The sequence below is a fragment of the Columba livia genome, chromosome 1 (genome assembly GCF_036013475.1).
Source record: "Columba livia isolate bColLiv1 breed racing homer chromosome 1, bColLiv1.pat.W.v2, whole genome shotgun sequence".
In the NCBI taxonomy this organism is placed as follows: domain Eukaryota; kingdom Metazoa; phylum Chordata; class Aves; order Columbiformes; family Columbidae; genus Columba; species Columba livia.
Window position 1 is genome coordinate 12,445,641 of NC_088602.1, and position 109,650 is coordinate 12,555,290.

The 109,650-nt window shown below is 40.4% G+C and overlaps 1 protein-coding gene and 1 non-coding gene across 5 annotated transcripts; one reads left to right on the forward strand and one right to left on the reverse strand.

The window, feature by feature from the left end:
- Nucleotides 1–16,901: 16,901 nt before the first annotated feature.
- On the forward strand, nucleotides 16,902–67,038 carry DEUP1 (deuterosome assembly protein 1). Of its 4 annotated transcripts, XM_065037879.1 has the most exons (14): nucleotides 16,902–17,039; nucleotides 18,521–18,585; nucleotides 25,799–25,961; nucleotides 27,304–27,399; nucleotides 33,621–33,755; nucleotides 37,225–37,338; nucleotides 39,757–39,969; nucleotides 43,746–43,891; nucleotides 44,535–44,640; nucleotides 46,071–46,268; nucleotides 47,593–47,679; nucleotides 50,326–50,525; nucleotides 57,467–57,767; nucleotides 63,828–67,038. In XM_065037879.1, the coding sequence occupies exons 2-14, from the start codon at nucleotides 18,542–18,544 to the stop codon at nucleotides 63,996–63,998; spliced, it is 1,974 nt and encodes a 657-aa protein (XP_064893951.1). In that variant the 5' UTR covers nucleotides 16,902–17,039; nucleotides 18,521–18,541; the 3' UTR covers nucleotides 63,999–67,038. The 4 variants fall into 4 exon arrangements, with proteins under 4 accessions (XP_064893951.1, XP_064894091.1, XP_064894014.1 ...); XM_065038019.1 differs by lacking the exon at nucleotides 39,757–39,969; XM_065037942.1 differs by lacking the exon at nucleotides 27,304–27,399.
- Nucleotides 67,039–72,354: 5,316 nt separating this feature from the next.
- LOC102083974 (uncharacterized) lies at nucleotides 72,355–102,831 on the reverse strand. Its single transcript, XR_010467511.1, has 2 exons — nucleotides 101,807–102,831; nucleotides 72,355–73,427 (listed from the first exon to the last, which is right to left on the reverse strand). It is a non-coding gene; the product is annotated as an uncharacterized LOC102083974 (transcript).
- Between the last annotated feature and the right edge of the window lie 6,819 nt (nucleotides 102,832–109,650).

Consider the following 109,650-nt stretch of genomic DNA (forward strand, 5'->3'; position numbering starts at 1 on the left):
GAAGACTATCCGTGTAATGTAAAGGAACCATGTCAGAGAATTTGCATGGTAATAGTTCTGGCAGTCAGGACAGGAAAATAATAGCAACAATAAATAAACTGTGATAATTTTTAAATACTTTAAAAATCTTCTAATCATTATGTCAGGCAGTCTTTTAGTACATATAATTTCATCATCAGACATAGAAGACAATAAACTCTAAAGAAAACCTTCAAAACAGAGTAAAAATGTGGCGGCCATTGAACACGAAAACATGACAAGGGGCCATATCCCTTGTGATATGGTCCTGGAGAAAAGAGGTGTTCAGCAGAGCTGGTTGATATTCAAGGGTCACCACCTCAAAGCTCAAGAAAGATCCATCCCAGCAAGTTGGAAATCAAGCAAAACTGGCAGGTCTCCACAGGTGAGGAAGGAGCTCCTAAGTGAACTCAGACATAAAGTGTACAAGAGGTAGAAGTAAGGGTGGGTTAAGAAAACCAAGGCCAACCTAGAGCTTAATCTGGTGAGGGATGTGAAGGTTGACAAGACAGGTTTCTACAAGTACATTAGCAGCAAAAGGAAAACTAGGGAAAACACGGGCCCACTGATGGGGCAGGGGAACTGTTGGCAAAAGACATGAGAAAAGATGAGGTTCTCAATGCCTTCTTTGCCTCAGTCTTTACTGGTAAGCCTGGCCTTCAGGAAGCCCAGGCCTCTGAGATCAGATACCTTCATGGGTTGTACCCACAAGTGCTGAGTGAGCTGGCTGGTGTCACTTCAAGGCCACTTTTGATTATCTCTGAAAGGTTATAGAAGCTGGGAGAGGTTCCTGCATATTATAAGACAACAATGGTCACTCCTGTCTTCAAGAAGGACAAGGAGAAAGATCCAAGGAACTATAGGCCAGTCAGGCTCACCTCAGTCCCTGCAAAGATGATGGAGCAAATAATCCTGGAAAACATTTCCAAACACATGAAGGACAAACAATGCTGATCATGAATCAGGAAATGCGCTGTCATGGCAAAAAAGTTCAGCAGCTTCCTGGTGTGCATTAAAAAGAGTGCTGCCAGCAGGACTGATGAGACCACGACTGGAGTACTGAGTCCAGTGCTTCCCAGTACAAGACAGGTACAAACTTACTGGAGTGAGTCCAGAGTAGGGCCATAAAGATGATTAAGAGAACTTGTTTCACACCAGGAGCAGTTGAGAAAGGTGAGAATGTTCAGCCTGGAGAAGAGGTGGCTCAGGGAGATCTCACCAATAGGTAAAAATACCTGGTGGAAGGAAATTAAGAAGAGGCAGCCAGACTCTTCTCAGTAGTGCCCACTGAGAGGACAAGAGGTAACAGGGACAAATTAAAAAACATGAAATTCCATCTGCTCTCACTTACCCCACTTGAGCAGAGGGATTGGACTTGTTGATCTAAAGATGTCCTTTCCAACCTAAATGATTCCGTGATTCTATGACAAAACAGCAATCAAGAAATCAACTAATTTCTCCAAAAGTGACTGCGTTCATGAATTAAGACATAGTAAAACATGCAGGTTGCCTCATTCTCAGGAAATAAAATAGCAATTTGGTCTTAAGGATGGAAATAAAAGTACAATGTTTCTACAGAAACACTATGTAGTTCTGGAAACCAAAATCCTCTGTAGAATTATGACTATCAGTCATCTTAAATCACATTAGATCATATTATTGTGAGGAAAGATAACAGACTGTCAAATCAAAGGAAATACAAATCCTGCTCTATTTTAAAAGCCTTGCTTTCTCAGTTAAGAAAGCCTTAAGAAAATTCAGAGCTTACAGAAAGTATTATTATTGAAATGAAAGATATTTCATAGTAACTGCCAAATGAAGACGGTCAGGTTGAATAGTCTGCTAAAAAAGTATACATTTTTAATATATCATACCTCCTACGATGTTTGTCATAGATAAGCAAAGTAAAAAAAAACCCTGAATTTTGAACTAGGAATAAAGTCCATGCCTTCTGATTCTGTTTTCCCTTTTTCTTGATTTAAAGTTTTTGAGCAGGGCTTTCTGTATGTTTGATAAAAGAGGCTTCAGATTGTGTGTGCATCCTACAATGCAAATAAATCAGTATAGAATGGAGGGGACAAGGTGAAAAAGAGATAGAAAAAAGAAATAATAGAAATAAACCTGATGTAAGTTAATCATAGACTTTCTAGGTGAAAATAAATTTTAGGGAAAAATCTTTAAAAAACTTTGCATATCTAAGACAATTCATAACTTACTGTACAGAAGATACACAGCTTTCTCTTTTCTTTATAACACCCTCGCCTCAAGGAAAAGGTGTTATAAGGCATAGTCAGTCCTTCTGGGTGGAAAAGGAAAAGGAATGGAAGGCTGGTGCAGAAGCCTCAAGGGAGCCATAGTATGCTGGAACATCTGGGTAAACCACGGAGCTGTAGAGGCCATAAATCAGAAGGTCAAAATGATTTTTATATCCCATTTCCAAAAGAGCAAAAATCAGTTGGTTCTGTTTGCTGGCAAACAAACAAACAAAAAAAAGGTATAGTTTGGGTGCCTAGACACTGATGTCTGGTGCCATAGTAGACACCACAAGGTAACTGAGATATCTGCTAGCATATATGAAACAGAGAAGAAAATAATCAGCGGCAGAGGAACACAGGTAGATGAGAACAAAATCATTTAGTGGTACATACTATTGTATTATTGATAGTTACAGAGCTTCAAAAAGTAACACAAAGCTCCTTAGATTTCAATAAGCAGAGCAGTCACAGAAAGTAACATATAGTCACATTAACTTTGTGCCAAAAGTAAAAGCTAATCCACGTTGTAGAAGACAGTGATTGTTCAAGATGTTAGAAAAATAATCGCATGTAATATATGGATTATTGAAAAAGAACCTATAGATTAGGACAGAATTATCTAAGACACTGATTACTGGTATGACTACAACTTTGGCAAAAGATGTGTCAATAATACAGCAGAAAGAGATTGACTTTGTGACCCTACCAGCAAAGTTATTATTGAAAATTCACATGTAAAGACATACACAGAGCAATGAACTGTAGGACTCTCTGATGGGTCTGTTTCAATATTTCCTTTCATTAAAAGTATTCCAGAATTATAAAATAAGAATAAAACCTTCATCATCCAAAGTGGAGTATAACACATAAAAAAAGCTGAAAGTTATTTTTATTTAATGTGTGCCTCAGAGTTGACAAAAAATTTCAACAGATAGAGCTCAGTGTTCCACTCACAAACCACTGTTATCTGAGGATAAATGGTATTCTAGAAACACTAATGTCTGAATATGATCTATACCAACCCAAGCAACTAATATCAAGTTTGCGAAACACTTCACATCTAACTAGCAACAATTTCTGAAACGATCAGAAAAGAGTGTGAAAATGATAGAATGTAAAAATAGCTGTAAAAAGTCACACAAGTCTATTCAGAATTAGTTATGTGCAATGCATCTAAAAAAAACTTCTAAGTGGAGAAACCTTCTCCTTCGTAATCTGTTGTTTAGAAACACCCCAATATAAAGTCTTAGACCTCAAAATGAAATGTGTAGAAATAAAATATCAACAACCATCTGGCTTTGGGATTCTCTGAGAGGTTACAGTTGTCTACAGTTATACCAAACAAAAAATACTTTAATAGTTTACTCTTAGAAATGTCAGAAAGTTACTTTTCAAGCTGGAATTAAGTACCTCTTCTCTTGAATTTGAAACTGCATTGAAAAAGCAGTCTTAAAAACAAACCAACAAACAAAGAAACACCATCCGCAAGTCAAGGCATCAAAACTGTATGAAATCACATTTTTCACTTCCCAGGACGTTGTTTTGACATGCTTCCCTATATGATTTCATTAGAAGCAGCATTTTTAAAGAAAGGAATGTCACATTAGGTAATAGGAGTATATATTCAAAGTGTCCATGCAGTATTTGCTGCTATTCTAATTACTTTAGAGGATGGAAAGTATCACAATGATGTGAAGAGTGTTTCCTGAGTTTAAGATCCCGTTGACTTAGCTTTAGACACATAATATATATTTTTATATGTGAACTAGGCATCCTAACTTCCATTTATAGTTATTGGACAGAAATAGGAACTCTGAAGGCAAGTTTCATCAACCTCATTTCAGAAACATACATGGAGAAGAGATCAACTGGGCCTAGAAATGCTTGTCTCTTCTCATGGACTGTCAAGGAACAGGGAGTCAGAGATTTCCACTGTAGACACCTGCTATGTAGATCTTTATGGTCTTGAGACTTTGATTAACTTCATTTGACCCAGAATAATAGAAAAGAAACCTTATTTTTAACCAGATTTTGAGGAATCTATTGCATATCTAAATGACACATAGGTATGCATGTTCATTGTAGCTCTGAAGGTATAGGTACCTGTCCTGGTTTTGGCTGGGATAGATTTAATTGTCTTTCTAATAGCCGATCGAGTGCTGTGTTTTGGATGTTGATAATACACTGATGTTTTGGTTGTTGCCAGGTAGTCAAGGCCTTTTCAGCTTCCCATCATCTGCCAGGTGCACAAGCACCTGGGAGGGGGCAAAGCCAAGACAAATAAGGCCAAAGGGATATTCCTTACCATATGACGTCATGGTCAGTATATAAACTAGAGTTGGTTTGGTTGCAAATACCACTGCTCAGGAATGCACACCCTATGTGTGTTGTGGGTAATGATGCATTGTGAATCACTTGTTTTGTATATTCTGTACTTCATTTTGTATATTCTGTACTTTGTTTTGTATATTATATGATCATTAGTGGTGGTGGTGTTATTTTATCTTCCTTTGCTGTCCTATTAAACTGTTCTTATCTCAACCCACAATGTATTTTTTTCCCTTTTGATTCTCTCCCCCATCTCACCTGTGGTAATGGGGACAGGGAGTGTTGTGGAGAGAGTGAGCAGCTGCGTGGTCCTAGTTGCCAGCTGGAGTTAAACCACGACAGTACCTTAAAAACATTTATGTACCAACTATATTTTTGTGCAATACATATATTATAGAGTTGATACAATGTAAGTGAAAAAATTGAACTTAGTTTGTCTGTATTATTCTTCTTTACTTCCTATATCCCATTTACCTTGGGTTCAAAAAGATAGTGGAAAAATCATGGAATATACAGCAAGCCTATTATCACTGCAATCTCTTTTTTTCCTCCTTTGTTCTTCATCTTCATCTAGTTGAAGTAGTCCCTGCTCCTTGCAGGGGGCTTGAACTAGGTGGCCTTTAATGTGACCAAACTATTATATGATTCTATGATTCTGTGAGTCATCTTCTTAAATTATAAAATTTCTATGGGAGGAATCACGTACCAGAAGCTTCCTAAATTAATTCCCATTTGTTGCATATTAAGAACAAAAAAAAATTGTGAAATTACTATGAAACAGATGCTAGACAGTAACTTGTTAAAATGTCTTGGACACAACTTGGCACCCAGAACCTGCCACTATAGGAAAGATATATAATGAAATAAAGATAATGCAAGTGAGCCCGATTTGACTGAAATAAAAAATGCTCACACAATTGACTCCAGAGAACTAGAAAATAGTTTTAAAATCTGTGCTTGGCCTTGTGTAAGTTAAACAGTTACAAAACGATTTTTTCATGTTTCTCATTGCAAGGGAGTATTGAGGTACAAAGGATGATAAGGCTTGGGAAAAATCACTAGTAGCAATAGGCAATCTGTCTTTACTGAAGCTTATAGTGCAGGGATCATATGTGCAAAAAGGAAGATAAGAAAAAGGGAGTTGTAATAGGCAACTGTACAGTAAGGAAATAAAGTATTATCAATTGACCGATGATTCCTTTAGGCATTTTTTCAAATACAGTTGAGTAAAATCCTCTTCTTGATTCAAAAATTTCACCTTAGGCCACTTGATTCTGCCTTACACCAACTATGCACACTATACCTTACACAAACTATGCACATACCAACCATATACCAACATGAGCTGGCTTTCCAGACATAGAGAAGGGTGCAGAATTACAAACCTGAGTACACACTAAAAGTGATAGAAGATATCTCCAAATCCACCATTTGTATTGTACAACAACATGTCAAGTTTTATAACTATGAAAAATAACCTACTAGACCCTGAAAAGATGCAGGAGGCAGAAACAGAAATGTTCAGAGATTTGGCTCCATGTGGCAGTAACAGATGACTGGCCATGTAGCTTGGGAGTGCTCTTTTAAAAAAGAATAACATTCACTTTCCAAAGTTTAAGGAAAGAAGACCTTTTTTTGGAAAGCATGCTCTAAATGTGAAAATGCAGTTAGTCTCTATGTATTAATAAAGAATTAGACACCTCAAAAGAATGCAACCTTTTTTTCCCAAGGTTTGAAAAAATGCAGAGAGAACACAAAAAAATCTTTATCAGCATGTCAGTTAATGCTTTGATCAGTGAAATTTTTTCCAGCAGAAAACTCTGTGGGAAAAACCCTTTACACTCTATGACAAGAACCATCAAAGCAGCTTAATCTTAAATGGCCAAAACAGGCTGCTCTTTAGCAGAGATGCTACACTGCAACAGAGACCTAAACACAATGTTTCTACACAAATAAACTATTCTTTAAATAAAGAAATTGTAAAGTATATTAAAAACCTGATTTCCAGATGTGGTAACGCCTAAAAACTATACACAAATTTCTAACGTCCCACTGATTCTGATAATCTTAATGCAATCCCTCTGATTTTAACACACCTCTAACAGTCATTTTGTAAAATGCTCAATGAAAAGTGTTGAACCACACTGGAAAACAGGGTGAGGATGTAGAATGCCTTTTCGTTACAGCTTATTAACAGAAATATCAGTTTGGCTTAGATTTATTTTTCTCTATCAGGCAAGATGAAATTTCATTAAACTACTTTTGCTGAAATGAATAAGAAGAGCAATCTGTGAATGAAGAATGTGTATGAATAATTGGTGTCATGGCCCCTGAGTTATTGGATCCCAGCCAAGAGAATTATTGGATGTAATGGGAGGACTTGCTAGCCAAGCCAAGACTCTCTTTCCTAAATATTACACATACAATAAATAGGAAATGGTCGTTACTGCAACAGTCAAAGATAAGGGATAGACAGACAAATGATAACATAATTAATATTATATTAATTTTCCAGAATCCAAATGGTTTGCTGAAAAGCATACGAAGCCTATGATGAAGTTCAGAGTTGGGTCCATATAAGAAGTCCTAAAATCCACACAGATTGCTTTCAAGCATCCTCTGATACTTCAGGTGACCAGCTCTCCTACTGAATATGTCCACTGACATAAGTGCATGGTTTTGGCATGAAGCATGAAATGCTTCAGGAAAATTGCTGAAATGTAGGTGTGGCTGACCCCATCTTACTGGTCTGTACATTATGTAGGAAAAGGAATTTTGGGGGAGGAAGAAGTGAAACTAAGTAAAATAAATTCTTGGACAAAGTGAGCTCTCTGCCTGTTGAAGAAAATCTCCAGAAAAGTGCCACTGTTTCAGTCAATAAAATCTAGCCCGGATACAAAGATCATTAGAATTGGCCTTTAAAGATCATTATTGCCGTGAGAGAAGTAGGTAGTGCAGGAGGTTCTTTATAATACTACGAATCTAAGGGGAAAGCTATTTTTAGTCAGCAATTTTATATTTGTTTTTTCAATTTAAAATACTGGGAATGTGGAGAGCTGAAAATATTGCTTTAATATCTCCCCAGCTGTGGACTTTTTCTGATAAGGTGGAGAATATTAATATCACCTTATGTGTATGCAGCTGCCTTTGCTCCAGAGGATCCTCAGATATGGACTAGCTATTCATAAAGAAAAGTATATTCACTCAATCACAGATTGCAGCAATCAGATACTAGTCAGGAATACAAAACCAGTTAGCATGAGAGACTAAACAAGGGCATTTTTAACACTCATCTGCAAACCCCTGTTCTTAGTCTATGATTAGACAACTCTTAAAGTAAATAACTTAATGATTCTACAGCTGTATTTTAACAGAAAGTGGTACCAGAAAGGGAACAAGATTGGAGCCTTTCCTGAGATGGTAGAGGATGCAGAATACAGCATTTCTAGTCAAAGGTAATTTTTTGTCTGAATGTTCCTAAACAGCAATGTGCAAGATCACTATGAAGGACTGATATGGAAGATAACCATGTTATTTAGTAAAAAAGTTCTTACTGAACCAAGATCTCTGCAGACCTATGTCCACAGTACTTCTGGTTTTAACAGAACACTATGAGAGTAGCTAATGAAATTCTGGAAGTAAAACAATATTCACCATTCAAACCTTCTCCTTCAGAGTTATTGCAAAAGTTAAACAACAGGACTCATTTTCCATGTCATATTTTCTCAGTTCTCTGTTTCAGCTGACCTGCAATCTTTTTCTGCTCCAGCAGCAATGGAGCCATGAAAGGCAGTGTGCTTACATGCACTATGGATTTGACAACTGCTTAACACAAGTACATCATAAAACCAGACTAAAAAGCATAAACTTTGTATTATGGATATAATTTGTCTTTGAATGCTGCTTCACCTGGCACTATTGTGTATACAGCTAGCAATTGGCATTCCAGACAGCCCCAAGTATAGAAAGGTGATTTTGGTCACCAGAATCTCATTCCTCTTACTTTATACCAAACAACTGTTCTCCCAACTCCCTTCACACGTGTGCTCTCTATCTACCCTGTCTGCACCAGTGCTGCTTCCACTTCCCTTATTCTTTCATCTGCCAAGTCCTTCCTCAGCTTTTCCCTTAATCCTGGTGTTTTTCACACACCTCACTGATGTCTGTGAGGGCTGCTATGGGACCATCTTCTTTCTCAAGTCTTGTGTTTCAGATAAGAAGAAGCAAGCAGAAAACAAAGCTCTTTGTTGAAAGACCAGAGACAGAAATTAAACCAGAGCTGACTTCTTTCATACTTTCTTGTCACCACTTTACAGTAATAGTATCAGCTCTGAAGCGTGCCCACAAGAGAAAAACAGATCTAATTGCTGTTTCCTAGGGTGGACAATGGAAAAGGTGATTAATCAGAGGTTGAAGTTCTTGAAATTCAACAGTGATGCTGTTTCTCATGCTGTTGAAAAAATGACTCAAACCCTGGCCAGATATCCATGACAAAACCATAAAATTTGACAATGTCCAGGTAAAATCATCCTTTGATATCAGTATCATCAGAAATCCATTCCCTGTATATACACTGCCTGTGCTGTTTGTATCTTCATTGTTTGGCCTTGAGACCCAGTCAAGGTCAGGCTGGAATCAGCAAGAGGCAGAAGATGGTATGTTTGAATGTACTAGTGAGGAAAACCAAACCTCCAGCCCAAGAGGGCTCAGCCAAGTTCAGCCAGGGGGTCAGCAAGGGCAGCTGCTTTGAGGAGAACTCTGCCTAATGCCCCAAGAAATGTCCAGTAGCAACTTGGCCAAGCAACCCCGAAGCTGTGAAAGGGCAGAGGCCAGAGACAACCACAGTATTCTTCTTGCCACACCGACTGAGTTGGGAGGTTGGATGCTCCAAGAGCCATGCCTCTCCAAGAATCTTTTGCCCTGGCCAGTACTGGTGTAAGATGCAGAGTGCACATTTATGTTTGCGTGTATTTCCATATACATGGATCTTGCACATTTTTCCCCTCCAATCTGAACAGCTACTGTCAATAAAAGCTAAATTGACTGTGGCTTATATCTGATTAGTTACTCTTTTGGATAACAGTATAATGCTTACAATACACAAATCAGTGATGACACAGACACAGTTGTAATGTGGTCATCTGAGTGTCCAGATTGGAAGGGAAAGTTAAGGATTAAGGCTTGACCCTTAAAAATCATCTAGTTCCTCTGCTGAAGAGTGGGAGAGCTCCCCAGCCCCCATTTTCAGCTTTTGGAAAATGAAAAGCATTTCTTATAGTTCAAATTCTATAGGAAGCCTTGCTTGCTTTTGCTTTCTCCAGCAAGCTGAAGCAAAGTTTCTATTGCTGCTGTTGCTGTCACGTATTTGAATGCAGCTGGCCCTGCAAGGAACACGCATACTAACCAAGGCTTCATCACTGTGAAGTGCCAACTGTTAAGCAGAAGTTGGTGTTCAAGTAGGAGTTGTATTTGCTCTGCCCAAACTCAGCCTTGAGCGTATAAACAATCAAGAGCCTGCAGAAAGCAAAGAAAGTAAGCAAATGTTGTGTTACTGTTACTTGCACTCTAAATAGAACGATGACTCTCAAGGTCAGAGCTTGGGTTTAGATGTTAGATTGTTAAAAAGCAGGGGTTTGTTCCTGGAGAAAAGTGACAGAGTGACATAGTCTTCCTGCCTCTGAGTCCCTTAATCTGACTGACCAAATACCCCTTTACAGGCAAGTCAAATGGGGACTTAACTTTGCCAGACAAGCCAAATGCCTCAGACCTCATAATGAACTTCTGTAGAAGGTAACACTGTAAAACATTTTAATTGCTCTACCACTGTACCCCGCTACTAATTCTAAAAATAAGAATGTTCCGATCATTAGAAAACTAAACCGTGAATCCAAAGATAAAATAAATTAAATTAGTTTGGACAGAGTATATGACCAGCCAAGCATAACCTGAAAATGTCATCTTAATATAACTAATACAGTGTTGCGTTCTATATTAATACATTCTTATGCAGGTGAGTAATGTGAACTCCCATATAATCTCCTCAGCTGCTAACTCTGAAACCCTGAATGACTGCTTAAATGTCAGCACTGTTAATTATTTCTCTACAACTTATTTCAGCAGAATAATCACTTAATGTGCTTGAGTCAAAATAGTAGGTTTGCTTTTAAATTTATGCAAGATTACAAAAGTTCCAATTATCCACCCTTCAGTTGACAAACTTAAATGTGACCAAAAGCATCTTCTACAATCTTTGTCAGATCAAGTGCCATTGAAAACTGAAATTGTAGATTTATCATAAAATAATTTCAATTTAAGATGAAACGAAATGCACAATTTTTTTCCTGTAATCCCTTCAAACAGTACAAATTCAAATTTATGCTTTAGAGAGTTTATATTTTTCTATAATATGCCTATTTTAACTATAATACTTTTTAATAAATCCTTATGTCAGTGTGGCACAGAATAGCAACTGAATCAACTGTGGCATGATACATAGCAGAAGATTAAATGCACAATAGGAAGTTTAACAGAGACTTTTCTTTTTTAATTGCGACAAGATCATAGACTATTTCATTTTAGAAGTAAAAGCAAGTTAATAAAATAATATTCTTGTCTATAGAGCACTAGAAACAATCCCCATGAAGCTAACCCATAAAGTATTATTTTTATGCTGCAGTAGCAATAGCTACAAAGGAAAGATTAAAAGATGTTGCAGTAATGCTGAACATTATTATGAGTTTCCAAAAAATACATACGCAGAAAGCATTTTAAAAAAAAAAGATGTTTTTATTTTGTGCATACATGATGTAGAATTAGATAGATGAGATTCAACAAGGCTGAGCGCTGGGTCCTGCCCTTGGCTCACGACAACCCCAGGCAGAGCTATAGGCTCAGGGAAGAGTGGCTGGAAATCTGCCTGGCAGAGAGGGATCTAGGGGTGTTGATTGACAGTAGCTGAACATGAGCCAGCAATGTGCCCAGGTAGCCAAAAAGGCCAACAGCATCCTGGCTTGTATCAGGAATAGTGTGGCCAGCAGGACTAGAACAGTGATTGTCCCCCTGTACTTGGTATTGGTAAGGCTGCACCTTGAATTCTGTGTTCAGTTTTGGGCCCCTCACTTATAAGAGAGACGTTGAGGTGCTGGAGAGAGTGCAGAGAAGGGCAACAGAGCTGGTGAGGGGCCTGGAGCACAAGTGTGATGAGGAGCAGCTGAGGGAACTGGGGCTGTTCAGCCTGGAGAAGAGGAGGCTGAGGGGAGACCTTATCACTGTCTGCAACTGCCTGAAAGGAGGTTGTAGCATGGATGATCTCAGTCTCTTCTCCCAAGTAGCAAGTGATAGGGTGAGAGGAAACGGCCTCAAGTTGCACCAAGGGAGGTTTAGATTGGATATTAGGAAAAAATTCTTCACACAAAGGGTTGTCAGGCATTGGAACAGGCTGCCCAGGGAAGTGGTTGAGTCACCATCCCTGAAGGTGCATAGATTAGGTTCTTAGGCACTCAGTTTAGTGGTGGACTTGGTAGTGTTAGGTTTATGGTTGGACTCAATGACCTTGGAGGTCTTTTCCAACCTAGATGATTCTATGATTATTTTTTGTCATCATTAAGACTAACACAGAAATATTAACTCATAACTGTCACAGCAACAGGCCTATTGGCACCTTTATCCCCTTTCTGCCTTCTCTCAGAGAACTACCCCCAATTTTCAGGTTTCCTATTACAGGATAAATTCTTACAATCCTCCACTTTTAGACTAGGTCCCAGCCTACAGGATGACTTATCAATCAGTTTACCTGGTAAATCCAACTAAATCCAAGCTCTTTCTGTTCTTCCCTTCAGTGATCTCCTAAGCTGCTCAAGAAAAAGTAGTTCTCAGTTTAAACCAGAAACAAAATATTTAGAAAGAGGACTCTGCCTCCATGCCTGTATTATGTCAGGGTTTATCACCTCCTCCCAGTAAATGTTAGCCACCTTCAGAACCCTCAGGCAGATTTTATGCCTGTCTAATTTTCACAAAAGGAAATCCCTCCTGCAAAGGTTCTTTTCTAAATGTCATTCTTCTCTTATTGCTTGTGTCTTAGGGATTTTGGGGTAGGTTTTATTGTCTGTCAGCGACTTCTGCATGTTTGTTGATGGATGGCTTATACTGAGGTATTCCTTTTCCCTTCTGCCTCTCGCTTCTAACAGAGGTTCTGTAAATGAAGTTGGTATGTTCATAAACATCCAAACTAACATACAGAATCTAATTATTAAACTATTATAAAAATGCTATGAATCCATCACCTAAATATCACTAAACCCATGTGATCTCTATGCTAAAGAAATGAGTGTGTTTCTCATGAGAGCTACACTGAGCCTACTGCGAGAAAATGGTCAATCATATTTGTCATCTGAGGTTGCAAAGTAAGGTATAAATACATCCTGTAAATAAAAACTATATTTAAAGTTAAATACACAAATGCACTTAGCTTTTACCTACCATTACATATTACATTACAAAAACAACACATCTCAAAGAATTCAAATGACAAATATCTAGGAAGTCTAACCAGTACGTATATAACAATTTGTCAGTTAAATAACAACTCAATTATGCCACTCCCTTAACACCACTTCTTTTATTCTGCTCTGGAAATATGCTATACTGAAGTGCATATTATTGATTTATTATTAGAAATGTACCAAATTCTCGGAATTATTGTTAAACTAAAAGCATTTTGCTTTACTTAGGAATTTTTCGTGGTGGAATGGATTTGTTAACAGAATTAATGTTTCCTCTCTTTCAGCAGTCTGTTAAAATAGCTACATGCTTCACAAATATTATCAACAAGAGCTCAACAACTTCATGTAAAGCCCACACCAATGAAAAAAGACATCTTGTACAGAAAGACTGACTTTCCATGGTCTCTCCAAAGCAGGAAGGTCTGTGGCATACACTCTGTTGGTGACAGGATACCTGTCAATAAGGTGTTGCAAGGAGACACAAAGCAGAAAAAGCAGAAAATAAACTCAGAGATGCACGTATGAAAAGATCAACATTTCTCTTTACGCTGCTTCTTGCAGTGCTTCTCCTGCGGCTGTTAATCTGGCCTTGGCGCACGCATCCCAGGACCAGGCTGAGCACGGGACATCTGCTGAAGGTGCAGAACATTCTCCCCCCGGGATCATTGCTTGGCTTCCCCTTTTCTCCCATTACCAGCTAGTTGTGCCACCAGGCATCTTGCTATCTAATTCCCCTTGTTTCCATACAAATATCCATGTCTTGTTTGACACTTGATTATATCCTGCTGTGTCCCTGAACTAACCTACCTTCTTTTTTTCTGCAGAAATGTGCTTGTAGCTTTCCATTATTTTAATCTATAAACTGATTTGAAAGTAGTTTCCTTTTATTCTTTTTTTCTTTTTGCTGGCTATCATATTTTGTAAAGTATGTTCTTTAAAGTCAACGAATAAAAGTTTTGGGTCTCATAAGACAAGCTCTAGTAAAGAGACAATATGGATGAGCAAAAGCAAATAGAACATGTCAACAATTTTATGTGGGATTTTTTTAATATCATGAATGAGATATTTAAAGGCACATCGGGGAGTTAGAAACACAACTCTGGCTAATGGCAGTGGGAATTGTCCTCCTGTATTTTTTGAAGTTTCCCCCCAGTACTACTTGGGCATGACAGATGGAAGTTAAGTTTCTGAATAACTGATTATCACAGAGAAACAATGAGACAGGGAGGAAATTAAAATATATGCACTGGGAATATGGCTGAAAAGTTCACTTCAGTTGCAGATGAACAAATGGAAACTTGCTGGTGGTTACATTAAAAATCATTTGTAGTACACAATACTTTTAATCATCCTAAATTCAAGTATGTAAAATAAATAATCCCAAATATCACTATTTAAAAAAAATCTTAAAACAGTATTTCAATTAGAAAAAAAAAAAAAACATTAAATGTTTCAGGTATCAAAAATCAAATGTTCACTGTGTTTTCTTCACATTAATTCTATTACAGTAACTAAATAATGAATCACAGAATCACAGAATGGTTGGGGTTGGAAGGGACCTCTGGAGATCATCCAGCCCAACCCACCTGCTAAAGCAGGTTCACCAGAGCAGATCACACAGGAATGTGTCCAGGTGGGTTTGAATGTCTCCAGAGAAGGAGACTCCACAGCCTCTCTGGGCAGCCTGTTCCAGGGCTCTGGAACCCTCAAAGTAAAGAAGTTTCTCCTCATGTTTAGATGGAACCCCCTGTGCTTCAGTCTGTGCCCATTGCCCCTCATCCTATCGTTGGGCATCACTGAAAAGAGTCTGGTCCCATCCTCTTGACACCCACCCTTGAGATATTTATAAACATTGATGAGATCCTCTCTCAGCTTCTCTTCTCCAGGCTGAACAGACCCAGCTCTCTCAGTCCCTTCTCATAAGAAAGGTGCTGCAGATCCTTAATCATCTTAGTAGCCTCCTGCTTGGACTCCCTCAAGTAATTCCTTTTCCTTCTTAAACTGGAGAGCCCAGAACGGGATGCAGTACTCCAGATGCAGCCTCACCAGGGCAGAGTAGAGGTGGAGGAACAACCTCCCTCAACCTGCTAGCCACATTTTTCTTAGTGCACCCCAGGTACCGTTGGCCTTCTTGGCCACAAGGGTACATTGCTGACTCATGGTCAACCTGTTGTTGACCAGAACTCTCAAGTCCTTCTCTGCAGTGCTAAAGAAAAGTGTAACTTCTCTGCAGTGCTGAAGAAAAGTGTAATTACAGAAGTCTAATGAATAAAATGTTTTCAGGGCTCTGAGTGCAGCAACAGGTGCCACAACTTCCACCCCTCTTCCCCAAGGGTTTGGACGCCTGTCCTCAAGGCCAGCGCTGACATGGTGCAGCTGTATCCTGGGGTCAGGGCTGACACAAGACAGCCCCGAGACACTGTGTTGGGGTCTGTGCCCTCAGCTCAGGAGCAGAATTTTGGGTGAGGGCCATGCCCCTGGGCCCCGTCTGAGCAACGCTGCAGTTGTGCCTGTGCTCAGCACCGCATCCCACTGCTCCTGATTTTGCTGCCTTGCTTTCTGCCCATCAGATCTGCTCACCCAGCAGCTGCTCCTGCTGCTGCCAAAGAAAGGCCTAAACTGTTCCTGGGATACTCCTGGAATTAAATACAGGCATGAAAAAAAAAAGTGTGAAGCAAAAATAAAAACATTTTTAGCAATCTTGAGGAAAACTACGAAGGAAAATTGTCAGTTATTTCCTAGAGTGAGCAAGCAAACTTTATTGGGAACTTTCCTGAAACTCTGCATACAATTTATTTTAATCTTTAATTTTAAAACACTTTTTTCATAATTCATAGCTTGAAACAGTGTTTTTGCTGACATGAAAACCATCTGACTTAGCACAGTAGGTAGGAAACAAATGAAATAGATTATTCCTTAGAACTGATATTAAAAATGCAGTTCACTCGGCAAATTTAAGTAGATAGTCCAACCAAAGCAAACCAAAAGCTCTAAATTTAGTGTACAGAGATAGACTGGCAGCTCCTGAAAATGCTCCATGCAATTTTAGGACAATAAATACAAAGTTAATTCTACCGTCCTTGTAGAAAAATTCCCTGGTGTTCGAAGAGATCTATAAATCCTAAGCTTGGAAGCACAAATTATTAGTTTAAAAAGTTGAAATAGCTGTGATTCTTAAAGTCTTTTGTTGTTGAATAAGACAGGTAGAAGTCCACAAAAATGTAAAGGGAAGTGTCATCCAAATCTAGGTCATTTGCACAATAATCTGAGAATCATTTGAAGCCGTTTTACAAAAGCATAGCTAGTCATTCAGAAAGAAAAGGGTAATGTTTAGCCTTTTCATTACCTAGTAAAGACAGCGTTTAAAGAAAAAAAAAAAAAAAAAAAAAAAAGAGGGAAAAAAAAAGAAAACCGCCCTGACTACTGATTTCTTAAATGTTCTTTATGCCGGCTGACACTTTCTGAGGTGAAATCCACCGGAGGGCGGACGCGGAGGGACGCGGGGCCGTGCGAGGGACACGCGTGACGCCGCGGTGTCCCCGGCAGCTCCCCCGGCCCCGCGGGGCCCTTCGCACCCTCCCTGCGCAGTCACAGCCCCGTCAGGCCGGAGCCCGCCAGCTCTTGCCTCGGCCCCGCCGCCCTCCCCTCAGCCCTCCTCAGCTCCCCGCCGTGTCCACCTCCCTGCCTGGCTCCCTGGCCCGCTGGCCCCAGGCCGTCCAGCCGCCCGCCAGCCTTCCCGCCCGGTCCTGCCGCCCTTGGCGTTACCGCGGCGACGGGAGAAGACGCCTGGCGCTGCCCGCAACGGCCGCGGGACGTGGCGGCGGCGACAGGCGGGAGCTGGGGCGGGATGGGAGGGCAGGGGTGACCGGGCTGCGGGACTCGGACCGCCGCCACAGCGACATCGGGTGCGGAAGGAGCGACAGGGGGAGCGCGGCAGGTAACGGTCGGGGAGGGGGCGGCCGCGGCACCGCCGCCTGGCCCGCCGCGGGGGCCGGGGTTGCTGCGGGTCCCCTGTGGAGACAAGGCTGGTGGTCCTGTGCCTATGTCACCTCAGCTGGCCGTCACTGCTAGAGCCACGACTGCCCCGGTGACAATGTCACCTCAGGTGCTGGTCTCCTGTGCAGCCAATGGTGCTGGCGCTGTGGCAGTGTCACCTCAGGTGCTTGTGCTCTGTGGAGCCAAGGTCGCAGTGCCATGAGGTGATGTCCACACACGTGTGTGGTGATGTTTTGGAGCCCCCCGGTAGCAAGGGAGCTACATAAAATGCTTTCAGTGATTCCTACAGGTCTTGTAGCTGGAACACAAATCTTACGAGGAGTAGCTGAGGGACCTGGGGCTGTTCAGCCTGGAGAAAAGGAGGCTGAGGGGAGACCTTATCACTGTCTCCAACTACCTGAAAAGAGGTTGTAGCATGGAGGGTCTTGGTCTTTTCTCCCAAGTAGCAAGTGATAGGACAAGAGGAAATGGCCTCAAATTGCACCAGTGGAGATTTAGATTGGATATTAGGAAAAAATTCTTCATGGAAAGGGTTGTCAGGCATTGGAACAGGCTGCCCAGGGAAGTGGTGGAGTCACCATCCCTGGAAGTGTTTCAAAGACATTTAAACTAGGTTCTTAGGGACGTGGTTTAGTGCTAGAGCTAGGTTATGGTTGGACTTGATGATCCTGAAGGTCTCTTCCAACCAAAGTTATTCTGTCATTCTATATGTCTTGGTACCCATGCCCCTGAGAGCCCCACTGCCCACCCCCAGAGGGAATTAGGGCTGTTTCGTGCCACCCTGTCACCCGTTATGTGGCTGGTTCCTGCTCTTGCACACAGCCAGGCCTGCCCCACGTCCTGTGTCCTGCTCCACCCACAGAACCAGACTGACCCCAACAGCAGCCGTGATCTGATCTGCCTGCCAAGGTACTTGTGGGCTGTGTGCCCCAGTGCCACATCTGCTAAGACAGCAAATACTCCATGGGAACTCAAAATTGTGTTTGAAAGCAATTATAACCTTTGTATAGGTTAATTAGAGTGTGTGAAGGTACAAGAAGTGGTGCTGAATGCAGCCATGGATCTGTGACAAATTTAGGTTTATGTATTTTAAAGTGTCTTGGCAAATAATTGACATCACACAACAGAGAATGATCGGAAACGAACTTCCTCATAGAAATTCAAGGCTGCCCTCATGCTCACGCCACTTCTAGCAATCTCAGTGCTGCACCAAGCCTGAGAGCTGCTGAGTTTACTCCAGAAGTTTTTGTCTTGCCCATTCCAGCCTGTTAAGTAGAGCTGCATTTCCCTTCCCCTGTTGGTTGCAATGGGAAAATTACAGAAGTTGAAAGGCAAGCATGGAACTATTCAGTATGCACTGCTTGGCTGTCTAAATGAACAGATTTAAGAGTCTGAATTATCTGATATTTGTTGTTTCATCAGGTTAAAACAACCATCGATAACATGGAGCAGGACTTAGAAATGTTTCAGGAACAAGCTGCCACTAAGTAAGTAATGACATTGTCTGGGGATTGAATATCATGGAATTGAATTATGTGGGTTTATTAAAAATGTGAAATGTAAAATATTAGTGATTTTAGAAGCAAACTTTGATTCTTTCTCAATTTCTTCTACTGCTGGAGTGGTTACTGATAATTAAGTTGCACATCTTATTGCTTTATTTTATAATTTACTGATTGTTTCTATTAGTTATTTAAATGTTTTAAATCTTCATGCTTGAACAAAAGGGGAAAAAATGAAAGCTATGTGGGGTTTTATTAAGATATTAATAAACGATATTTTAAAATGCCTTAAAAAATAGTTCAGTTGCTAGGATACAACAGTATAAACTTACATATCACAGCTCTTAAAACAGTCAAAAATCTTAAAAACAAAGCTGTTAATTGCTAAAGCCTTAGTCTTATTTTGCACAGGTAATAACTACAATTGTTCTTCCCAAATAATAAGTGCACTTTTCATTGCAACATAATCATATTTTTTTTTACGTAAGTTTAGTTCTTTTAATGTTAATCTAAAAAAAATATTAGTACTGCTCAAAATCTTTCAAAAAACCTGTAAACATGGGTGAGATTTGCTGTAGGACTTCACCCCATCCAGCCTGTTCAAGGAATACAGCGATATAAAATGTAGTTCCCCATATAATGAGCTAAATAGAATATTTATCTATCATGATTTGATAGATATAACAATAAACTTATAATAATATAATAATAAACTTATTATCCATTTTTCACTTAAAAGTTTCTTCTGTCATTATTACTAAGAAGCAGTCCAAGATAATACGATGCATATTTAAAGTATTTCTTAAAATAACAGAAACGCACCTATCAGACCTTATTCTGGCCCAAGAAAGTTTTAATAGGATTTGGAAGTGTGCTCTGTTGTATTGAAGAATAATGTGTGCACTTTTCATAATGGAAAAAAAAGGCTACAGTAAAATATTCTATACTGAACAATGTGGCCCTTTTTTGGCTTTGAGGGGCATTCTTTTCATTTGTGATATCGTTGGTAAATATGGTCATATGAAAACTTGAGTTTAAAAAAAAATCTTGCTAGTCCTTGGATACTATTTTAGCAAATCAGAAGCCTATTTCAAGAGTTCAGATCTGCCTGGCCTTCATTGTAACCAACATATGTGAAATTTCAGGCCAATGCAGATAAATCTAGAGAGTGATTTGTCCCATCATAAACCAGGTGCTCTAGATAGCTATTCATTTCTATTAACTATAGAAATAATCTGGAAGAGTAGATTATAATATACAGTTTATAATACAGTTTGTGCTGACAGTATCCTGGAGACAATGCACATAGCTTCAAAATTTGGGAAGATGCCAGAAAGTGGTGGTGGAAATAATGACAATTACATCCCAGCTGCAAGAACACATTAATTACAAATTATCCATCCACAAACATGTATGATTCTGTATGGCTGAAAATTGTTAAATAAATTATTTGTGGTTCATATAACAGAACTTTGGGGTAGAAGATTCAAATGGACTGTTGTATCACAATCTGTTTATATATTTCCTACTTTTGAAGCAAGTTTTAAGATGATAAAAGGAATTCATATTGGCTCTAGAAGCTGGGTTAAGGATCAAAAACTAGTGCATGTACTATGTATGATGGAAATCTTTGTTAATGTTGTTCTGCATAAGTTTTACTTATGTTTGCAGAAATATGGTCATACGTATTTTCCTACTTGTCAGCAAACCTGAGTAAGAAGGGAAGAAGAGGTGAAGTAGAGATTGACAGTATGAACCAAACACTTCTTAAAATGTCAGTTTCTAAATTACAACTTCATTCTAAAGTGTATGGACAATAATATTCTTTCTATGACGGTTAGGAAACTATCAGAAAAGTACAGATCTGTGCAGAACTCTAAAGTAAAAGACAGATAAATAGAGCTAGAAAGGTCTAATTAGTGCAAGAATAATTTATGATGAAGATATAGGTCTGAAGTTGGTAAATCTTATTAACTGAAGTTTGGTTTGCCTAAATTTGGAAACATCTAGATTTTTCATGAAGATAAATAGTTACTATTGACAGCAGTGTATGAATCATCTCTATTTTCACCATGGAAATTCTGTGGAAATAGAATAAAAGAAGACTAAGAGCTTGCCTACATCACTTTAAAACTGAGATGCCTTTAAGTGTTTCGAGTTGTTTCAAAGTAAATGCAAACAAACAAAAAAAAAGCTGCCACTTGCTTAAGTACAAGTCATTACTTCCATGTATGAAGAATCTATTTGATGTATTCGTTCAGCAAAGTGGGAATGATGAAGGCATATGGGTAAAACAAACAAACAACAAAAAAACCCCCAACAAAACCAAAACCAACCAAACAAACTAAACAAAAAACTTTTTTTTTTAATGGGAAAATTGTTCTTTGTATGTTGGTTTACCTGATGGTATATTAAACAAAAGTTACCAGAGTTTTCAACGGTCCACATGCAGTGATGAAAATAAATTCTCATGATTGTGATACCATATGATGGCCATATTCCGAGGGGAATAATTAGCGTTCTCTTCAAAACACTGAAGGGACTAAAATAACAGTGACAGCTAATAGTACCTCAGCACTAGTGGGTGGGGATAACTGCCAAATACATCCTTGTGCAGATCTGTTTGTAATGCCACAGCCATGATACAGGTAGTTCTGGAAGAAGAACAGCAGCAGCAACCTACAGGTGCAGGTACAGCTTTCCCTTTCCAGCTGCAGGTGTACCTAGAGCAGGGCTGTTAAACTCCTGTTCACCAGGGGCCAGATCAGCCTCGTGGTTGCCTTCAAAGGGCCAAATGTAATTTTAGGACTGTATAAATGTAACTACTGGGGTAGTTACATTTATAGTAGTTACATCCCCCAGTGGAAATGAGTGTGGCACCCCTGGTGTAGGTGTACCTTTATGGATTTGGGAAGGATTAGTTGTGTCATACAAATGATGATACAGTCCTAAAATTACATTCGGCCCTTTGAAGGCAATTGCGAGGCTGATCTGGCCCCTGGTGAACATGAGTTTGACACCCTTGGCCTAGAGGATCTAGGTAAAGAAGTAGGCAGAGGAGGTGAAGATAGACTGAGAAGATGTTTCAGAAGGGATTTTTCCTTCAACAGGTCCCTTTATATATTGGTGGTTCTAGGTTAAAGAAATACGCTTGAACTTTAAGACAAATTTTTCTAGCAACAGCTGCAGAATTTGCCTTGTGGAGGATGATCTGAAAATGATGTATGGAACTTAAAAGAGAAATATGGTCAACCATGGTGGGTCTGAAAGGGTAGCCTGGTGATCCAGGCTAGAGTTTGCATTTGCACTTGCATAACAATATTTAGATAATCCATGTGACACTCAATAAATAAAATAGCTGTCTCTGAAGGCTAAAATCAGACAGTTGAGTCATTGCCGGTGGTTCACAAAGTGTTGCCATCTGCTAACACTTGAGGCTGGAAGGGCCCTGGTCCTTTTAGCAGTGTCATAGAAAAGGTAGTCCTGATGCAGTATTGCTGCTTCTTCTGATTTTAAAATCCCATTTTATATTCCACCCAGAGAGAATCAAAGTTTGCTGCATTGCTAGCGCTATTTTGATGTGAGTGTCAGGCCCTTGAGGAGTGAGTGGGCATTTTTGTTTTGTGATACACACACCACAGCATACCACTTGCTTGCACTTTATTTATGATCATTCTATGATTCATATTAAATTTTACAATGCTATTGCTAACAGTTTTAACATTAGAAAGGCCTTAAGATTTATGTGTGTATTTAAAAAGCCTTTCCAAGATTAACATTGATAATGTTAAAGTTTCAAAGATTTGCTAATAATAAAAATTTTGAAGAATTTTACTTTAATAAATAATGTCTAGTTTTAATTATGATGTAGTAAATCTAACAAATTTGCTCCAGTTTCCTGTAAAAATTGTCAAAACAAGGGATACACACCCTTTAGGCACCAAAAAAACATATTCAATAAACACATATCCATGCTAAGGAATTCTTTTTTGTGGGGGACCAGTGCTTGACCCCAAGCACAACCTACAGACAGGGGACCTCAGTGCGTCTGTGTGGGCACATGGAGGGCAGACGTTTGGAGAGTTGGCTGAAGAGCTGCCATGTGAAAGGCTGCCAGAAAAGAAAAGAAGCATTTTCCTGCTAGCATTCACACAAATGATGGTATCAACTACCCAAAGTAAAAGCTTCTGCTCACATTGAGGCTTGGTTTACACAGTTGTTTTCATAAGAGTAGGATGTGAAGTGCTGGCAGCACGCTCAGCAGTTGAAGGCTCCCTGGCAGTAGGGGCAGATATTACCTCTGAGCGCACGGCTCAGCTTGTGTTTTGCTAAGTGTGGTTCTGCAAATGTGGAGTTCCCACATTCTTGGACACATTCTTGGTTGCAATGTCCCCCCCAAAATATGGCAAATTGTAAAGTTCGTGACACAAAATGGCATTCTGTGCTAATTTAGGATATTGAAATCCTCTCCAGCCATTCCTAAGATGGAGCAGTTATGGGCACACTGCTGTACTTTTTGTCATTAACCCCTTTGTAGGTTGCTGCTACATTATTCAGATATTGCACCATCTTTTGTCTCCATGAGACTGTCTCCATGACAATTATTTCATAAAACAATAGCTATGCTCATTTTAAGGAAATTGCTATGCTCATTTTAACAAACCACCATGCACAGAGATATAAGAATGGCTGCAAACTGATTAGTGATCATGAAGGCATCACAAAGGTGCACACAGAGGTGTGTACCATCAGCAGTCAAGAGAATACATAGCTTCTAAATGTTTATAAATTAAAGAAACAATTGAATTATAACCAGTGGCTATCACTTTTAGTTTTGAAAAACGTTAATGAGATAAATAATATTATTAAAAGAAAAATGGATTATGACATAATTGAAAACAATCTCACAGCATATCAGAAGGCTAAATTTATTATAATGAAAAGTAATGTGTTAAACTAAGTGGAAAGAAGTAGAAAAGTTTATCAGAAGTTAACTCATATGAGAACAGGATATGCAGATAACAGATACCTCTAAAAAAGTCACGTGGAAAGTAAATGTTTACATAAAGTGAAATAAAAATAGATGCTACTCCTCAAAAGTTTAAAAATTCAACACATTATTCTACTGCCTAAAAACAGTGAAAAGTTTTCCATTACTCCAGTGAGATACAAGCCTCTTTTGGTACTTAGGATAAAAACATCTACATCCAGCATTCTATGAGCTCTGAATATACGAAAAATTCCCAGAAGTTGTGATAGTAAAGAAAAAAATAAGAAGTTGATAAAAATAATTTTATTTCACCAAATGACATGAAGCAAACATTATAGTGGTAAGTCTGCTGAAGGGTTTTATCAAAAATACTGATCTCATACCTCAATTTAAGTAAACTAAGATCAAATTGGAGTCTTTAATGATACATATGATACATATGATACATATGATACAAATGATACATATTTGTTGTGGTGTGTAATTAATCATAGTGATAGAAGAGAGCCTGATTTTTTTTTCCATATGACTCAACAAAAAATAAGTTGTGTAGAAAATTTATGGGCTCATATACATAGTTAAGCAATTTGTTCAATAGCTATGTCATCTTTGTAACAGTCCAAAAGCAGCTCTAAGTGTTGATGGAATAAAATCCCTCTACTTTATGGGGAGGAATTAGACAGATCTGTACATTGTCTCCTTTATCTTTTTCCCAAACTCTAGAATCCTCACTTAAATGGATAAGAAGCAGTAAGTCAGGAAAATAAAATGTTCAGGAACATTTCAATAAACAGTTTTATTTAATTATCATTTTTTTTCCTAACTGGATTGTTTCTCTGAAAGTTGAATAGATCCATGAGTTCTAGAGAGCTTCTGACTTTTGAGTAACTCTGAAATGCCAGCAGTAGATTTACAGACTGAGAGAAGCCGTAAATTCATAAAACAATTGAGGTTAACTGAGCAATAAATTTGCCAAAATACTTCAGGAAAAAAATCTCATATACTCTAGAAAGACTGCATAATTTAGAGGTGAAATAGTCATTTCTACAAACAAAAAAGTTTTAGAGCTTAGAAAGAATTATGCAATTTCTTGCATTAAAAAGTACTCATTGACAAATTTTCTATCATCTATATCTTGTTTCAAATTTTTCTTATATTCATCGTCAAATATAAAGTCGGAATGGATATGGAATAAAGAAATCTCCATACTAATGTTTAAATACTTTGTATATATCTACTAAACGTGTACACCAGCTGATTTTGACATTGTTTGACACCGTCCAGAGAAAGTTTCACTTTTAAATCAATATATTGCTCCTATGTAAGTGGCTACATAAGAGGCAAACTAAGAGGGCAACTTTGACTGCTTTCAGTTTCTGACAGCCCTTCTAATATACCATAAATTAACCATATATCATTATTTCGTTACTTAGGACACATCATATTCCTGAAGCAACAGTGCAAAATATTGTCTGTTACTGACAATGAAGTCATAGTGTAATGGATGTATTCTAAATTTAACCTCAGAAGTTTGGGAAAAAAATGTTTATGTTGCAGATGCTGTACAAATCTCTATAAGATCCAGCATCTGGTCCCCAAAAGGCAAGTTCTTTTTTCAAAATGCAGTGACTTCTGTGCTTCCTAGTAGAATTAAAACTTACTATTGTCATACAAGCCGCCTTGTTATCTAGGTCTGTTTTCCATAATGAGAATGGGAAAACAGTGTAAAAGTTGCACTAGCAATTAAGAACTGTGGTTAGCTTTCAAGCCAGCTATTTAACAACTTCCTCCGTCAAACTCTGCTTCCATCATTATGTGCCCTTAATGGGAAGTCCTTGGCCCATAAGCAACATAATATTAATCTTCTCTTATTCCTTCCCATTGTGATTTGGACCTGGGTACTTTCAACACAGCTTACGCTCGTTTGACAGTTCATCCCTGAAAGAATGAGAGGATATCAAACAACACTGAAGTCCAGAATATGCTGAATACTTCGAGTTTGACTTCAGGCAGACTGAAGACAGATGAAGCGACATTCCACCTACATTTGAAGGCATCATTTAGCTTTCCCCTTTCTTCCTTTTTGATGTTGAAAAGTGTTTATTTCCATCAGAATTAAAATAAAATCTTAGCAAAGTAAATAAAAAATTGTTTTCTCCTGTATCCTTTCTTTGAAAAATATAATTCTCTTTTTGTTTATGTTATTAGAGCGTCTCCATCTGAAGCTGAACTTCAGGAACTAGTTGACATCGTGGTAAACAGCCAGAAAGTGGCATGGGAAAGGAAGATGAAAGCTTTAGAAGCAAAGATGGATATTCAGGTTAAAGAATTAGCAAGTGCCCAAAGCAAGCTGGATCAAAAAGGTCAAGAGGTATTTAAGAAAATCACATTCTCTAAAGAAAGTGTTTATTCTGGGAGTTAGTTAATAGTATGCTGTAAATGCTCTATAAGGAGACCTGTTTGTTCTATCATGTGAAAATACCAAACACCCTTTAAAGGTCACTAATTATCCTTAGTGTTGTGTTTTAAAGTGTGCTCCTGTTCTGAAAAGTGATTGTAAAAATGTCATTGAAAGACTTGTATTTCTTCTATTTCTCTAAAGTCTAATTTAAATATTCTCAGTTTAGCTGTGAAAAGGTAATTTTATGTTTTTTCTAAATGCCAACACTTCTAATTTTCTAAGAAATTTTAAATGGAAATGTACAGTTAAAAAATTTTCACCAGATTATGTCTTTGTAATTCCTGTTTATAACTTATTATTATCATTTTACATTATATACTGCCTTTGTATTATCATTTTGCTATTAATAATGAAGGTTTGAATTGCATTAGCACTTAGACTTGCTCATCAAACTGAAAGCCTTGGTGTTCTCCATACTTCACAGTCTTGTCTGCTGAATACGCATTCAGAAGCAGCAGTAACTCCTCACACAGCGCTCAGTTCTGGTTCGAGACATCCCAAGTCAGGTGTTCACACACACGCCTCCTTGTCTGAGAGAGGTGTCTAAGCTGCCAGTGGCGGTTCTGAAAATGAAATAACTCTCCCTAATGAGCAATTAGGAACTTGCCCTTAGTCATTGCAGTCAGAGGAGCCAAGAGAATAATTCAGCTAGCCAGTCCTTAATGCATCAATTTATCTGCCTGTACAGTGATGTTACCTGAAATATTTTAGCATATTCCACCTGGCTTCTAGCTGCATCTCCAGAAGAACATAGGTGTCATTTACGTTCTTTGTCATATTTCCCAGATCTCTGTGAAATTCAAAATATCTCAAATGGCATTGTGCTTAGGGAGCTGAAATGAGTCTACACTGTCTGCCAATAATTTTATATACACAGTTGAAAGTCATTTATATTATTATATAAGCCATTCAAGCAAGATTTTCATAACAGGGCACAGCAGTTCATTTACGTAGCTAGGTCAGGAGTGTTTTCATTAAATGGTTTTTCACGACAGAGTCATACAGTATTATCATTAAATAATAACATAAGCATACAATGAGATTCTTTACTATGAAATCCCTAATTTTATGTTGATACAACCTGGGGTTGTGGTATCCAGTTTTATTATTAAGTTACTGAATGAATACATGTGTATTAATATCTGTCTTTCAAGCAACAGTCTTCTTTCAAAGTTTAAAATGACTATTCCAAAAATGACATAGTTTGGAACACTTCGGAAAAGGTAAATTTGAATGCTTATTCTAACTGTAGGTGGGACTACTTCAACAGAAACTGGAAGACTTAAAGAAAACTAAATATGAAATGGCTCAGAATTACGAAACTCAGCTTCAAGTACTGAAATCTCAAGTAAGACAAGTGTCAGTTTTGTCATTTTGTGACTGCAGTATAAAGAGCTTATACATGCCTAATGGTCTAGAGCAGGGCTGTCAAACTCATTTCCACTGGGGGCCACATCAGCCTCGCAGTTGCCTTCAAAGGGCCAAATGTAATTTTAGGACTGTATAAATGCAACTACTGAAGTAGTTACATTTATAGTAGTTACATCCCCCGGTGGAAATGAGTGTGGCACCCCTGTTGTAGGTGTACCTTTATGGATTTGGGAAAGATTAATTGTGTCATACAAATGACGATAACTATAGCTTCCTACTGGGCTCAATTATCATTTCTTTATTGGAATGTCCAAACTCTTTGGATGGATTTTGACGTCATTGTGACGTTGTGACGAAGACTCTGTTTTCTGACTTTGGACTAATAACCTGAAAACTTGGTGAATGAAGAAAATAGGTAATTAGATTCATGCTAATAACACTCTGATGCACATTAGGAATTTTAAGAATGAAACTATTCATGTTATGTCTTTGCTATATTTTTACTGGTTTTAGTTTGCCTGATTTACAGGGATTATTAAAGTGGTCTAATTGCTTTCCATAAGGAAACATGGTAACCAAACTAGAGTAACCTGGGTTATTGACATTGGTAATTTGTTTTGGCTTTATTTATTGTGGTGTGCGCTTGCAGCCCATAAAGCGAGTCATATCCTGGGCTGCTTCAGAAGGAGCGTGGCCAGCAGGTGGAGGGAGGTGATTCTGCCCCTCTGCTCCGCTCTGGTGAGACCCCACCTGGAGTCCTGTGTCCAGCTCTGGAGCCCTCAGTGCAGGAAAGACATGGACCTGTTGGAGAGGGGCCAGAGGAGCCACAGGAATGATCAGAGGCTGGAACAGCTCTGCTGGGAGGACAGGCTGAGAGAGTTGGGGTTGTTCAGCCTGGAGAAGAGAAGGCTCCGGGGAGACCTTATTGTGGACTTTCAGTACTTAAAAGGGGCCTATAAAAAAGATGGGGACAGACTTTTTAGCAGGGCCTGTAGTGAAAGGAGAAGGGGCAAGGTTTTTAAACTGAAAGAGAGTAGATTCAGCCTGGACATAAGGAAGAATTTCTTTTTCAGTGAGCATGGTGAATAGGTTGCCTAGAGAAGCTGTGGATGCCTCATCATTGGAAGTGTTCATTGTTTGGTTGGGTGGAGCTTCAATGAACCTGAACAAGTGAAAGATGTCCCTGCCCATGGCAGGGAGGTTGGACTAGATGATCTTTCAAGGTCTCTTCCAGCCCAAACCATTCTATGGTTCTGCGATCTGTTTGTCTGTGTTTGCTCCTTGTCAATATTTTTGTTTCGATGTTATTTTCCACTTCAATCATGAATCTAAATTGTTAGTGAAATTCAGTCCATTCTGCCTCTCAAATTTTAACAAATTAACATGCAGAATTTTATGTTGTTTTTTCTAACTTCTTCCTTTACTGGATTGTCCTATCAGAGATTTAGGATTCCATTCCATTTCCAATTGCTTCCTTCAAAGTAATTAAAAATTTCCACACTTATTGTGGAACCATCACGGACTGCATAAATCGGATGTCATTATTTTCATATAGAGATGATAAGACCTACCACCTAAATCCATGAAACCAATAAACGTATAATTTATTTTTAAGGTTATGTTGTCTTTATTTTTTTCTTTTATATATGGAAATTGCCAAATCAATGTGAGTAAGCAGAGAATGTTTTGGTTGTTCTGCAATTAGCACTTTTAATCTTTTGGGAAAGTAGGTAGAAACAAAAGCTGGTTTATAATTTACACAAATTAAAGAAAAAGAAACAACATCTTAGTGTGAGTGCTAAGAAGATAAACATCATACAGTGAAAAACAGTACAACTTTTTATGTGTAAACTGTAAGGTACCTTTGGCAATGCAGGATTATTCCCCCCAAATACAGCAGATCTCTCTTTTCTTATCCTTTTTCACATTTCCTGCAATATTTTTGACTTCTTTATTTTTTTTTATCACATGCTGAAAATGACTGGTTTTATGTTACATTTTATGGCTAAGATCTTCCCTGAAATGGAATTTTCTGAAGTTGAAACTCCAAGTCATCTTTCTTAAAGATTTTGATGTTGAAGTTGTTATCTACCTTACAAGTCCTTTCCATGGTGTGGTGGGTTGACCCTGGCTGGACGCCGGGTGCCCACCAAACTGTTCCATCTCTCCCCTCTGGACATGGGACAGAAAATGGAACAAAAGGCTCATGGGTCGAGACAGGGAGAGATCATTCAGCAATTACCATCATGGGCAAAACAGACTCGACTTTGGGAAATTAATTTAATTTCAAATGAGCGTAGGGTAACAGAGAAATAAAAACTAAATCTTAAAACACCTTTCCCCCACCCCTCCCTTCTTCCCAGGCTGAACTTCACTCCTGATTTCTCAACCTCCTCCCGCTGAGCAGAGCAGGGGGAAGGTGAATGGGGGTTGTGGTCAGTTCATCACACATTGTGTCTGCTGGATTTCTAGCTCTTAATAATATATATCACTTTCCCAATCTATGCCTCTAAACATTTCATTCGCTCTCAGTCATGCTATTTATTTTACCCAAGGTTCCAGCACTGATGCGGTTTGCATTTTATTTTCCAATTCCCATTCCTCCCCTTTCACCAAACCATATTTCTTCATGAAATATCCATCCAGCACTCATTGACCTAAGAAGGAAACTGTTAAGTGCCTGCGTTAGGAAGCCTGCCTAGAGTCTCCAGGTGATAAACAGAAAGTCTGCCTGTCAGAGCACTTCCAAGCACCTCTGCTAGACAGTAGGACTATTGCACCCTGCTCCTTTAGCTTTTACTATGTCTCCTTACTGAGTTTCTTTCTTAAATTACGGTGCTGCAGTGTCTACGATAGAATGACTTTAATCTCGCTGATTCTCAGCTGCACAAGCTCATATCTAAAATATAGAGCTTCCCTGACAATATTAATCTTTGACTTATCTCCTTTGTCTGCCTTCTCTTGGTTCTTATCCTCACTTCAAAGTTATACCTCCTTCTACACTGTATAATCTGAAGAGCTACAATTTAGTTTTGCACAAATGGTGTGAGTGTTACTATTTACCTGTAGCATTGTATCTTTCTCTGCAGAGGTATTCTTAAAATTCCTCCCACTTCTTTTTCCTTTTTAATCTTGGTAGAAATAGAAAGGATCAGTTTTTCTAGCTCTAAGACTGCTAGGCTATTCAGGACCAATTTCTCTCTGATATACTGCTTCAGTGCTTTTTACCCTTGCTGTTGATAAAAGCAGCTGTTTAATGAGTGACTTTCCTGCTGAATTGATTCTGTGCCTGTCAAATGCAATAAAATGCGTATTTCTCTTGTATTAGGGAAATAATTCCTGATATGTAACCTGAAACTTATAGGCCACACTGCTGCATTCATTCACATGTACAACATTTTGTCATCATTAAATAGCAAAAACATTAGGGGTTCATCTTAATTACTTTCTTCATTCATTTTTTTTTATATGGATGTTTAGTATTTATTCTCATTTTGAAAATGACAGAAATCCCTCAGCAAAAGAACAAGAACCCATTCTTGCTCTAAGCACTTTAGCAACTAATTGCCTCACTTAGACATTTAAAAGCTAGATGGCTGCGTCTGAGCTACCTCAGGCTGTTTTTAGAATCAATGGAGGGAATGGGCACTCCTAGAATATCATTCATGTCAGTGTATTACAAGAATTTAGGGTAGCTGAAATGACTAAGTATTTGGAGAAAGCTTTTTCTAATGCAGAATAGCTCATGCTTGGATGTCTAACTTTCACAAATCTAAATTTAGATTAATCCTACCCAGAACTGGGTGACAGACACTGGAACAGGCTGCCCAGGGGGGTTGTGGAGTCTCCTTCTCTGGAGACATTCAAAACCCACCTGGACATGTTCCTGTGTGACCTCACCCAGGCGTTCCTGCTCCAGCAGGGGGATTGGACTGGATGATCTTTTGAGGTCCCTTCCAATCCCAAACATACTGTGATACTGTGATACTGTGAACTCACTAAAATGCGTCACTTTTTTTTTTTTCTCTTGTACAACATGCAAATAAAAAAACTGGGACCTTATTTTTAAAGCAAATAACTATCATTAAATTGAAAGATTCTTGGCTTTTAGTCTAGTTCCCGGTCGTGATAACATCCAGACTATAGTGTGTCATGGTTTTACCCCAGCCAGCAACCAGGACCATGAAGCCACTCGTTCATCCCACCCAAGTGGAATGGGGGACAGAATCGCTCCCTCCCGGCTTCTATGTGCATCTGCAGGTGCAAAGGTGAAAAAATCCTTGGTCTCCTTGGCAACAGCCAAAACATCAATGAGTTCTCACATTCTTTTCATACCAACTCCAGAACACAGCCCATCCACTGGAAAGAAAAAATAAACCCTGTCCCAGGGAAGAATAACTCTCTCGCATGGGAAGTTCAGTGTGTTATCACATTATCCTTATATTAAACCCAAAATAAAAGACAGTGCTTGCTACTAAATAGACAAGATTCTGACTACTATGAAGAAAATTAACTCAATCCCGGCAAAACCAGCACAGTCGGAAATACCTTGCTTTCATTAAATAAATCTAATATTAAAACTAATTTTTCTCTTTTTGGCCATTCTGTTCCTTTTTAGACTGATTTGCTGAAGTGTTGGATCCTGTATTTCCTAGCCTTTTTAGCATGAACAGTCTAACATCTGGCTTTGTCTGGCTTTACTCTTCCTAGGCAGTTCACATAAGCCTTGATACAGTAAGAAGCAAAACTCCTGTTATTTGAAAAAGGGATATCTTTCTTCCAAAGACAAGGAGTTCCATGTTGTTTAAGGCTGGATAATCTGAGCCATTGTAAATATCTTAACTGCATTCTTCAGGAAGGTCAAATTCAAATATAGGCAGCTTCTCTGCAAGACTCTTGATTTCATTTTGAAGGTAATATCTCAGCTCTGTAAGTCCATGATACAAGGATTTCTATTCAGAAATTCCAAGATGGTCAAATCCATCCCTGTTACCTCCCCATTTACTGAAACTTTGTAGTTCAAGAAGATCTAACTTTTGATCATCATTTAAATTATTTTTTCTGTTCTGTATTATGAGCTGCTAAAATAATCTCAAATATCTCTAGGAAGCTTCCAGATTCTTTTTCACTCCAGTTTCTGTTCTGTGTATTTTCTGGCTTTTCCATCTTTGTTACCTGTGCAGACCTCAGTTGCTCATTCCACGTTGGTTCAATAGAATTCCATTCCATTGCCAGTTACTTCCTTGGAATTAATTTCTTTTCCAAGCAGAAGGTCGCTTGAACAGTTAACAAAAATATGGGGTTTTCTGGATTTTGTTTGGTTAGGCAACGAACTTTATGATAGGGTCAGAATTTTTAAAGTGAATCTGTAATTATTACAGAGTGTAGACCATCATATATACCTGAATTTAAAGCAACAAAACTACAAGGCACATGATCAGTATTCACACCTGTAAATTGCTTTTCTAGTCAACGTTCTTCATGAAGTTCTTCCATTCTTTTTCCCTCAAGACCATGTTGTTAATGTTTGCTTTGTCAGTATCCCACTAGCCTCTTTGCGAATGTGGTACAGCAAACTGATCAGACTGGCCATTTTTCTGAAGAGGCTGGTACTTCCACTGGTACCTTCATTTCTCTGCCTCTGAGTCCTTTGTCCCTGACTCCTAAGCCCCCCTTTCACAGGAAGATCAATAGGTGCAACAGTATTAAGCGTCTAATTCTCATAGACACTTTTTGGTACTTAATGGTTCCAGAAGAATGCAATAATCACATACATAACATTTCAGCAATTTTAATGATAAAAAGAAACATGCAAGTTTAAAATAGGTTAATGATAATGCTTCGTTCTGGCTAGTGATGCACCCTTTAAACATGTCAACACAAGATGGCAGTAAACAAGTATAGAACATTTCACATAAACATTGTAGAAGAAATGACACTATGGGTAAGAGTGCCACAAAGAACTTCAGCAGAATTAAGTAGCTGTCAAATGAGCCCATTTGAATATTTAGTTAATATTTATATGACAGCTTAGTCTTGTTCATCTCTAATAAATTAACATCATTAATTGATTCTTTATTACGTTGATTAAATATTTAGAATGCTGAAGTTGCAGTGGTGATTTTAGTTTAAAGAAAACCTTAGCCATGTGGTCATCTCTGATAGATTCTGCATATTCAACTGTGCTCTCACTTTTAGGTTTCAAAGTTGACACATAGTTATGAAGAGCTACAGTCACATCAGGTAAAACAAAAGAAGGCTGAATATAGACAAGAATGTGAAGAAAGCCTAGAGGCACCATCTGAACTGAGAAATTTATACAAGAAAATGGAGGTAGGAATACTTTGTTACTATATTCTAATTTTAATATGCCTTTAGAACTAATTTGTCGTTTAGAGTTGTAAACTTAAACTTCCTGATAACTCCACGAGGATTATGTAATTTTCTTGCTCTGGCAAGAGAAGGTACATAGTTTAATATTTGGGCTTTGTTCTTTTATCCAAGTTTTATTAGTGTTTTTAGTAGTTTTGTGAGTTAATATAGGTAATTTTCTTCATAAATGTAACTATAAATGAATTTTACTTTTTTCCTAATATATGTGTACTGGATAATACAATCTCTTGAGGCATGAGACTTTTTACACATACACTATGCAGTCACATAATACCTACCATTAATGCAAGCTTTTTAAGATGTCAGGACAGCTTTGACTATGTAGTGCTAGATAGGAAAAGGGTTTAAGATGCGAAACTGCTTGTTACACACCCGTGTGCTTGAGGCAATCCAGGACCTTGAGCTCAGCGTCCAGTTTCCCCAGGTAAAGCATGAGGAGGCATTAGGCACTTATAAATACATCCCACAAAATCCGGCATTCTGAGTGGGGGACTAGATAATACAAGATGCTGAGGACAGGATTCGCTCCTATTCCCCATCCCTCCGGATGCTAAATGGATTTTAGCCGACTTATTCTTTTGTACAGGAAGATACTATTTTCTGATCGTGACCCCTGGTCTTGTCTTCTCAGAGTCAGAAGTTACTTCATGGTCTATGGAGTAATCAAATATTTATTGGGCCAACAGGAGAGTTCACCAGCACAGAGAGCCGGCATGAGGCGCGTGTGCATCCAAGTGGTGGCATCTCCCCAAATGCTCTTCTGGCTACATTCATTGGTGCAGAAATCGATACCAACTCTCATTTCTTATAACTAAACAATGTTATAACTCTAGCTGTACTAATATTTGCTGCTTCTTTTTTACTTATGCAATAAATTTGCTGGTATCCAGTGCAAAGTGAAACAACTTCAAAAGGAAGAATTCTAGAGCCTTTTGAAAAATTACATTTGCTAGGCAGAAACTAAACATGTGAAGATTCTCATTCAGGTTCAGTCTGGAGAGAAGGTTATTAAACTAAGTCTTCCCCATGTGGGGAGGACAGTCTAACCACTACTCTGATGAAGCATATAAGGATCACAAAACCATTTTTACATTTTCTCTGGTCATGTTTTGTAGAGAACATAAGAAAGTAGTGTGTGCTTCCAGCATTTACTAAACTGGATCCTGTAGGGAAAGTAAGCAGAGCCCTTCTACTCCACTCTGTTGAGACCCCACCTGGAGTCCTGTGTCCAGCTCTGGAGCCCTCAGTGCAGGAAAGACATGGACCTGTTGGAGAGGGGCCAGAGGAGCCACAGAAATGACCAGAGGCTGGAACAGCTCTGCTGGGAGGACAGGCTGAGAGTTGGGGTTGTTCAGCCTGGAGAAGAGAAGGCTCTGGGGAGACCTTATTGTGGACTTTCAGTACTTAAAAGGGGCCTGTAAGAAAGATGGGGACACACTTTTTAGAAAGGTGTGTTGCAAGAGGACAAGGGGCAATGGTTTTAAAGTAAAGGAGGAGAGATTCAGGCCAGACATAAGGGAGAAATTTTTTACACTGAGGGTGATGAAACACTGACCCAGGTTGCCCAGAGAGGTGGTGGATGCCCCATCCCTGGACACATCCCAGGGCAGGCTGGATGGGGCTCTGAGCAACCTGATCTGGGTGAAGATGTCCCTGCTCATGGCAGGGGTTTGGACTAGATGAACTTTGAAGGTCCTTTCCAACCCAAACTGTTCTATGACTATTATGGTACCAGCTGCAAGTGTGAGCTCGTTGGCTAGTTTCTAAGCCTTACGAAGACTTTAGAGGTTTATGATGTAGATTTGCATAGATTTATGATATAGATTATTTAAACACTCTGAGAACTTTACAATTAAAAATTAAGATAAAATACATTTTAAGTACTTTCATACTTAAGCTGCAATTAAACAGGGGTTTAGGATCTTTATTTTGGACTGGCCTGTCTTCTGTCTTATTCTATAAGATATAGAACTAACTTCTGTGACATACAGGTGACTGTTCCTACATAATAAGACACATCCTAGCTCTACATAATGTTGCTGTCTCTTCCATATGGAAGAGTCCTTACCATCAGAAAAGCTACTACACTTTGGATTGCAGCATAGCTGCCAATATCTGTTACTACAAGAGTAATAAATGGATTACATATCTATCATTGACCAAATATATCACTACTGTGAAACTGTCTAATCCAGCTAATTTAAGAATGACCTTATTCAAGATTAAAATGTGAAAATAATGTAAATTATGCTGTATGAAAATGAATGCTTGGAATATATTCAGTATTCAGGAAATAACTGCTGCGTTGAAAATCTACTGAGCTCAGCCGTGTGTTAGTAAGGTGTTGAACCTGCAATCCTCATGAAGTAGCCTGAAACTCCATGTATATCACATTTTGTAAAGCGGGAAGATGTTTATTGGTTTAAAATGCCAAAGTACGTATTAGGAAAGATAGAAGGTTTTTATTAATCTATGTTGGAAAACATTCCATTTTGTTTCAGTAGCAAATAAAATCTTGGGTTTTTAAAATTTGGGGATTATGCCAGTTTAGGATAATTATTAAAAAAAAAAAATCTCTCTTTTTGGAACCAACATATCAATTGTGAAAAAGGAAGTTCTCAGAACGGCTTATAAGTGTTATCGTTTTCACTGTATAAAACAGTATGCTGCTATTTTGCTAATTCTTCAAACTAAAAGAGTCACAGCTCGAGTAAGTGGAGTTCTCCTACATGTTTTATAGAATACTGCCTTTAAAGTCTAGTTGTGATCTGCTATGATTTAAGAGCAAATTCAGATTTACTATAAATAGGAATATAAGTGCAAATACAAAACCAGTATTAGATAAATCTGATACAATAGAATTTACTAAACATGGGGTTTTTTTAAACGAGGCGAACTCAGAACCAGATGCAGCGAAGTAAAAAGAGCAAGAAAAATTTGCTCAGAGTAGCGCTGTCCTGTTTGTTAAAAAAAAAAAAAGCAAGTACTTAAAACATTTATCTGAATATTAAGGGTTTAATTCCCTGCTGATTGCTTGACACTGATATAGCTTTAAAGTCACAGGAACTACCTTCCAATAAAATGGGTGTATTATACTCATAGCTCTTAAGATCTACAGCAATAGAAGTGATTTAAAATTTTTTATCATTTTTATCCAATGATTATGTTTACCACACTTTTTTTTTCAGATTAACAGCCCTTAAAACTAGATTTTTTCTGGTAGGGATGGCTAGGTGGCTGGTTTATATCATTGTTCTTTTTTTGTTTTTCTTCCCAAAATTATAGAAAGATTATATATTAATTAAAAAATTAGATTTTTCCTAGAAATATACAAATGACAAAGTTAACTAGATTAAGGAAAATAAGTTCTTCTCCCTGTGTTTATTAGCCTTGTTTTGCTGTCTTTCAGGAATTTAAGGCAAAATCAAGAGAATGGGATAAGAAGGGGGCAATCTGCCAGAATTCTCTCCTTTTTTTAGATGCTCAACAAAAACTATTGTCTGAGAAATATAATTTATTTCAGGTAAAATTCTCACATTCCTTCTTTGGCAAGAAAACGACCTGTTATCTCAGCTAGAGTTATTTTACCTTCATTTTAAAAATATCAGTACCACTAAGCTTACAGCGAATCTGACAATACATGGATATATTGGTAGTTAATACATTGCTTTAGGTAAGACAGACCCATACTGAAGGAACTAATGATACACACAGTTATTTTAATTCTATTTTTCTCATTAAAATGAGAAAATAAGTATCATGATGAAAATGACAATATTTCTGCTAAAAAAAACCTGCAAAAAGCAGTGCATGCTCCTTTTTACTTTTTTATTTGTACTGTGGGGATATTTTTATCTTCCATGCTGTTTACTAATATGCAATTAATTGTGACAACAAGTCATTGAAAAGCTTCCTACCAAGTAAGTAGTACATGCCATTAGTATGTTGACTCAGATATAAAGTTCCCTCAAATCTAAGATAGCCCCAATTTTTTGGAAGATCATAAATTTACATTAATATAATTTATGCAGAAAAATAAATTTCTATATGCTTCTCCAAAATCACAGTTGGAGTTGTTTGTTGGATAACTTATCCCTTTTTTATCATATTTTTCAGCTTTCAAGTTACCACTCAGTCCTTCATTGATTTTGTTATTGTTTTTTCCTTGTCAATTTGCTTATTACTTTTTTTTATATAGCCTATTGATCTAGTGTATTTTTTAAAATTCTTTCCAGTCAAGGACAAATTATTATTTCATGATGTCTTGATGACATATCCTGCTCAAAAAAAAAGGAAAATAACTTACAAATTAACTGGGCCACATGACAGTTCAAAAATTAATTGGGGGAAGCCGGTTACATTGCTGACTGTTAATTCCATTTTCCACTCTTACTAAGCTTGTTGGATCTTAATCTAGTGGAAGACTTTATTAACAATTCCTATGAGACTCTTCACCCATATCCAGAGTTTCCAAGGATGGCAGTCAAGTTTTGGTTTTAGATGCTGAAAGCGTAGTATTGCAACTATTGAACTGCCACACAAATGCATCACAAAAGCAAAGCTTTGCCTGGACAAAACTCCTGACTGATGCATGTTTGTTACATAGTTAGACAAGTCAAAATAGAGTTTTCAAGGCGATCACCCACATTTTGCTGTTGAGGCTTTCACTGCCATCAGTGAACTTTCTTTGAAGACAATTTTCTTCACAACTGTAACATCACACCAACTAATTTATTAAACAGAAGCCTGATGGACTGTTAGCCCTTAACTGTTTCAAAAGCGTTAATTGGTCCTGTGTCTTTGTCTCAAGTTCCTCTTTTGTGAGGTCTTTGATTTCCGGCTGGAATCTTGCACTCTGTTTTTCACTGGATGCTTTGACTTTATGATATGTCAGACTCCATAACTTGCATGTTAGGAGGATCTTAATTTATTATCTGTGGAAGTTCAACTTAGCAGCAAATTTCTTTTGGCTTTTTGTTTGATATGCAGCCAGTGGTCAATTCTACTTAGGTGTTCAACCTACACAAATTATGGGAATGAAGTCAGTGACAACAAAAAGGGTCTAAAGCATGCCTTTTTGTAGTCCTTATTAATTAAAAATGGCATTTGTAACCCTATTTGTTTTTAATATACATTTTTTTCCTTGACTTGATCTCGGCACATGATATATGGTTTCCAGGTAATATTTTGTCGTTATTTTTCAGCTAATTCAGTCTTCTGAAAGATTACTGCTCCTTTTTAATCTCCCAGTGGAAGGATCCATGTGGATAATTTTTTAAACAGCCAAGCCAATTACTGTAGTAATTATACCTCTTCACAATGCCTGTGAATTCGCAAATACCAGTTTTCTGAAGTTTTTGGTTTAGGATTTTCATTAGTGCAAGAAACTGAATGGAGTGTGAGACTCTACAGAATGTGCAAATGATTCTTCCCCAAGTTGAAGGATAATGATATCAAAGTACAGTTCCTGTAGTTACTGAGCTGTCTATACACGAACGATGCAATGCCAGCCTTCTAGTCAAAGGTTAATGTCTATCCTGAGGCACACACACACAACTACTGAGTTCAATGAATCAAAGAGGAGCATTACTTTCAAATTATTTTTTATAGATGACTGCTTTGAGTAGGTCATCATAATCATGTTTTTCATATTCAGGGCTAACTAACATTAAATGCTAGGGAAACAACACAGAAAAAACCTTGAAAAAAATTCTCCTGCCCTTGAAACTTTCTGAAACGTTTTTCATACTGAGGGCAAGGATCTTGAGAGTAAAAAAAAGGAAGCATCCTGTAGAGAATTGATGCAAACTGCTCCAATTGCACCACCTTTTCTAAGCAAATCTTGATGAAGGTGGAAATAGCCTTTTGATTTTAGTAGGTTTGGTCCTCACAATTTACATATAGTTATTGAATTTTATTTGAAGATTTTCTTGTTTTATAGAAGCAAACCCAGAATTATCAATTCCAAATAAGCAGTAAGAAACAAAACCAAGAAGAGGTAATTACCTATGGCCAGCCTGAAAGTGAAAAGGATGAGTTGATTATTGAAAAGTTAAGGACAACTGTGAATGAAATGGCAATAAACAAGAATAAACTAGAAGAGGAAAATCTGAAACTCCGGGAGGAGCTAAAAATGTACCAAAACCAGTGCCAGGTAGTAATAGTTTTTCTTTTTCATTATGAGTGTGAAACTAATGTTGGAACATGAACTTCTTAGGAATATACTTTAAAAAGCTGTACTGAGATGGCTATATAGAAGATCTGTACATTTGCTGTATTCTTTGCCGGAACCCAGAATGAGCCATGAATAATATGATTTTTTGAGTAACACTTAAAGGGGAAAAAAAAATGTTTGATATGTAGTAGGATGTTTTATTCTTGTCTGTTTGTTTAGAGTTTCCTAACTTTCCTATATCCATAGCATCTACAGGAACTTAGCCTGGTTCACTTAGTTCCTTGTATATAGATAACTTCTATGAAATCTCTTTATCTGATTTACGCCCAGTTGTACACTGTGCCATATAGCTAGTAAATAACTATATAGAAGAGTGTGTGCTATACTTTATTATTGAGAGATTTTGCAGTCAATGAATTTTTAAGTTGCCAGCCATGTGAAGAACCACCAGTTTTTATCTTATCCCCAGTTTGCCATTTTTCACCTTAGCACTGATCTATGAAGGTGGCCATTTGGGCCTCTTCTTATGGTCGTGATATATGAGTTCATACAGGATTGAGATAATATGAGATATCTACAGCCTTTTTTATTAATATTAGCTATGTTTGAAACAGATCAGGAATGAGATTCTCGATGCTATTTTTTTCTGATAACATATATAAATAATGCTTTTGCTTATTAATTTAAGCACTTCAAGGTTCACTAATATATTGAATAGCCTACAGTCACTTTATGCTTTCTGGAGAAAGATAATCTATTTCTGTTTATTGACAACCTTGCAGTTGAAGTTATAACTTTGTAGGCAAAATATTTTCTATGATTTATTACGTATTTATAGGAATTAACATGCATGTGCTGGAGGTTTCATTTCCAGTGTTGTGGGAACAGCCAGGTTTAGTGAATGTGACGTTTATACATTTCATTTGCAGATTAGTTCACTGGGTGATTTGCCTGTACACAAGTTATTGCTATGCAAGCAAAAAACTCCATTTGGGGGCCTGTTAAAAGGGCTGCCGTCAAAAGCAGTGGGACTAGAATATGGAGAGGAACAAACCCTGGCAATTGGAGCAGGTGGATAGATGCTGTATGACAGAGAGAGCAGATGACATTGTGCTGTAGCCTTTAAGAACATCTTTAAACAAGAGGTTTTTTTTAATCCTGTGAATAGAATCATAGGATCATAGAATCATTTTGGTTGGAGGAGACCCTCAAGATGATTGAGTCCAACCATAACCTAACCCTAGCACTAAAACATGTCCCCTAAGAACCTCGTCTAAATACCTTTTAAACACCTCCAGGGATGGTGACTCCACCACTTCCCTGGGCAGCCTGTTCCAATGCCTGACAACCCTTTCCATGAAGAATTTTTTCCAATCTAAACCTCCCCTGGTGCAACTTGAGGCCATTTCCTCTTGTCCTATCACTTGCTACTTGGGAGAAGAGACCAACCTCCTTTCAAGTAGTTGCAGACAGTGATAAGGTCTCCCTTCAGCCTCCTTTTCTCCAGGCTAAACAGCCCCAATTCCCTCAGCCACTCCTCATAAGATTTGTGCTCCAGCTACGGGAGCTGTAGGAATCACTGAAAGCATTTTACGTAGAAGTGGAGATAAATGTACATAACACAATCAGCATAAGGGCAGAAAGTAGCAGAACAACCATGCTGGTGGTGTGGGATACTGGTGTGTTCATTAGTAAAGCCACATTTGCAAACAGCTGCAGAAGGGAAGGACTGATGTAAGGTCAATGTATGGTGAAAACAGGTAGTTCAGAGAAAACCATTTCTTAGGCATGTCCATATGAGAAGGAAAGAAGCCAGAAGGAGTAAGTAGGTTTGTGGAAGGAGTGCTGGCTGGAGGATGGGAATGGTTGGACCTGATGTGGCTAAAGGGGGGAGGAGCAGATGGGAATCTCGGTGGGGAAAGGGCTGGTGGCACTGACAGTAAGCCCAGTATTGTGCCTCTCTGCCTATGACCATTTCATGTCTGCTTCTAAATATTTCTCTCATACTATTAATTAGCAAGGGAAGAGAGATACAGTGAAATGTATAGAAGACTAGTGTGTTGGCTGTACAGAAAATATGAACTTTAGAAGATCCGTACTGAAACTGCAAACTATTTTTGTTTTATGAATGGTCTGACAAACTTAATTGCAGCCATACATGAGAGGCAGCCTGAAAACGTCACACAGGAGGCTTGATTCTTGGAAAGTCTGCATTAAATCAGCTGCTTGACACTAAGTTACATAGAAATACAGCATATAATTGTATTAAAAATGTAGAACAGCTTGAAGTAGAACTAGAACAGGAGCTGAAATTTTTGAGGCTTCCTTTTGATATTAAACATGGCAATCTAATTGAAGCAAAACCTTTCACAGAAGAGAGGTTTTAGTAAATTTTTCAACTTGAAACAGACTCTTAAAATAGTTATATTTCGTTACATATTTTCTAAAAAAAAAGTTTTCTGGTTCAAAATTAACTTTCATTTTGGTGTTTTAACTAGATGCAATGGATATTTCCTATAATAAGTGGTACGTATCTAAATTATTTTTTGAAGTGATGTGTGGAAGTCATAACCTGAAGTTCTGTTTCAGTTATTGTTGTGGCTGCTGCTGTGGCTTCTGTTGCTCCTGCTATGATTAGAATTCACAGAAGAAAATACAATTTATGTAAATATGTATGATGACTGCAGTCCGCCACAGATGATATGACTTCTGCCACACAGTTGTGCAGCATTCATTCTCCTTATCCACCCCAGAATAAAGTCAGAGGGGTTAACCTCCCCTAAATTCATATATTATCAAATAATTGCAGCTATTTCTTGAATGTTGGACACATGAAGATGATCACAGGCAAGTCTTGCAGGCAATTTTAACAATTCATTAAGCTTTATTTCACTTGAATATGTCCAGAGTTGCATTTCACAGTTTAAAAAAGCTCTCTCAGCCTTAATTTAACAAAGGATAAGATGAATTAATCTGTACATGCAGCCCCTATAAAAAACACAAAAGCACTTTGTATCTGTCTTCAGCAGCCCTTTCGGCCAGAGGAAAACCACAGGCTGCTTGGAAGGAAGGTCATTCTGATATGAGACTCTAAGGGAAATAAACCTTTGAAGTTCTTTGCTTGCGGTGTCATTTCTGGATTCCAGTTGTCATTTGAAAGTTTAAAGGCTTTCTTTTTGCTTTTAAACATGGTAACTGTATTAAAACAAAATGAAGAAATTATGAAAGACAGTAGTGTTTTTAGTGTAATAGTTTTAAACACAAAGGATCAACATCCTTGGAAAACAGGGGTTTTTAAATCTGGAACATGCTTTCGAATCCTGGGTGAGACGAAATAAATATACTCTGAATATTGTTATCGCCAGAATCTGATTATTATTGCTATTTTTTTGTTGTCGTTATTTGTGGTTATATTTCCAAGTTCTTATCTTACCTGCTGAAACAAGCATACTATGTATTTTAGATGCATTTAGTGTGATAAAGCTTCTGAATGATGTTTCTTATGATAGTTTCAGAGACAGATGAATTAGAACATTGCAAGAGCTAAAAAATATTCAGCATCTGATTTTTAGATCACATTTCTGGAGGAAGGAACTGATAGGAAAGCAATGCGTTTTTAAGAAATAAAAGTAAAAATAAAAGCATGTATGCCCTTTCATACAAATTATACAGGTGTAGAAAATGATGTATTAAATTACAGCATTTTGAGCTGTCTAATTTTATTTAACTATTTATGTATTTGCTTGTTTCTTTAGAACATGGAGGTAGCCTTTTCAGAAATGAGGAATGAGCTGCAGTCACGGGATGCTCTCTGGAGAAAGATACAGCTAGAATGCCAACAGTTGCACGCAGAATTATCGAAAATCAGAGAGTATAAAGATATGCAGGAGACGCAAACAAAGTATGTATGTTGAAGACAACACTTACGTTTACAAGTACTTCTGAGTTAATAACTTCTTCCTTACATTTGATTTAAATTAAGTCTGTATGAAAAGATACTCTGGATTCGAATGTCACATTATAAACAATTTTAGAATAAACATTTTCATTGGCAATTGTATATTATGAGATTGCGTATATAGATGCAAGCTCTGTTAAAAGGCTTTAATGCTGCCTAGATCTCTACAAATCAATGCATTTCATATATTTCTATTTATATGTTTACAGTCTCTTTCATTTTCTCAGCATTAAACCACTTTGGAAGTAGTGTGATTAAGATTTTTCCTAATCTCCTTTGAGTAAAATGTTCATCTTTTCATAGTTTATCTAATCTACATAGCTCTTTCAGATTATATGAAATCCCAGTCTATAAAAGATTTCAGGATTCTATCTGCACGCACTTGCATTGTCCTTAATCTCTAGAAATCTCCCAAGATCCAACCTAGTTTAGACCAAATCTTTGGTTGTGGGCTTTTTTAATGCTTTTTCTTTTTCTTCATCAGCAAGCAGGTCATCCACAGTTTTATGCTGTGGAGAGGATACTGGAAGGTAAAGGTTATTAAACACTCTGCTCGTTTCATGTTTTGTTTATTTCATATTTATAGGCATCAATTATCTTATGCACAACTTACTGAGCAACTGGAAAATAGAACTGCTGAGTTATTACTGTTGGCACAAAGTGAAGAACACCAACAAGAAGAGCTAAAAAAGGTATTTCACATCATTAAGTATTTCCAGATCTTATCTTCAATAAAGGAGTTTTAGAAGAGAGCAAAGTCCTGACCTTGGATATGTGCATAAGCAGAAAAGAGCAGGAGGTTAAGTTGTGGTTTTAGGGGAGCATGAAGTTATCATTTATGAAGGAATTTTCATACGTGGTTGCATTTCTGGAGTTAGTTGTGTAGCTGTAAAATTGACATTCTGATTCTGTATGCTAACAACAGAGCCAAGGTACTTCATTGACATAGTGGTAGGGACCATGCCCAAGCATCACTGGGATTCAGGTAACACCCTGCAAGCAATAAACCCTCCAAGGCTATGAATAACTAATATAGGAGGTAAGCAGTAATTTGTAGGTGGTCTCAGATGTAAGATATGCCAGCGGATCAACCGATACAAGTCACTGTGGCAGGAACCAGTCACTTCCTGTGCAGTCCAGTGGCGGGACGCTGCGGAACAGCATGTGGCTCCACTGGCCAAAACACTTGCAGGCATGTTGTGGTCTTGCTGAGCAGCACAGAGGCAGGAATGTCTCTAATTGGATGCAGCTGACTTGGATGCAGCAATTTTGGCACGATAGTCATGATCTAGCTCTTGGGGGTTTTTTGCATCTACATCTATTTGTTTACAATTCTAGTATTTCTGTGTAGTTTGCATGAATAAAAATGAAATGCCATCTGTTCCTGATTGTGTACGGTACTATGAGGAATTATTAAAGTGGGTTCAAAGGTTGTTATGCTGACTTTTGTAGTTTTGTTTCTTATATAATACAAAAATCTATAATGGTTATAGCAGAAAGATTATAAAAACAATCTTTGTGTTGATTCTTTGGAGAACTCTGCACAGGAGATAGTGCAGAAAGTTAGACCTTAAATTTTATATATAATGGCAGGAAAAATTCTCATAAAGTGATTTGCCATATATACTCTTTATTTCTAACATAATTTCTCATTAAATAGTCCCTAGATTGATTTATCTATATTGCTCCTAAATTAATTTAGGCTGCATTAAACTTATTTTAAACCTAAATTAACTCAAGAGCAATATAAATAAATCATACTTAGGTTTATTGAATTGATATTTCCTTGGATATTCTTTGCCATAAATTCCAATTCTTAAAATTAACATCATTATTCTTATATTATTTTTGAATGTTCATTTAAATGCCTTCTGTTTTGTTCATTTCTGATACTAAATAGGCAAATGAAAGCACAAGAGAAGGGTGGAGAAAAGATGTAAAAAGAAATAAAGCTATGTGCACTGAGTCATTAAGGCACTTCATATAGTCTCAAAAGTCTCTGATTTGCTTAGAAGAGTTAGTGTCTTGGAAGCAACAGCAAAAAAAGTCACTGGTAGGTAGTAAGTGATGCAGACAGATTTACTGCACAACATTTTTTCTTTTTGAAACATATTTGCTACAGATAAGAAACCATGTTTATCAAGAGAAGCAGTCCCATCGCTCTGAGCAGGAAAGAATGAAGACGGAAATCTCTGACCTGACAGAAGAGCTTCATCAGAAGGAGATCACTATAGCAACTATCGTGGAGAAAGCTGGTCTTCTGGAAAGACAGTTAAAAATGGAGTTAGAACTAAAAGACAAATTGTTAGCAAAACAACAGGTATGCAAGCAGCCACAACCAGCCTAGATGCTTTTACTCCACCCTATTGATAATCACATACATTATCTGTGAAAAAAATACATTACATTTCGTGCTGTAGGTTTCATCAGCAGTGCTGCAATGGCTGTGTAGCATTACTAACGCAGTCAAATTGACACTGGCACAAGAAAGCACCAGTGAATGTCAACTGTACATCAAAAGTGCAATTCATTCTGACCTTTTTAACATGCAAAAGATCTTGAAAACTTCCAGTTTGTTGTTCTTGTATGCACTTTATCATTAGAACCATTTCTTAGGTTATCTAGAAAGTTTCCTGATTTTTCAGATTTTTTTAAAGCTTTTTGAAGAATAGTTGGGGTTGGAAGGGATCTCTGGAGATCATCCAGTCCCACCCACCTGCTAAAGCAGGTTCACCAGAGCAGATCACACAGGAATGTGTCCAGGTGGGTTTGAATGTCTCCAGAGAAGGAGACTCCACAACCTCTCTGGGCAGCCTGTTCCAGGCTCTGGCACCTCAAAGTAAAGAAGTTTCTCCTCATGTTTAGATGGAACCCCCTGTGCTTCAGTCTGTGCCCGTTGCCCCTCATCCTATCGTTGGGCATCTGGAAAGCATCTGGTCCCGTCCCCTTGACACCCATCCTTGACATATTTATAAGCATAAAAAAGATCCCCTCTCAGGGGATCTTATTGTTACAAATCTGCTTAGAAAATTCTGGTAATTTGAAAGCTGAAAACTGTAAGATACCAGTGTTTTAATGGCAAATTTTGGTCTTAAAACCAAATATGTTATCTTCATTACTCAGTTTTGTAAACCAAAAAGAACCTTCATAATTAGAGGTTTCTGGGTATCCGGGTTTTCTGAAGGGTTCACTGCATATTGAAAATTGTGATTAACATAATACCTTACTTTTGACAGTAGGAAATTTAGTGTTTCGGAAAATAAGAGTTGCCTCCTACTGCGTGGCACTGTTTAGCAGGCCATATTCCTTGTTGTTTCACTAAAAGAGTGGATGTTGTTCCTAGGATTCACAACTAGGATTTCACCCAGTTTCAGTGGCCTGCAAAATCTGTCCCTCCTTATGTGTTTTAACTGTGTGAACTCCCTTATATTCCTGTTATCACTTCTTTCAAAAAGGTAAATAAAATCAGAGGCATTGCATTTGTTATAGAAGTTCAATACCTCCTTCTGCTTTACTATTGCTGTATTTTAAAGAAAATCATTATAGTTAGTTTCATAATTCTTTGTCTTTATATCTAAACTGAGTGTTATTTCAAGTTAACAGTTATATACTTGAATTTAACTAAGGATTGAATCTTTTCCTAGTTGTTGGATTTCCAGTACAAAGTTATCAAATCTGAAAACACGCATCTAAAAGAGATGTTGGAAAACCAGGAGTGTAAAAGTTGCATGGTAATTATTTTTTTTTAAATCTGTGCAATATGCAGAACAGTTACTTATATTTACTGTAAATGTAGATTAAGATCATGGCAGATATAGAGATTTCTGGCTTGAGTAAAAGAAATAAATAATAGGGTGTGTGATATAATCAAAACCAAGTGGTATTCCCACACAGTCTGAAGATGGGTATAGCTAGGCATAATTTTGACCCTAATTGTAGTAAACTAGAAGTAAGCTAAATTTTTCAGTAACTGTCTAGACAGTAAACAGTTTCTTGGAGCCCGTTTTTTCTAAGTGACATCGCTTCAGAAAATATTTGTTTTTAAACAGTCATCATTCTCACAGATACAAATATATGTCCCTTTTTTACTGCTTTATGTCTTTGTTCATATGATATTTAAATAGCAGTGTAAAAAACTGATACGTTTTGCCCCCACTCAGCTTATTTTCAGACTTCAGTATTTATTTCTCTCCAAATAGGGGATATTTAAAGTTCAATTCATAAAAAGTGTGCATAATATCATGTAGAACTGTAGTTTATATGAACATAATAAATATTATATATGCTGCCTTCCACAATAAGCTTCAGAACATCCCTTGTTTAAAGAACATCTGCAGTTATTGTATCTCTCACTATGAAAAAAACAACTGAAATGTTGCTTGTAAATACTGCTGTAAATACATCTGGGGGAGGATTTGTGGCCTGTTAATTGTCTTATTGTAGACTGACAAACGCATGAAAGAATGTCAAATTTTTCCAAACCCTTAAAATAACATATACGTCTATCAGTGATGTATCAGTGATGTATTGTAGATATATGTACAATATTATGGGTATATGTATATATGATATATTACTGTGGAAATATGGATGTATGTATGAATGCCTAGCTCTTCTCTAAAGTGATGTTCTTAATGAAGATTGAGAAAAGCTGTGGGACAAGAATCCTTGCAGATATCACATTTGCTAAATTTTAACAGTAAAATCTGGTTACTAGATATACCACGGTCACATATCAATGTGTCTGTGGACTTAACATTTTTTCCTACTTTACATTAAATATTGTGAGATATTTGATATTAAGATTGCAGGGACTGGAGAGATTTTTATGGATGTGTTTGTACAGTACAGCAGAGCCCGCAAACTGGTGGCAGCCTCAGTCAGTTTGGTGTAATGCACCATCAGGCGGAGTTACTTATTCAGATTCCAAAGGCAATGTAGCTGTGCTGCCTCAGTTCTGGCGTTTGTGCTGTTGTAACTGTACTGCTGATCCTAGAGATATTAGTGGGAGGGTGATTTAGCAACATCCTTCTTCCTCTGTTCTGCCACTCCTCTCCACTTGGGAAACATAGCTGAGGCCATGCCCCCCACCCCTACATAAAATATTAAATTTTCTTACACTTTCTGGCACTTCCATGCCAGCTTGGATCATAAATTTCCCCTTAGACTACCTAAGCAAGGCAAGGTCTGTACGAAGACACAACATCAGACCAGTTAGAATCACAGAATGTCCAAAGTTGGAAGGGACCCACAAGTATCATCAAGTCCAACTCCTGTCCCTGCACAGGACAACCCCACAGTTCACACCGTGTGTCTGAGGGTGTTGTCCAGTCTCTTCTTGAACACTGTCAGGCTCGGGGCCGTGACACCTCCCTGGGAGGTAGTGCACAGAATAGACAAGCTTTCAGGTGCAGGAGCCCAGTGGTGCTAGCAGTATACTAAACCAAACCCTTAATACTCTTGAGTTGTTGGGTTCCAAAAGGATAAGGTAAATCTAGAAATACATGAAAGCACTAGTTAATAAAAGGCATGGGGTCTTTTGAGTGTAATCTAATAAATCTGTTGAGAATTTTCAGCTGGTGACAGTAAACTGTTGCAAATGCATTTACACAGCACAATGCAGAATACTGTGGAGAGGTAGCTCCCAATGGGCTAGCTCAGGTGTGCATCACAGGCTTCATGGAACAAGTGACGGGACAAAAAAGGAATGAGGTATCCTGACTAATTAACCTCCAGAGCTGATCTCCCTCTTTCCCTCTGGATCTCTTGGTGGATGGGCCTCGTTAGCCCTGGTCACAGCACATGTGCTCCTTGCACTTGTGGTATTTTGGCTTGTATCCCATGTAACCCAGTGGAGAAGCAGGGTTTAGTGATACAAACCAGGATCTCTATTTTACTGCTTCTGAAACTGAAGGCGATTGTATCTCGACACAGATATTAAATTGTGCCCGTAGATATGCCTTGTATCTAGTATAATAATGAACTCCTATAATTTTTCTTGTTATTTTTGGTGGAATTGTTACTGGAGGGAGCAATACAGTCTGCAGCTCTAGCCATTATGGTTGCTTTTATGTCATAAGTTTTACAAAGCAAGCAATGAATATACAACAATAATATTTTGAATGCATATTTGTTGAGAAATTTTAATTTGTTTTATTGTGTTATGGCGGCTGTTATCCCTTCTTTTCCATTCATCTACAGTGTGTTTTTTTTTCTGGAGGCAATTCTCTTGGTTTGCTATAAGTGCTGCATGATTATATATAGTAGCTAGGTCTTTTTTCAGCATAGAACATCGTTTTGTGTTTGCTTGTTAAAATTAGTAACATCTATTGTGGAAAAAAATAACTATTTAATGATGGTTGTATCTCCTTTCACAGACTATAGATTTATCTAACAAAGAACACGGAAATTTCACAGCTTCCATTCCCAAACTGGAACATGAGAATGTTAGATTACAGAATAGTCTTGTTAAACTACAAAATGACACAGAAACATCGATACTGAGTCACATGGATTTATTTAGAGAAACAGAGAACAGCTGCCAAACCCATTCAAAGATGCAAGAAAAAGAAAAGAGGTAATATTTAGATTGTACACGTATATTAAATTTCCTGGAAGTTTTTTGGAAGCATCTAACTGGGCCAACCTGTTAGGCTTTTTTTCTGTTTCTGTTCATTTGGAACTCTCACCAACATAAATATCAGACCTAGTTAGTCTGTTTGTAAGAACTTCCTTCATGTTTCTGGGTGGCTAACTGAATTTGGCAATAAATGGAATCCCAGAAATGTTTGATCATTATTTCAATATTTGTCACACGAAACACAAAACTTTTATTTGCTGCTTAAGTTATTCTTAGTTCCAGGTTTTGCAAAACAGGACGGAATGTATTTTTACTGCCAAATAAAAACAAGACAAGGAAAGGATATAAAAACCAACATGAGAGGTAAACTGCTTCACAGGAAGTTATCTTAATAAGCAGTTTCAGCTACAACTCCTGCTGAAAAGCTTTGTGTCCCACCAGTTTAATTTGCTGGAAGTTTCATTAAATATATTTTAATGCCTTGTCTAGTTTTGGTGTTCTTGGGTGACCTGATTTTTAAAAGAAACATAATTTCAGATGCCCTGAATAAATCATTACTACAATAAACTCCTTGCTAGGAAAAAAATAGTGAGACTTAAGAATATGCAAACTCATAGAAAACATACTGTATTGATGATTTCCTTCTTAATTCCCTGTGTTCAGTGAAGCACTGAATTACATTCAAATATGTTATAATCATGGCATTGCATTAATAAAAAAATCAAACTCCCTGCTAAACCATATTTCACAGTACAGGAGAGTAAAAATTAAGAGGAATCTAAATATTTTGATCATTTGTAATAAAGAACTTACTCGATAGTGTGAATGTAAAACAGATTTGTGAAAGAAAGATTAAATAATTGGAGCTAAAATTGTACAGGTTAAAATTTCAAACTCATACATTCAGTCTTTGGCAAAATTTAAAGTGATTTTCTTTCTGCAAAATAGAAAGGCATCCCATTATATGTAGCTACGTTCCCTCCTGATTTTTGCTTTTAAATATGATGTTTTGTGTTGGAGGTGTTATTCATGTTTATGCAGATACATACATTATACATGTGTATGTACACGCATATATATGTATGTATATACATAATACACACACATAAATAGAAGTGGCAGGTATGGCTGTTTTTCTAAAGTTTCACATTATAGGTTTGGCTGAAACAAACATTTACAAACAAAGATACAGATTATTCTGCACATGGAGGTCTCATAATTTCACTGAAAATTGGTCAGCGCAATTTTTGCTCGTGCTTCCAGTCTTCTGAAGTGAGAAAAAGTAAGAAAAAGGATGACTTTTTCCTGTTTTCTCAGGAATTACACTTGCTGTACATGAGGAACTGGGATATGTCATTAATGAGAATTTAAGTGTAAGAGACAATAGAACTACGCATGTAATCTGCAGGATTGTGATTTCATAGCCATTGAAGATCAATGTTAAATCAAAACTGGGAGAGATAAACCAGGGAGAGCAAACCTCCCGCACAACAGAAATCTCAGCCACACTACTGAATACAATTTCTACTCTGATTCTAATTAATCTGATGAAACAGATACATTGAGCCTGGTTTTCAGGATCTAAAACATGCATTTGATTTCCTAAATTAAAAGCTTTTTAGCTAAATAAATACATACGCAGATTTCACATAAACGCGCAAATTCCACAAGTACTGCATGTACGGATCAGCAAACCAATCTTTGTAAGGCTGGACCCCCTCTGTACTCTCTGTTCCCAACACGGAACTACCTCAAGATTTTCTCAGAAAACTAAAATTTTCAGCCATCAAAAGTATGCAGATAAAGCAGGCAATTGATGTTGGCTGAGTTAAACTCTGGGGTATGTTTTATTTTATTGTGAGCATAAACCATGTTATTTCTATTTTAATTTGCAGTTCTGTTTCCATGGTAATTATCACACTGGAGAAAGGGGAAAAAAAGTAAAAAAAAATCTAGAAAACGTGGTGTTTGTGCAGGGAGGGAGCGTTGTGTTTTAAGTAGTAATTTTCAGAAGCTGTACTTTTTGTTATTCCTGTTTTCATTCAGTAGCCTTAAAAGGTTTGCAAAGTGAAAAAAAAGTCTTCAGCCAAGTATATTCTAGAATATGTTTCAGTCATGTCTCACAACCAGTACTATCGGAGGCATGGGCACAGTCATTAGATCGGAGACCTCTAGAGAAAATATAGGAAATTGCAGGAAATAGTATTGGTGATTTAGAACGAGGCGTGATTACTTCTTCCTTTCAGGACACAGTGAATTTCTAAATACTACAAAGTAAGATATGCAGGAGTGGCATCTTTTTGCTAAGAAAGTCTGTGGCCACATCACACCAATAACCACTTCACTGAATTACTGTTCTCATATATGATAATTGACTTCTCTAATTGCCATTTACATGAGCTTTCCCCACCCTCAAGATTTCAATCCTTTAGTTAGTCCTTGGCCACACACGGCTGATTTTCATTTTCACATGGTTGAGGAGGGCTTGTTCTGATGAAGCTGCTGTGTTTAGCCTGTTTCTTCCAAAATTAAAACATGCATGTGAGTTCCCAAATGAAAGGCTGCTTATTTACCATTAAAATACACATTAAATAGGTAATTGCTCAAGCCAAAGTTCAGTTTTATCATGTGGTAAAAGCAAAGGGTAAAGGCTAGGAGAGAATGCTTACTCAAGCATAGCTTCAAGGGTTTGTGTTGATAGTGAAATATCTGTCTTCAGGAGGTTCTCATGACCTTTTGGAGGTCCCACACTCCCAGTCACACTCACCACCATATCAGTTATTGTAATGGATAAACTGGAAGCTGTTAAAAGAGTCTCTGCAGGAAAACACAGTATCACAGTATCACAGTATCACAGTATGTTTGGGATTGGAAGGGACCTTGAAAGCTCATCCAGTCCAATCCCCCTGCCAGAGCAGGAACACCCAGATGAGGTTACACAGGAAGGTGTCCAGGTGGGTTTTGAATGTCTCCAGAGAAGGAGACTCCACAACCCCCCTGGGCAGCCTGTTCCAGTGTCTGTCACCCTCACTGAGAAGAAGTTTCTTCTCAAATTTAAGTGGAACCTGTTGTGTTCCAGTTTGAACCCATTACCCCTTGTCCTATCATTGGTTGTCACCGAGAAGAGCCTGGCTCCATCCTCGTGACACTCACCCTTTACGTATTTATAAACATTAATGAGGTCACCCCTCAGTCTCCTCCAAGCTAAAGAGCCCCAGCTCCCTCAGCCTTTCCTCATAAGGGAGATGCTCCACTCCCTCCATCATCTTTGTTCCCATTTTTAACCATTTTTTAAATCAAGCTGGCAGTCGCACTTGCAAGGCAAAACCAGCACAAATTCTGAAGACATTCTGATCATTAAAGACCTGTAGGGTTTTTTTCTCAAGACCAGGTATGTCAACTGGCCACAAGCTGCGTAAGGAATTTGTTTTGCGCCAGACGTCATTGATCGCATAGGGACCGGGCTGATTTTGTACATGAGTCTAGAGAAATTGATCCTGTCTATATAAATTCCATTTGTGAGGATATTGTTCTTTCACTCTTGTCCCATATGTCGCCATGTCAACAGTGATATTATTTTTGTGAAGTATGTGTATATGTTAAACGCTCTGTGACAGGAAATCCACTGAAATCTTAAGTTATTCAAAGGCAGTTATTTTGTACTTGCACTGCCAGTGTTAACAAATGGCCTTTTTTTTACAAATTTGCAGATATTTACCCACCTTTACATTTGTATTCAAACCAGACCTCTATTCTTAGATATTATTTTGAACTGAACTGGCAGAAATTTAAACCCCAACTGTGAAGTCCGTCAGAAGTGAAGGCATAGTATCCATATCAAAGCACCTAAATGTAGGTGTCATGTTTTTCCAAGATAGCAAACAGCCAAAGCAACCCTATGGATTACAGGAGGAAATGGAGTTTCTTTAAAAAATCAGTCCTTTTTTTCCAGAGGTGAGTGTCTGTTTTTACTATCTAAAAGCTACCATAACGGTAGTCACGCATGTCTGAAAATTCTGATCTTAGTGAAGTAAACTATAACATAACAGTAATAACTGTTATTAAATACATATAAATACATAGAGAAACAGTTACAGTATCACAGAATCGCAGAATGTCAGGGATTGGAAGGGACCTCAAAAGCTCATCCAGTCCAATCCCCCTGTCGGAGCAGGAACACCCACATGAGGTTACACAGGAACATGTCCAGGCAGGTTTTGAATGTCTCCAGAGAAGGAGACTCCACAACCCCCCTGGGCAGCCTGTTCCAGTGTCTGTCACCCTCACTGAGAAGAAGTTTCTTCTCAAATTTAAGTGGAACCTCCTGTGTTCCAGCTTGATCCCATTACCCCTTGTCCTATCATTGTTTGCCACTGAGAAGAGCCTGGCTCCATCCTCATGGCACTCACCCTTTATATATTTATAAGCATTAATAAGGTCACCCCTCAGTCTCCTCTTCTCCAAGCTAAAGAGCCCCAGCTCCCTCAGCCTTTCTTCATAAGGGAGATGCTCCACTCCCTTAATCATCTTCGTTGCCCTACACTGGACTCTCTCCAGCAGTTCCCTGTCCTTCTGGAACTGAGGGGCCCAGAACTGGACACAATATTCCAGGTGTGGTCTCACCAGGGCAGAGTAGAGGGGCAGGAGAACCTCTCTCGATCTACTAACCACCCCCCTTGTAATCCACCCCAGGATGCCATTGGCCTTCCTGGCCACAAGGGCACAGTGCTGGGGAAAACAAACAAACAAACAAACAAAAAACAGATCACATAGACTTCACTGTGGGTTTACAGGAGAAATTACTTCCAAAAAGGTCAGAACACAAGATGAAAAACAAATCTGTGATTTTATTATTCATGCCATCCATCTTCAGTTGTGGCAGATTTTTCACTGTGCCCTTCATACGAACATTAGATGGAATGGACTTTAAAATAGGGGGGATAAAAAAAGAAAAATGTGTTCTCCTGTGTCCAAAGAGCAAAGTGTATTTATTTAAAGAAAGGCATGAAAGAAAAGAGAAAACTCTGCCTTAAAAAGATGATTTAGAAAACTGGAAAATTCGGTGAATATTCTCAGAGAGTTTTATGTTAGTATGTATAATAATATTATAGCAATAATAATATTATACTATCATGCTTATAATTTGCTTTTCTGTAGCATTCAGAGTGTCTCAATCACTACTTCTTTTACAACCAGAGAAAAAGATGTTCTTCATTAGTTCTCTGAGTCGTTCTGCATGGTCCATTCATGGAGCGCTCAGTTTCACGTTTCAGGGCTTAGGCACAAGCAAGGTCCATTAAGACTGCACAGCCACTATCTCCCAACACCAAATGTCTAAATTAAGATTAGAAAATGATGGTGTGATCTTCCTGCAGAAAACACTGTCCTTTCCATGTGCTTGGCAAATTCTTTCTTTATTTGGGGGGAAAAGAAAAGCCTTTTCCTAGGATCTGAGCAGCACTGCATACTCCTTAATATTTATAATAAGTACGTTTTAGTGGGTGAGAACTTGATTTTTAAAAGCTTTTATAGCTGCATTTCAAAATAGTAAAGTGTTTTAGGATATTTGCCATGAGAGGATCTTCTTGAACAGCTATCATGTTTAAGTATATACCAGTTACCTCCAAAGACTAAAATTGTGATTTTATCATAAGCACAGACCTCAGTACAGTGACATTTTTTTCCTCAGTCAGCAACATTGCAACAGTAATGTAATAAAGTCTGACTTTTTTTTTTTGCATGTTTTGGTATATAATGCAAGTAAAGATACAATTGAAAATTAGTCTAATTCAGTAGACAAGCTACTCTTTAAATTCTCTGCTCTTATCAATGTGGTTTCAGAATTGTTCGGTTAACTGTCAGGAAAATAAGATGCTTTGAATGGAAGAAAATAGCTTTCTTTTTGTTTAAGGTGCTATTAACTGTAATAGTTTTGGCTTCACAGAGCTACAAATGAATACAAATAAATGCTTTCACATCCATTCTGATCACTGTAAGTGGGATACAAAAGTTATGGAACACCATAATAAAATACTTAAAAATTCTTTTGTGAGCATGAAGGTTTCACTTATTGTTACAAAAGCATGTTCTTGTACATTTTTTTAAAAAGTGTATTTAAAAAAATTCTCTATTTCTCCTGTTAATGTCCAATGTATTATCATTAAATCAATGGAGAAATTAGTAGCACAGTAAAAATGCAGGATCAAAGATTCCTGTACTATTTTTTTATTTAACTTATTTAAGCATTTATTCTAAATTCTAAGTATTTGAACACAGTTGTTTAAGGTGATATTAGATCAAAATTGGCTAATTACCCAACCACTAATAAAAGGGGTTTTTCCCATCTCACTTATAATTTCATATTTCATTCCCTCTATTTCTGTTGCTAAATTCACTCTAGTTCCCCTCATACTGAAGGCCAAGTTACACGACTGGAGAGTGCTCACATCGCTGCTCCCCCCAAAAAGCTAAACAGGTGGTAACCTTTGGAAATGGGTGGGTAACAAACACTTAAGGACTATTGGTATCTTCAATACCTGAAGCAAGTTTCTGTTTTATTTTTTGTCCTGCTACAGTTATAAGGCAAAGTTACTCAAGCTCCAGCGGAAGGGTTTAAATTAGTGTGATTTAAGTCGCAGCTGAAGCAGACAGCGAATGCACACTCAGGCATTTACAGTAACTTAGGTAAAAGGCTGGTAAATTGCTGCAACTTGGTAATGCTTAATCTTACACCCGACTTGATGTACAAACAAATAAGAGAAATAAAAAATAAATCTTAAAAAAACCCAAACCAAGCAAACAAACAAAAAAAAAGGCAAAAGAACCAAACCAAACAAAAACAAACCAAAAAAACCCAACACCAAAACAACAACCTTGGCTTTGCTGTGATAGCTTGGTTTTGACTAGCTTTCATACTTTCTTTTTTTTTTCTCTTTTAGAACTTTCCAAAAGGAAGATGAATGGGAAATGGAACGCCAACAGACTGCTATGTTCAGACCCAGTGGTTACCACAGAAACTGTAGTCCTGCTTTATATGGCCAACACAGTATCACTGGTTCAAAAAGTGATAGCACTTTATCTCCTTATGCACTTGACAGAGGTCATGAACAGAAAACAGATGATAAATCTCCATCACCACCAACAGGGTATCCTTTGGGCTTTGGTGGGCTGTTTCCTGAAAAGGGCAGAACAGGCAGCTTACTGAGCCCTGCTTACAATGCCGAAGAAAACAAATTATCTGTAAGTAACTGTTTTCCTGTAACACATATATTCTCAAAGATCCATCTGTGGACCAAATGCAGCCTTGGAGAAGCCAAAAATTAGATCACGCCTTTTATCCTTATTGTTTATATAGTGCCAGCCCAGCAAAAATAGAAATACCTCATCATAACGTAAATGCAGTTTTACTGGAGATTAAACTCCCCTACTGGGCCATACCTCTGTACTAATAATAATGGTGATAATTACTTGCTATTATGTGACTGTGAGAGAGATTTCTACATTTTAGCTCGTTGCCTTCTATATTGGGGTACTCTGCTTCACACTGCCTTCTGCAAGGGCACTCTGCTTTAAGCGTATTTCCATAATTCCTGCAAACTTACTGCCTTAAGTGCCGTTATACAAATCAAGTTTCTACAGCATTCGATTGATGGATGAAATTAGAGGAATTGCAGCAACTATTTTCTACATGTTAGCTATTGTATTTGAAAAGGAAAAGAAATGAAAAATGCTGCAATCCTTATTTTTTTTAAATGAAAGAGTAATAGTGCAGCATTCTTTCAGTCTTCATAGGCTGGAGATTACCAGCCTCCATGACAAGTGGGATAAATCCCATTTTGCTTAGGGCAACTTCTTGGGAAAAACTCTTCATATAATTCTTTGACTTTAGACTTCTCTTTAAATTTGAGCTTTATCTTCTTTCATAGTATCTTCTATTCCTCCTTAGGCCACCACTACAGGCCACTATTTTTACCATTTGAAAAGTTAGTGCTCATTTTCCAAACCCCAGACCGTGCAGCCACAACATCAGTAAATAACAGAACTGAGAGATTAGTGAGGGTTGGAGTGTGGCCATCTCTGTCCAGCTGTGACACGAGTATCTTTGTACCCAGGAGATCATGAACTGCAGGTGTGTGGCTCAGCCTGCAGAGAGAGCAGAGGGAAGACTTCAGCATTTACCAGAAGGATACAATGGGCAATTTTCTTGCCACTCATCACCTTAAGTAGGAGAGAAGAGGCATCATGACACCAACAATCATCTTCAAACAGCTTGTGGTTGTCATGCTCCAGAAATGGTCACACATCCTTTCCTTTTGGAGACGTGGCTGCTGCAAGACTTGTCTTCCCAGCCCAGAATGTCCCCGCAGCTGGACAGCACCACAGTGGTGACCCGCATGGGATGCAGGGACTGCAGTGCAGCCCTTCACTGAGCGTGGGCCTGGCAGCTGTGTCCCGGGAGTCAGAGAACAGAGAGAGCAGCACATAGTGCTGGGTGTTTGACTGCAGTTCCATTTTCTACTCTTGTGGTACTCTTCTACTCTTCACAGGAATTTTAAGTAAACGGCTGTTGCTTTCTCATGGTTTGGGAGTCTTCCTCTTGAAACTGCTAATTGTGAAAAGAGTTGTCTGAACGTTTTCAGAAGATTCTGATAAATACCAGTTCTCCTTCTCTCTTCTGTCAGAAGTGTCAGACAGAAACACCAGACCAGAAAGCTTCTGTTTCCAGCCAGCCCAGGGAAAATGTCCATTCTGAGACACTCCTGCAAGCTGCAGGGAAACTGTTTCCCAGCTGGCACTCAGGACAGGGTCGATGCCAAGACAGTTGACAAGATTATAAGGAAAACACTTTCCAGCTGGTGTGTGGGCAAAGTACATAATGAAACTATTAAGCAAGAGATAATTCTCATACAGTGTTTAAGTCCAACTCAGTGGCATTGAAGCAGGTACAGGTTCAGAAGATCTCCAAAATTAAATCAGCACTCAGACTGCCATTGGATACCACAGCTTTAGCGCCAAGATGATTCAACAGCCTGTTGCTCTAGAGCTCTGTGTTCAAATGGAAAGCCATTGCATTGGAGAGAAAGAGGAAAGAAAAGTACAATATGTTGTAAAAGGAGTTCTTTCAGGACTGATGTTTCACCTAAGTGAAATCTCCAGTATGTTCGAAACTTTTGAAGATGTTATAAAGGACCATTTTTCTGAAGAATATTTGTAGCACCAATTGAAAACATCGGAATTGCAGGTGATGTCCTGATACCTACCAGAATTACTCTGTTGGTATTTAGGGAAGAGAAAAATGTCTCTAAGGTTTTAGACAACGACTTCTATCTCTCCTCCCAGTAGAGAGTCTTCAGACAACTTTAGTAAATGTTCCACTGCAACTTCTGTCCTTTCATGTTCCTACGTAGAGGTTACATGTGTAGAAAAAGGCACTCTTGCCTTAGAGTAAACTAGAAAGCTTAGTTGAGATTCACTGGAAATTCCCATAACCCCAAAAATTCTTGTTTCAAGGCTTTTCAAGTCTATGGAGATACTCATTCTCTGAACAGCACTTCTCTTTCTGAAATAAACAACTTTAGAAAATAGGTGCCTGTTCCTTTCCCAGACTCTGGAAAGGCTATTCCATAGAACTGTCTGATGTCCAGCTTCAAGTTTAATCCTTCCCACAGAAAACAAATAGATAGATAGGTAGGCAGAATAAGCAATAAGATTATTTGCCCCTCCAGAATAGTCCATTTCTACACAATTTCTTTATTTCAGCTGGAGTAAGCAGTTATGTACATTGTGCTTCCCAGTGTGGATCATTAACTTGTAGCCACAAACACCTTCTTATGTTTCTCTTCAGATGATGGACAGTGTCTGCTCTTGCTTTCAAGACTTGGATAGACAAGAAAGGCTTAGGCTGTAGTAAGGAAAATTTAAATGTAGTTAAATTAGTTCTTGCTTAAGGAGAAGACTTATTTAGCACATATTTCATATGTGCAAATGTGCAGCTCCATGAGGTGCACTCCTCCATTTCCAGCAAATGATGAGACAAAAAAGAGATTCTCATTACTGGTCTACACCAAAGAAATTTGGGATCAACTGATACTGTAGAAATGAAAAACTAGAGTCCTTGTTGCCTAACTACTTAAACAAGTTAAATTGAAAACTTACCAATGAACCCATTTCTATCCAGCTCCAGTTAGAAAACCAAAAGATAAAGAAGTGTTATCTGAGGAAAAGAAATTCAGAACTGGGGACCATGAATCTCATCTGAGACGTGGATTAAAACAGTTTCTTTATGGTATTTCTTCCTCAGGCACTGAAAGTAAAGACAATAAAGAACATAGTGAAAGAACAGACCAGAGGCTAGGAAAGCAAAGCTTAGTTTGCTGACAAGAAATGTTGCCTTTTAGACCTGTTTAGATACAACGTTCTCTCTAAGCGCATAAAAACAGTGCATTAGGGACCTATCTAAAATGATAGTGATGTCTGACCCTCCAGTAAGGAGCTGTAGGGAACCATGATCTGCTTATTCTAAGTGATAAACATTCTTCTCTCAACTCTGAGAAAATGTCTCATCTGGAGTTTACAGTGTATTTCAAGAAAAAAAACACATCAAAGTATACTGGTTGAAGCAAAGGACACCAGCATTTTCTGATGATAGCTTGATCATAAGGCCAATATGTTTCTAATAACAAGTCAGCAACTGTAGACATTGTTATCATGAATCTCTGAGAATCTCTCATAACTTGATACAACATTTCTGAAGACTAGCAGTCGTGTAAATCTGCTGTCCATATGGAAAAGACCGACATGACTTTTTTTCTCTGTGTGATGACACCTATTAAACTCCTATTTCAGATTGGCATTTCCCCACTTTCTTACATTTCTCACTGGAATGATTTTATTTGCTCAGTATTGAATCAGTGATTTCACAGCTGGTATTCAGTAAGCGAAGCACATGCCAATTCTTTACGTAAAGCCTCCAAATCTGGTGTCTTCTTCATAATATAAAAGCCTTCCTCAAATAGTTCAAAATACTACTGCCAATTCTATCACTGAATCCAAATGTCACCAGGAGATATATCTGTGACCCAGCCCATGAAGGAATCAAGGTGCATGTAGCCACGGCATTCAAAATCTCGGGAACAACTCCACATATGTAAACAATGATGATTTGTGAATGGGAAATCACGTTGTGTTCATGAGGAAAAGTAGAAGGCAGGTGATCTTCCCCCCGGAGTTTCTCAGACATTGGAAAATTAACATTCTTTCTTATCCCTGCTAGTGCAGGGATTGACAGAAGAGTGTGCCGGCACAAGGTGGTCCAGCACCTTTGGGTTCCTTATTCCTACATGGCAAATGAAGTCACTTTTTCTTCCCTCCTGTGTTAAAACATTAACTTGGAGGGCCTGAGAAAAGAAAGATTCTGCTTTATCTGTGAATTTCATTTTAGGAACCCTATACATCAGAAAGCCTGCCTCACTCTAGAAGGATGGTATTACATTCAGGATTCATTTCCAGCTATTGCTTACTTGCTCTACTTTGAAAAGAAAAGGAGTTTCCTATAGGAAATCTCTCAATTTCATCTCAAGGTCTGCTGCAAAGAGTTTGAATAATATAATGCTATAAAGCATTTCTCTAGCTAGAATCTCTTGGCTGCTAAAGGGCAGTTTTAAACCAGGCTGAAAGCAAAGACCAAATCTGCCTCTAGTTGCTGGGGGAATAGGGAATACCCCATTCTGATACGACAGAATAAAAATTTACAGGTGCAATAGTATTGGCCTTTTCCACAAAACATCTGAATATTTAAATCATTTGAAGGCATTCCTATTTGATGTGCTGAGAGATAAACTCTCCTTTTTACATTCTAGGAAAAACAAACCCAGAGATTCTAGACTAAAACCGCAACCAGTTATTAAAACTATTAACATGTGGTTTAATCAAGATAATAAGTGTCAATCATCTTTCTCAATATATGATCATATAAAATGGAAAATTACCTTTCTCTTACTCAGTGTTACAGGTCCTATACTAAGTTTTTTCTCAGTTGACTTAAAAAAATTCATGCAATAAAATCGTATTTATCTCTACAAATAAACATTGAATTCATTTAAATAAGCATAATATCTCTAGGCAAAGAAAAATTGATTTGTATTTGCTTTGATAAATACATTCCAATGAATGCATCTTAAGTATTAGCAAAAAGAATTAACAGAAATTGCTACTTAAAAATTTAGAGCTTTTTCTGGCAAAGAATTATTCCTGTCCTTCGCTTTATACAACTCGGCATCCCATGACAGCCATTTGAAGACCAATTTTGATATGGGTTATCTCTCAGTCTACTCAGCTCATGAAATGGAAAGAAGATTTTTCAGTGAACTACTTGCAGCAAATAAAATTTAGTACATTCCCCAGAATATCAGGGCTTGAAGTTGATAGCACTGAAATGAGCTTAGGTTGGTTTTCTTCCTCTCCTCAGAAAGCAGCTCATCACAGAAGCAGAGATCTAATATTACACAGGCAATCAGCAGCACCCAACGCCGCTTATATTCTGTAATTCCAAAAAAACAGATTATCATCCTCTGTCCTGGTCTAAATTATACAAGTGATGAACATAACCTTTAACTGATCCAAAGATTTGGGAGGTTGTGAAGCAGCTAAATTCTGTCTAATGGGACATTTACATTTTAAATGCTGTGAATATCGCAGGTATTCAAACATCATGTTTACATCATGCTATTTAGGCACCTGAACGCCTTCAAAATGTATGCCCAAATTCATGTTTTCTTAGAGAAGTATGAAGTGCTATAGCATTATTAACTCCTATAAGTTGTTTTTTGCGAGTACGCAGCTGAGGAAAACATGCAGGCCGACCCAATGTGAGTGATAAAGCATGATTCAACTTTATTGCCCGAGATAGCGTGCATTTATACCAAATACCATAATTATGCATACTTGTCTCTATCTAATAGGCTAAGCACTAAAAGGTTACATTTACTTATTCCACCTACTTGGGTTTAGCTAGCTATGCGCATCCTGCATTCTTCTCACTCTTATCTCTTCAAGGATATCCTGACCCTGCCTTAGTTAGTACTTTTCCGTTCCCCCCTTTCCCACGGCCTAATAGACAAGCTAACTAAGGCCTACTTATGTCAACTAAAATGGGCTCTGCTCGTACAGTTGCTCAGTGGACTCATGTCCACCCTCCTTGAGCCAATCCCTGACAGTTTTTCAAATCTAAAATTTGATAATGCAAAAATGTTGTAGTACTTGCTGGTTTTTACTAATCATGGTTTTCTCTTCATTGCTCAGGCTCCCTCCGAGATGTCCTTCCTTGCAGCAACAGAAAAGTTCCTTCAAGAGGAAGAGAAGCACACAAGAGAGTTTGAAGAACTTTTAAATTCGCACCTTGAAGAACTCCAAAGACACTCTGAAAATACTCTAAAAAAATATGCCAGGATACAGCAAAACAGGCATAATTAAGCCAGCCACGCAATTAAGAAAATAAAACCAAGTAATCACCCATGAGTTTCGTAGAACTAAAATCAGGTAGCTGCTTAATATATTGAGGCACATCAGCAATAAGATGTATTTTTAACACCAAGGTTTCAATAAGATAATCATTATTAGACGGATTTAGGTGTATTGTAACTTGACTATATTACAAAACATCTTACTCTAAACATATTCTAAAATAGGCAGTTTGGTTTTGCATGGCTAAATTATGTGCAGCAGAGACCCTGTTGCAGCACTGTAAATTAAGAAGGATACTTTGAATTCTGTGATGTACGGAGGGCTAATAAGTGGAATTATTCCCTTGAAAATATAATCAGCCAAGAGTAATTCTCCAGATTGAACAGAACAAGAATAATAGGGGCCTTCAGCCATGTCATAGCTCATTGCATGAAGAGCTTATCTATGCTCTGCTTATTCTTGGCTACAGAAATAGCGCTTGGGACTCTTGAAATAAGGAGTTTGAGCTCTTTCTTTCTTATGCCCTAAGCCACTCAGGTCTGTGGGGGGAACCTGAAGAGGCAAAGCACACAGGGCCAATGCATTAGGAAAAGTGTGACCAGCAGGTTGTGGGAGGTTCTCCTGCCCCTCTACTCTGCCCTGGTGAGGCTGCATCTGGAGCACTGCGTCCAGTTCTGGGCACCCCAGTTTAAGAAGTCAGGGAATTACTGGAGGGAGACTAGTGGCGGGCTGTGAAGATGATTAGGGATCTGCAGCACCTTTCTTACGAGGAGAGACTGAGAGAGCTGGGTCTGTTCAGCTTGGAGAAGCTGAGAGGGATCTCGTCAGTGTTTATAAATATCTCAAGGGCGGGTGTCAAGAGGATGGACCAGACTCCTTTCAGTGGTGCACAATGACAGGATGAGGGGCAACAGGCACAGACTGAAGCACAGAAGGTTCCATCTAAACATGAGGAGAAACTTCTTTACTTTGAGGTGCCAGAGCCCTGGAACAGGCTGCCCAGAGAGGTTGTGGAGTCTCCTCTGGAGACATTCAAACCCACCTGGACACATTCCTGTGTGATCTGCTCTGGTGAACCTGCTTTAGCAGGTGGGTGGGACTGGATGATCTCCAGAGGTCCCTTCCAACCCCAACCATTCTGTGATTTTGTAGCCGCCTGTATTACCCCTTGTACGAGACCTATAGACTTCACCCAGGGCCAAGCCTGAGCTCAGATGCTTTACATGCTTCACATTAATACTTCACAATTTTTAAATCCTTTCTTCAGAAGCACCTGTTGTGATACTGATGTTTCAATACTATGTTGGCTCATTATTTCGCTACATTGGAATAGGGAAAAAAAACCTTTAACTTTAGACAACTTGCTTTAGGTAAGGGCGTAAATGGTTTGTATTTTTCTAGAACACACACAAAAACATTCTAAAACTGAACGGAGTTAATTCAGCTCCATGTGCTGAAAAACTGCATAATGTTGAGATTCTTTTTATTTGCAATTCATACTGAATTCTATTGCTGTGCAAGCGAAAGAGAAATTACAGACAGTGTTGATGAACCACCAATTTCAGTGAAAGAGATACTGAAGAAGTGCTTTCCAGCATATACTGTTGCCAACTTCCTGGAAAAATCTGGATAAAAATAATACCAGGCTGTCAAACAGCTCCAGTTTGTGAGTGAAAGAAGTCTCATTAATATTCAAGACCACAGCAAAAATGTAAATTGTTTTTGGAAGCTGTGTTTCCATTAAGAGAAAATACACTACATCACACTCGCACAAAATACCAAGATTTTAAATACCAGTTTGGCTCGGTTTGCAAGAAAATGAGTAATGAAAATGAGGCCATCAAAGAACCTTTTACAGGAAAATTCAGGAAAATCGCTAGACTCAGCTGAATAAAAAGATGGCGGAAGGACATCTGAACAAACTAAATATACATGCGTCCTCAGTTTAAGGGGAGATGCATCTGTGAGTTTTAAAGGAACTCATGAAGAAATTTAGGAACTTCTGGAAATGAAGCTAGAATTGAAGCTGGGAACTATCTGTAGAAGCAGAAAGACAACAAAATGTTGTTTTACAGAAGGGCAAGAGAAAAAAAACCTGGGATATTAGCCAGTTAGCCGGATTCTTTTGCCGCTGCAAGGTTTAAACATCCAAGACGGTATCCAGATCTTCAGAGAAATGTCTGAATCCAGCCCTGAGGATCCCTCTCACGATGCAGGTCTGTGCGATGATACAGAACAAATGATTGCAATTAGCAGAAAACTACTGAGATATTTTTTTTTCTAAAGCTTTTTAAGATCTGGCCAATATAGTAACTTTGGCTAATGAAACAAGAGAGTTAGATTCAGCCTGGCTTTTGTGTAACTCCATAAAATAAACTCCCCATGAAAAGCACTGGAAATTGCAAAATGCCTGGATCTGAGCAGCTGCTTGTTTACTGTTTCCTGCTCAGAGCATCTTATGCCACAAATGTCCTGAGACGTGGATCAAAGTGCCATTTTTTAGCACATACTTAACGGAAATGTCACCTTTCCCCAGCCAAAATCCACAGAAGTTCCTGATCTGACAATCCCCAATTTAAACAAGAGCCCATTGCTGCTAGATACAATCAGAGCCTGGTTCTGAATATTTAACTGTGTTAAAAGGTAGAAACTTGATTGAACTGGTGAGAGGCTTCCGAAGAAAAATACATATTGCTGTTGTTATCATGCCAAAAATAGTGTGTACAACATGTGCCACATTTGAAGTTATTTGGAAAACTTTTTAAAGAATGATGGACAGCAGAAATAATAAAATCTGAGAAATTATATATACCTTATGAACAGGGATTGGCGATGTATGTATATTGCCAGAAAAAAAGGAGTAATCAGAAGGGTCTAAGGCTATAAATGTCTGGAGGTACCAATAAACATGAAAAAAAATGAATTATTAATCATAAGTTCATTTGACAGGACAAGGTGCAATGTTGGGGAGCCACGGATTACCCAAAACATACAGCAAATTTCTATTCTACTTTGTGAACAGCTGGGCAATAGAAAATCCTTGCAAGCTGCTGGACTTCTCTTGTGATTTTTCAAAGCTTTACCAAAAGGCCTTTTTTTGGCTTCCAGTTGAAAGGCTTGTTGTAAATAAAAAGAACAACAGCTCAGGCTGCCACCAGCTTTTTTTGTAGAAGGAAAAACAGAGGTTGTGTACATACAGTTGCCAACATGTTTGATCGAGATGTAATTTTGAAATAGTTGGTGGTAAGAGCTGCCAGGTCACTGCTGGCCAAGGCACTTCCCAAAACTCACTGGGGCTGTCGGTGAAACGACAGTAAGCAACCAAAACCAATGAAAAGTGGCTTACATGAGTAAGTTGGGTATTTTGCACATTTTCATCCTGCCATTTCTTACTCTCTTCTTTTTTGCATGGGAAGTTCAGGCGTACAAGAACAGGAGAGTGTCAGAGAGACGTCGGGGACTCTCAACCACGCAGAGGAATGCAAACAGCACCAGCAAAACACTGCCAAAGGAACATAAAAATGGGCAAACATGAAAAATCACAGGTTTGCCGATGGGTGGCTTTAGCTTACCCAGGCAAAGGCTGATAGATCTCTGCTGTGATCAGAGACACTACAGAAAGCGCCTCACGCCCCAGCCTCACTGTCCTGGCTTTATCATAGTGCAACTGGTGGCAATTCCTGATTGAGCAGTGGTACAGTCACGTGCAGAATCAAGCCCACCACCACTTAATAATGCACAACTAGACTAAATATCACCGGTGGGAATGAGAAAGGAGTCATCAAGAGAGACTGGCTAATGAGCTGAGCCCCAGGTGGTCTCACATCTCTGGCATGTCACACCGGTCACCACAGTTTTATTTGTGCAGGGATGTGTTGATGTCCGTCTGTCCTGCTGCTTTCTGCCCGCGGGTCCCCCAGACACCAGCAGCTGCGAGGAGGCCGAGGGCACCCGAGGAAGGTCCTTTCCCTGCGTTCCACAGGTGATGGGGTTACATCTCCGTTTGCCTTCACAACCTAAAACAGGCAATTATATCATTCACATTCACTTTATTTTCCATTTAATTCTAAGCACAATAGGCATTCACTAGATTTTACACCAACTGCCTTGTGCTAGGGATGTTTTTTCTTGTCAGGCGCAGCAGTGTGCTGGGAAAATGCAGGTTAAAGACTGTTCACAGCAGAGCTCGTTCCAATTGCCCAAACCAATGCGGGAACCCTGTGTTGTTCTTTCCTCACTGTGGCGTTCAGATCTCAAAGTTCACTGTGTTTGAGTTACTATTTAATCACACGGACAGCCTCAAATCCATAAATAGGCTGTAATTTAACGTACTGCATCTAAATTTCTACCAGTGGGTTGAGCAACGCCCCTAGACGCAGCTACGCTGCGCTGCACTGTCCCTAAACCAACAAACCGATGGGTTTGTTCCTCTGATTTACTCTTAACCAAACTGCTGGGGGGGGTTTGGAACAGACTTTTCAAGAATGTGTTTGCCCAGTTACCTTACAAGAATATATTTGCATGGAAAGAACAGTCCTGACCCATCCCATCACTGAATTTCCTGCGACAGATGTAGGATTTGCTTGACTTGATGTGAACCCTTGTTCAATCCCAGCTGGAGCAAGAAATCCTACAGAAGTCCCAATTCTTGCTATCCCATGTAAGCACCGTAATGAGAAATTTTTTGATTGAAACTTTTTGATCAAATAAAGGTGGTGGGCAGAAGACAACATCAGCTACCAGCTCCATCTCTAGTGACTGTGAAGATGCTCGGCTGGGATGTGGACAGCAGGAATTTGCTGGTGCAGAGCGTGTGAAATGCAACTACCTGTTCTGGTAAGAACATCCTCCCGGTAAGAAACGTCTGTGTGACACAAGGCCAACACTGAGAATCAAAGCCCAGGCTCTAGTTCACACCTTCCAGAGCTCCAGGAGCATCCCAACCTGTACGTTCACTGTTTGGGCACTCAACAGAAATACTCTGGAAAAAGAATGGTGTGTTTCCTCTGCCGTGTGTATTTAAAAGCGCTGGTTTCTGAACATCAGGGTGTAAGTAAACATTTTCTTGTCAATGGATTGAACAGAAGACCGAGAGCCAATTGTTCTGAGCTCGAAAAAGATGTGTAGTTCTCCCACAAGGTCACGGGCGGTGTCGCTGGCTTCTCTCCTTGGGTTTGGGGAGCTGGGGCCATTTATAACACAGACAGACATTTACCCATCGTGAGAATACTTGACAGGATTCCATGATTTTTCTTAGCACTTTGATGGCATTTACAAAACTCCATTCAAAGCTTGATCTTTCAGTATTCGACTCAGATTAGATTTATGCTTAGAAAAACTGGGGTTTAAAAATTGTTTCTATAACATAATATATCAGAGGGCAATGACATGTTTTTAATGACTTCACCCAATAACGAGCACTCCTGGAAACTGTATCATAAGACACTGCCGAAGAAAGATCTCAGCATGAGTTTTCTGGCAAAACGCTTGCAATAAATCATTCAATTTTGCCCACAAGCTACTGTATGCTGGGAAAAGATTTGGAAGCCTATTTCTAAAATAATTCTGAAGGCAACTGACACTTGGAGTAATCCATACAGTTAAAAACCAGAGACACAGCTACACCTTTGGCTGAGAAGTTCACAGGAGCTGACGTTTGGGCAACTGCCATTAATTTACTTCCCAATAATTTCCCAGTGATTTTTGACAGTTTCTGTCTATGGAGGCTTCATAGCATTTCTCCAAATGTGCATTCTCACATCCTATACTAGCAAAAGAGAATTTGGTAGAAAATGTCAGAATCCAACTTCATTGTTTACTAGAGAAAAACACATTATTTAAACAAAACAAAAAAATCAAACTGTGAAAGCAATTCTATCTTCTACATAAGGACTAATTCAGAATGTGCAACAGTATTTTCCTCTCAATTAGCACTCAGTAAAATTGCACATTTCAGGGAAATGAATTACACAATGCCTCTTATTAGCATTAAGCTGTACATTCATATTAATAAACATTTGGGTCTGAAGATGATTTTTGAAAGCTTAAGAATTTGCAGATGTCAAGAGACATAAGGAAAAGCAGCAGAAATGAAACATCTCATTAGAGAAGTAATCTTAAATATTACCTAACCCAGCTGACCTTTCACCTCGTTAGCTGTTATCAGCCAGTTAATTGCTCCTGTGTGTTGCAGACCCAGCTCTTGCAGAAAATGAAGGGAAAAACACCTCACGTAAGGACTCTCTGCTGTTTCAGGGAACACTTTCTGAATTACGAAGTTATGGCTTGGGCTGATATGAAAGCCCTACAGGTGGAACGAACTGGAATAAATCCGATCCTCAGAGATGGGAAAGTCACAGGGACCTTGTTAGAGCTCTCAGAAAGTACCAGAGAATGAGCTGGGACAGGAAACCCTTGGTTAAGAATCCATGGAAGAGGAAGATGAGGAAGAGGAACCCATGGAAGAGATTAATGGAAAAATTGCTGCTATTCTAGATGCTGCAGACACGAAGTACCATGCAGAACACACACACTGAAACCACACACTTCTGTTCACTGCCTTGGGCACAGATTTAATTCAAGTTGAACATCCCCTTTCAAAAAAGGGCAACTGGGAGAGCTCCACAGCAGCCAGCCCTGACTGAGGATAAACAGACAGGACAGAAAGAATCTGGTGGCTGGGAGAGCAGAATCAGCTGGGAGACAACAGAGCAATTACTTTTAGAGATGCAGCATTTCAGACCTCTCCAGCTGAAGGGAGTGGTTCTTAGTACCAAAGCGCGGGTGATTTTCTGTCTCGGCGGGCACAGGGGCTCTACAGCCGCCCTGTGCTGAGCACTGGGTGGGTGAGCTGAGCGCTCTCCTGGGCACACCGCCACAATCACCCCGGCTGGGCAGCTTGTTGTGCATGAATCCCAACTACGTTGCAAGTTGGGGGGGAAAGGCCAACCTAACAGTTCATCCGAACTCTTATTAGCAAATTTTGTATTTCAAAAACATCTTAGCCTGCAGATCCAGTTCAATTCTAGGCACTGCGGACACCGGTGGCACAGGAAAGGTTGCGAGCAGCAGCCATCCCCGCAACACTGGGTGTCTGTCCCCTTCACAGAATCACAGAATGTCAGGGATTGGAAGGGACCTCAAAAGCTCATCCAGTCCAATCCCCCTGCCAGAGCAGGAACACCCAGATGAGGTTACACAGGAAGGTGTCCAGGCGGGTTTTGAATGTCTCCAGAGAAGGAGACTCCACAACCTCCCTGGGCAGCCTGTTCCAGTGTCTGTCACCCTCACTGAGAAGTTTCTTCTTAAATTTAAATGGAACTTCCCGTGTTCCAGTTTGTATCCATTGCCCCTTGTCCTACCGTTGGTTGTCACCGAGAAGAGCCTGGCTCCATCCTGTGACACTCACCCTTTCCATATTTATAAACATTAATGAGGTCACCCCTCAGTCTCCTCTTCTCCAAGCTAAAGAGACCCAGCTCCCTCAGCCTTGCAAACCAGCTGGTTTGCAGCTGGCCATGGACTCACCCCTCTTTGGGAACACCTTGGGCAAAGTCCACCGCAGGGAATTGCCTTCGCTTGCCTGGAACGGTTCTTTTGCAGCGCAGCATGGGTCAGCGGTACCTTCTGCACAGCAACACCACAGAGGGGTAACGCAGGAACCCAGCGATCTCCCTGGGACTGTCCCGCTGCCAGGGGACAGGACGTGAAGTAATGATTCATGGGGTCTTTGACATTCAGGCCAGAAATATTTCCTGCTGTGCTTCAGTGTGCTGTAGCATCACGTTCTTCCTTGCTTGGCCTGTATTTAAGCAGTAGCTTAAGCTGTTTATGGACATTTTTTCTCTTCTTGAAATGACTCTGCTCTCTTCAGTCATTGATCACTTCATAACTCACGGCACTGAGTTTGACCAGGTGTGTCTTTACAAGAATGTATCTGATGCAATTAGGGATGTACATGTGAAAGGAGTGATGTACAAATGGATAGAAAAAGATCTGGAACAGTATATTCTGCATGGGGGATGAAATCTACGCTGTGCGGAACCGCCTGGTGAACCACAAGAAGAAACTCTTGCTCATTCCCAAATTCCTTCCCCAAAGTCTTCTGAAGGTTAACGTGTACCAAGTGCCTTAAAATATTTGGATGAGAAAGGGCTGTAGAAGAATACAGGATTATTGAAGCATTTTCATCACAATTTATAGTTTGATTTCTTAAAATAAAACCACTTTAGCTGTGCTCACAGCCTCCCTTAAGTGAGAGCTAGAGGGGGATGCCACAGAACAACGTTTCAGCAAACAGCTTAAAGACCTAAGTTATACTAATGTTACTTTTCCTTCCTTTAAAAAGAAATTAAAAAGCAAGGGCTGTATGCAAAATCACCTTTTTATTGCCACTTTATACAGATTTAAATATTGAACATTCAGATGAACAACTACCTGTATTTATGTAGTTTGTTGCCACCAGAGACTGGTAGAATTTCCCTTTCCAACCTCTGCAAGATTCCTTCTGGTGGATCCTGAACACTTTGCATGTTGGCATCTCACAGCAAAAAGAACATTCTTTTTGAGTGAACTATATAGTGTTTAATGAAAAACTCATTACACAATGTAGGCTTTCACAATATGTCACATTTCTTTGCAAAATAATTTGAAGATTCCAAGTAAGACTTCTCTCTTTTATTCAAAAAATAAATATATCCTTTCTGAATCAAAGCACTTCATATGACATTAAGTACAAAGAAGAAACGTACTTCTTTGGAAGTTCTGAAACAGACATACAAGAGCTCATGGGAGCAACATTATCCGTAACAGTGATAAAAGCTGAAAGCTGATTTTTTTACAAATTTGTAGCAGAACACAATTTCCTTTTACAATATAGAGCTTCAAACAGATTTAAGAAAAACACCATTTGAAAAGTCTGAAAGGCACATGAACTGGACCATAAAACGTACTGGCACATTCACTAATACGTTTTATGTTACATTCTTAAAGAGAATCTGCGGGACCCTAACCAAGAGAAGACTGAAAATACCAGCAAGTTCCTTTGTAAAGTACTAGGAGAGCGGCACAGAGTTCCTTTTGGCTCTTGATAAAATTATTAATACCCCAAAGCCAGAAAGTCTGAAAAGCTGCATCATTCGGTTGTATTTGGACGAGTTGCTACATAAACAAACACAACAATGAGCACAACTACAACAGCCAGCGTGGGAAGCACCACCGTGGTGATCTGTTGCCGGGCCTCTTGCATCGCCTGTTTTCTCTCCTTTTTATCTTTCGAGGTCTCTTTCTTGGGTTTTCCTCTTAGCTGCCTCATCCTCCTCTTCAGGTCTTTTGTTCACCAGAATGGGGGAGCGAAGGGAGGTGAGCAGCAGAAAACAGTCCAAGGTCTTTTGAAATAAGAAGTGAACTCCTCCTTCAAGTGGTTGCCTGTGCAAGCAACTGCAAGAGAAGGAGAAATAAAATTCTTCTGAGTAAAATCTACACATATTCCAGTTATTAAAACCATTTGCAGCTCCACTTGGTAAATCTTTTATCCAACTGGAACCAATATACGCAGCTTCTTTCAAGGAAGCTGAATCGCAGTGTGCTCGCTCGGCTCCTCAACACCACTTTCCCCATAAAAACCCTGGCAGTTCATCACGGTGCGTGTTTGCCCAGGAGCACTGAACTCGCGCTCTGTTAAGCCAGAAACAAAGCCCAGCACCATCTATTTTATCCTCTAAGGCAAACAAGATAACACAGCTAAATACTTAATGAAAATAATGTGAGTTAGCCTAGTCTCAGCACAGGGTACCAGCTGCCCCCTCTAACAGCAGCCCCGATGATGTGGTTGGACTCGATGGTCTTAAGAGTCTCTTCCAACCAACCTGACTCTCTGATTCCAGGAAAGGTCTGCGGTTCCCCACAAACCTGCTGAAGGAGGAAGGGCGAGCACACTCCTCGCCATAAGGAAAACCATTCCGTGTTTATCGGCCTCACCAGGTGTTTATTGCACTAAAGGATACTCTAATAGGAAGAAATGTGGGGAAAGAGCTGCTCAACTTACACTTCTGGTTCTGCTGCCACAGAACAAACCCTAAATCATAACATGACTCAATGTTGTCACTCTTATTACAGCTGTCAAATGAAAAAGATCCCCACCACAACCAGCATGGTCGCAAATCACCGCTGTAGACAAGCAGGCGTTCGTAAGGTCGTTGCTCAGAAGGATCTACCAGACCAAAAGCAGATCTAGAAAGTGAGATTAACAAAAGCACTGCACAGCACAAAAGCCTCTCTGAAGTAAGGAGAATTAGTAATTGCTTAGTACTTCCATACCCTGAGTTGCCTACAGCCGTGTCACTCATCCACTGTGTTGGGGGAGGACACCAACTCTTTGGTTACTTTGCTCTTTGCTACATCCCCCATTTCTGCAGTGGCACAATCGCTGGGTGTTGCTTTTTCCATGCGAGAGACAGAACCTGACACACCAATGTGATGTTCACAGAGTTCACTTTATTGTTGGACCGGGCTGCATGTACTGTCCACGTGCTCTGCACACGCGTGTCCGGCGATTGCTCACTCACTGTTACCTTCTAATGAGGCTCCTTTCATTTCTTTTGTCTCTGGCTTCAGCTTTCGGCCAGGCTGGTGACAACCCCATCCTCCCGAGGGAGGGGGAGGACTGTGCCACTACAGCTGGGTACAGGTCAGATCTACCTCAGCACAAATTTGGAGGGTAACAATTACTGGAGTCAAATATTGAGTTGAATTGAAAGTAAACTATGAACTGATGCTTTTCCATCATTCCCTTACTGCCTGCTGGGAATCCCACCCAGCCAGTTAGGCTGGTGAGATACCGCATCAGGTAGGGGAAAATGCAGAGTAACTCTACTAACTGGGGCTTGTGGAAGTGACCAGACTATCAGAGCAACCACATGGGAAACCAACAGCAAATCAATGTGTCAGTATTTCTGTCTTTACATGGTCCATCCCGGATACAATCTTAAAATCAAACAAACCAACCAACCACCAAGCGAGATGGGTTCTCTGTGTTCAGCTGGATTCACCAATTCCGCATCCCATGCACACACACCTTTCAAGAAGTTTTTCTTCTGATGCTAAGCTCTGAAAATTCAACATGGACTCTGAGGCAATCACTTCATTTCAATTTTGATGAAGCATAAAAGGCCAATTTTGGTGACTGGGATGATTTTCCAAAGAGGAAACAATAAAGTTCAAGTCTCAGAAAGAAACAATTGCTTCTGCAAGCTGCAGCGCTAGAATCAAAATGCTTAACTGATTTATAGAGACCAGAAGTTGTCAGTGAACTTCATAATGAGGAGGTAAATAGGAACTGGATGGAGCAACAACACACAACACCCTGTTCCAGTCTTTTAATCAAATGGGACTATTTCATTTCTAATCTTCCGTAACTATTTCTTCTTAGCAAATCATAGAACGACCTAAGTTGGAATGGACCCACAAGGATCATTGAGTCCAAATCCTCACCTCTTAGTGATTCAGAGCAGAGTCTTGGGTGTTCTGCCTCCTGCAAGCTACAGGTTTCTGCTTTGGTTTTATTGCTATCACTTCTCTAACTCTTGAAAAAGAAATCTCTGTCTTACCCTTTCCATTTTCGTTTCTACTCTGGCCACAAGCTTTATTAACCAACTCTAGAAAAACTACTACACAAAGTAAAGTTTTACGTTTGCCCTTAGGGATCATTAGAGATCCAGAGCATTTCAGGCTATAGTATTTTCATACTGTTTTGTCTGCACTGTTGATGTACATCAATACGTTTGGTGTCTGGATTGCCAACAAGGCCCAAGAAGTGACGGACAGTAAAAGCCTTTGGGACTTTCTGTGTGCCGTAGTAACAAACGGGAGTTGCCATGAAACCAATCCCTCTAACAAAACATGCATGTCTTGCTCCACGCAGCATCACTTGCTACCCAGACATTAAAAACATCAGGATGTTTTTTTTATATCTCTTTTGAATGAATATTTCATTCTGAAGCAAAATTATAACAAGTTAACTACATACACTAGCTGACAACTGACGACTTAGAACAGAAAGCCTTCCCGCAAATGTCAGCAGCACTTGAATCGCAAGCTGGTGCTCTCTGGTTTGGGAACCTGGCGTCAATCTCCAAATATGTTTCCAGTAGCTTGGGCCACTTGGCTTTGCTTGTGGCTGAGATGGACTTGGACAGAAACCGGCCCACAGTTTTCGGAGAGATGAGCCTTAGGGTTCATCTTAACTGAACCATGAAATGGAAGCGGTGAATCTCTGCAAACCGCTGCCAGGCCCCGGCTGCCGCTGTGTGCCCGGAGGTGACAGCCAGCGTGAGACGGCGGCTGCAAGAGACAACGCTGCCCACGGGAAAGCTCCGGCATGTTGGACATGCTGCTGTGTTCGTGTTGGTACAAAACAGCTTTTAAGAACCACCACTCAGCTGCTTAAGATGAAATTCTGTGGCCTGTGTTGTGCAAGTGGAGTAAGCAAGTCACAGGCATCCCCTTCCACTGCCGAGCCCCGCACGGGCCAGCCAGGGGCTGCGCTGGAAGGCAGGAGATACCGACAGGTACGGAAAGGAAAAAACATACACAAAGTGCAGCGCGTCAGGGCCAGGATTACAACCTTCGGGTCTAGTTCCTTGTGGGGACAGCCCACAAGAACAAATTATCTCACGTTACTGGGCTGCATCCTCCTAAAGCCAGCGATCACCCTGCCTGTGGGCTGGGAAGGCTGAACTGGAGCAAAGGGAGGAAGGAAATAACATAGCGTTGGGATGGGTGTAATTAACAGCCTAGTTAGCACTGCCCATTTAACACCTCTTGGAGCAAGCCACTATCAGAAGGGCAATGAGAAAGGGATGTCCCACAGGTACTCAAACCTTATGGGAACTCCAGCCTTAGTGACCAGCAAACCTCAGAGTGCCAGAGAACTGGAAACTCACCTTTTCTCCTTAAATGAAACCAAGAGCCTCCTTTCCCTTCCTGGTCTCCCCCGCACAGGAGAGGACTCGCTGTCATGGACCATGTGCATTGTCCTACAGCTACTTCCCATTCTGATGAACTGCTCAACCTGGCCCCAGCATCTGGTGAGGCTGGAAACAACCACCAGACTGGTTCAACTGCTGCTTCTCCTGGAAACTCAGCAACTCCCTCAGCTGGGACATTTGTAGGAACAGCACAGAAGGCACTAACAGAGTGGAATATTCATGGTCCACAACAGTCTGGCACCAGCCAGAGCCCCATAACTTCAGCTTCCTTTGATGCATTTCACAATTTAAAATTTGACAATGAAATTGCATGGGGTGATGAAGGTCTGATTGTTGGGTTTTTTCCCCCTTTAAAATTCACTACAGCAAAGTTTCACCCAAAAGCAGGAACCTGCGTGCTCGAAAGAAACCATCTCAATTGCCAAGTCAAGAAAATGAGCGTTGGCTTGATACCGTTGTTTGATACACACCGAAAAGCTAAGGTTTCCAGCAGAACCAAATATTCAAAAGTACAACATAGAGAAGACAAACCTAAAGCTATCGTTCTTCAACATAATACAAATTCACAAGTTTAGTACCCTGGTTTGACATGTAGAGCCATTACATTCCTTCTTGCCCATCATCCGAATAGCTTTGTATATATAAAAGTGCTCTTCTTTCCAGCTTCTGGGTAAAGTTACTCTGAATTGTTTTGCAGAGCCAAGCTCAACACCTGAGAGCATCAATCACTGCACTTGCTGAAGTCACTCCCACCAATGCTGAAGTATTTTCCAGCATCTTAAAGCAAGTCAGTTACAGTTAAGCGAGTGCAATTTTGTACCAGAAGGCTGTTGTGAAACTTGTGGGGACTGCTAGCCTTCAAAACATAGCAACAATCTTCCAATGAGGATTTATGGCAATCCACTGTCTCCCTATTGCTGTGAGCCAGGACCGGCTGCACCAGCGCTTGCTGAGTTTTGCAATTCTGCGTCTCCTTCTACGTGCAACACGTGCATGAAACATCTCATCTGCACTAAGTGCAACCACACGTCTAGACATCTAAAGAACTTATCACCAACCTTACAGCATGAATGTATTAGCCACGTTAAGCTGAATAATTTTTCTGCAAATCCAAAATTACGAGTGTTTGCAAGCCAATTTGGATTAACCCGGCCTCATGATCCTGCTACTGACGCTGTAACATTTTGGAAGAGCAAAACATCTTGCAATTCAAACAAACAATCTGACAAGAATTAATTTTTATCATTTAAAATGTCCCCTAGGGCCATGGATGTTACTGAGACATTACAAATAAAACCAAACAACAAACCAGCAGACAATGGGGACACGCTGTATTCAAACTGCCTGCCAGCAGTAGGGAAAAGGACACAAGACACCAAAGCAGACAATATTCTTCGCATTATTTTAGCATTAAAAAGCGCCAGAACCAGCAGTTCCCAGTCACTGGGACACACCAGCATGAGAGTAAGGAAGAACTAAAACCAACAAGCTTATCAATTTGTTACTTATCATTGCTACTGGAGTGATGACCTGAGGGTAGTGCAGCCGGAGCTGCTGTACAAGGGCTGGAAGAAGAGTCCAGGAGATGGAAAGAGGAGGCGATGGGGACCCAGGAACAATAGGAGCCTTGGTCAGCAGGGAACCAGCACTCAGCACGGAGCTGTCCTGGAAACAGGAGCAAGTTCTGCTCGCGTGGTCCCAGCAGAACAGACACAGCGGCTCCGCAGGGTCTCCTGCGCGTGAGGTTTTAACCCTCCCTGACCTCGCCCAACTCGCACTTGAGCAGGGCTGAGCGGGTGGCCGCCGCAGGGACACGGCAGCTCCCGACAGAGCAGAGGAACCCATGTGCTGCCCCAGCCAGCACCAACCAGCTGGCTGAAGTAATCCTCTTCTCACTACTAACCTTCGCTTAAGTGGAGTCTAAGCAAGAGATACTCGTTACTTCCTACCTTTGAAGCCATGCAAATGGGGGGTTTTGTTTGTTTGATTTTCTTTAAATTGAACTGCATGTAATACAGTAACACAAACTCTAGGTACTATTTAATAAAGGGCACGACTTGTTTTAGGCTACCCCATAGAACATAATTTTTTTGTTGTTTTCAATCATTATTGATCAACTGATTTTACCTCAAGGTGAAATATCACATTTTGGACAGGAAATTTTCTTTCCTGCAGCTTGAATTTCTGGCCATTGCCAGAATAGCATCAGCAGGGTCACCATTTTCGAAGGTGACACAGCCAGCTTCGAAACCGACCTAAATGGGAATTTGAAAAAGTATTTCACTAGGAGCTTGGGGCAGATTTACAAAGAGCAACACTTGTGCACGGAGCTCTGGTTGGTGTCTGCAGAGCCCTCAGTTCCGCACGCAGCCTTTCCATCCAACGGGCCCAACTCTGTCACTTGGTTTTTATCTTTTATCAGTTTTGGCAGGTCTAGGAGGCAAAAATAATAATTGTCACATCTTTTAATCCCATTGGGTGGCTGCTACGGGGCAGGATTTGCAGGAGCACTTAGACCAGTTCGCAACCAATGCGGAGACGGAAGCTGAATCCGCTCCTGTGTTTGTTTCAAACGCATCAGGCACCTAATGCCCTGCAAACCTGGCTCTGAGGAAGGGGCTTCTGAACAAAAATAAAGGGAAAAACAAAAGCTTGATTGTAGCAGCTCTTATGCAACCGCAGTAGTGATTGTCCAGCGCTATTTCCATCACATTCTAGCACAATTATTACACTCCATTTTAAATGCTAAATGCAAAATGACAGTAAAAAAAATCTTCATTATTTGACAGGCCCTAAAAGAGCAAAATGTTCTGTGTAATCACTTGTGTGGGTGACAAAGATGGATAGAGCAGAGATTTGCCAATTTGACTCAGAGAGCCGTACCCTAAAGAGCAAGCCTGCCCAGAGGATTAACAAACCACTTTAATCCCAGCCACATCCTCCCCTAACCCTCCCCAGCCAACCCACTTCCAGCAACACAAAACAGCCCCATGATGAAGGGAACATCCCAGCTGCAGGACAGTCCCTTTTGGTACCGAAACACAGGTCTGTGCAACCACTAACATGGAGAAATGATTATTGCCTGTTTAAAAAAGAAAACTTCATTTGTACAAGCCGTCCCCCTAAGGAAACAGGAGCAACCCAAGCGAGCAAGGACCCGGCAGGAGCAGCCACACAAATAACTTTGGCCTGTGCCTTGCCAAATGCTCTGGGTCACCCAGCCCATTGCTTTTAGAGTTGCACAGCAGAGTTGGTGCACAGCTGAAGAGAATGCTTGCAACGCTAAACTGGAGATCTCCATGTCTCAGTGGCGCTATCTGTGGTGATTTCAGTGTGCTAGAAAAGAAAAAAGAGCATTAAGAGAAGATTTTTTGGTCTGTGAAAAATGGATTTTCATGTTACATGAGGCTAATTCTTAATATCATAAAAAATTACCTCAGTCTATTTGACTGTAGCAAGGCATGATGATTTGCAAATCAAAACAACCCTGTTTTCAAGGGTAAAAGCTTTTAATTACACACATAACAATATAGAACTATTAAGATGCTGTTTGGAGTCACTTTAACATTATTTTTGAGTGAGGGGTGCTGGGTTTTTTTCTAAATTACAGACCTAAATCTGAATTGACATCACATTTAATGTAAATGCAGCTTTGAGAGTCTCCAAACTACTCACAGCATATGAAAAATGAAAGCCAGCGCTGAACGCTGCCAGAAAGTCAGAGAGAGCAAGGCCGCCAAAGCAAAAAGCTATTTCAGTACGATTTTCACAACTCTGAGGACTTGGCTACAGTGAGTAATCTATAAGAGAAACAAAAAGCCACGGACCTCCGCATCTGGATGGGTTTTGTTCAACGGAGATGAGGCGACCGTATTTTTGGCGCATACGGCGTCGCAGTGCCATCCTATCTGCCCTGAACGCAAAGAAACGTAACAGGCTTCAATTTAAAAAAACAGAAAAAGGCAAGTCCTTCTGCTCCATGAACAGGTGAACAAATAACCCGTGTTCTTCTTTGCAGATACAGAACCAGCATCAAGACAACTCCTGCAACAGGCAGTCCAGGGAAGAAATACAACTAATGTTTACTGAAAACACAAGAAAAACAAGCACGTAATTTCTGTCACTGCATGAATTCAGTTCCTAGGGGAGGCTGTAAAAGAAGCGCTTGACATTCTCCAACTACGGATGATCTTGCAAGTAAATGCAGTAAAGCACAACACCTGGCATATGACTTGGTATTATGTGTTTGCTCAGCTGTTTTCCTAAAAAGTAATTTTCTCAGCTGTTCCCAACAAGACTCCTCTGGATACAAACCATTTATCTTTCCAGTGTGTTTGCAGAAATTCAGTCAGTTTCTGAATAACGATGCTAAACAAATAAATAAAAATAAACAAGTGGCGGGTGTCGGAACTCCTCGAAATTCACGTGCTGCTCTTCCAGACCAACACCACGCGTTTGGCATTTGAAAGAATGCGCATCAATTGGAACCTGGTGTAAAAATAACATTTCTGCTTTCCGGTACAGCTGCATCAGGATCACAAGCCCACTGAGCCCCGGGCTGTCACTGCTAACTCACTGTCACCTGAGGGTCACAGCGCTGATGATGACCGAGATGGGAAACACACTTCTCCTGAGATCCAGCGTGTGGTCTGCTTGTTACTTTTCCTATTCAAACTACCAGGTTCCCAACACGGTCACTCCATGAGACGGCATCGCTAGGAACGTGTTTGAAACACACCCCCGAGACACAGTTTTGTAATGCAAACGGGAGAACTGAGGGACCGTCACTGCTCTTCATTATAATTCTACTGTCATTAAAACTTTGGCACTGAAAATTCAAGTCCAGGCTAAAACTTGGCAGGCAAAAAAACCCATGCCCACAGCAGGAATGGATTGGTAAATCTCAAACAACAGAAAACACAAAGGCAAGAGATGAGCCCGAGGTGGCAGGAGCATGTGCGTATCTGCACATGTGTGCACTGGAGAGGGGAATGGCGGCGACTGACCAACAGAAAAGCTGGAAGGAAAGCTCCCTGGGTGCCAGGGCAACATCTGGAAGCATCATCTGTACTCCCTGACCACAAGGTAATCTGTACATGCTGGACTCGAACAACTTGTGAAACAGTTTGTTTCTTCAGGAGGCGCAAAGGGAAACTTCCCTCTTCTGGCTCAAGATACAGAACTACCTGTAACAGGAGAAAATAAGATTGTGTGCCTGGCTGCCTGAAATCCTCTTGAGACTGTCATGCGGGGGAAAATGGACAACACCAACAGTGGCATTTACCATTTTATAAAATAAAAGAACCTGGAGGTATTCGCAGCTGTAAAGCAAGCTGGACACAACGCCAGAGCACGCTGCACCAGGGCTTCACATCTCAGACTCAGCCCCTTCAGGGCTTGTCCGAAGTTCTGTTTTTTCGAGCTTTTCTTGGCACGGATGGGTTTCCAGCAGGAGGCTGAGGAAAGGCTGCTGGCACCGGGCCCGGCTCCCCGCTGGTACCCGTGCCAGGGCAGGCCTGTGTGACACTGCAGAGTAACCAAATCACCCAGAAATCGACCCAAATACAGTCACTGAGGTGGGTGCCTGTGATACTCCCTTCCTTACTTGTTTTCCAAGCGGGGCAGGTGGTTTCAAGCCTCTGCAGCGCTGCGGCTTGGCAGATTTCATTCCCGTCTACACACTCTCATTTGATCCAGGTAATCAAGTTATCAATGAATGAAATAAAAGCCTCCACCTTACACTGGAACGGCACCACAGGTTTAGACTAGAGTTAGAAAACCTGAGCCTTTCCCAAATTCCTTTCAAATTACAGAAAGGTTCTCACATCAGCATGACAACAATGCAATCAGGACACCTTTTTTCATGGGGGAAGTGAAGATAAGAACTGAGACTTGCGACACAGGATGGGTGGGGAGAGTTTTTCTTCCTATCGCTGGTCTCATTAAAACCTCGTTCTGTTTACTTCCTAGCTTAAACCTGAAGTCTTACTGCATTTCACTAAACAATCCCACATTATAATAAAGCAGCAGGCTCTCCTGCCATGACTGATCGACTCTGCAATTATTTAAGGAGAAGGCACATAATTACATGCAGCTGGATTAGGCTGATCAAATCCCCGTTAGCGTCTGTCAATATACACATAAGACAACAGTGTGACATTAGTGTAAACTAATTTAAATGCAGAAAGTTTAATTAAGATTTAATAAATTACATGGACAGAAAGAAAAAATGTTTTGCAGCCTATCTAAAGGGAGTTTCCCAGCAAAGCCACTCTCTAAATACAAGCCTGGTTTTGCCTAATCAGTTCTGCAGCACTGGTTCTTGCACCTCCTATGTATGTACTCCGGTTTACAGTCCCATTGCCAGGAATTTCCACCAGCTCAAAAACTCAGAAGCAAAAGCAGATGCTACAGAGCCGTGTGTGTAATGAAGGCAATTAGGAGCAAGCCCGGGAGGTCAGAGAAGGATGTTTCAGAAGTTCCTCTACAACGTTCAGCAAACAGCTATCGATCAGTCCCGTACTTCAACCACTGTAAGTACAAGTGACCTCCTTTTTAAAGCACTTATCAAGACCAAAATATTACATCTCCCTACGTAACAGTACTCATATGCTCCCTTCTCATTTATTCCTGTACAGCCTTCCTTTCCACTCGGGTTGTTTTTAAAGCAATCTGCTATCCTTGCAGCGCTCTCAAAGTCACCCATGATGTGCATTAACCCTGATAACCTCAGCACAAGACACCAGTTTCACTCCCTGAGGAGCAGCTCCAAACTTTTCCAAGGGTGGTCACGCTCATGCCCTGCCTAAGGCGTCTTTCTCATGCAACGCGTGAGAACGTGGATGCAATTCAGTTCTGAACCACAGGTAAAAATCAATGCAATGGGTGGTAACAGCAAACAAGCCACTTCAGCTCACACAAGCCACACGTGCGGTGCCAGGGAGATCCAGGTGTGGGTGACCGGGACTCATTCTTCACACACATTCCCTTTCCCCCTTCACTCCATGATGATGACTCTGTTCTGCGTGTGTTACCACCATTTCTAACCTCGGTCCCTTCACTGTTTGTACATCAGGTGTTTTCCAAGAGAGGAACTCAGTCCAGAAGGGTGAGGGAGAGACACGGTGACACCGCAGACTCCTACTCCAACCAGCAACCGGCTGGTGTTTCGCTGCATTGAAAAGTAGGATCTTGGATCTCACGCCGAGCAATTCGCTGCTCCCCAAAGCGGTGACTGAAAGGCTGAGGGAGCTGGGTCTCTTCAGCCTGGAGGAGACTGAGGGGTGACCTTATTAATGTTCATGAATATGTAAAGGGTGATAGTCACGAGGATGGAGCCAGGCTCTTCTCAGTGACAACCAATGGTAGGACAAGGGGCAATGGGTACAAACTGGAACACAGGAGGTTCCACTTAAATATGAGAAGAAACTTCTTCTCAGTGAGGGTGACAGACACTGGAACAGGCTGCCCAGATGGGTTGTGGAGTCTCCTTCTCTGGAGACATTCAAAACCTGCCTGGACACCTTCCTGTGTAACCTCATCTAGGTGTTCCTGCTCCAGCAGGGGGATTGGACTGCATGAGCTTTCGAGGTCCCTTCCAATCCCTGACATTCTGTGATTCTGTGATTTTGCCACACTACAATATCCTAGTATGTTCCCTGCCAAATTAAATCAATTTGAGTATCTCATTAAAGCAAAAAAACACTGCGGATTTTGATTCATTTTTAATAGTCCCTCTGCCAGTTGAGCCCGCTGCTCTGATCTGGTTCACTCGACCATTTGTTGGCTGCTCTGCTCAGCCGCCTCTCTGCAGAGGCCATACAGCGCTTCAAGAATTTTATAAAACGCCGAACGACATACAGGATCCTCACCGAAGCCTTCTCCAAAAAGGCAGCAAAACTTCTGAATGAGCTCATTTCCCAAACATGAACTTTTCCTGCAGAGTTAGTTTTTGGCAGCTGGGGAAAAGGGAAACAAGGAGAAATTTGAGAAACATAAGTGCTCAAAAGGATTACAGTGCAATCTCCTGGAAAATATATTAAAATTCAATACTGTGTTAAAACTGTCCGAAAACATTAAGCCCTCCCCTGTTCAATCACATTCCTCCACAGCTCTCGGTCAATCTTTCCACGCTGGGGACAAATCGCTGTCAGATAACCTTTTCTGAACAAGTCTATCACTTATCCTAGTTTATGTTCCATTTCCTTTGGCTGCACAGCTATTTAAGTCACCCTTCTGAGCCAGAGCCTGTGGTAATTTTTCTTTTCTGTTCCACTGCAATTCTTCAAAGCATCATAAAGGCAAATTTAATAAGCACCTCAATTTGTATTGCTTTCTATTTATAATACTGCAAGCACCTGCTGCTGCTGAGACCTAAGCAGGTATCTTTCTTACTTTGTACAGATTAATTCAGATCAATATTAATAGCTCCATATTTTAGAGCAATTTCAAGAAACACTGCTCCAAGCTGTTGGGTGGGTTGGTTGGTGGTAGTTTGGCTTTTTTCTGTTTTCTTTAGGGCTTGGGAGATTTCTTGTTAGTTTTGTGGTGCAGTTGGTTCTCCCTTCACCTCCCACTTTTATTAAGAAGCAGCTGATCAGCTCTTAAAAATACAACTCGTTTTGCTTCATTGTTCACATCAGCCAAATCTGACAGCAAGTTTTCTGGTGTATTCAGTAGATCTCTCTGGCCAATGCAACAGCAGACATTCAACAACCAAACCACTTCAAGTACCCTGAACCCATAACAATGGAAGTCAAGTCAGCGCTGGGGCCCACGGACAGTTTGGGAACGGCCGGTGTGCAGTGAACGGGTGTTTAAAGACACCTGCCCGAGATCCAGTAGATGTAGGGTGTGGATCACGTATTATTCGACCTTCTCTCAAACCGGGGGTGTATTAGTTTTTAATCTTATCTGAGTGCCTGTGAACACCAAGTGACAGTGAAGGCTGCACAGAGCAGAAGCCCTACGGCTGACCTTTCGGGGGCTGAGGAACCGCGTCCTCAGGCGTCTCTCCAGAGCGTGTCTTGCACAGCTTATGGACAGAATATTAATGGCTGCGCCCCGGGCTTTGGACATCCTGGTATCTGCAACATCAACACCAGCTGCTCTTGCTGTTATTTCGTTTAACAAGACCACAGATGGGAAGTTTAATGCAGTGGGGGGAAAGAAAAAAAAAAAAGCTGATGCAGCACAAGTAGGTGAGTGAGATAATGAAGCTCAAAGAGAAAGGGCAGAAAACCCCTCAGTGTGCAGGGGAGGAAGGGAAACAAAAGGATAGAAACCAGCACATGAAAGAAAATCACATCTGGAATATTGTGTCCAGTTCTGGGCCCCTCAGTTCCAGAAGGACAGGGAACTGCTGGAGAGAGTCCAGCGCAGGGCAACCAAGATGATTAAGGGAGTGGAGCATCTCCCTTATGTGGAAAGGCTGAGGGAGCTGGGGCTCTTGAGCTTGGAGAAGAGGAGACTGAGAGGTGACCTCATTAATGTTTATAAATATGGAAAGGGTGAGTGTCACAGGATGGAGCCAGGCTCTTCTCGGTGACAGCCAATGGTAGGACAAGGGGTAATGGGTACAAACTGGAACACAAGAGGTTCCACTTAAATTTGATAAGAAACTTCTTCTCAGTGAGGGTGACAGACACTGGAACAGGCTGCCCAGGGAAGTTGTGGAGTCTCCTTCTCTGGAGACATTCATCCTGTCTGGACACCTTCCTGTGTAACCTCATCTGGGTGTTCCTGATCCAGCAGGGGGATTGGACTGGATGATCTTCGAGGTCCCTTCCAATCCCTGACATTCTGTGATTCTGTGAAAAGCTGCAGGGAGGTGAAATAAAGCCTAGAAGGAAGCGCACAGAAGAGTGAGTCCATCAGAGGAGACACCAATTATCGTTCTCATTTCTGCACTGTGTTTATTCACTCTTAGTGGCTGACAAGCAAGGTTTCTCATACAGCTTCTACTTGTGTGTTTAGGTGTGATACAACACACTCCTCCACAACCTGCCAGGAGATCTCTCAGAAGACTTCACAGGACATTCTGAGGACAATTCCATCTCAAGAGTGTCTCTCAGTGCCTCAAACTCCTACTCCAGAGAGATTCTGTGCTATTTGCCTCTTTGCAACATTTAACACGGGCCTTAAAATCGTGACATTTTAAGTGCTCCCATTAAAAACATGCATCTTTCTCCACAAAAGAAAGCCTTGTTGCTGTGTTTATTCAGCCCAGTCTTGCCAAGATTCCTGTTAAATTCATGAGAAAAGCACGCTCACAAATGCATAAAACCAACTTTTCAAAACTGTTTCTAACCGCAGTTGTCGAAAAATTAAGCAAATGAAACGGCTCAGAGACACAGGAAAATATCACCAGAAGGTACTCGGTACTGCGCCCTCCACTTATCTATCAACAACAAAAGCTCAATACAGCCATTATTTTGGGAATCCATAGATTTTTAACTTTCAACTAACAAGAAAGAGATAATACAGAAGGCACAGGGACCTTGCATGTCATTTCAAAAGAGGAGATGCCCTAGATCTTTTCAGCCTCTGACTGCAACTTCCAGATTACTGTCCCAAAACATCTGTAACCTTCCTGTGTTCTCATCCTCTTCCACAATTATGTATCACGTGGGGAGGTTTTGAACTTTTTCAACAGCTAGATTGAGTAAAGCGGCTATAAACAGACACGCTATAGATACTCCAAAATGATAGCTGATCGTGATTTTTAGTCTTTCAAGCAAATAGGACAACTTTAAACAGCAAACATTGCTCTATCTACCCATCCATAAATTAGAAGTGACAATAGCAGATTATTACTCATTCACTCAGAGCTTTGTTTGGCCCTGAGAGAACTGGCTTTATTCCAAGCGCTGGCAAACATTGGTTAATATACATGTAAATGTTTTATTTCTCTCAGAGTAGGCAATTTCACAAAATGAAACAGCGAATTAAAGACGACCCGAGTTTTTCTGCTGACACCCATCTCAGACGCAGCGCTGCCGAAACCCTTGGTGAGCTTTTTCACACCAAGTCGGCAGGGAAAAAAACACCTTTTCTTTGGAGAGTGAGACAATTTCACTGTGGAAACATGAAAGCTTTTATATAAATATTAATATCGAGGTTGTCCTGGAGTTAAGTGGATGGAAACTAGCTTATATAAGGTTGCAGTGTGGGCTTGGCAATAGTGAGACGTACTGAAATGGTTTTGCAAACGCTGCTCCAAACAGGCTGTTCCTCAACACAAGAGCTGCGGTGCCAGAAGTAGATTCAGTGACCCCAATGTTTAATCTAAGGAGGCTATAAAATAAAATAGCACTTCAACTCCTGAGAGCGAAGAAGAGGCATTTTGTCCTCTGAATTTCTAGTGCAAGTGTAATGGAAAAGGAAAATGTTATTTTACTCAAAAACCGCCACTAATTTGAATGGGGAGGGAGAGGGGAGACTAAGAAAGGAGATGGAGATTCAGCACAGAGAGCCAAATAAACCAAATATCTGGACAGAAACACAGGCAGCGGTTTAGCGGAGCCTCTTACTAACCAGTCGAGAACCTGAATATTCTAAATAAAGGCAAGTGCAATGCACTCATACTCTTGAGCACAGGCTCTCCAAAAACCAAGCGAATCAACAAGCACATTCTGTGCACTCAGAGATGAGGACACCACACACCACCTGCAGCCAGATGCCAGAACCATCTTTTTCCTACAAAGCGCTAGGGATGTCAGAAGAGATCTAAATCCATTTACTCCTCCTATGACACAGGGTACCAGCCATTGCCAACCTCTCCATCCAACAAAAGTGTGAGATTTTTTTCACTAAATATTATAACTAATCCTTGAAACTAGAACTATTAATACAACCCCAAAGCAGATTTTTGAGACGGGGGAAGGAGAGGCAATAGCCTTTTATCTACTGTACTGCACCACATGTATCAACCTCACTGTCCATACGGGCATGCTGAAGTTCCAATCAACTGGAGATGCTAGCAACAGGTCAAAATAGTTCACAAGCCCCTAGACAGAAATGACACAATATTAATACATTTCAGAATAGCAAGTTTAGAATGTAATACAAAATAAGGTAGAAAGCACTGGCTAAGATCACAGTCACTTGACTGAACATAAGAGCAAAAAGTACATAATACTTCAAAAAAATCAAGGCAGCAGCAGTCAAAATTCACCTCCTTCAAATGAAAGGAAAAGGTGGAGGATGAACAAACACTGATGAGAAGCAACAACTACCAGCAGAAGACACCTTCAAAAGAATCAGGACTATGCACATGGGACAAGAGCTTCTGAGAGGTTCAGTTTCCATCTGGCGACTTGTCTCAGTTGCTGCTACAGAGCTCCACAGGCTTCAGCCGCATCTCTCCAAGGACATGAGCACCTATGGATCTGGAACAGACAGCAGATCTGGTTTTTATGGAGATAAATACACCAAAGACTGCCGGCATTAGAATTGCTCGTCCTCACATTCTCCATTTTAACAGGAAAATAATTTAGACTTTATAGGCTATTACATTAACTAAAGCTACTTTAGACATCTTTTTCATATTTACTTCCCATAATTACATGGATTTTTTTAACCTGCATAAAATTACAGAGATGATCACTGCTAGAGCAAGCACACCATCTAGTACTTGACAATACTTTTATGTGAATCGTGACCCTAAAGCTGCACTTTTCAGGGCTGCTTTCACACCAAACGTGCTCTCCCTCCTCCTGGATGCTCCTGCTTACATGACACTTTCAGATCTCACAAGGAAATCCGCTGAACGGAAAGGCGACACCAGAGAACGAGGCAGCGCCAGGTTCAGCACTGAAGAGGATTTTAAAATTTATTACAGGGTATCACTTCGATGCTCAATGTTTTACGCGGCTGAAATGAATACAGACGCCTGGCAGAACTGCAAGAGAAAGTGCCTCTATAAAATGCGACAGCACTATTACCAGCTAAGCTACCAGTTAGACATCACTGATTACCAGACTGGACAGAGATTTTAACTCATCCAGAAAGCAGACAGCTAATCGGGTTTCTTAATGCGCTTCTCTCAGTTTCGCCGGGGCTGATGCATACAGCATATAGGATTTGGAAAGAGATTTTTCCCCAAATAGCACCTAGCACTCTACGACAGCTTTCTGTCATCATCTTGGCTTATGCTTATATAAAGTACCAGATGGAAAGCCAGAAGTTACGTGAACAGCCACAAAGAGGTTAATCATTAAATTCAAGCTCTGCCAAGGCAGCAACAAAGCTGACCTCTTGAATAAATTCAGCCTGGATAAAGGTAGCATTGATTTTCCTAAAGAGGTTTCATTACTTAACTCCAGACTCGTGATCTTTTGAGAGCATGAAGTCAAGAGTTAATCCAAATTTACTATTTCTTTTCTACCCAAAGAGGAACCAACGCATTTAAAATGCAGAGAATATGATCGACCTCCCTCCCTTTCATTGTTCTCTCCCCTCCGAGAGAAACCGAACTTCACAGCACTTTGAACCTCAGGGAGAAATACAAAAACAAAACACCACAACAAAACCAAAAGCCTTAAAAAAAAACCAACCCAGCTCATCTTTATTCTACAAGCTTTTCTTCCAGCACTGAAAATCCAATGCATATTTTCGCCCAACTACTGGTATCTCTTTATTGTTCTTAACGCTTTACTAGAAAGTAGTTTCTTTAGCACACAAGTGAAAAACTTTAATCTGATGAAGGGACAGGGTCTGTTTGGAGCCCAGTCAGCAAAAAGACACGAAGTAAACATTTGGATACGTGTCCCCAAATCTTTCTGCCATATTTTCTGCTTTCCAACTCTGATCTTCCCTTTTAAAATGTAAAAGTTACTTACATCAGAATCAACCAGCTATTACAAGCAACACCATTAAACAGACAAGTTCCTTCTTTACCTCCTTCAAGCATGATAAGGATCATCCATACAAGCAAAGTGATGCGAGTTTCCAGTTTCCATAGGTACTCTAAGATATTTACTGAACCACAGCAATTATGCCCATGACAAACGGGGTGTCGAACCCACTTGGTGCTCTCCTAATTTTCTGAAATTACTGCTTTGACTCGCATCTCTGGGAATGTGAAACCTACTTAGAAAAGGTCTAAGAAAAAGTGAGAAAGATTAGAGAGACTAAGTTAATCAGAAAAAAACCAACAACCAAACAAACAAAATATATATCTTTTATGAGAAAAGGGATATAATTTCTTTCTCTATTTGAAAGCCTTGCCTCTTTCACAGTTAAGCAAATTTTCCCCACAGAAGCCATCGATTATTGCATTCTTTTGGAATTTTTGTGTAAACAAGTGCTGGAATACGAAATGGAAAGCCAAAAAGGGATATTAAATCACAGGACATGTACATCCCAGAACCCTGTATCTATCTATTTGGAGGGTGGGAACAAAACCAAAAATTGGATATGAAAAAGAAATATAAGTAGACAAAGACGTGGAACCTGAAAGGGTTTTTGCTTAAGGTCCCTAATGTCTTAAGAACTGATTAAAATTTGGTTTTAGAGTACCTCTATTTCAGACAATTACTTCAGTTGCTCCTGTTGCAGCAGTTTCCGCTGGAATATTTTACTCTGGCTGTCAGCCAAATCTTTGCTATGCTGATGCCAAATAAATGATACCCAATTTCAACGACAGATGCTGTTGTGTTGACACATAATTGATACGTTTATATTCAGGGCTCCCTGGAATTCTGTAACAGCAACACTTTATTCACAAGAAATACAACTGACAGCAGAATTCAAAGGGACCTGCAGAGCGCTGATGTTGCTGCATTGCTGATATTGTGAGTCTGGGGGAAGAGAAGAGACCATCACTGCCTGCCCAGGAACCGCCGAGGCCACACATTTTCTGGGGCAATGGCAAAGACAAAGATGGCCCAGCAGCAAAAGTTCTCTGGTTTAGCCAGAAACCAGCTCGATCAGGGAAACAGAAAACCTGAAAGTTTTCAACACAAGCCACACATCCCTTTCCTGCAGAGCTTGTAACTGCGTAGGAGATGGAAATCATAGAAACACCGCAGTGCTGAAGTAACATACATCCACAATCTCCTCTCCTCAACTTCTTTGGTCTCCGAGGCAGGAAACAGATTAGCAACCTTTAAAAATATATGTAAGCAAAGGTACGTTCCAAAGAAAAACATGATACGCCCTCTCCTTGCAGGTTCACTCTCCTGTAGGTAACCTGAAATAAACTTTCATAAAGAGCACTTATTTGGGAAAGCAACTATGTCCCTGCCAAGCTTAACAAACCTTCAGTAATTCTTACAGGGAAAAAAGCTGATGACCTTACAATATATGCCTACAACCTAAATTTTTACTAATACAGCATCGTATTTTCACACAATGAATAAAAACATTGACAGAATGAAAATATCCACAGAAATTCATACTCATCTATTAAATTTTTTTTTAAAAAAAGAAAATAACAACAACTAAAATGTGGCACAGAAGACAGCAGCAAATAAATGCCATATAGCAAAGTTTGCAGTAATTTATCCAGATAGTGTTGTTCAGCAAACATGCAATGTGGAATATCCTGCCATGATGCCTCTTTTTCATTAAAATAAAGTCAAGCTTAAAAATACTTTTGAATTGCACTAAATGAGGATTATCAAACACATTTGAAGCTTACAGATAAAGAGGCACCGCTACCTGGAAGGCTTTTCAACTCCTGGAAAATGTGTTTTGTTGACTGTTTCTTAAACTGTATTTCAGAACACTGATCATACCCAGAACGCTTCTGCGCTGTAATTTGCTTCTGCTGCTTGTGGGGCCGTACCTGGCTCTTAAACACTGCCTGTGCTTCCCTGGTAGTACCACGGGAAAGATTTCTTCGTCCAGTCATCCGTTTCCTTACATTATACAAAAAAAGGACTGAAAACACTGATGTTAATTCTTCAGACTCTGCACACTGCAGTTCTTTCCTTTACTTCTTCCTCTCCTGTGCTTCTAAGGGTTGCTAAGGCCAAAACTGTCAGAATATCGCTCTTCACACTGAGTTTCTCCTTCAGGAGTGCCCAGAACAGACTACAAAGTTATACAGGTAAAAAAACCACAGATCTATCATCAAAACTCATACTTCTCAAAAGCCCAAAATTGTGATTCAGTTCAGCAACATGAGATATGGAAAATATCCAGGATTATATCTTTGCTAAAGCAAAGTGGTTGAAAAGGTCAAGGAGGCGCATTAGGTAGAAAAGCTTTAGGGGCCAGTGGGTTCTTTTCAATGTTTTGGGAGGCACTGGAAAAACAATCTTTGCCAAGAAAATACATCCAGATATTAAAAATTTAAGCACCAAGTACACATCTACCTTCTTTCAAAAATCCCCCAGAGCCCCAAATCAAACAAACAAAAAATAAATCCCAAAAAAACAAGAAGAAAAAAAACCAACACAATCTCCCCAAAAACCCCACAGAAGTTTTTCAAAGTCACAAAGGACGGCTGGGACTAACCTCCCACACAGAATAGTTTGGGTTGGAAGGACCTTCTAAGCTCACTTAGTTCACCCCCTGCAATAAGCAGGGACATCTTCACCCAGATCAGGTTGTGCAGAGCCCCATCCAGCCTGGCCTGGGATGTCACCAGGGATGGGGCATCTACCACCTCTCTGGGCAACCTGGGCCAGGGTTTCACCACCCTCAGTATAAAAAATTTCCTCCTCATGTCTGGCCCGAATCTCCCCTCAGTTAGTTTAAAATCATCACTCCTTGTCCTATCGCAACAGGCCCTGCTGAAAAATCTGTCCCCATCTTTCTTATTGGCCCCTTTTAAGTACTGAAAGGCTGTAATAAGGTCTCCCCAGAGCCTTCTCTTCTCCAGGCTGAAAATTAAGAAGAAAACACAAAAAATCAGCCAGGACGGCCCTCAACAGCTTTGATTTAGCAGAGCCAGCCCTGGGGCGCGGTGGGTGGTACAGCACGGGCAGACCCCGTCTGCCCCACTCCTGTTCAGAGAAGATCAGATGCACACCTGCTCCAGTTCAAAAGCTGCAGTGATTTGTCGGACTGGTGCTGTGTCTAAACTGGAAAAGGCCGGTCCCTCAGCACTGCATTTTAAATTGAGCACAGCACTGAAATAACAAAGCTAGGAGGCTTACGGAGAAGATCCAGCTCCTGTCTAATTATTTGAGTGTGTAGGTCAGTCTGTCAGACATTGTACAGCTACACCCTATCTTGTGTTAGAATGGACATAATTAGTCCGTGAGGAAATCAATGCTAAGACATGAACTTGAATATTTCTGCTTGTTGCTAGATTTGCTCCAATGATTACTACAGGTTTCTTCACGTGTTCGGAAGTCCCCTTGCTCCCCCTTAAGCACACACTGAATTTAATAACTTTCTTTTTTTTTTAAAAAAAATCATAATGTTCAATAGGAATAACCCATCCTGTTATTAACAAAGGCAAGGATTTGTAAAGTCAAATGGATTCCCACTCCTACTTCTACAGTTTGTTCTGTTTGGGCACAGAACAGAAAGGTCTCACTTTCTCCCACTCAGGAAAGCAGTGCTATAGCTGGAAGACATGGAAAAACACAATAAAATGATTGTAGAGAAATATTTATGTTTCTCTTGCACAATTTATAATATCATTTTTTAAAAAAGCATAAGCATGTTTGTTGGAGATTATTGTGCAATGAGTTAACATGCTCAACAAATTAGCAACAGAAAGAAGTCAGTCAGCTTCAACTTTCAGAAATTTAAAAGACTTAGAAATAGTTCAGGCAATGAGATTTCAGAGCACATCTTACTTTGACAGACAGTGTTTGCCATCCTGTTAAATATTCACTGTGGGAAAGACTTAAACAATGGAGGGGAACTGGGTAAGGCTTGTCCAGCGCACTGAAATAACCTCAATTCAGCAGCAATAAACAGCATCGAGATGAAGATGATGAAGGGAGTGGAGCATCTCCCTTATGAGGAAAGGCTGAGGGAGCTGGGGCTCTTTAGCTTGGAGGAGACTGAGGAGTGACCTCATTAATGTTTATAAATATGGAAAGGGTGAGTGTCACAGGATGGAGCCAGGCTCTTCTCAGTGCAATCAATGGTAGGACAAGGGGTAATGGGTTCAAACTGAAACACAAGAGGTTCCACTTAAATTTGATAAGAAACTTCTTCTCAGTGAGGGTGACAGACACTGGAACAGGCTGCCCAGGGGGGTTGTGGAGTCTCCTACTCTGGAGACATTCAAAACCCGCCTGGACACATTCCCGTGTAACCTCATCTGGGTGTTCCTGCTCTGGCAGGGGGATTGGACTGGATGAGCTTTGAGGTCCCTTCCAATCCCTGACATTCTGTGATTCTGTGTGTGATTCTGAATAATGTTATCAAACCTAGACATGTGGGTAAGAAGTTGCCATGCACCCCTTTCCTCCACACTTCACCACAAGCAACTCCAAGTCTCCAAGCATTCAAACATACTCCATAGATTATAATACTCTAACTACAAGCCACTGCTTTAAACAGTATAAATTCAGTAAACTTCCATTTTCCTGATGCTATGCAGCATAGCCACCGAAACCCCTCAAGCCACTTCAGACAGGTGTTCATCCTTTATTCTGCCCTAAACCACACCAGAGTTCATCCGCAGGCCACACCGTAAGGGTGGGTGCAGTGGGTCGATGGTGACACACAGTACAGCACGAGAATTGGTTCCTAAGCAGACCTAAGTTTGCAAACACAAACAACTACAGGTAAATCCCTTTTTGTGCCACGGCTGCAGGCTCAGGGCCATATTTTATAACGTCACCAGTAAGGCCTAATAAAAGGCTCTGGGATCTTGAACCTTATTTGTATTGTGACAGCCATGTACCTAAGTTGCGTTTTTACGACTAAGAGCTGCACCCTGCAGCCTCACCTCAAACATTCCTTATTTTTGTTATCCTTCTAGTTGGGTGTCAAAGTCAAGCACAAGATCTCTCATGATGTGACAACGCCCTGTGAAGTGTAAGATGCTATCAACATCTAACTACCAATAAGCAGCCATACTAGGAACAAACATTCTAGAGGCAAAGCACTTCAGTGAGTTTTAATAATAGATTTATACAGCACATGCCCTCTCCACACCTGATGCCAAGCACTGCAACATGGTAAAAGAACTCCTTTCCAAATATAACAAGCCAGGGTGTCAAACCAAAACTCACTTATGTTGGGTGAAAAAGCAGTGAGCCCAATTTATAAACAGCAACCAGCCTGAGAAGGAGACAGATATACACCCTGAGGTTGGGTACATCCAAACGGCGATTATCCATACCTCTAGCAAGATATAAAGTCCCAAATCAACATGGCCTGGACACAAAGACTTGTTTAGCAATTAATAAGGCTCCAGGAGCCTTATCAAAGAGCCTATCTGAAGGCAGACAGCACTTTGAGCATTAAAGCGCCCCAGTCACCTGCTCCAATTTAATTTTTTCCAAGTTTACTGTCACACAGCCATGGCTCTTCAACTCTTTAGCCACAGCATATCTTTACTCTTAATAACGTTTGATCTGCCTGTGGCCAAAAACAAACAAACCAACCACAACACAGAATGGATTTGGTTTGTTAATGCCAGTGTCTACGGGGTGCCCACATAACTAAATCCAAGGCCATGTCATTCTGCACTCCCTCCACCTCACCAGCTCATTTCAGCCTGGAGAAGCCATCACACCTGCAACAGGACAGGCCACAGTTCTAGTCTTCCTGTGCCAAAGACACAAACACGCTGGTTTAGGCAGAGCAGCTTTTTGCACTGATGCTGCTCTTTATTTTCCTCTCTTTTTGTGAAATACAGAGACAATTTCTCAGCAGAGCCTTTGGGGAAAGAGCTTTACTCAAAACCACTAGTCCTCTGTCTAGCACAATAAGAGCAGAGAATGCAAATTAGTTTCAATAAAAGCAGCTGGCAATCAGCAAGAAAGGGCTGGTCTCCAAGAGTAAAACTGGTTCCTCTAAGGATAAGAGTTAAAAGGGGGAAAACATAAGAAGATGAATAAAGGAAGAACAAATGCAAACGGCATGGAGGGGTGCACAGAAGGAGAAAAATCTAAGGATGCAATAAAAAAAACACAGGCAAACTGACAAAGAACAGCTGGGGGTAAAAAGGAAAGAAAAACACAGATAACTGTAATGCCAAAGAAAAGGATCATTAGAGAAAGTCTAAGGGAAAACATGTGCAGTCCAAACAACATAAAACAAAAATCATGGAAGGCAGCAGATAAGAGTGGAGCTGGCGACAGTCACGAGTTCACGTTCTAGCCTGGTTCGCAGGGGTTGGTATGTCCGATAATGGGTTTCAGCATCCCTCCTACTGCACACCTGGCCCTTTCACAAAAACTCACGCACTCATCTCCTCTGAACTTCTGCCATAGTGCAGAAAGTCCAGACCCACCTGAGTGGGGCAGAACCCCCCACCCTGTGTGCAGTCAGACCCCTTTTCCATGTCCCTTCACCTTGGGAAGCCCACAGGCACCTGCAAAGGACCGAGAAAAACCCGGCAGTATTGTTACCACCTGTTTACATTTAAAAAAACTAATTCCACAAGATTGACACTTTCACTGAGTCTCATTATTGCATCTAATTTTGATAAATTGATTAGAGAGACAATACATCACAGTCACAGAAGCAGCCTTCCCTTGTAGCTGTTGTAGATAGGCTGATATAAGGGAAAAATACAAACATTTTGGCACAGTTAGCAACCTCTGCTCAAGAGAAACCTAAAAAATCAAGTGTCTTGCATACTACAAGTCAGTGTCACAAATCACTAAGCCTCCATCTTGCATCTACAGACCCAGTTTCTGGATTTATCAACACCCTCCACCAAATGCTTGGTTAACACAGAAATCAAGTCCCTTTAATATTGCATAGAAGAAAACACAAATGCAAGCAGTTACTTTGCTCATAAGCTTTTCAGCCCCAAAGAATCTCACCAGCAAACTACACAACGTAACTCTTTTGATCCCAAGAACGGTGTCCCCATCTTTAATAGAGCAGCTGCTTAAATAGCACACATTAATTACATAGGGTGGAAAGTGGTGTCTTCGACACTCACATGAAACTGCAGGAGAAAGTCCTATCGCTGCACACCATTTATTTAGATCAAGTTTTGACCAGCATACTGATGGACTTGACACAGAAGTCTCTGCCAAGTTGTTAATATACTTTAAATTATGCTTTTACCTGCACAACTTTAATACCGAATAATTCGATTGGGGCATGCCCTACGCTCTGAGAAATTCTGAGACTTCTAATGACTAATGCGGTCAGAAACTTCTAGTCACATTGACATCTAAAAGCACAGAGCTTGCATTTTAAAGAGAGAAAGAAGCGACTACCTTTTCTGCAACTAAAAACGGCGTAGAAGAAACCAAGCGGAGCAGGATGGAGAAGACAACAAAAAGCCCCTGAAACCAAACCAGTAGTAGGGCAAAAGACAAGAGAGAATATTATCACACATTCTCATCCCCTCGAGACACATGTGTGCCTAAAGGGCTCACAAATATCTGATCTCTGGCTGTTTGCCGTATTAAGCGTATAAGGCCTGCTTCCTCTATTGCCTACAGGAATTATCGTAGTGTTCGTCTTAACAAGTAAAAATCTCTAAAAAAAAATTCAAAAATGGGAGGAGGGGGCCTGCACGATTGCAGTTTTACATAGACAGCCCCGTGGGCTGCCACTACCGCTAAGACAATTACAGCATTTCAAGAGCACATTTCCCTAAGGTAGCAGGCAGTTAAGGCCTTTATATACTGAAAGAGATGCCCTTCCACATTAGCATGGCCTATTAGCCACAAACAGGATTAAGAGCTCAGCAAATCCTCACAGAGCCCACATCTGTCAACATAACTCTTTCCCATAATGGGCAGAAAGGAAGGTAACTTCTCAGCTTCACAGAGCACTTACTGGAAAGCTGATACTGCAATAATTAAAACAAACAAACAAACAAACAACAACAAAACGGAGCAACGCCGAACAGCACAATCATGGAGACCCCTCAGGATCTCTTACCTTGTGAAAAAAATGCCACCTGTTACTTGTGGTCTTCCAGAGCAGCCCTGCTGGTGCTCTGCTGGCCCCGTACAGTGACCAGCCTTGGGGATCTCTGAAGAACACAATAGCCAAGGTCTCTTTGTGGGACATTTCTCCAAGTCTGACAGGATTTCCATAATGAGTCAAAAACCACAGACATCCCGACTGGCGTGCAAGAGAAATTGCTACCGGACATCATGGACATTAATCCACCCATAAATGCTTCTTACAGTGCACGATGAAGAGACTAGTATGGAGACAGACATCACTTTACTCTGGAGCACCTGGATCAAAGCAGTTGAATCAAGAGATGCCAGACCCACTCCTGAAGGGTTCAGATGACTGTGGGAGCAGCTGGGGCATATCTATAAAAGCAAAACCCAGCCCAATGCGGCAGAGAGAATTAGCGCTCAGTTCTCTCAAGCCCTGACACGACTGTCAAAGATCAATGTGCGGTCCCCATGACTGCAGTGCTGCATGCTGAACCAGGGCAGGTCTCCTGTGACCCTTCACAGAGAAATTCTTCCAGCTCCTCTACACCACCGCTTCTGGTAGCACACAAATGAGGGGGAAGAGCCTTGCTGGGCTTCAAAGTAACAGGCGAGATGATGGAGAAGGAAAATTCGTAACAGAAACAAACTAGGAAACTGCATTACATCACCTTACACATTAAGTGCCACGGCCAAAAGATGATGTGTGTAGTCTATTTACCATCCCATAAGCCAGCTTATATCACCTAATCAGCATGTATATCTTATATATATGCAAAAGCATTTCTGTCTATTTAATGCATGAAAAAACATGATTAGATTAAAAAGAAAAAATAAAAATCAAGGTTATTTTGCTAGCATACAGATATAGCAGCAACCACTGAGGAAACAGTCCTCACTGTTACTGCACACACCTCCAAACATGCAGCAACAAACCACGGTCAGGCAGGGAGCGCGACAGAGGGTTGTCACCTCACACGGGACAATCTCCAAACACGCCTGATGCTCTCAGGTAGCTCCAAAGCTCAGGTGGTGATCCACAGGCAGGAGCCGTGGGCATGCGGCTGCTGCTAAATACGTCTCAAGCAAAGCAGTGCCACCGGTCTGTGAACACCTATCGCACCCCAAAACAGTGTTAAGCACGCTAAGGACTAGGAAGGCTTTCCAAAGGCCACCCTGACAGGGTCCGAAGATGTCTGGCTCTGTAAATGGCTTGTCTTTATCTCTGTATGTCTGCCATGGTCTTCTGTGTCACTCTGCATTTGTGGTCAACAGCTCCGCCAAAACCTTCTCGAGGAGCAGAGTAAGAGACCTGTGCAAGTCCTCGCTGGAAAAAGCACTAAAGAAACAGGTTAGTTCCTAGAGTTTCCCACGCGATAAGGGGTATTCAACAGCTGCACCCGAAATTTCCGTTGGTAGATGCCCCCTCTGTGTTTCCCACAAAGCATGAGGGAAAGCAGCAGCTGCGACAGGGAGCAGTTCATTTATCTGACAAAGATCAGTGAAATTCCACCTACAAAGGTTGAGAACAGTCTAAAACCAGCTTTCTTCTTAACTTCAGCCTACGAGGTCTGCATGTTATAAATAGACCACTAAAAGGCAGTTAAGAGAGGACGAGCAAAAAGTTATTAAAAATGTACTAATGAGAAACTCATTTCACTTTTTTTTTTAAGAGGGCATCAGGGAATTCCTGCAAGACTCCCGGTTCATTTAAAGGAGGAAATTTTTAACAAAGCTAAAAATAACTTACAATCACATTTTCAAAATTGAGAGAAACATGGGAACCCCGGGAGGTCCCAGCCAGGGTGGTACCGCACAGACTGATAACAAAGCTCAGGCAGGATCGGGACCTCGGAATGGAAATCCCTGTCACAGGAGAACATTTATTTTCCCTGCTGCTTTAAAAGAAGGTTTGAACCATAACCAGTTTAGAAACATAACAGAATTTTCTCATTATTTATTTATTTTTAGGTAACTAACAATAAAGAGAAGCCCAAAGCTATGAACTGAACTCACGTCAGGACATCGCAGGGAAACAACAGGCAGACATAAAAGCACCGTTCTTAAAAATCAGACAAAAGCCACATTTTCACATTCAGAACGGATTATCTTGATTTTTTTTTTATTCCCTGGGTCACCTTTAAATGCTTCCCTAATTTTGATTTTTTTCAATAGGCTGCTTAAATACAAGTCTCGGTCGTTTCTCTGCACAATTGCACTCACGGCTGGGGAAGCGAAATTAATATGAAAAAAAAAAAAAAGGCAAAGCCCACAAAACCTGAAAGTCTTCTGCGAGTCTTTTAAAGAGTTATTTTCCTCATTAATCTCTCCGCAGTGCTTCTCAGGGGCTGACATTCAACCCCAGCGCCGCTCGCCCCGCACACCTGAGCTCCCCGCCCGCAGCGGCGGGACCGGGGCCGCCCCGGGGCCTCCCCCGGCCGGGTCTCTCCCCGACGCGGCTTCGGTTCGGGGTTCGGAGCCAGCGGGGCGTCCGAGCTTCCCGCGGCCCCCTCTTCGCCACACACGCTGCGGCGGCGGCTCTCGCCCGCCCGGTTCTCCTCCGCACACACCGGCTTTTAAAACTTTCCGGTTCTAACCGCGGCGCCCCGGCCGCTCCCGCTGCCCCGGGAAGGAGCGCTCGGAGCCAAAGTCCGCAGGAAGTTGGGCCGCCCGGGAGCCGAGTCCTCCGTCCCGCCGGGGATACCGCGGGCTCGACCCGCGCCGCGCCAGCGCTCCCCGCCGCCCCCTTCCCAGCGCCCTGCCGGCCTCCCCCGGGACAGCAGGCGGCAGCGGGCCGCCGCGCACCCCCGCTCGGAGCTGCACTCACCGGAGGGACGGGCAGCGCTGGCAGAGGGGCAGAGCCCGAGCTGGCCGCCGGCAACTTCCCGCTCCGCCACACGTGGGGCTGAGCCGCGGGCTGGCTTCCCTCACCGCTCGGCGCAGAGGACGTGGCAGCTCCTTCCCTCCCTCCTCCTCCCCGGCCGCGCCGCGCCGGAGGCTCCTCCCGGCCCCGCTCTGCCGGGATGCGGGGCGCCCTCTGCCGCCCGCCGAGGGACCCGCTGCCGCCGCCGCTGAGGGGCCGCGGCCCGGCCGGCTCCCGCGGGGCGCTGAGGGGAGCTCAGCGCGGGCGTGGCCGCCGTCCCTCAGCGCTGGGCGGGAGCCGGCGGCCCGCGGCACAGTGAGCGGTGCCCGCCCGAAGGGAACCCCCGGTGTCTGCGGGGTGGAGTGAGTGACACCCGGCCCCTCCCGCCCCGGAGCCCGCAGGGGCCGCCCGGGCTGTGCGGGGCAGGGGCGGGGGACGGAGGTCAAGAGGTGGGCGCGGGAACTGGTGGCAGCCCAAGCGCGGATCTCATACGTTACTCCAAGTCACGCCCTGTTGTATTTATTGCTGCATTTAAAAAGGAGAATGCCAAAATAGGTGAAATCACAAGAGCAGTTGCTTTCTTGCATACCAGCAGGACGGAAGCACTTGTTAAATTGATCAAACTCTGCAATAATGGGCCTAAAATAAAAATGGAGAGCAGCCCCCCCACATCCTCCAGCAACAGGGGCTGAGTGGGGACAGCGCGGGGACTGTTTGCTGAGGAGCCCCATCACGCCCAGCCAGAACCGCTGTGATCTCTGTACCAGCAGGACCCCAAAACCTCTGTAACTGCTCCCCAGTTTCCGTAGTCTAGTTTGGCTCCACCACAGAGATGCTCTTTGTTCGTCCAGAGGAGACCTCTCACCATGTTCCTAAACAGACAGTGGCTGTCACTAGTAGAAACTAAAAGACCTCAGACATGTATTTGCATTTTCTTCTTGCCAGGATTACACATGTTGAAGCCAAAAGACATTACCTGGGCTTCACGGTTGCAGACCACCTGACACAGAGGTTTTCGCTGAAAAGGTCAGTTGGGAGGAATCTTGCTCTTAATAACAGCTACAAAACTCTTCCCAAGCTTGATGGTGTCATCTTTTTCCTCACGCCTTTCTTAAAGTGCTTTCCCGTAAAAGCATTCATGTCAGGCACCTTAGTGTAAGCTTAATATACCTTCTAATTGAGTGATATTAGTCTGTCGTGTTGTTACCTCCTATTGCTCTCCTTTCTGCTGAAAACATCTATTTCTTCCAGTAGTGGGCAGATTTTTAATCTCGAGGTGCACTGCCAATTTGAGATTAGAATCTGACTTTGAAGTTGTAAAGAAGAGCTGTTGCTGATGTTCCAATAACGCTGAACCGCTCAGGGCTAAAGCAGAGAAGAAATAAAATTGTGTTTTTCTAAAGCATCTCTCACACTGTGGTTATCTCAAAGTGCTTTATGAAGCGATGTCAAGTAAAAGAGCACCTTTAAGCATAGCAGCCGTTTTGTGTATAAATGTGCCTTTGAACATAGACATTTTTGGCATTAGAGTTATCTATAATAATTTAGTAGGGCTATTATGTATGTTTAATGATCGCCTGCAATGCCGTGAGGAATGTCCAATAGTGGTTATTGCTCAAAACCATTAAGGAAAGATAAAGTATGCGTATGTATTAAATTCCTCCTTGGGCTGACTGTAGGTAAGAAAATGCAGCCCAGTAGATTTAATGTTAAAATGAATGTGTGAATCTTTCCAACATATTCCAGTAAATCTGTTACACTTATTAAGTACGTAATGTGTTGGTTTAATAAGTTACGTATTTTTGCTAAAGTACTCTACCAAACTATACTTGAACTTATGTTTGAGCAATAAATCTGCCTAACGCAAGCTGGCACATAGTTAATTGCTACTGTAATCACTCTAGCAACAGGACATTGTCATTTAAGAAACACAGATTAATTTCTAAGCTTTAAGCAGAAAGCAATACATGGATCATATAGGATTTTCCAATCTGCATCTGTCCAGAACAGATATGATTAAGTGCATTTTTGTCTAGCTATTGATTTATCCACCTGGTTTCCTCAAATGTCAGATATATGTATGTTTTTTTTGTCCAAGAAAAATAGGGCTGTTTGGAGTATTGATTGCAGCAGTAGAGTCTGCAGTACAGCTCAGTAAAAGGTTCGGTTCATGTTTTAAGACACTGCACTATTCTTTAATAAACCTGCAAGTCCTTTAGATGTAAAAATCTGCTGCCAGGATTATATTATAATCTTTATTACTTTATTTTTAATCTAGAATATAAATGTTTTCAAGTTGAGCTATCAGTGTGCAGTAATCTTCCCTTAAAGCTGCTCAGAATTTACGGATTTTTTATATAGTACTGTACAAGGATGGAAAATGTTGCTACCAAATTCAGTATTTTTTCCTTTTGTTGTATCCTGCTTCTGTGACAGTAGCAGCTTAGTCGTTTAATAAGTACAAATGTTTCTATGTGTGTGTATGGAGAAAAAGAGTAAAAAAATCACACAAAGGCAGAAAATGAAGTGTGGTAACTGTGGTAGTAGTTACAAGTTCAAATACAAAATGCAATTGTACGGGTGCATAAGTGTGTAAACTACAAGGCCCTTTCCCTGGAGAATTTTTTCTTTTCTGAGAACTTAGAGAAGCAAAACCTTCCAAAGGATATCTTCCCAACTGGCAAAATATTTCCTGATAATAAGAAGCAAATGCTGCTTGCCAAGGCTCTTTGGATTTGTGATTTTCACAGGCTCCAGCAGTTCTGCACCTTTTGTCAGGGGGTGCCGGAGCCACAGCACTCTGACAGCAGATCCTTCCCACCTCTCTGCAGTTCCACCTCTCGTTTTGCTGGTGCCTTTACCTTTCAAGAACTCCTTTTCCTTTCTTTGATTAATTTTTGGTTCCACACTTTCTTCAGATTTACTCTGGGCTCTTGTTTTCATTATTCTCTGTTCACACTATTCTCCCGTGGGGCCTCGCCTGAATCACATCATCAGAGTCTTCTTTCTCTTGTGTTTAATAGATATTTACCATGGAAATCTCCCATACGGTTACCTGAAACACTCAAGCTAGGTGGTGATATTCATCTGCCGGGTTTTGGAGGGGAGGGATGTGCCATGGAAGTGTCTATTTTCACTGACTATAAAAAGTACTTAAGAAGTAGATCAGATGTAAACATTTAAAGCTGTGTGAGATGAATTGCACCTTATGAAACTTACTCGTTGCCAGTGGAGTGAAACTCTGAGTAACTTCCACGCTGAAAGATAAGGCTCAGGATTTTTTTGTCATGATAACAATGGTTCCTGAGGTGATGGATAACAAACACCTTCTTTTCTAGCTCAGCAGCTACCTCGGAACACAAGTGACCATTAGTTATTACTGTCTGAAAGTTGTTTGGTAGTCTCTGAAAAATTAGAAGTCCAGCTGGCTCTTAATCCGTATTCTCAGAGCTGACTTAATGATAGATGTAACTGAACTGTCCCAGAGACTATAGTGCGCTTTCTCTTCAGGAGAGGAGATCTTTGGAGCTGTGGTACAGTAAGTGTATCAAAGAGATGCTCTGAGGAGTGAATCGGCTGTGAACTGGAACTACCAATGTGGGGGACAAGACTTCAGGAACAGACTCTTCAGGATCCCAGATGAAAGTGAGAGCTCCACATAGCTACACTGAGATTAAAAACGTACAAGCAAATAAATAAGGAGAGGAGTATACATCCAGCATGACTTGAAATGTGTCGATACTGGTAATGTCTAGATTGAGACAGGATGCTTTCCTAAAAAATATTGCTGCAGTTCGCACAAGAATTGAGCCCAGAAATTGTGGTGACCTCTATATATTCAGGAGGTCAGAGTAAATTACCACAGTGCTTTCTTCTGACTTTACAAACTATGGGAGAAATTCTTCAAACAGGAAGCCAGTCCACACTGACAAGGCAAAAGAAGTAGTTTGCATTGTCACCATCCTGCAGAATTCTTTTCGTCTGAACTTTGGATAACTTGGCACAGCTCTGTTGAAGTCAGTGAAATTAAATTAGATTTACAAAATTAGAAATTCTGCTCTATGAACATTTGAAGCCAAAACTAAAACACACTAAGATACTATTCTTTTTCCCTGGAGCTCCAGTTTGCAGCAGGACTCTTGGGCTTCAGAATTCCCTTTTCAGCAAGACATGACGTTTTATATTCTGAAAGATAATACAGAAATGTGACGTGACCAGAACTTGGTTGATCTTATCTGAAAAGCATAAAAATATTATTCTGAAACCTGTGACAGATAATTTACATTTTGTATATTGGATACACTACAATAACTATTATAGTTTGCAGGCTAATTCTTTAGTGCACATTTACTCTTTTTACATTTCATTCACTGTCACAAGTGATCAAACGACAGATAAAAAATTTACTTGATAATAATGGAGTATGTCATCTGCTTTCAAAGGCTCACAGTTCCAAAGCTGAGAAAGACTGAAAGAGGAGGAATGTATAGTGTTACATCATACTTTATCTTTCAGGTAGCTAAATATTGTGACTAAAAGTCAGGTTAGACAGTTACATCTGCACCATGTTTTACAGAAATGGAAAGATAAGTCACGTTGACAAAGCTTTCTTCAGTACAGACCATGGATATAAATGCTTTAGTAGATCTGCTTGTAATTTTTCACGCTGTCTCCTCTTTTGGCACCAAACTATATGAAATTTACAGAAGTAACACCTGCAGCTCCCTAAATCACAACTGTTTTGAAAGTTGATGTCTACATATAACATTTCCACATTCAATCACCATAAATATGTTAACAGTTATGTGAGTTATGGTGAATCCCTGAAGGCGCACGCTTGAGAAAAGATTTTCTTTGCTTCAAGATGTGTTTCTCTCTGAAGATCCTGTCTTGCCAGCCAGACTTTCGAAATCTGCACTATAAACACCGTGGTGTAGTGCTGAGCAACTTCCTGCAAGTTACTAAATGCTTTCAACTTCTATTGATCTTTTAGGAATTTAAGGCGGTTGACTATTTACAGGAAGAGCTGAGACTTTTACAGAATCAAGTGTGAATTAATTCTTTCAGCCTACACATTTGTAGTTACTTTTAGGTATAGTTTGACATTTTCTATTCTTTTCTTCTTGACATAAAAATATATTTAACTGGCAAGCACCTACTGTCACTTCCTTTAAGATTCTCACACCAGCCATCAACTTCTTCTGTTGCTGTTGATGTTATCTTCAGTGTCAGAGGACAAAGTGTTTTGGAGAAACTTAAGTGTAAAAAGCTTTTATTTTTAAAAATTAATGTGCAGTCCCATGGCTTTCAGCAGATAATTTGCTTCCCTTATGTATATAAACATACTAAAGCAGTGAGCTCTTTTATATTTTTCCGAAATCATCGCAGTCAGATATCCAAACAGCTAATTCGGTTGTGGACTTTTCCTCTGAACAATCAACCTAATTCCAGACTGGAGCTGTAGGCTGCTCAATGATCTGTTGAAAGATCCAGTAGCATTTGGCACATAGATATTGTTTACAGCATGTCCCTTATTCTTTCTGGTACATACTAGAGCCTTCTGCTTCCTCCTGCTTCCCTGATGATCACCTTACAGTCACTGGGAAAGTAAAATAATATAATTAAGGGGAGTGCAGGTATCCTCAGGTAACATTAGAAAATCACATGTATTGTCCAGATTTCTGCATAGTGTGTTTAGCAGAGAAATGGGTCCTGTGCTTTTTTGACACAGGTGTCACTGTAATTCATTGTGATGGGCCTTCACAGAATCACAGAATGTCAGGGATCAGAGGGGACCTCAAAAGCTCATCCAGTCCAATCCCCCCACCGGAGCAGGAACACCCAGATGAGGTTACACAGGAACATGTCCAGGCAGGTTTTGAATGTCTCCAGAGTAGGAGACTCCACAACCCCCCTGGGCAGCCTGTTCCAGTGTCTGTCACCCTCACTGAGAAGAAGTTTCTTATCAAATTTAAGTGGAACCTCGTGTGTTTCAGTTTGAACCCATTTGATGATGTTGCAAAATCCAAGAGCTTTAAGTCAGGGTGGAATAGAGTCAACCTTGAAATAAAATACGACCTGTGAGAATAGCTAAACAGGAAGCAGTAGATCATTATAACTTAGGTTTTTGTTTGTTTGTTTGTTTGTTTTTTTAAAGTAGGAGTTAATATCTTTGTCATAAACTATGCATCAATCTTCTGGAAGAAATTTACAGCCTGTGTGCTGAGGTTATGGGCCAAAGACATTGCAGTTCCCTTTGCTCCCAGGACCATAGTGAGCAGAATCGTGTCCACAGTCCTTGCTTTGCTCATTGTACCCACAATTGTGTAGTAGTCCAATGTCTGTAACTAAATCTCATCTCTCAGGACTTCAGATCATTTCCTGGAATGATTAGGAAGTTTTCCTTGCCCCCTCACTTGCCTGGGCAGAAATGGACAGATAATGCCTTTATTTATCTTTTCCTCCATCAAAACCATCAAAAGTGAGATTCTGGATTGCATGGATGGGCGGCCAGAGAGGGCGAAGATTTCAGACTGGCTGGCTGGGATGTCTTGTTTACAAACCAGCTTTGAGCCTAAGAAGAGAGATCCAAGAGGGAAATTTTTCACTATGAGAACAATGAGCCATGGGAATAATCTCCCCAGGGAAGTGGTGGATTCCTCAACGTTGGACACTTTTAAGATTCAACTGGACAAGGTGCTGGGCTTGTCTAGACTGTGCTCTTGCCAAGAAAGGCTGGACCAGATGATCCTTGTGGTCCATTCCCACCTGGTATTCTATGGCCTTCTATGATCAGTCAGGCTTGGACCATGAGCTAGATGTCTATGTATATATGTTTATGTCAGAAGGGAGGGATTATACTTACAGTTGGGTGGAGGAATGGAGTAGATTCTGTCTGTACATTGGCTGGTTCCATTAATATCACTTTAAGACATTTTAATACATAGCATGACAGAAAGAAAACGTTTGGTTCCTGTTTACCTCCTACTGAAAATAAGTTTGTGACTTGACCGTAAAGACTTTCTCAGCTACCACATTTTTCAAAATCTTGGGCAGAGTCTGAGGGTTAGATTGTCCTGCAAATTGAAGTAGGCAGTAAAGACCTGTCCTACCTAAAACTACAGAAGTTTAATTCCAGCCTAAAAACCTTTTTATTTATTAATATCAGACCTTGAGATTTTAGGAGAAGCATAAGGAACTCTGTGTTGTATCAGCAGTTCTTTCTGGGCTCAATTCCAAAGTCTTTCTCATTGTACTTGTGGATATAATATCTAATATCTGTGGATGTTCGTATCACTTCAGTCCTGTGGATCCCAGAGGCCAAATTCATAACCTTTCTGCTTATTTTTTTCCTCCAAAGTTTTATACTTATAATGCACAGATATATATTGCACTTTTATTTTTGCAGTGTTGTGAGAAGTGAATGGGGGAGATACTCTTACCCCCTTGTCTTTCAGTGTAATAACTTGCATGAGTAAGTAGGTTCTACTCCTCATGAACAGGGACTACAAGAGTGATCGCCCAAAAGTGAGGTGGGTATGAAATTCCGTTTTGAAACTGGACCCACATGGGACTGGGAGTATTTGAAATACTACGTTCCTGATGGCTTCAGATTTGGAGTTTTGGTTTCGGAACTCTCTTGAGTGGAGCTAAGCATGATTACGCACCCTAGCAATTCCAATAATCTCTAGTTACATTTGGATTCCCTGCTATGTATGTTTCATACTGCCTCTCCCATAAAATATTAGGGATCCGTTCTTTTCACCTGCATCTATGTAGTTGTTTTTTCCCCTATAAAATTCAGTAAC

Bases quoted from the DNA above. Each gene is read 5' to 3' on its own strand.
- DEUP1 (XM_065037879.1), top strand. From the start codon at position 18,542: ATGGAGCAGGACTTAGAAATGTTTCAGGAACAAGCTGCCACTAA. The intron at 46,269-47,592 runs GTATGCAAGCAG...ATCTTTTCCTAG, and splicing joins AATTGTTAGCAAAACAACAG to TTGTTGGATTTCCAGTACAA. The intron at 50,526-57,466 runs GTAATATTTAGA...TTTCTCTTTTAG, and splicing joins ATGCAAGAAAAAGAAAAGAG to AACTTTCCAAAAGGAAGATG.